At 37.7% G+C, this 144,179-nt stretch overlaps 2 protein-coding genes across 5 annotated transcripts; one reads left to right on the forward strand and one right to left on the reverse strand.

Annotated features, from left to right (window-relative positions):
• Positions 1-10,894: 10,894 nt before the first annotated feature.
• Positions 10,895-31,129, forward strand: GLDN (gliomedin; the record flags this gene model as incomplete). The annotated part of the gene is made up of 10 exons (XM_080626661.1): positions 10,895-11,194; positions 15,185-15,236; positions 17,427-17,444; positions 18,633-18,740; positions 21,278-21,424; positions 22,121-22,246; positions 26,160-26,240; positions 26,322-26,447; positions 27,159-27,309; positions 30,670-31,129. 10 exons carry the CDS (start codon positions 10,895-10,897, stop codon positions 31,127-31,129), a joined length of 1,569 nt encoding a protein of 522 aa, XP_080482787.1.
• A 1,202-nt stretch (positions 31,130-32,331) lies between these two features.
• On the reverse strand, positions 32,332-88,323 carry DMXL2 (Dmx like 2; the record flags this gene model as incomplete). Of its 4 annotated transcripts, XM_080626263.1 has the most annotated exons (44): positions 32,332-33,793; positions 34,890-35,107; positions 36,006-36,058; positions 36,640-36,731; positions 37,343-37,420; positions 38,996-39,123; positions 39,212-39,272; positions 39,879-40,017; positions 40,776-40,897; positions 40,979-41,065; positions 41,444-41,506; positions 42,342-42,459; positions 43,498-43,699; positions 43,924-44,009; positions 44,861-44,994; positions 45,328-45,509; positions 47,107-47,355; positions 48,055-48,185; positions 48,851-48,927; positions 50,299-50,490; positions 51,569-52,665; positions 53,292-53,556; positions 54,510-54,675; positions 54,839-54,936; positions 56,223-56,392; positions 57,151-57,261; positions 57,545-59,224; positions 59,699-59,926; positions 60,376-60,495; positions 61,234-61,351; positions 62,352-62,441; positions 63,490-63,611; positions 65,073-65,769; positions 65,949-66,226; positions 67,333-67,566; positions 68,350-68,524; positions 69,501-69,684; positions 70,406-70,584; positions 72,094-72,160; positions 73,118-73,271; positions 73,874-73,952; positions 74,785-74,856; positions 76,595-76,720; positions 88,237-88,323. In XM_080626263.1, 44 exons carry the CDS (start codon positions 88,321-88,323, stop codon positions 33,584-33,586), a joined length of 9,219 nt encoding a protein of 3,072 aa, XP_080482389.1. In that variant the 3' UTR covers positions 32,332-33,583. The 4 variants fall into 4 exon arrangements, with proteins under 4 accessions (XP_080482389.1, XP_080482392.1, XP_080482391.1 ...); XM_080626266.1 differs by lacking the exon at positions 53,292-53,556 and having other exon boundaries at positions 51,569-52,690; XM_080626265.1 differs by lacking the exon at positions 50,299-50,490.
• Between the last annotated feature and the right edge of the window lie 55,856 nt (positions 88,324-144,179).

A 144,179-nucleotide genomic window follows, 5' to 3' on the forward strand; every position in this document is an offset into this window, starting at 1 on the left:
AAGCTATGAAATGCAAACAAAGAAGAATTTATCATCACTTGCACAGGTAAGGCTTCTGAATCATCTGTAATTACATTTATCAGCTAGTCCTTCAATAAAATATTGATTTGTCCATTACAAAATTGCTCACAATTACAGTTTCTGTACACAAGTAAAATGCAATATGTTTTCTAAAAACCTAGTTGTGACAAACTAAACCCAAATTGAAGATTCAGTACTGAAATCTTTTGACCTGAAGAGATGTGTTTGCTGAAGAGAATGTCTAAGACAGCAGCATAATGGAAACAGTGCAAAATCCCCTCTGCAGACTCAGCATTTGGAATCCAGTCAATTTTAACACCTGAAACACTTGGGATTATTAGCAATTCTAAATGAAGCTTTTGTAAGTAGTGCACAGGGCACTGCTCCACAGTAATACCTAAGATAAACAAAGGAAATTCCTTGGGGGCTGCTAGTAGAATGACCATGTTAGTTTTTGTGCTCTGCCCATGATAATTCACTCTGCTTGTTAGTAAATGTTCTCAGATGGAAGTTTCTCTGCTGCAGTTGGGTGCTGTGGTTGGATGACTGAAACCTCTGGCTTTGCTGTTCGAGGTGAAATGGCTGGTATAAGTAATCAAGAGCAAATCTCCTGGTCCATATTTTTCTTAAAGACAGATTATATTTGAAAGCTCAGGAGATGCCAGGTCCAGTAGACCTTCCATACAGACTAAGAAAATAATTGATCAAAGGCTCGAGTGATCAGCAGTACAAATGAGGTTGATATGTTCTAGATTATGAATGTTCTCTTCTAATGGATAATCAAATCAGTCATTGTGGTTATTACTTCATGTACAAATTGACATAGAATCATAGAATAGTTAGGGTTGGAAAGGACCTTGAGATCATCTAGTTCTAACCCCCCTGCCATGGCCAGGGACACCCCACACTAAACCATGTCACCCAAGGCCTCATCCAACCTGGCCTTGAACACCGCCAAGGATGGAGCATTCACAACCTCCCTGGGCAACCCATTCCAGTGCCTCACCACCCTCTCAGTAAAGAATTTCTTCCTTATATCCAATCTAAACTTCCCCTGTTTAAGTTTGAACCCGTTACCCCTTGTCCTGTCACTACAGTCCCTGATGAATAGTCCATCCCCAGCATCCTTGGAGGCCCCCTTCAGATACTGGAAGGCTGCTCTGAGGTCTCCACGCAGCCTTCTCTTCTCCAGACTGAACAGCCCCAACTTTCTCAGCCTGTCTTCATCCTTAATGTCTGCATGCCAGCAGACTCCCTGCATACTTGTAATAGATGCTGATCTAATTCTGAAAGATATAATTGCTCAGGCATAAGAGTATTAATTTTAAAATTAGTATCTAAATAGACAAACCAGGCAGCTTTCTGTAGTCATTTGGCTATGTAAAAATACTCATCAGCCTCCACATTTTATAAAAAAACAAAAGTCACAATCAGGCCGCATCTGATGCCTGCAATGCATCATTAGAATCACAGAACAGTTTGGGTTGGAAAGGACCTTAAGATCATCAAGTTCCAACCTGCCCCATGGGCAGGCGCACCACACACTAAACCATGTCACCCAAGGCTCTGTCCAACCTGGCCTCGAACACTGCCAGGAATGGAGCATTCATAACTTCTTTGGGCAACAGTATTGTGGTGAATCCTCTGGAACTGTCAATTTATTGGGTTTTTTTTTGTCTTGTCTGAAGCCTGTCTTCATACAGGAGGTGCTCCAGTCCCCTGATCATCCTCGTGGCCCTCCTCTGGACTTGTTCCAACAGTTCCATGTCCTTTTTATGTTGAGGACACCAGAACTGCACACAATACTCCAAGTGAGGTCTCACGAGAGCAGAGTAGAGGGGCAGGATCACCTCCTTCGACCTGCTGGTCATGCTCCTTTTGATGCAGCCCAGGATACGGTTGGCTTTCTGGGCTGCGAGCGCACACTGAAGCCGGCTCATGTTAAGTTTGTCATCAACCAACACCCCCAAGTCCTTCTCTGCAGGGCTGCTCTGAATCTCTTCTCTGCCCAACCTGTAGCCATGCTTGGGATTGCTCCGACCCAGGTGTAGGACCTTAATTTTTGAACTTCATGAGGCTGGCATTGGCCCACCTCTCAAGTGTGATAAGGTCCCTCTGGATGGCATTCCTTTCCTCCAGTGTATAAACTGAACCACACAGCTTGGTGTTATTGGCAAACTTGCCAGTGAGATAAATAACTGCGGGATTTTTTCTGTCTGAATAGGCAGTTCAGATTGCCTTCTTTATAAATAGCAGGATACAAATACAAGGCTCCAGGTCAATGACAGTACTGTTTTTCTGTATTTTTGCTAATGCTGCTTTGATAAGACAAAAAGTCAGTATCACATCCTGTAAACAGATTTTGTTTAAACAAACAAAAAAACCAAACAAAAAACAATGCAGGGAGGCTTGCTCATACCAAAGGAGGTTTAATTGCAGTATGCACATAAACTAACTTATGCAAGAGCAATGTGCAATTTTCAAAGTGACAGAGCAAGAATAACCACGTAAAAGTAAAACTAGGGAAGCAGAGGAAACTGAAGGAATGAATGTCCTGGGCACTTCTTGTTTGTGGTCTTATTTCTCTCTCTTTCTTCAGGAAAATTCCTTGATAAAAGTCATGGAACTAAAAAGACATTGGGGAATAATAAAGTGTATTTCTGGAAGAAAGAGGAGGGGAAATCTTTAAGTTAATTTATCATTGTTGAGGCAAAGATGCAAATCTTGATTTTCAAGCAAGAACGAAAGGGGAAGGAGGATGCAATTTCATACCACAGTGACAAAAGCTGTAGAAGAAGAAAAGTCAAGTTATCAGTATGTTTCTGAGAATCATAACATGCTTCTCAGTGATCTCCACTAAGGTATTTCCTAAATGATCTACTAATTGGCTGTTACCTTAGAAAATATTATGGTACTACACAGGTAGAAATCAACATAAGTTGTGTTGCTGTGCCAGTTCCTTTATTCTGTAATTAAGTCCTTATTTTGTAGGTTTTTGTTAAACTTTAAATACATCCATTTTACATCTTGGTTGTTGAGATGTTGAACTAAGAGTGACAGCTATACTTAGCTCTCTGGTTCTTTTATAGAAATACTGAATAGCATAGTAGGTTACATAGCAAAAAAAATGTTAGCTTAAGGCTAAAAGACTGTATAGTAAAAAAGGTTGCATAGCAGAAAAGTTGGAGCTCAGTTGCCCAAATATTCTGTTGTCTGTAATAAAAAATGTACCTGCCAATACAATCTCTTGTTTCTATCAAGAATTGAAAATATTGTTACATCTGATTATTACTCCCAACCTCTTTCTTATAAGAGGATCTCTGCCCCTGCAGAAAGTGTAGAAAACACCTTTGAGACTGCAGTCCTGTAGCATCCAGACTGTCATGCATTTCACAAGTCGGATAAAATTAATCTTTTATTTGAAGATCCGCTTGTTTGTAATTTTTTTTCTTTGAGTCATGATTTGTGCCATTTCTGATCCTTTTGTGATATCTTCACATCCTTTAATATGGAGGCAAGAAACGTAAATTCAGACAGTGCAATCTGAGGGGGATCGTCCCGGACATGGAATGTGCCAAATTGTTTGCGTGTTGATGTGGGCCGTAGCTACAATGCTTGTGAAGGAACTGAGTATTCTGCCAGAGTGCCCCCTCCATCCTGTATTCCCAGAACAATTTGAATGTTGTGTCATAGCCATGTGCCATTTTGAGATCTGCACAGACTTGCACATTTTCTGCTCTGCTAATTAGGACACACACAGCTCTTAAATAAGGGTGTTTAGGGAAAGGGAAGGAATGTGCTTCTTCTTCCCTCCCCCCTTTGGAAAAGCCTCGGTGCCTTCCACAATTTTTCCCTAAATAAGGCAAAGTATTCAAAATACAGTTTTATGAGTATACATTCTATTATTGAGTTACATGTGCACCTTTCCTCCAAATTGTGCACCTTGAAAATTTATATTAAAAACCCTTACTTTAAAGTCAAACCTAATAATAAAAATCTTATATATAAAGACTCCATCTCTTGCTTCTTTGCTTGGTTCCTGTTTCTGCTGTGTATAAAATCTTTGAAATAGAGACAGTCTTTTATGAAATGGGTTTTAATAAGATCTGTTTTAGTATCCCCCTTTCCCTGAGTAGTAACACTGCTATGGAAACAATTCATTTTCCTTAATGTCAGACATGTCTGTCTAAACCTGTCTTCTGGACTTGCTTTGTTAGCAGTAGAGGAAAAGCAGTCATTTCTAGGATGTGATTCACCTTGTTCTCAGGTAGAAGTCTGGTCACTTGGTTTTCATGCCTGTCTGTAAGAGACACTGAGGTGTCATAGATAAATTTATTAAGGGTTGCTCTTCAGTTAATCCATTGTATGTGATTTTTATCCTGATTATGTGTAAATAGGTAGGTTACTTACAGAAGCTATAACTCTTCTGACTGAAGAAAATGCAATTCTAGATTATTAGTAGACTTTAAAGAGAAAATGGCATATTAAATTGCTTTAATATAGTTAATGTCATTCTACTGCCTGATTTTACTGCCATCTTTAATATAGCCTTTCAGTTACCTTTCAGTTATCTCTGTCTTTAAAATTACAATGTATTTTGCCATCGGGACCTCAGAGAACACGTTCTGAGGTTTTTACTTGAGTTGATATATAGCGCTTATAATAATCTGCCTAAAACAGCTAGCAGTTGTCTTTATCTTGTGAATATTCTGAGATCACATTACCATCTTCTCCAATTATCACACATCCCAGAGCATTTCTTTTGCAGCTGTCTTTGTGGCTATTATTGCCTTTAGCTTTCTGAAAGTTGTAGATACCTAATAGTTTACTAATAGTAAATTCAGTATATGAGATTTCTTCTGTATGATTTGTCAAACAGCTTATATACTGCTATTTATTTCTCTCTGCTTTATAATTAGTCTTACAATGTATGTTTACGGTGTGTACAGTGATATATCAAAATAATATGTTAAAAAAAATAATTCCCTGTGAATGAAAATGGTAAATAAATAGAATGACAAAGTTGAGGGGAAAGGAGCTAGAATACTGTTTCTATTCAGTACTTTTTGAGTGAAAATTGCCAAGTGATACAGATTGCTTTAATCAGCTCTTTATTAGATTGCGCTATGTGCAATACTAGCTGTAAGAGGATGGATGCAATCTACAGCTGATGTAATGCGAAGAGAGGAATTTCTGAAGTAGAGGCAGCCTCAATGCTACTCTACTTTATATTCAGCTATTTTTCTTTTTCCACTCTGTAATCCTTGTGCCACAGAGACAACCACACTTTCTCCTTGGACAGATCCTGGAAAGCAGGTGATGTAAGAGAGATCCCATAATATAAAAAACTCTGAATATTTCCTCTGTTGTTGGAAACCCTTTACCAAAAAATGTTTATTGTTTTGTGTGCCGCTTTCAATATATACACAATTTAGGTTAGATATTTTGTTTGATAATGAATACTCAGTATTTTTTTCCTGGCTTGGTTATGTAGTGGTTGAGGAGTGTTCTCTTCTTCCTTTGAGTCCTTACCGAACTGCAGGATCCTTTACAAAAAGCAAGGACCATTTTTTAATGTCTGTGGATTTCTGCACTTCTGGTCATTGTTTTCAGATTCCAGTGGTGTGACAAAGATGTGATGAATGTCGAGCCGCTTGGCATTTGTCATGTGTTTTGATCAGTTGCTTTTATTCCCATAGATTATGAATGGGTGGTTGTAGCCATGGTGTTTAAATTGTTCTGTTTGACTTCACTCCTTAAGTCATCTTTCTCTATGATTCAGCTTTGATTTTTGTCTAACACACATATATTGAAGGAATTCTGAGCAGTTTTCTGGGAAAGTAGTCTTTAGCTGCCAGTGCCCTAATGATGCATCTCTAAGGCATCTTCCTCCAAGACTACTGAACATTTATTCAAAGACAATGAAACATTCTGTTGATGCTGCTGAATAGTACTCTCTGTGCTGCACTACTTGCAGATATTTATGGTTTTATTTTGGTTTTTAAACACCCCTGTGGCTCACCTAATGCAAAATTGTTTTTCATTGGTTCTTCATTTATGATTTATCATTAAGACTGGATATTAAAAAGTAGCAGCTGGTACATCCTTTGCTCTGCATAAATGTATTTATTCTTGCATCTCTGTATTAAGTAGGAACTTCCTGAAATCAGATGTGGTACTTAGGGTATATGTTGCTGATTCCTTAAGGAGTTTTACATCCTTGTGTCAATGAAATACACAATGGAAACTTGAAGGGGTTAGGGTACAGCTCCAGCTTTTTCAGATAGTAATTTGATAATCATTACCTAGGAATTCCAACTCTTTCCATGCAGAATTTGTATTTGTAAAGTATTGCTTAAAAGGAAAGGATGTTACCCTATCTCTAACTAAATATTTTTTATCATTAATTTCACTTATTCCGGTACTGTTCAGCCTGTAGCTTTTCCTTTTTTTTATTGGCTGCTGTTTTGGTGGTAATATGCATTTGTTTAGGGCACATCCATTGCTGAAACTAAATTAATGATTAATTCTTCCTGCCAAAGTATAGCAGTGAAGAAATAATTCCACACATCTTTCTTTCTATTAATACCTTTCATCCTAGGTTGATATGCAAAACTTAATTAAATAACCTTTCTGGAGTATATTATAGCAGCATCTAAGGCTTCTTTTCATGACAAAACCCCCCACCTCCTGGGATATAAAATGGTCAGAATTGTACAATTTTCTGTACATTTTATCTTCCTCTAATTCTTAAAAATACTTACTTGGTTTTTATTCCTTTTTCCCCCCTTCTAACTTGAAAAGCAAGCCTGTGTCTCCAATGTGCTATATAATCTGTGTGGAATGTATGCACAGAAATGGAGTGGGCTGCATTGTGGTGTCTGTCACTGATACAAGCCTGAAGTGATTCTGTGGGGTGAGGTTAATCGTGGAGCTTCATGTAGTCTGAATCACTGTAAGTCTGCTATTGTGGCTGACCTACAGTTAATGCAAAGACATTTCAAACCTACATATTCCATTTTTTCTGAACATGAATAGTCTAGGACCTAATATGAATTTCAAAATCAAGCCTTTCTTTTTGTATATGGCAAAAAGAAAGCATTTTAACATTTCAAACTAAGACTTTGCTATAGAAACAATGCTGGTTTCGGTGCCAATATTGAATTGCAATTGTGATTTGGATGGAGGAGCTCTGCAGCTGGTTGGCTGCTAGTGTGCTACACGATTGGAGCAGCGGTAACAGAGATGAAGAAAAAGGGCTTTTATAGCTCATTGTCGTTTGCTTTCCTGAGTACATCCATGCTGAACATAGAGTGGCAACAGTTACCAGGATCAGCCATTGCAAGGAAAAGCATGCCAAACTTACTGAAAAGCATTTCATCAGTTTGAAGTCTAAAGAATGATCTTCCCCTTCTACTTTGTAGGCTTGGGGAGTAGAGTAGATTTGGAATCTCAAAACAAATATATTAATTCTGTATCATATTTCCTGAGAAGAAGGGGATTCAATAAAATCTGTCAGTTATCATGGAAGTTATGAAAGCTTTATACATTTATTTCACTTTAACTAGTTCAGGAAAAGAGATTACCTTCTTTGTAATAGCATTCATAAACATTATAAGCTGTATAATCTTTAAATGGCCTCACCAGCGGAAGTTTGCTTCTCTTTAAGAGCATCATCCTCAGCAAGTCAGTCCTTCTTTAACATTAGTTATCCAAGTGAAAATAACACTCCATATAATATATAATAACATGCCAATCTCCAATGTGCTTGATCCCTGCAACAGCTGCCTAAACAGATGAGATTTCAGTAATAACAATTTTTACAAAGTAAGACATCAGTGCAAATATTAGTTAAATGTAACCTATCTGAATACATTATCAGCCTCAGAATAATCAAGTGATAATCTTTATTATACACATAGATTGTGATGTAGATACAAAAATACCTCTTGTGGTAAACCTGTGTTTTGCCTCCTAACAATTTATTTTACCTGTGTGACTATGTGACTATGTGAAAAACATAAACATGATGATATATCTGTAGTTTGTATATGTATATTGATAGTTTCTATCTAGTTCCTGTATAATTTGGCAGTACTGCACAGACTGCCACGTAACTTGTGGTGTAGGTAGCAGCTCTGGAGCGATTAACAGCCTAGGTAAGAATCCTACTAACTCTGCCAGCTGAGCAGGTTCTGTAGCCTTGGATAGGATTTTTGTAGTGATCCAATGGCCCATTTTTTTAAGTTAACAATATTCAAATTATTTTTGATTGTAACGCAAAGAAAGACCTGCAAGATTAGACAGATGGGGAAATAAGAATGTTCTATTGCTTTTGTTATTCTCTAGATGGTAGCTCATGATTATTACACTCTTTTAACTCAATCGTTATGCTCTGAAATGGACAATAAACATGAAAAATTACTGTTTGTTATGCTGTCTGGTCTCTAGAGTGCAGTTCTATTCATGTTCTCAGGAAGAACGCCTCCGCTTGCTGTTATGATAATGCTTACTAGTTTATTGTATCTATGAAATTATAAACTAAGCTGTTCTTCTGGGAATTTCTATGCAAGATCATAGTTCTTTTTTAATTTTCTCCCCCCACTAAGACTAACAGTATAAGCAAAACTCAAATATGTACTTGTTTAGGAGTTCAATGTCTCTGGGATAAAGTTAATTTTCTTCTTAGTAGCTGGTACAGTGCTGTGTTTTGGATTTAGTATGAGAATACCGTTGATAAAACGTGGATGTTTTAGTTGTCACTAAGTAGTGCTCACCCTCATCATCAAGGACTTGTCAGTTTCCTATGCTTTGAACAAGAAGCCGGGAGGCAGCATGGCCAGGACAGCTGGTGCAAACTAAGTGGGGTATTTCATACCACAGAGCATCCTGCTCAGCATATAAACTGTGGTGAGTGAGTGGCTGCATGGTACTTAGTTGTTGACTGTTAAACCATGACACAGAGTAAACAATTAGTCCTGTTATCTTCATTGGTGTCACAAGGACTATTTACATATAAGTAGAACTTTGTGATAGCTTCAGAATAGTCTGCCCAAGGCCTCAGAAACAATTTCTCATGAGGTTTTTGCATTTTTTATTTTGTTGTTATTCCTTAGAACGTCAATATTTTACAGGTGGAACCCTTTTTATGACTGTATTTTTTCAGGAGGTTTTTACATTTTTGGTTTTGTTATTATTCTTTAGAATGTCAATATTTTACTGGTGGAACCCATTCTAAGACTCTTCATCCTGCAGAAAGATACGTACATCTATGTGGTGTTAGCAGTCTAACATAAAATGCATTATCTGCAATACATGGTGAAGGGCTCAAGCAGTAATTTAAGCTTCAGTGAGACTGTTTTTGGTGAACATTTCACTGGAGGCTAGTAGTGGGAATATATTTGGGTAATGAAGTTGTAGTTCTGTCAATATTTGTTTTGGTTTGGGTTGGTTTTTGAATTAAGTTTTAAATGGTGAAAAAAACCCTGAAAAGCTTGCTGTTACATGGCAGAATTTGAGCAGAAAAATCTGCTTTCTCTGATTCTGTGGTGGTGAGCCTTGTTCCTTTGAATGTGTGATGATTTGCATTTCTCACCTGTCACTGTGGGATGAGATGGAATGATGTTTGTCCCCTCTACTTTCACTCTGCTCTACCCAAACCCATCATGACAGTTTCAGAAGGAGTCTCCAATGCGATGCCCGAGGACACCACTGCTTTTTGCAGTAATTTTTTATTTCAGAGAGATGAGAACTTTAATATGATGGACTTGTTTTCCTGTCTTGGCTTCTCTTCTGTGTTTAACCTACGGCAGCAGAACTGCATGTATTCAATTCAAATGTGATTTGATCTAACGGTTCACCCTTCAGTGCACTGTGGGATGGGCATGAATTGCAGGTCCATGGCATAGGTAGAATGGAGACAAAATGAACTTGATCAGCTGCAGAGATCTGCGGAGGGCCGTCTCTTGGTAAAGTTAGGATCAGAACCCTCTGTTGTAGAAAGCCTGGCATTTGAAAGCTGTGAATGTCTTGAGATAGATTTGAAGTAGTAACAATGTAAGAAAGCACACTGCTTTGTCTTTGAAAGTAAAATGCCAGCATTTAAAGTAATGTTTCTGAGTTTAGTAACTTCCATATTCTTCATTAAATCTCTATATGCAGTCAAATTCTGCTGTTCACAAGAGCGACATTCTGGATAGCTCATTTTCTTGTCTTCATGATGAATTAATTGGGAGCAAAATAGTAAAGATAGTCCATGTCACAGAAGGTTTAGCAAGAGTAATCTGGGAAAAGTCAGTGCATGACCATCTAAAGCAACAGGTAAAGTGCTATTAGTGAATGGCATTTGATGTTTTTAAACTGTGATTGCATGAGCCGCAGAATGACAGTGTATGGATGAAGGAGGGATTTTTACTTTTGTAACATAGCTTTGGGGAATGAAGTTAACGAGAATCGTGATACCTGGACAAAGTCGTGTGCAATCTGAGCCGTTTAAAACTACACCGTGACTACCGGCAGTCAACTGAAGGCTGTTCCAGGCTTTCCCCTATGGAAACGGTCGATCCGGAGCAGCTTTCCCGTCAGGTCCAGCCCGACTTTGCTGGGCGGTGGGAACCTGCCCCGAGGTGCACGGTCCAGGTGCGGAAGCGGGGAGCAGGCGCCGGGCCGCGGTCCCTGTGCTAGGCGCTGCCTCCCCTCACCCCCGTCCCCTGCCTCGTCCTTCTCCCTGCCCGCTCTGCTCCGCACCCCGTCCCTCCGCTCCGGCGGCTCCCGGCCCCCCGCCACTCCCCTCCGCCCAGCCAGCGTCCCACGGCGCCGGGGGGACATAAATCCCTCCCCGCCGGCGGCAGCCGTTCCGCGGCACCCCGCGGCGATGGCGGCTGCGGCGGGCGGGCGGGCGCTGCGGTGCGCGCTGGCGGCCGTGGGGCTGCTGTCGGCGCTCAGCGCCGCAGGGACGCTGTTCCTGCTGGCGCAGTGGCGGGAGCTGGGCGCGGCGCTGCGGGAGCTGGAGGCGGCGCGGCCCCCGGAGGGCAACGGCTCCCTGCGGGGTCTGCTGGGCTCCGGTGCGGCGCCCGCCCGCAGCAAGCGGAGCCACAGCGGCGAGCGCGCCCGCGGACACGTGCGGGCCGAGAACGACGAGATGCTGATGATGATGACCTACTCCATGGTGCCGGTACGGCGGAGCGCACGTCCCGCCTGGGCTGGGGCGGGAAGGGGGCCGGCACCGGCGGCGTTGGCCCTTAGTACCAGCCTCTAGCCCCAAGGGGCTGCGGGACTGGGGGATAGTGGAGCTGAGGCTTGTTCCAGCTCCGGCCCAATGGTTCCCGAAGATGGGCGATGCTGACATTGCCAGGTCTGGGTCACTCTTGCTGCTGCTGAGTCGATGTGCGAAAATGCCCGCTTGATGCTTTCAGAGTGTGGTGCCTAAGGAACAGCATCTGTTATCTGTAAATGATGAAGCATTAGAGTTGATGTGCCATCTAGGTTACAGGTTATGATTAAGCTTCTAAAATGATAGTTACATAGATAAACAGAGTGAAGTTATGTGTTAGAAGCATGGGTTTAATGAAGCTTCAAAAATATAACTGTAATAGGGTCAGCCTTCTTATTCTAAGGTTTTGGATCTTTAAATCTCTTCACCACTAGTAGAACCCCATGTGTTACCTGCTGTTAAGTATCTCAAGGTGGGGTACTTGACATCACTTTACCAGCACATGTCTCTGAAGTTGATAGAACCCTTTCAGTAAGTATTAAATTTAAAAGTAGTACTTGATGGGTCAGTAGAGAACTTTATGTCCTTTCTCCAGCAAAATTGCATAGTTTTTTGCACTTCAGTGAAAAGATTATCCTTGCTTGGTATTAACTAGGTTATGTAGTTGAGAAGATACACAGGTCATACAGTTTAAAAACTCTGAATAGATTTAAAAGCTTTTAAGTTCTCAGTCAGAAGTACAAGAAAAGTATTACTATTGAGGGAAGCTTAGTGGAAACTCTGTTCCAGTGAGGACTGCAGGCCTTGGCCCACAAAAAACCAGGAAAGGCTAACTCCAGCTCCTACTGCTGTCACCAGTATTACTGATTTAAAACATCACTTATAGAAAATACCTTTTCAGTATTGTTCCACTGGCATTTTTGTTAATAAACCATTGCAATGATGGTTTTTCAGTGATGGCATCTCCATTAATATTCAAGCTAATGAGATTGTAGAGTACAGGTGTTCATAGCATAGCATTTCAATAATGCATTTGTTGGAAGTTTAGGATAAATAACTGTTTCAGGCCCAGTGAAATATTTTCGTGTGCTGTAGCTAAGCTTTGCATCAAAACATTTAGTCAAAACTTCTTCCTGTTTCTTTTATGAAACCATCTTTGTGTTTGGCAGCTGCAGCTCATTTTGTTCCAGCTGACGTGAACTGCTGCTTTGAGTCTACGGAATCCACAAATAAGATTATCAGAGAAAAGGTTCAGATCCTGACAGGGACTGAACGCTGCTGATGCTCTCTGTTAGGTGCTGGGGCTTAAATTGTTAGTGGCAGTTGGATGTCTAGATGATCTTGACAGGGGCAGTTAAATATGCTACTCTGCTGTCGTTAGGTAGCATGCGTGGATTGAATGACTTTCATTGTCCTCTTCAAACAGCACCCAATGACATGGTGTATATTTTATCAGCATATGGCAGGACTATTCACTTGCAGCTTCTCCATTTAAATCACCCCTGTGACTACTGCTGTGTGTGATGTGCTTCATATAAATATGTGTATTCTGTAGGGAGCTGCTTGGGCAGGTTTTGTGCCTCTTTTGTTCTTACAGTTTCCATCGAATGTTTTTCATTCTGGCTGTTGCTCAGTGTGTATCTGTGTGCAGACACGCTTGATCAAGGGGAAAAGTCCTCAGAAAAAATGTCAAGCACCCCCCTCCCACTCTTTCATTTTTCCATTTTGTGCCGAACTCCCACTGAGGTAATACGAAGACTTGAATGCTTCTTTGTCTCACTTGTAGTGTGAGATAAAGTTACTTGCAGTTGATGAGATGATCTTTACTACACTGGCAGGCCTTAGAACGATATTCAAGCCTTTGTTGAATGTGGGCCCTGAATGGAGGTTTCCCCTGAGCAGGATCTCTCCTGTAGCAGAGGCACAGGTTTCTGCAGGTTGGTGCTGTAGGTATCAATACCCTACAGTGATACACAGCTGCTGGTCAGGGGAGATCTGTTGTGGCCACTGCTCAAGAGTCTTTGAAATAGCTTTAGGTATCAAAAGTCATATTTTATCTTTAATAACATGAGTATAGTTTTTTGGTTCTGGGCCTTTTGTTTATGTATTTATAAATATATTTACTTTGTAAGAGAATAAAAATAGGAAGTTGGCAAATCTGCTGCTCTAGGAAGGCTGCTAAGAGGGTAACAGCCCAATAAATTTGAGAGTAATAAGTTTGAAAGTGAGATTTAAAACAGTGCAAGAGGTGATGGCTTATGGCTATCTAGTTATCTGAGTTGTTGCTTCATGACTTTGGTTGTGTCTTATTTTCTTTTTTTCACTCTTTCTTAGTGAGAAAACTAAGCTTTTATTATTTAAGTAATACACTTTTATCTGTAGCTCTTCTTCATGGTGGTGCTGGCTGATTGGATGACTGGTGTACTCATCTTTCATAGCTAATCAGGAGTTTCTGCTGTAGGCTATCTGCTAACAAACTTCGAGTGCCATGTTTTTTAGTCACCTGAATTGTGCTGATTGGTAAAATAATACAGCTGAGATAATTGGAGGGCCCCAAAGCAATCTGCAGTCACTTCAGCAACCTCAACAAAACCATTTAGATTAAAATGCAGTTTGAATTAGAGCACACATGGACAATGTGTATTTTGCAAGTTACATGGTGAAAGCCAGGTGTTTTGGAGGGGTGTGAGGGGAAAGAGAACAAGCAAATTCTGATATTCAAAACCAGTTAGCTCTTCTCAGCTAATTTAAATTGAGTCTAAAACTTGTAAATACAAGAGCTGTTCCAGTACGGTCTAGAATCCAGTGAATTCTCCAGATGTATCTGACTGAGTTAAAATCCTTCGTTTGATTTTGCAGCAAAAGAGTACTTGCATCAAAATAGTTGTCCTTCATTTGAGTCCGTTACGTTTGTCGCTTGAAGCTAAGGATGCGTTAGTTTTAAAAATAAAGATTAACAGCAGCAAATAACCTTGCTAGCATTAAACATCAATCTGCCTTTCAGATTGACTTGCACTTGTTTGTTCTCTTTTGGGACTGGTGCGTTCCATTATTTGTAAATAGAGTAGTTGTATAAAGATGAATAAATGAGCAACTCTGGGTAAATAGTTCCTAAATTATCATATATTGCACAGCTCTGAAATAATGATCTTTTTAATTTCTGACTATAAACATTAGAATTGCCAATGAAGAGCTGAGGCACTTCCAGTGCTTGGCTTCACAATATTCTCATTTCTGCTTGGTTTTTTGATGAGTTGCAAAACGTTTTATGGTGTTGACTCTCACTCTCAGCAAGCAGGACATGTAAAATGAATGCATTCCCAGCCAAAACCCAAGTGTTTTGTAAAGATGAGGTTTTTATGTATAAACTTTATTCTAGATTAAAAGCATCTGTATGAATGTGTTTTTCAGCTTGGTTTTTATAAAGTCAGTCATTACTGGAATGAAATATTTTGAATGGACAAAAGTCCATTCCAAATTAGTAGATCTTGGTTTTTCTAAGATAAGAAATCACTTTGTTCATATTTCTCACTGGATATGTTATGTTGGACAAGTATTCATTATTTGATATGAATTTTAAATTAAATTGAATGTAACTTTTGTTGGCTGATTTTGGCTTTTAATGCCTTCTAGTGCTAGAGTCAACGCATGGACAGCCACGCAGGTTTTACAGTAAAGTATGAACTTTAATGCCTAGATGACGTATGGAGTAGTCTGCCAAATAGTTTCTTCCTACTTTTAGTAAGATTTAAAATGCGATATATTAAACAGATTCCTATGAGAATCACTGCCTGAAGAGATGGATGGAGTCACAGTGTTAAGGTAGTTTATTCTTACTAGCACAGAGTGGACAGTTTTATCTTTGTTTTTGGAATTATTTCTGTAGGTAAAGTAAACCAGATGCTTTTATGGTATGCATTGTCTTCAACTTCACTTTCTTTGAAATTTTAGGTCAGAGTGATGGTGGATTTATGTAACAGCACAAAAGGGATATGCTTAACAGGTACGTTTATTGCCTTAACCACTACAACTATGTTACCTTCAAGAATAAAGAATTACAGTGTCTTCAAAGAACTTGAGGTCGGTGACTATGTCAAGGAGCTGTTCTATTTACTGAGAATGTATATATCAATTATGCTACTTATTTAAAAAAGATAATAGGTGCTACTTTGGGTTTTACCTATGCCAACTTAATATAAGTGTTGGAATCTAAGGAGCTCAGTTGATGTTAGTTGGAGCTATTTCTTTCCCAAGTAATTTTCATAAGCAAATCTTATAGACTTGGGTGTTAAAAATGCTAGCTGAGGTTTAGTCTTGGTATTTTTGTGTACACCCCCACACTTCAAGTCTACATGGGATGAACATATAGGATGTAGAAACTCACTTCCATTGTTTAACTGCTGTGGAGTAATGAGGCTTAGATGTGTAACGTGTTTGCCTACCCCTGCTTTGCATTGGACCATGGTAACAGGACATTGGGTTTCACATGTTATCAGTGAGGAATTGGAATGGCTGATAGCTAGGAGAAGAGATTATTTGAGAAGTTTCTATGTGATTTGGTGAAAAGAATGTCAGGATGTAGCCATTTTAAGGGCTATGGTCCAGCTTTGAATTCTGTAACAGACTGAGTTGTGTTGAAGATGAGAAGATTAGATATAAGCCACTTTTTATGTGTTTAAGAAAATACTTCACTTACTGTATGGTTTGTGTTTTCAAATGGCTAGCGGGTCCATGTGGCTGAACTGATTTCAACATAAATGAGTGTCGTGGCACTATTACTATAGTACACACAGATGCTAAATACTGCTTATGAAAATGCAGGTCATTTCTGACTGCAACTGAAGCTGAACCACAGACAACTTAGATGTCCGTTTCTTTGGGATACAGACTTCTGAATTCATGCTGCTGGGTGCCTTCTGCACATTTTTGCTCTCTTGACACCATTAAACTTCGTCTCTGTTACTGGCTTTCTCTGCTATAGGCCTTTGTGACAATTGCTGCTTTTTCAAGTACCTTTCTTGCTTATGTTATGCTTATACAAGGATAATAAAGATCCACAGTTTTTGAGATAAGGAAGTAATTGAATACACTGATGGATGTAACACTGTAGTGTGGAAAAAACGGTCATTTACTGGAAAATTGGCAGAAAGATGTTAACTGACGTTACTGCCTGTACTGATTAAAGAGATAATTGCTGTAATGGTATTATAAAATAGTTTTCACTTTACTCATAATGCTTTCTAATTAATGGTGAAAATTGTCATCATTAGGGAAATCTAGTAATTACTGTTATTTTCTGTTGTAGAGTTATGTTGAAACAAGACTACTTTGTTGGCTAGATGAAAATGCTCACAGAACTAATTTGGTTCTTTAATTGCAACTGCCACCTTTTGTTGTATTCTCCTAACCTGCTTTTCCTGCTTGTTTTCTGTGGCTCTTTTTTTTAATATGTGTTGGTGATAGATCTTATTACAGAAACATTTATTGGTTTATTCTTGCTTTACTCTTGCCTGCTGTGCTTTATTCTCATTGAGGCCCTATACCTGAACTAAGTCAGAGAGAATGAGACAGATTTTATTGTGTGGCATGTTGCTGAATAACTAAGCCAAAGCCAGTTTCTAACACACCAGCCAGGGCCTGTGGGAAGCTTGGGTTCCAGAGTGGAGAACAAATACGTGTGAAAAACCTGATTGTAATTTAGATGTAGTCAATAATAATGACAAGACTTTTTAATTTTTTTCCGTATTTAAATAGTTTGAATCCTGAACTGCAATGAAATACAACACATGAGAAATATAGCATGTGTTTTTAATGTGTATTTTCAACAGGAATTTAAACCATGACATTCATCAGTATTGTTAAAACTATTCTTCTTCTGCAGTAGGATTGTAGAGAGCACTTATAGAGGTGGTTGTTTGCCAAACCTTTATCAATACATATTGCTTTTTGCAAATTTCTATGTGCATGTGTAATTGCTTTTAAGGATACTCTTTCAGTAAGTGTGTTTCTGCTAATGTTTAAATTGTTATTTATAATACAAAGCAGTTAAACCCATAGGTGTTTATTTTGAAATCTGGGAGGGTTTCCTCCCCTTCTACTGTTCTGATTTAAACCTAATAAATTCAGTTTGGAATTGTTTTTTGTTTCTTACTAGCTTAAACTCATAACTTCTTCTTTCTTGTTCTTGTTGTAGGCCCCCCAGGTCCCCCAGGTAAGATGCTTGGTACAACTGCACTAACATTTTTGGGTAATTGAAACAGTTGCTAGTAGAAAACCTTAAAATGTAGAAGTGTATCTTTTATGGCACAGTCTCCCTTTGCTAATTAGAGTGAGAGGGTTGAATGGCTGTCTGCCTTTCCTGCCTTTATAATTACTGTATTTAGGTCAATTCGTGCCCCTTCTGAGCAAGGGGGAGGTTTTAGACATTATATTTTTCTAGTTTCACATTTGCCAAAACTTATTTGATCAAAACCGGGTGAAATTAAGAGTGTTTAAGCAGCATGTAGCTGAAGACATGAATGTATGTATATAAAAACCCCAACAACCTGGGTAAATTGATATTGTAATATAACACTAAAAGCATCACCTAAAAAAAATGTTGGTTAATGTTTCCACCCTCCCACCTCCCCCATAACTTTTCCTCCTTGCTTATTTAATTCTTTCTGTCCTCCCTCACGGGTTGCTAGGCTATGTGAATGGTTGCTTGCTTTCTGTGCTGCTTTAGCTGTGGGTCTGCTTAGAATAATTCTCTGCATCAGAAAAGTATCAGGTACATTTTGTTTGTCGGGGTTCAAATAGCAGTGAGAGGCAGTGATGTCTTCTCAATCAACCAGTCATGGTTTGGCACTGCAGTATTCTGGACAAGCAGGTAAATGTTGTTCTTGTGTTAGATTAGTCCAGCAAATATCATGAGCAATATTAAATCTTACATGGCTTGTGGAAGGTGCTATAGTCACTGCCAAATTCAGAAATAAATGGGTTCCACAGTGCTTGTCATTGAAGTGGAATCCAAAAGGCTGATCTGTGCTGGCCTTAAGGCAAATTGTGGGCAGTGTTAATTTCAGTCAGTGTTCTTACGCACATGCCAGGGCAGAAAAGCATCTTACCTTTGAGTCTGGTTTCATAGCTTTTTGTTGTTTGTTGTGGATGGGTGTCTTTCTTTGTATTGGTTTAGTTTGGTGGTGTGGTGGGGCTTTGTTGTTGTTGTTGGTGGTTTTTTGCTTGTTTGTTTTAGGAGGATACTCTATTGGCATGAAGAACATAATGGCCAAATAGAGGATTTTATATGTCATATGTATTTTATATATATAAACTTACTATACCTAACTATAGCAGAATTAAGGATAAATTGCATTTAACAGTGCAAATGTTTATCATTTACTCTGTTTGGTTTGTTCAGGGCCTCCTGGACTTGATGGACGACCTGGCTACAATGGATCAGATGGACTCCCAGGTATACCAGGACAAAAGGGAGAACCAGGAATAAGTGGAAAAAGAGGAAAAATAGGTATTTTTTCTTTTTTCTTTTTTTTTTTCTTTTTGGTGGTGGCTTAAAAAGGAAATCCTTTCTTACTATTATTTCAGATGTAGTTGCTTTTAGACCTTTGTACAGGGAGAAGGGTTTCAGTGTTTACAAAGAAGCTGCACATTCCAGAATTCTGTAGATTCATGGTCTTACACCAAGTTTTGGTAGATTACGTCTGATTCAATCCACAGTAAGGAAGATGATACAGTATTGCAAGTTAAAGCTGTTGGATCGCAGGGCAACTAAGATAATTAAGGGAGTGGAGCATCTCCCTTATGAGGAAAGGCTGAGGGAGCTGGGTCTCTATAGTTTGGAGAAGAGGAGACTGCGGGGGGACCTTATTAGTGTATATAAATATATAAAGGGGGAGTGTCACGAGGATGGAGCCAGGCTCTTCTCAGTGGCTAACAATGATAGGACAAGGGGTAATGGGTATAAACTGGAACACAAGAGGTTCCACTTAAACTTGAGAAGAAACTTCTTCTCAGTGAGGGTGACAGAACACTGGAACAGGCTGCCCAGGGAGGTTGTGGAGTCTCCTTCTCTGGAGACATTCAAAACCCGCCTGGACACATTCCTATGTAACCTTATCTAGGTATTCCTGCTCTGGCAGGGGGATTGGACTAGATGATCTTTTGAGGTCCCTTCCAATCTCTAACATACTGTGATACTGTGATCTCAGTATTCTGAACTTGCTAGTAAATACTGTTATTGGAAGAATATTCCTATTCACTCACCTGCCAACATAATGACCCTTAGACTTTAGATGTCTTAAAAAAGGAAAGCCAGAGTTTGTGGGTGGAATCTGTTTCATATTATCACAGTTTTGATTCCAGATTCATAATAACTATGGCAGGAGCTGCATATTTGCATATTTCGCTTCTTTTCTGTATTGTTTATTTAGGCTGGAAACTTATTTCTCAGTCTCGGGTACACTTTGTAATGCGTTTAGCCCACAAGGGATTTTTTCATGGTGGTTGAGAAAGCTATTTAGCCCAACTTAACTGATTTCACCACAACATGTTTCTGCTAAAAACAGAGAGAATCAGCAGCAGAAGTGCTGTCGTTTCTTAGCTGTCCAGCTCATCATGAGGAAATGGAACGGGGAAAGGCTGACTATAAACAGAAGTAGAGCTGGAAAGCTAGGTTCAACAGATCACTGCACAGTAGCCGAGGCAGTTACTTCAGGCAGAGCGTGTGAAGTACTGTGAAGTTGTAAAGTGGCAGCAATTGGTTTATCCATTGACTTACCTGGTGCACAATAGCAATGTACAAGCACTGATGAATAATTGGTGCCTTCAAGGCAGAATGAAAAAGCAATTGGGCTGTGCATGGTAGAAGGATAAGGAGAAAAAAGGGCATCAGAATGGTGAATTTGAGAGGGGCAGAGGAGAGAGAAGGGTATGTTCATGAGTGAACAGGCTGACATTAGCAGATTGGTATTTATAGTGGCCCATCTATTATTCTGGCTTTTGCACGTAGCTGTGTGGGTTTGCTGCTAGGTACAAGTGGAACAATTGCCTACTATATCTCGAGACACGGTATGATCTGTCACTGCAGTATCCCCAGTAAATGTTTAAAATTGGAATTGGAAGTGAGAACCAGTATTCAGAGAGTCAGTGGCAATTGTGCCAAAGGCACACCTCAGATTTCACCCCAGAACTGTAGTTGTTTCAGATTTCACAAGATCAGTTTAAATAGTAAAATCATGAGTTGAAAACTAAGCATTTTATTCTCAAGTATTAACAAATGTAATTCAGTTGAAACCTACGGCTGCAAGAACACGTACATTTCTACTTGTGCAACTGTTAAGATTCCCTCTTCTAAAGCAAGAAAATACAAATTGCCAAGAAGTAGAGAGTGCAAGCTTCTGATGTGTCAGTTGTGCAAACACACCATTGTTTTTCTTATTGCACAACTAAATCACACAGGACAGAAGAACAAATACCTTGCTAAATATGTTAGTTTACTAAATCATCAAGTGCAAAAAGTACCTGGGCTGATGCTTTCACCAAGTGTAGAGGGAGGGTTATGGTAGCCATGCGAAAATGTTACCAGGAAACCGTTCCTGTTCTCTGTTGGGACATTGGAAAATGTTAGAAGTGCAGTGTGTGTTGTAATGTTTAGTAATTGCTTTAAGAAAAAGCCTAGAACCCTGAAAATGCTGTTCTTCAGTGCATTACAAATGTGAGATATAGTACTTCACATCTTCCCTTAACTATTCTTTCTTACCCAGAAATTTTCTAGCCAGTGTTAATGAGGGCCAGGTCTGTATATTTCATGCTCAAACCTCAGAGATCACTAGCTAAAGAATGCATTATTAGCACCAAACAGATTGTACCAAATTTCTCTTCATGTTAGGTTACAGCGTTGTTTTGGAATCAGACATATTACAGCTACTCAGTTAAATACAGGCGAAAAAACCAACTAGAGTGATCATGTTTTGTTTTTAAAAGTGTATTGATTGATGCTTAATACTGGAACAGTGCTGTTGGTACTGAATCACTTTTTATTTCTAGGTATGCCAGGACCAAAAGGTGATCAAGGGCAGAAAGGAGAACCTGGAGAAACAGGTTTACCTGGCAAGGATGGTATGCCAGGAGGAAAAGGTGCAAGAGGAGCAAAGGGTGAAAAGGGGGATGCAAACAATGACGTGATATTAGAAGGTAGGAAGAAGTGCTCTTAGGAGCTCTCTTGCAACAGTGTGCTTGATAAAGATGTACTGTGGTTCTGAAGCATGAATGTGATCTGCAGGAGTAGGACCAACCAGTACAAACATGTTATCCACAGCGAAGTTTGAGTGTTTCTCTGTGCACAAGAAAATGTTCTCTCTCTAATACAAGTCTTCACAAAAACTCTTCTGCTTGGGCTTTGAGTTGAGGTGTACATGGATTCTGACCTTTCCAGTACACTTCCAGCCAGGTGACCTCCTCCTGCTCTTTCTTGCAGTGTTGTTTTATTTGTCTATTAGAAAATGAAGGGCAGGTTTCCTCTCAGGAATATGTGAAGCAGCCATAAATATAAGCTGTGTAAAATTACAGCATTGTATGATCTGATGCTGGAGTCTCAGAATACAGTAAGTAAAAGCCAACAGTGCTTTATAACTCTCTAATGTGCCTGTAATCCAGATAGATAAATTGCACTGATGTGGTACAACTTGTGAAGTTTTGTATGGTTCATCTTCTAACAAACAGCACCCCACTGAGTTTATTGCACCAGATTTCTATATGCAGATACCCCTTAAGAAGGGAGGGGCTGTTTTACAGATCTCTGAAATTCCATCATGTGAACACATACATTTCTCTGCAGGTTGCCTGTTCCCTAGAGCGCCTGTGACATTGTACTCTGTTTTGTATGTATAGGTGCAAAAGGTGAACCTGGACCCCCAGGGCCCCCTGGACCACGTGGACCCCCAGGGCCTCCAGGAAAACGTAAAGGCAAAGGTAAAGCACAGCTTCAGGAGAACGTATACAGCAGCAAATGCACAGGTTAGTTCTTTCCAGTGTTCTTTTTAGTATAGTAAAGTCTCATAAACCAGTAAACATGTTTAATTTTGCTGGCATCAATAAAACTGTACAAACTTAAAGCTGAGCCTGTGGTTAGGTGTTTTGCTGAAATATAATTTGGATAAGGCAGCAAGCTATCTCCAGTATAATAGTAGTCTTTCAATCATGCAATGCAAAGTACTTAATTGTGCTCGGGCAAAGTATTTGTACATGGGGTTTTCTGTTGAATGGGATACAGTTGGATAGTAAGAGAAATGCTGTTGAAATTTTTAGCATTTAAAAGGTGCATTTTAATTTTGTGTGTAACTGTAACACCTAATAACCAGGCTACATTTCACTGTATTCTACAAAATGAAATTGCCTGTTATTGGCAGAAGTGAAGCAAGCTTGAACTAGCTAAGGCTTTTAAAGGCTGGAGGAATACAAAAGGATTCTCTGAGACTTTGTGTCCATTTGAAAATCTAAATTTTGGAGCAGGGTGATCTTGAGTTCTTTTCTACTGTTGTTGTTCATTATTATTGTATCCCGAATGCAGGTGGATCATAAGCCTCTTTTATTTCATTTGCTGTAGCTGTGTTGGTGAAATATATGGCTAATTTTAATATTCATAAAGAAAAAAATAGAGTAGATTCCCTCCAAACTATGTCTGCAAATTGCACAGCAGCTACTGTTAGAACCAAAATACGAGCATCCAGACTGCTGGTTCACAGATTGTATGCTGGAAGTGTAGCAGCTGCTATGCTTTAAGTCCCTGATCAGGTGCTGATATAATAAAGAGTTTGCCATGAGAAATCTCTGGCATGATTTTCAGCTGTGCTGGGTACTAGTAAATCCTCATGGGTTTAACTTGATACTGTGGACTGTTGAAAAATCATGCCAGGATTGTATTTTTAGCTTACTCCAGCTTGAGAGTGGAAGCAAACTCTTGGGTTTGTATCTGCATAGTAGATCTGGCTGTCCTTGTCCCTTACCCCTGGATGGTATTGCATTCAACAGGGTGGCGGCTTTCAGTGACTGCTGCTACCCTTGGAGTTCTGGGATGGATTATCCTCCCAGCCGTGTTTTCAGGGGAGGTCAGAGTGATCCTATAAATTTAGGAATAGCAAAGGATATCTCAGTTACTAATATTAGACATTTCTGGAAGAGAGTTATTTGCAGCACTGCTTGGTAAAGTGGGATTTCTTTCATAATTGGGAACGTAGTTTCTTGATAGGCATACCAAAAGGGAATAGCTTCCCTTTTGTGAACTGAAGAACTACATACAGTTATTAAGTGTGAAACAAGCAGAGCAATTTGTATGTCGCACCATTAATAGGGTGATATCTTTTTATGTCACCATCATTCAGCACAGTTTGCTGAGATGACTTCTTTATTATTATAAATGCATTAATTAACACTAACGTAAAAAAGTGTCAAAATTAGCAAATGAATATTTAATACTGGCTGAAAAAACATACCAACTATTTCTGCCTCTTATTATAGCATTTAATTGTAGTAACATGAAAGAATCTCAATCAAGAGATTCTGGGTGTTGATGTATCAGAACAGAGCCCAAAGAGCTTCCTTACAATGGAAAGTAGATAGCTGGAGCAGAAATCTCATCCTATTTGAAATTCAGAAATGCATGAACTATTGTGCAAGATATAATTGGACCATTTACTCAGGTACCCTCTTTTCAAGTGTTGAAACAGACTGAAGTGCTTTGGAGGATAAGCTACCTGATGGATCTCTGATGGATTTTAAATCCCAGTGTGCAAGTAGGAGTTATACTCGAATAACTCTGCAAAGATGCGCTCTTCCTCAGTGAGCATTTACTTTTTATGAGTTACTAGCTGCGAGATCGTATTACCAAAATTCAAGGAATAAAACAGCTTTTGTAATTAAATATTCATACTTCTTTGAAGAAAAAAGAATATAGATGCTGATTTACAACTGTAGTTAACTTATTACATAGAATACAAGAATGGTTTCTTTAAATTAAATTTTGTGTCAGGTAAAACTTTAAGAGAAGAGAACAATTAGTTGAAAGCTCAGGTGTATTTGTTCTCACCAGTACTGTTAGCTAACTCTAACAGAAACATCCCTGCTCCACACTCCCTTGCTCCATCCTTCCCACCCTCCCAGACAGCCCAAATCAATAGTTTTAATGTCTTGTAAACACCATTAACTCTCAGCCAGAATGTTTCAGAACCTATTTTTTCTTTTTTTTTTTTTTTTTTTTTTGGAAAGAAAGCAGAGAAAATTCCACCCAAGAATCTCTGATGGAAAACCACCTTTTTAATCTTAGTTGCTTTCCATTTCACGCAGCTTAAAGTCCTCAGAGTATTGCAGATATTATCAAATGCAAATAGTACACTCAGCTTCACTGCAAACACCGACCTAGTCCTTGACTACTCTATAGTCTTAGATAAACTGCTGCATAGGGCACTGCTCGTTCAGTTAACTGCATTTGTTAGACTTAGTCCAACAAAATTAACTTGTGCATTGCAACTTACAAATTACACTGAGTGTGTTCCTTTTCTGAGATATTTTAAAACTATTTTGAGATCAAAATCTGGAAAGGGATCTGGAAGGACTGCTGGATTCTAGCTCTAGGCATTCATCTTCCCCTGGTTGCACTGACTGTGCCTTATTGTGGAGATACGCTGTGATCACTTACAAACTTTTAATGTCATCACTAAATGTCCTAGATAAATGGGTGGGAGAAATATGCATAGTTTTCTTGTTCTATCTTGGGAGTGATTTTGTTCTTCATGAACAAAGAGTGAATATAACCTAAAGGAGAAAAAAACAATGCAGTATAATCTGTCCTTTCTTTCCTAAATGTCACAGTAACCTTTCAGCATTATTTTACAGTTATTTCATATTTTTAGTGTCTTTCTCATTTAAACTTCAGCACAGCCATGTAAGTCCTAGAAATATACTGGAAGGCAACAGTGAAAAATACACGTTCGAAAGAATTTGCTGCCTGCATGTCAAGCAGTGTGAAATGTGTAAGGAGATGAAGGTTAAGAATGGAATTAGAAAACAAAGCTACAGTTAAATCAGGGTATCTTCTGCAAAGAACTGTGAACTGTTCTCTCTGGTTATTCATTCTAAGCAAACTGAAATGTGTTGCATTGTTTTAAAGGCAGAATAGGTATCTTGGTTTATAGAAAAAGGTTCATAAATAATATTACTCAGGCATTGTTTTAACAGTAAATGCTAAGAGTAAACCCAACCCAATTTAGAATTTAGTTACTCTAAATTGTTGAGGGATGGGGAAAACCATTCCCAGGTGTTTGTTTCTAATGTGAGACATTTCTATGTGTATAAGGAATAGAATGTAAAATTTTCCTTAGTCTTTCATACTGATTAATAGCATGGATGAGTGACCTGCATTCTTATGCATTACATGTCAGTGTATGTGTTTAAACTTTATTACTGTCTTGGGCATTAGTACACCCCCTCTGCTGATGTATGTATATTTGGGCATGAAGCTTTTGAATTTAGCTTTCACTCACTCCCAAGAACATATTTTTGGTATTGCTGCTAAATCAGCCAGCTGCCAGCTATCTTAGTTGTCTGGTTGTCTAAGGAAAGGGGCAACTCTGCCTTTCTAAGCAGCTACTCAAAAATTCACAGCTCAGGAATTAGATCTGTTGAGTAAAGTCAGTTACTTCTCAAAGTCAACAGTCTAATGACTTCAAGGAAAACAAGACTAGCCTGAACACTTAATTTCCTTTGTGGAAGTGAGAGCAAGTCTCTTTTTGACCAGACTAACCTAAGCTTTTTGTCCCAGATGAAACAAAATCCCAGTTGTCACGCTATGATTTTAGCGGAGTCACTGAAGTGCATATCTGCCATGTCAGATACAGAAAAGTGACATATTTGACTCACTCTCTCTCAACTCTAGGTGAGACATGTGCTGTACCAAATGATGACACCCTGGCTGGAAAAGCTGAAGACAGAGCCCCTGCTCCTTCAAAAAAAGCTGGTAACCTGCTACAGAGTGCAACTATCTGCTACTTACTGTTTTAATGTCACAGATAACGGACATGTGCTTTTTCTCTACTAGCATGTGTCATAACATCTGTAGGAAGTCCTGTTCACTTTGTCAGTGTACAGCAAACGTTTGGAACTTGGATGCGGGAACCTGCAAATATAAGCGATGAAAGGATTTGGCTTACCATGCATTTTTCAGGTACACTGGGAGTAGTCACTCATCAAAAACCAGTTGTTATACTAACATTGCTTTCTGAATGCCTTCAGAACCCTAAACTAATAATTCTAATGAGGAATGATGGGGTTTGTACCCACATCTTTTTCAGAATATTTTCTGTATTACCTATACAATACTTGTCTATATGCTTATAGACATTTGCAGTATCTTCAGATGTTTTCAAAGTCAACATCAGATTTTGAAAATAGTTTGAGGATTTTGGTTGGGTTTTTTTGTTTGCTTCCAAGTTTAAATATCTGTTGTTCATGCCTTTTTTTGTATTCTTTCAACAGTTTCCTATGGTTTTGCTTCCCTAAACTGTAGCTAGTTTTGCCTTTTCATTTAGAGATGCATGAAAATGAATCAGATGCTGCATGAGCTACATTTAGTGCAGGACCTAAGGAGAAGAAGAAACTGATTCTGGGTATTTACCAACTGTGTTCAGAATTAGGGTCCATCAGGTCTGTGGGAAGCAGTCTTAGAACACCATCTCTATAGATTTTTATTTTTTTGGTATCTGTCTCTGGACTGTTTTATCCCATTCCAGCAAGTTGAATCACTACTGAAAACACAATTGTCTGTCAGATATTTGATTGAGATTGACTTTCACTAGAGATTGAATTTTAGGATAGAGATTTCAAAATTAGAGGAAATACATGATAGTTCTCTTCTTATGTTTCCCCCTTCATTTAGGAAACACTATAAAAGAGTATGAGAATTCCAATGCCTTGCTGAATGACAGCTACAGGATGATTAACATCACAGGATTCTTTCATGGATGTGGTCATGCAGTACGAAACAATCATCTGTACTATCAAAAGGGAGGAAGCAATGTCATTCTGAAGTAAGTCACACATAGTTGGCTTAAGGCAAGTGACGATGTGGAAGGAGGAGCAATGGGCTACAGTGACAGAGGTGAACCTCAGAAAAGCAGACCACTTGTACCATTTTATATATTTACTTTGATCCTGTCCAGAATAGGAAGAATAGAGGAATGGTTCAGAATTCTTTCCAGAATAGAACTACTAATGCTTTCCAATCTGTAAGTAGAATGTGTGTTACCAGACTTCCCTCCGTGTATGTAGATGCTGTGGAAGGAAAGGAGCTGGGACGGTAGTCTAGGACTTTTACTCTGCTGTGACAGTCAGTTTGTTAAGCACTAAGTGCCTAAGTGGTTATCCTGAGTGATCCCTGCATGGTAGGATAATGGGGCCTCCAGATAAATGAGATGCCATGTGCACAAGTGAAGAGATTTTTTTCTTCTGGCTATAGTGAGATCCAACAGGTTTCTATTCTAAGTTACATTGCTGTGGGTGTTCTTGCACTTGGATTTGCTGTGCTCATAATTGTGATAAAGAAATAAGAATGAAGGAATTTGGTGGTTAGAAACAAGTATTTGAGTGAAAAAAAACCAACCCCAAAACTAAAGCAGCTGTACATCTACCTCCATTAGAGTAAGAATTGGTTCAGCTGCAGCTTGGGGGACATGGATGAGCAATTATATCACTGAAGCCCACCTGTGGAGCTTGGCTTTCCAGAGCTTCCTGCTGGGTTGATGCACATGCTTCCCTCTTGGATAGCACTGTTCTTAGCTTAGGGGTTTTTAGGCAGTTGATTTTATGCTGCTAGTGCAAAGGAATGCACCAAGACACCAGCTGGTGACCTGGTGGATTGCGCATCTTACTGTGGAGTGGCTCCACTGTTCAATTTCCTTGTAATAAGTTCTTACAACTCTCCCAGTGCATCTTCCTGAATTGGAACTGGGAATTACATCTCCCTCTTCAGTTTCTACTGCGGACAGAGACAGACAATAAAAATCAAAACTGGACTCTCATCTTGTGGGAAGAGCCAAAGAAAGACAGCCCAAGGGCAAGTGAAAGATTGCATCTGCTTTCAAATTCTCTTACATGACTCTGATGTTTGAGCCAAGAACATTAGTATACTTTGATGTCTATTCTCAAGCAGGTGTGAGTGCTGCCTTCCTATATTCATTTAGATGCCAAGGAATGTGAACAAGCTGCTTGGATTCTATAATGCTGTTGTGGTTTAAGCCAGGTTTATTCTGCCAAAGACAAGCACACTTTCTGGCAACCTCCTTCAGATATCTTTTGGGCTTTTTGTTTATACAAATACAACACACAGTGTTGATATTTGCTGATAGCACAGAGGTTCCTCACTTTTGCTTGGGTACTGTTAACTGGGAAATGCCTTCATGTACAGATGAGCACAAACTATTTGTGGAATTTTCAAAACCTCTCTCAGAAGTTGCTGAGATGTGGCCTTTCTGTTCAGTTATTCATTCTTATTTATCTTCAGCACAGATAGAATGAGGCACTATGAATTCTGTGACAGTAAAGTCCTTGATTTTGGGCTGCAGAAAAGCTTCTGGGAGTTTTGGTATTGATTTAAGGAAAGAATAGGTGAGGATCTGTTGGTTCATTTTGCAGATGTTGACAAATATAGTTAAAGAAAGTCTCCTGTCATATTTAAAAGCTGGTAGAACTAGGTTTCTCTGACTTTTGACAGGTATTCTTATGACCCCTGACATTAGATTGCTTCATCCTTTCATCTGTTGTTTCGTCACATGCTTTCCCACCTCTTTTTAATTTTGGTTGACTTCTCATATTAGCAATCAAAAATTATAGGTTTAATTCCCTGCAGTTGATGAAAATATTACAGTGCATCTTGTGATTTACCCCAGTGTGCCAGAAGATGAAGGGATTTTTGAACTGTTCGAAGTTCTAGGCTAGACTGTCTTTGACAGGGGGAATGGAAAAGAACCTCAGGAACGAAACCTCACTTTTCTGTTCCCTTCAGGATTTTCCTATAAAAGACAAAAAGATAGGGTGGTTTTTGTTGCAAGTTTTGCACATTTCTAATGAATCTTGAGATGCTTTTTATCTTGTTGGCTCTTTACAGAAAAAAGTCCTAAAGAAAATCTGCCTTTCTATGTGACTGCTCCCTTTAAGGGCTGTCCTTCTAGCCCTTGGAAGGTTATTTACAAACATGAAGCAACTAGCAAGATTAACTGCATTGATACGTTGCTCAGAAATCTCCAGCCTGGAAGCCTTTTTGTATTGCCCATACATGCTGCTGGAATATGGAGTTGCTGCAGACATGAGTTTTACAAAAGCTGAGGGGAATCATCTAGTTAGTCAGTCTTGACTTTTCTTACCATGATTCTTCGAAACTATGCTATCAACACTGCTTCCACAGAAAACTTATTTTTCCAGTATTCTTCCTTCCATTGTAAGTTCCTGGATCTGAAATCTTCCTGTCATTAAGCCTGTCTTTTCAGAAACATTTTGTATCAGTAGCGTATTCCTGTATTGAGTAATGTTTTTCCTCTATTTGAGGAATGGAGCTATACAGTTAGATAAACATCAGACAATAAAATGTGCTTTATACAGAAGACATTGCTTAAAGCATTACTCTGCCTTTGCTAAAATACTGCATTTTTCAGTGATTAAATGCTAACTGCAAATGTGTCTTGACAGTAGCTGATTACCCACTTAAACTAGTAAAGGAACTCAATCTAGATGCTCAATTCTGCTGTCCTCAGATGATCATCCTATTAAGGAATTTCAAGGAATAAAAACAATTTTATATATCAGAGATGAGACGTACAGTCTGTCCTCTTGGAGGCCAGCATAAGGTCAGGATTTTGGCTCTGCAAAAGTAGAATTTTTATTCCTTTGATGTTTACTTGAGCACTCCATTATCTGAGCTGTTTTCAAAAGGAATTCTAAGACTAGGTGATCCTGCCCAGAATTCATGCTGGTTTGGTCAATCACATTTTCTTGCTTTAGTTCTCGCCTAGTAGAAAGTAAACTTCTGTACAGATTTCATTTCATAAGTTTGGGCCTTCACTTGGTATCTTACTCTTTTTCATACACATTCTGTTTAGTTTCTGCTTTCATCCTAGTGATAATAAAGCTTATAGACTAAATAAAGTGAAACCTACCAAAGTGAGTTCATGCTCTTGTGCACTTTTTAGATTGGTTATTGCTTTGGAATTTTCTGCTGGTGTTTTGGAAGGTGATTTGAGTGGAGTACATAATCTTAAAAGACATCAGAATGGTCCTTGAGGACAAGTATTTTCAGCAATGCTTCTATCAGTAATAATGCACTCTGAATTGATTCAACCAGTGTGTACAAAAATGAATTTCTAACACAACAATCCAAATACTTTATCTCATTTCAGACTTGGGCTTGACAAAGCATCGCTGGGCATACTGCTAATTGAAAACGCATTACATCATGGTCGTAACTACCTCTTTTCTAACTCAAAGACATATTTCAAAGTAGCAGTGGATGAGAAGGGACTTTGGATTATATATGCCTCAAGCACTGATGAAAATATTATAGTTGCGCATATTGAGGAAGAAACCTTTTCAGTCATTCGGCGAATCAATACCACATACCCCAAGTCCAAGGCGGGTAACGCATTCATAGCATGTGGCATTATGTATGTTACTGATACTAAGGACATGACAGTAAGTTTTGCTTTTGATTTACTGAAAGAGAAGCAGATTGACGCAAGGTTTGAGTTACGGTCTTCACAGTCTGTTCTTGCCATGCTTTCATACAGTCTAAGAGATAAGAATTTGTATACATGGGAGAATGGGAGCTTAATGGTATACCCTGTACATTTTGGGAGATGAATATATTTTAAAACTTCATGTACGGGAGCTGTGTTTGACTAAATAGATTATTTAAAGCTGTATGGTACACACACAGGGGTCTCTTCACTTGGGATAATTCTCTGTTCACTGTTGGTGGTTTCTGAGTGCGTATAGAAGGGAGAGCAGGCGCCTTTGCATAAACACACTTCAATTATACAGTCCATTCTCATTTCTTTATAAGAATAGCTGTTCAATATTGCAGCTGGCACACAGCACAGACTTGCTTTTGTTTTCCCCTTGTTATTCAGCCAATAATTATATCTAAAGTACATTGATTCCATGGTCATGTACTCAGCAGAGACTATTTATAACTTTCAGTTACAATCATCTTATCTGCAATCATTTTCTCGTCAGTGATTATGGTTTAGCAGAAATAATGATCTGTTGTGTACAAATACCTTCGCCACTTTCACTTAATACTTTTCAGTATGAGCTTTTTATGGACAAAGGTATACAGCTATTAAAAATGAAGATGAAAATAGTTTAGATAGAAAAAAAAGAGACAGCTTTGAATTTGACAAACCCAGTGAACTGTTATGAAATCAAAAGAAAAATCTAGCCCAAGTACAAGGAAATGGGAATAAGTACGTTGTTAAATATTGAATATACATGAAATCGTGTTTAGTACATGGAACAAGGGGAAAAAGTAATGAGGTACAAAATTGAAAAGAAGATGTAAAACTTATGATTAAAATTTCTTTTTTAACAGTGTTTATATTGCTGCAGACTCTTCCTTACTCCTCACTGCCATGTAAACTATACCACTACAACTTGCTTATACCTATACTTAATTATAGCAGGGCATATATCTATAAAAAAAAATTCCCCACATTTATCCATACAAACAAAGTCATAAAATGAAAGGTATACGTTTTTGCTGCTACTAGAAAAATAAAAAATCCAGGCTGTGTTTCCTGCAGCTGCCTTTGTTTGGAGATGAGAATCTACTTTCTGTTAATCTTACGCTTTTCTAGGACAGCTGACAAGAAAATGCAAACAGCTCATCCTTTTTGCATCAGTACAATCTGAGGTCAAATTAAAGATAGCTCAGCAGTACCCAGAGTCAGTCCACTGGAGGTTTAGTCAAATCCATTTTAATGTAAGGAAGAGTTCTGCAATGGACTGTTCCATGAAATAAAAGTAATTTATTTAACTTACAAAGGAAAAATTAAACAGTGACATTTACTCTTCTTTCTTTTCATACTTCTCGTACTTCACAGCCTGCAATTTAAAATCACCTTGGGAGAAAGGTGCTTTTTATTCTAGTATATTTTACAATACAGCACAGACATTAAAATTTTCATTGGAGGAATAAGACAATTTGTTAACATTTAAATACGCAGACATCCGTTCCAGTCTCTTAAGAACATATTTTTTGTTTACAACAGAAAAATACATCTGACAACAGTAGCTAGTTATATTACAAGCAAACAATATTGAACTCTGCATAGTTTATACAATATACTGTGGTAATAATTTAATTACCAGTTTTATCCACTATTTACTAGCTGGCCACATAAAGCCTGACATTCATCTGAAATGTGGCATTGTATGCTCCGTTGGTATTCTCTTAACAGCTTCATTTAATGAAGTATTTTTCAGGACAAATGAATTTCAAAACTAAAAGCTGACTAGAATCATGGCTGTCTTCACTACAAACATTTAGTGCTTACAATACATTCCTAAAGTAAAGGCAGGTGTCCAATAGAAAACATAGCTGTTGGGAAGAAAGGAAAATAGTGTGCAAATTAAAAAACATTGTGTTTAAAAATGTGTTGATGTGCAAGTTGCAGTATCAACCGTGTATTAATACTCACTAGGAAAAAAAATCTCAGCATAAAATGATATATGTCTCACAGTACGTTCTTGATTGCACATGTTCCACGGCATTTGCATCCATTCCACTTTCTTGAGAAAATCAAAATACACCACGTACTCTTATTTAAAACTAAACTATTTTACAATGAGAAGTTGTACAACATGCTTCAATTAGTGCGAAAAACTGGAATAAAAATAACCAGAATCACATCAGAAATGCTTACTGACTTGTAGAGCCACAGTGCTTGTGAAGTGACTGACAACTGTCAGAATCTTTGCAATACACTTACTAAATGCAGCTTGTGGGTTACTAAGCAATAACCCTGCCTGTGACTGACTGTACTGGGTTTAATTCTTCACTTTTACAATACAGTACATGCATTTCCACCCCAGTGATCCTAATGGGCATATTCAAAATACACCTGTTGTAAGTGTTGTGGGTTGGGTTTTTTTTTTGTTGTTGTTTATTTTTTTAATCTTTTTTCCCCTATAATACTTAATGCTGCAGCAACTGCTTTGAAAGGAAACAGAATGTTTCCTTTCCACAGTGCTTATCACTGTGTTTTCAGCTACTTAAAGGGACATTATATAAAACCAGGATTAGCTTACGTGATGCTACAGAGTGTCAGAAATGCTTGAAGGTACGTTGAAAGCACGGGGAAGAACCCTCATTTTCAGTGTGCCATCTGCTCCACAGGAGAAAATACGATTGCCTTGCACAGTTTCAATCTGGGTGACACCAGCACCAATGTTTCTGAAAATGGACTGCTTAGCATGTTCATTTTTAAATGAATGAATTAAATTATAGCCAGTCAGTCTCCACACCTGTATCAAAAGAATGACAAATGACAAAAGGAGATTAAAATTAGGATTTGTATTTTTTCCCTTGATATTTCAGGTTCCTGGCTGTTCTAAATGCTATTCAGCAATGATAAAGGGTATTTTTTTTGTTGTCTGTTAGCATCAATTACAAATCCTAGAGTCTTGAGAGGCTCCTGATGAAGCATAATGTGAGACAGCAGAAAGCTGCCTTAATACGGATCAGCTGCTTATTGGGCAGGGTGAAGCTTGCCTGGTCAGTAGTGCCCCTCCCAGCTTCTCCTCATGAAAGCTGCAGAAATGGACAGGCTGCATTTTTATCCAAGATGACTACTGTCAGCTTTCCAGCAGCTGGGAATGCTTTTCTGCTAAGGAATGCTGCACAAAGGAAGCTGTATAACTAATAAGCAAGTAGAGTGGTAGCAGAGCTGAGCTGTTTGCTCTTGCGTCCTAAGTTTTAGAAGCCCTCATCAAGACTAGCCCAGTAAGTGCACAGAGGCACAGAAAGAGCCTACTAAACAGTATGCAGTCCAGCTAAAAGGAGAGAAACTGTATTCTCCTTCTCTTTACCATGTTCTTGTATTTTCTTCCTTTAGTACTCAGGAAATATTGTGTTTAAAACAGGGACTGGTTTTCTGTTTTATTGGTTTTTGTTTCTTACTGCAGTGACAGCCTAATAGCTGTGTCGGGCTCAAGCACCAAGATTGAACAGAACTTGGTGTTACAGAAACTCCACGCATTGTTGAAGTTACTGAATGCCCCCTGTATTGCAGGGAGAAGTAGCCAAAGGCAAAACCAGATCATTTTTAACTGAGAAAAATAAAGCTAAGGTTTCAGAGTCAGGCACTTTGATTTATCCACTTAAATATCAGTTACACAACTTCAAAAAGACTGTTTAAGTGGAGAGCAAAACCTACTTGCTTTAGAAAGGTATTAGTACATTTAAGTTTATGTTATCCTGGTGTGTCAAATGTGGGTTTGGGTTTTGGGGGTTTGTTTTGTTACTGCATTCATCTGACTATTTGCAGCATGCCCATCAACGTGTGTCAATATACTACTTCAGCTAAATACTATATGCAACTCGGCTCATCCAATACCTTACCTTCATGTTGCCTTCTGCTGAGCCTGTGACAAAATAGTCTTCAGAAGGGTCCAGGGCAAGGGCCTTCACAGCTGACTCGTGTGCATGGAAGGTGTAAAGTATTTGCCTCTGTCTGATGTCAAAGATGCAGATGTATCCCTTCCTACCTCCAGAAATTAGCAGTTGATGTTTAGGTGCATACTGAAGTACTGTGGCACCGTGATCGTGACAAGTGAAGGCTGAAGAAGGAGGATGTCAGAAATTAATAGATTTGAAACTGTAAGTAGCTTTTGATCTTAAAATGCATTTCTTCTATAAAGTGTTATCTGAGTATTTTCTAACTTGACAGATACATTGCTTCACACAGGTAATGTATCAGCTGACAGCTTGTTACTCTCCTAACAGCTATGCAGATCTAATGCACAAGAAAATACAATATGCAGTCTAATTCATTTCATAATACAGGCACATATCTGGATTTAGAACAAATGAGAAAATACAAAATTCTGTATATTAAGTTCAACTAAATCCCCAATTTGAAAAAAAAAAATATATATATATAGCTGAACTAAGATATCTCTTTAAAGTGAGGCTGAACTGTGCAATCTCCTGCTTTTACAATATGAATCTCAGAATGCACCTATTGCTTATTCAAGTAATGAAGTTATTTGCAGATGTTGATGGTTGTACTTGCTCTTTCAAAAGCACAGGATATTATATTTGGATTTATTTTTCTTTCATAGCGCAACATGATAGGATTTCGCTTTGGTTCATTACATAAAGATGTAATTACTGAACTTGGTCAAATAGGCACAAATGTTTTTTAAGACTCCAATCCAAGTGCTGAAAGACAAGGACAGGAGAAAGAAGAATTTGCTTCTACTGTTACCTACAGTTGTCTTTTCCTTAAAAAACCAGCTTTGTGAATAGCCTTCTTTCTTCATACTTTGTTATATAGAACTGATGGACATGATGCTAGAGACTAAGCAGTAGAAGTTCTGGTGCATGCATTAGTGTACAATATATGTTTAGACCAATTCCCCAGTGCAAATTTTTCCCCTCAGCCCAAATACATATGCATGCATTATTTCCTTAGTCAGTAAGTAGTGGAGGTTTAATTTTCACTGCATTACTTACCATGTATAAGATTGTTACCAGATGAAGCCAAACTGTCCCAGAGGCACACATTTCTGGGGGGGGGAAAAAGTCATTATGGCTTGTTGCTACGTGATTCCTAGGGTGACATGACTCAGAAAGCATTTACATTTTATGTCAAAGCCTAGAAGGCAGAACTGAATAAGGAGTCCTTTACTCTGCAGTCATCAGAGAGCATAAACAAAGAGTTAAGAGCTTTAATTCTTTCTATGCTCTTTCATGCTTCTTAGCGGACCTATACTTCCTGTCTTTTAAGATGTGTAATACTAAATTGTACTAAGAAATTATACAAGTTGTTCTTTTCAGAGAAAAAGAATTACCTTGTTGTTGCTGAACACTCTTCCCCCCTAGCAACAGCATCATGTCAGACTACCTACATTTGGAATACACCTTGAAAGAACTGGCTGTTAATCCCTCCTCACAAAAACTAAATTTGGGAAACCAGCAACTGAAGGAATATGTTCAAAGAAATGATCTATAAGTTGAAATATAACAAAGGGTAGAACACTGAGCCTTAAGATAAGATGTCAGCCACACATTAATGCACAAGAGCTAGCAAGTTAATGAGCTGAGTAGGTAAATTTGGTGAAAATCCTCAATGTTTCTTTAAACACACCTGTTATCACTGGACTGTCCCGATGTAGCAACTAGACTTGAGGAGGTTATAAATGCAAAGTCACTTGTGGTTTTACTGTGGCACTGCCAACTCTATTAAAAACAAAACAAACAAAAAAGATGCAATCTTACCAGTTCAGTTCTGCATCAAAAGTTACTATCAGTCTGATGTCATTGATAGCATAAGACAAGCAGTCTTTTAGACAAAATTTAGAAATTGATGTGCAACACGGTTTTAAGCCTTAGAGAACAGACCGATGGATTAAAAATCCAGTATAAAATCAAAAGATACTAAATAAGTAAACTGTAACAAACCCACAATATAGCGTATCACCATAGCCTGATTTTCCAGGTAAGCATGGTCTGGTCTTCACGTATTGTTAAGCAGCAGTGAAAAGAATTGAAGGGTTTATTTTTACTAAGGCTTGGGTTGTTACTGTCAGCTCTGATTTTTAATTTAATCAAGAGTAGCGCTGAAGTAGTATTTGTAATTACATTGCAGCTTATGGTTACTGTAGAATTAGTTTTCCAAAGACTTATCACTGAGACGCTACAGTTGTTTTGCTAAAATATGCTAATTAAAAAGCAGCAAAATCAAAACATCTCAGTGAAACCTTACACTCTTGGCCTGTCTGAAGTCTCAAAGATGTAACTTTTCTCTATAAAAAGAAAACTAAAAGAATTAAAAAATTCTGTGTACTTACCAGATAGGGTTTAGGATTTGAGGTGGTTTGGTTTACTTGCCAAATACTTAGAAATCCTTCACCATCAGCAACACCGCACTGAAAGGAATAAACTGGATTTGTTAGCACAATGTACTGGTTACTGGATTTTTACTTCCTGAGAGTAAACAGCTGATGAGGAAAAAACCCACCTGAACCACCAAACTATATTAAATAACGATTATCAAGTACAAAAAAGCAGTTTAGAAGCCAAGTGAGTTCAGTGTGAATTGTTTTATGATTATTTGATGATTGATGCTCTCCTACGTACCTAACTCTTTTCTGGAAACTGAGGCTTTTTAAGTGTGGAAGCTTATCTTTCAAATCCCAATGTTAAATGCTAAAGTTTACACAGGCATGATTCCTCTATAACTCTACTTGAAAATGCTTATTGAAGTAAGATTCATGACAGCGAGCCATTAAACCATGATAACAGTTATGGAAGGACTCTACCATATCATGAATGGTAAAATGACTGAGTTACATTTATTAACCAAAATGCATAGCAAGTAATACTGTATATGCTATACAGTATATTCTATACCTGCAAGTATTCTTAAAGTGTTTTTAGAAATATTTAGAAGTATTTTTCACATTCTCTTTTTAGTTAGGTTTCATGAGTCCTGCCTGAGCAACCCCAATGTGAAACACTGGGAACAACTAGTACATCTCAATTTCTTGCTTAAAATTGATTCCCATGTGATGTTAAGATTGCAATGACTCAAAATATAATCAAATCACTAATATTTTTGAAAAAAGTTTAAATGAGATTTTATGCTACCTGAAAATAAGTATGCTGGGAGATACTTTATGTTTCCAGCTATTTCTAAATGTTGACCTTCACTGCTTTATAGCTATCTTGCAGTCATGCCCAAAGTCCTTTAATACACTTTTTATGGCTTTTAACTATAACGAGGTTAAACAGTTAGACAGTAAAAATGGAGATAAGACCTGCTAAAATAACAGAATGGGCAACATGAAAAACTGAAGAGGTGGATATTCCTCCCAGTTTCTTTCTTTGGCCACTCTGCTTTCTGCATCTCATATACCCTGGAGTCATTTCTGGCCAAAGCATATGGTGCACTTTCCTTCTGCTATACCCTGTACTGGAGTATATTTATATTCTTCAAACTAACACACTGTATTATGTGTATCTCCTAGGTAATGTATTGTCAAAACTTGGTCTTGGCCAGAATGCAAAGTGTGAAGCACTCTTGAAGACCCATGCCTAGATTGATACAAGTTTGCTTCTATAAAATATGTAAGCTCAGTATTATTATTGTATTTTTTTTAATGTTTAATTGAAAAAGGTCACCACATAGGAATACAGATCTCAGAACAGGCAGAACAGAAAGTCTGAAAATGGAGCAAATGGGATATGGGGTAGCAATGTAAAGCTGGCACAAAAGAAAGGAGAATAAGGGCCAGCATTTATTACAAAGCTTCCATATGCAGACAAAATGAATAGTATGACACTGTTTGTGATATCGCTTTAGGACATCTTAACAGTTTGGTGCATCACCAGTTAAAACTGCTTTTGAGGCTACTGCACAACCAAATGTTTCTTAAGGATAAAAATAAACAATCAAAAAAAAAAAGTGGGAAAAAGAGAAAAATTCTAAACATTGTTCTTACTTTATTGCCCTGGGAATTGAAATACATTCTTGTAACCCTGGCATTCCCAGCCTGCTGGAAGCATACCAGTTGCTGTGGCCTTGTCCACTCAAACATTCGAACACTACCATCTTGTGCTCCTGTAAGATCTAAGATTAAGATAGATGTTCATTCACTAATACCACAGTATTTTATAGAAAATTATCTAATCTTTACTAGTAAATATGATTCACTTACAATACTGATGGACTGGATGTGAAGCCATTCTCTTGACGTTATTCAGATTTCTTTTAATAAGCTTCATATAAAACAAATAAAAATTAATATTATTTTGAGAAAAAGACACAATCATACTCTTCAATTTTGTTTATACTACTACATGGTGAGTTTCCCCAGTTAAAAAAAGCCTGTTAAGCTAAATTTATTTGCATCTAATTATGTTTAGTGGCGGTATAGTAATTAAAGCCTGTTCATGACAGAACATTTTTAGACATGAGAGTTCAAATAGTATTAATGTTATCTTCTATTATACAAAGAAAATTAGCACGTGCTGATGTGTATGCTTTTGATATTAGTCGCCATGCAAGAATTTAAAGTTTGGGCTTGTTCTCGTTTCAGTTGGCCTTTGCTGTTTGTTTGTCTCCAGAAACTAAAGGTCTTACCTCAAAGTTTCCATAAGAAAAAACTCGACTGCTCCATTATTTTCTATGTCACAATAATTCTATGCCACAATAAACAAGATAAATGCTTAGTTTGGCCTTTTTTTGGCCAGGTCTTAGTCATTGTAGGCCCTTTCTGTCAACACTGAATTAACAGTATGATGACTTGCGCACACTAGGGGTCTCTACCAAATAATACGCTAAAAAAAGTTAAGTCTTGAGCTGCATGCAACAGAAGTACTCACCACACCAGCTCCAGTGCTAGTTTGACCACTGCCTAACCATGGCATAGATGAAGAAGGCTGTATCTGAGTCGCTCCAAAAGATGATGCAGAAGATTGAGCTAGTGTTGTGGTAGAACCACGAAAGTCAATATCATCAGAACTGTAAAAGAACAGCAGTGCTATGCTTTAAACAAGTGTTTCTTTTCTACTAGTACTGTTTGGTTACCTCATTGTCAAGTGCTTAATGGAAGTGGGTAGACAAGTGATTATAATGAGACTATAAACTGATTAATTACTGCACTTACATAGTACAAATGCTTTCCACGTGTTCCAAAACTATCTGTGTTTTAACTTCAATAGATGGTCCTAACTGTGGTAGATAGATGTTACGAATATAAGCTCTTTTGAGAACAATATTGTTGGAATATTGCTGATGTGTATGTCTTTATGTAGACCTATTCTGTTAAATGGAGCATGGTAAAGATGAGTGCTTTGTGCAGCTGATATATTTATACTTCTCAGCACGGTAATGGAGGAGGCAGTAATTCAGGCCATTGCATGATACAACTAGCATTAGCCACTACAACTAGCCTCAACACTGCAATGATGCAACTGCAGTGTTTTTAAGGTAGCACTTCCTTTATTAGCTCATGCACCATAGGACTTTACTTCTGTGTAAGAAGTGCAGACATGCCAAAAATACTCAAACCCCTCAAAATCTTAGTTTCTCCATCTGTAAAACAAAGACAGTAATTATTCTTTTGCCTTTCCTCACTCCTTTATAAAGCAATCTGAATCCTAGTGAAGAAGATTAATCTACTTTTTTTTTTATGACTCACCTGTGCTTACACAGGTATTATATATGCATCCTTGCAGTGAACCACTACGCTTAATATAAGCACAAAGAAGGAATCCTACCTTTTAGACTCTCTGTCGTATTCTTCCCCAATCCATATAAATGACTGAGCAGCCAGTAGAGCTGAAATATCAAGTTCTTGAACATCATGTGTAGATGCCAAAACAATTTCACTGCTGTTTGCCTATGCAGCACAAAAAGAAAGTTTATACTAACTACAATTAAGATATTTTTATTACACTTATTGTAGCATTTGAGGGCTTACCTTATTAACTGCAAATGCCATTATCATATCTGACTCTTTGTGAATGATTTTTGCTTTTCCTCCAGGGTAGCCAAGATCTGCTTCAACCTACAAAACATGTGTAAGATATTGCAATTAGCATGAAAATCCATTTTGTAGTGGTACATTCAGACTGCAAAAATCTAAACAATATTCATGCAAGAAAAGTTCAGTGGCCTCAGCATTGTTTAGGAAGCTAGACTTCAGACTTATACTCTTTAGTGTTCTAGAAGTCAAAAGTTTTATTTGAGTGTAAGAAACACAAAGCTATTTACAGGGTGTTCACTCATCCCAATTATCAGGACATCCAAAGTTAATTCATGGATTAAAAGCCTGTCACACAGACTACAAAGAACATAGAGCTTCTGTTAGTCACATTAGAGAAAGAAAAGCCAGTTCCACAGAACTTTTAAGAATGTGCTAGAGGTTTGGGAGAAGGGATACTACCTTGTTTTTGTGATCTTCTGCTACGCAGTTTTGTTTGACCTGCTCCACACGATCTTCTACAGACTACATAACATCACACAGTCACAAACACAAAACACATGCACAAACAAATATAAAAAAAGAATGAAACATTCCAAACTAGATTTTAAAGGCCACTCTGTCAGTAAATGATGACAAATGTATTTTTAACTTTTTATAAAAGGCACAGAAACTAAGACAGGAATCTAAACAAGCTCAGTTAAAATGTAATGCCTCCTAGATGAACATAAAATGTATGATGTAGTAAATAAATGGAGGAGTAATACACACACAAACTCCATACTTACAGGAATTCTTAAAGATACTAAGTAGTATACTTATTCCCATGGTAGTTATGTGTTGGTTTAAATTTTCAGTTAGAACTCATTACAGTTGTAACTGGTACAATTTGTAAAGACCTGTATTATATATTACTATATAATATTAATTTTATATGTATATATTACTCATGCATATATACATATAGGCAAAGCAATAGCTCATTTAAATTTCTTTTTCAGTATGACACACACAAAAATATATGAATACTCAAATTTATTTACTTATTACTTATTGTTAATGTTCTGTTTCTTTATGAGGACAGTATTCAAAAACATGTAAGGTGAGATATGCCTTGTCTAAATTATCTGGTTTAGTTGATATTTCAATAAACAACATGACAGTCATGTTGATTTTAAAAAAAATTCCATAGAATACTAAGTGAAAGGAAATTGAAATACCAACAAAAATGGAAAGAAAAATTAAAAGAAATACTGAGGAGACTGAGGAACAGTTATAACTGAAGGAGATTTTGTTTGGTTGGTTTTTTGTTGTGTTTTTTTTTTTTTTTCCTAAGAAAAAAGTTACATCCTTTGTTTACCTCACTTTGTTTTCTTTTCTTGGTGAATATGTATCTTATGAAAGTCTCCTGAAGAATTTCTTGCTTCACAAGAAAATGCCAGAGCCTTTTTGCTGGAAGTGCTGAATAATCCTTTGATCTGGATAGAACAAAAGAAGGGGGGAAAAAAAAGGGAGGGCAGTGGGAAGATAAAGCTTCAATATAACTATAGCTGGACAGAAAGCAAAAAAAATCTAAAAAAAGACTCAATGCCTTTAGATGAAATTCTGAAGAAAAAAAAAAATCAACCAAAGTTTAAGATCTAATTTGCTTTAAGCAAATATTGAGATACTTTTTTCATGCATTTTTTTTAAATCCACACTGTTACTAACTTCCAAGCGCTACACTTTAATTAGCTGACTTGCATTTATGCCTGTATTTGCACTCTACTAAAACTGCTTTTATGTTGGAATTATGCTGGCCCTATAGAATTTCCTTATGTATTTCTTTCAGTATTCAAAAGAATTCACAAATATTTAGCTCATGAACCAATAAAATTCACTGCCTCATGTTTGAGGACGAACACTTCTAAAGAAGCTGTGTATGTTTGTAAGAATTTTTAAAGTAAAATCCTACAGCAGTATCAACCATAAGAATCCAAAGTCATTTATAGTGAGCAAACCTAAAATTGCATTTTAGTATACTGATAAAAGCAAGCTATGTTTGAGTTGAAAACACAGGTCAGTATCTGCCTTTAGGGATACCTGCAAGCATGACATTGACCTAAACACAGGAGGACTGGCATTACAAGCATTATACTATAACTTGCTTTCTCTCTTCCTCCTGACATCTCGCATGTACTATGTAACTATCTTCTGCTGCTGCTAAGGTGAGGTGGGAAACAGCTGCTACTGGAGGAATAGTGAAAGAGGCTGAATAGCATCTTCCCATAGCAGCCATTGCCCTTGTCCTCCAAGTTCTACTCTTCTTATTTTCTTTTCTTGCTGCAGTTGCGAAAGGTGCAGCAGAGTAACTACAGGCTGCTGCAGGAGACAGCTCTATAAGAAGGGTCAAGGAACCATGGGAAAGTGGTTTCTGTAAAGCATTGGCTAGAACCTTTATTTAGCTGTTTAGATGGAAATACTCCTTAGTATTTGTATGATCAAAGAATATGGTTTTGCTGGAAAAAAATGCTTACTTGAATGGTGTGTTTTCTGGTTCAATCATTGCTTTATTGCGGAGAATAGCTGGTCCTGCGCCTACGACAATGTCACTAGGATAAGTATTGATGTAGTTTGGTGGTGGGCCTTCAAACTGGTCCATTCTCTCTTGAAGAATCTGTTCCCAGTGTTCCAAATTTTTTATTACAGCAATGCCCAATGGTGATGTTACAGGCAGATCTAAACAGAAATATTAATAAAGGCTTAGAGAAAATAAAAAATATCAATGAAGTTACAGTATGTATAAAAATCCCCAGAATAATACAACCATAAAAAAAAGAAAATGTACTTGCAGTTGTAAAAAATAATGTGTTATATAAATTTTAAAATGAAAGTAAAAAGCAAAGTCTGACAGAATGCCACTTATAGAGAAAACTAAGATTGTAAAGCAGAATTTAGCATACCAGCGATTTCCAGACCAGCAATGGGAAAGAAGTTCTTAATATTGTGCAGAACTAATTTTACCATTGTCAGATGCAGAAGAGCCCAGCTGTATAAAAAGAATAGATTTGGTTGCATTAAAACATTAACAGTTTTACGTGCAGAACATTTTTCTCCTTCTACCAAATACCCACATTAGAAGAACAATATAGCTGTTCACTGAGGTTTACCAGGCGCAGAGAAATACAACCATGTAATTGTTAGATGTGTCTCTGAGGGCACCTCACTGTAACAAGCAGTGTCCCCTTCTCTCTTTCACAAATCCTAGGTTATTGTACTCTTTCCCCCAGATAAAAGAGTTTGCACGTGCAAGCATCTGTATGACTGAGAATTAAGAACAAGCTTCCTGAAATGCCTCCTGAATTTCTCCATGAAATCATGATGAATACAAGATGTTACCTGAGTTTAGAATTCATGGTAGAAGCTTTCACACAGAAAGAGTCTCACAGATATTAAAGATGCAAATCCTATTAGGTATAGCTGTAATGACTAATAAGAGACTTGAAGAACACATAAAAGAAACATAATTTTTCTCCATTTTTATAATGATGAAGTGATACATTTTATTTCATTTTATCTTGCAATATTTAATCTTTTAAGTGTTCTATTCAGTCTGCCTCTCATTCAAAAGCTAAAAAGCATGTTTGAATTGGGTCTTTGTGTCTTAAAAATGAAGATTTTTTTTGACTTCCTAATCCTGTTTTTTTAGGCAAGTAAATTCAGAACTGTTACTGTGATGAGAAATTGTCACTTGTGTAATACCACTGCCAGAGAGAGGTCTACCGACAGTACTAGAATTATCTGACTTAAACTGGGTGGTGCAGAGGACCTGTATTTTCTTTAATTTGGAAGCAAAGGTAAGCTTGTAACTGTTCTGAAATAGTGGTGATTTCTGCTAACCTGTAAGAATTGGCATCTTTGTGTTCCTGGATCTGTGTATCAGAGAGGAAAGCATCCTCCTCTTCCTCCTCATCACTGTGAAAGCTTTCATCGGAGTCATATATAACACCACTGTCTGACAGAGGAAGAAATGGCTGCAACACAAAATAAAAGTCTGCTATAAAAGCTATTTTCTGATCTCTCAATATTCAATTCTTACTTCAGTTATCACTGTCATAGATACTACTTAACTGATAAGTAAGTTTCCCTAAAACACAGGTGGCAAGGGGAAAAGTGTTAATATCTCTTATTGGCCAGAGATATGTTTTGAAAGTTGAGTGAATAGACTTGCAGGCTCTTTTATTACAAGGATAATATTCTGTGGCAGACTATGAAAAGCACTCAAAATTTTCATGTTATATTTATACTTTAAAACTTAATAAGAAGAAATAAGCTTTTATAAACTTAATTTTTCTATTTTTAATTACCTTTGCCATAAAGTAGTCCCACATGCTGAGTTCTGGAGGGATAAACTTTTCTTTGTAAAAGGGTCTTTCTGCAGGTACAGGTGGTGGTACAGTGCTATCTTTTACTGGTCTTCCAGGCACCAGCATTCTCATATTAAACCGACGGCGATGTTTATCCATTTCTTCTGATGGAAGAGGTGGTGCTAAATTCAGGTAATTTGAAAAGCTGATGTTACTACTGCATCTTTAGAAGTGGCTGTATTTTCTAATCAAAGCAACTAAAACCACTGTTATAGGTACTGATTTCTACCATTTCAGAAGTCAAAGCCAGCCTAAATAAAGTAAGTGTAATTATAGAAAAAGTTTGTTTACAATGAATTCAATAACTGTGGCATTTATACATTAGATATATCATGAGAAATAAATTTTATTATCTCGATTGAGTTCTCAGGAGATGCAGCTTCTAAATAAAAAACTTTTAGCTGAAAAAGTTTTAAAAAAATTAAAGAATTTAAGAAATTTTGTTGAGAAATAAATGTATAAAATTTCACTAAACTGTAAACTGCACAAGTAGCAGTAGTTATTCAAAAGGTAAGCTGAGGAATTCATGGCAAAGAAAATTTGAATAGAGAGACAGGCTTTTTGACAACTGAAGTCTATTTAAAGTGATGATTTAAAATGCCTGAAGAGTTATCAAAATATTAATGTGGAATTTGGTTTTCAAAGTGTTATTGACCAGGCAACACTGAAAATCACACTTACTTTATTAAAAAGGAGCTAAATATTTTAAAATTATTTTTCTTTTTAGAAAGCCACTACTAACATTCATCTACACTGCAAGTTTTTACAAACCTTCATTACTGTCCTCTGAAACATCAGAAGCTGTAGCAGCTTGTAGGTTAAAGGAAAACAGAATACATCTCACATGAACACATGGCTTTATATAAGTTATTCATATTAACATCTTTTGAGAATAACTACTCTAAATAAGTTTAAGTTATTGCATGGATGCCAAGTATCTATTGTGCATACTTACAATGGTGCATTGCCTTATTATTGTTTGGTTTTATATTTCAGATATGGAACATTATTTTTTGCCTAAGTTTCAAGCCTATCACTATTTTGAAGGTCTGTGTGACATGGTTTTCTGTATTGTTGCAGTGTGAAGTCTATGACAAATGGCTGCATTTGCTTTTGTCTCCATAGCCTGAATTCAATCTTCATTATTGCTTTTTGTTGTGCAGTATATTAAGACATGCTCATCCATCTTTGCAAGATTTCCTGGGTTTAGTGGAGCTTACATATGCATGAACTGTTTTTCAACAGATGAAGCTGGTATGTCTTCTCTGTGGTCCTGTGCAAGGTGAAACCGTATCTTGCAATGGAAACTGGTTCCAGAAATACTGCTTCCAAGTTACTGCAGTTGTTAAACAGTAAAACTCATCTCTCACATACAGAAAACCATAGATATTAACACTGACTTATACTGTTTTTTCACTAAAAAAATGGTGACTGAAAGGCCTGAAAAGTGTTATAAGTAAGCATCTCATAGTAATATTAGCAATATAATAACTGCACAGTTTTCATGACAAATTCAAAATGTGCTGGGTGCCATTACAAAGGACAACTGCAAGACTGATTTTTTTCTGCTTTTCAATTTATGTAACAGTTTTCTTGCCAGTAAATATTTAAATTCTGCTTGCTTGGTTTTTGTCTTTGAAAGGAAAGAAGTCTGTCCTACTAGGTTACTAAAAGGAATAAAATGCAAATCATTAGCGTGACCTTCAGAGATCAAGGTACCTGGAATATTTTCTGACTGCCTTCGAGGTTTTACAAGAAGCTTCACTCCTCCACCAAAAACAGCAGCCCACATTCGATTGTTCAAAGGATGAGCCGCTAGTCGAAATAATTCGTTACATGAATTAGTTGCAAGGGCATGTATAAGGAGACTCAGGTAGACAGCTACAACAGCTTCACAAAGTAGGACGTTTAACTTTGGTTGATCTTCATCCTGAGCTGAACTTAAGAGATTTATAAGTGAACTCACGCCTGGAAAGAGAAAAGAGGAAAAGTTCTCTGTTAAATGAGTAAAAGTACAAATGGAAAAAAATGTTTCACCTCTGCATTTTATGATAAATATATGTTAATAGCCACAAATATTTTTATTCAGGTGAATTGTACTAATGATACTTTCCTTAAATGTACTATTGATACTTTTCTTAAAATCATAAACATCAAAATTAGAAAAAGCCTTCTTGGGTCTGGGACTTCTGTGTTGTTGTACCTCTCTGTAAATACGGGCAATCCAGTTTGCCTATGAAATTCCTGCACTGTTTCCACAGTTGACCTCAAAAAACTGAATTTATGCTCATATATTGGGAGTAGTTGTTTTGATAGCTATACCATGTAAAGCATAGATGTAAGATAGTACTGTGGAAACAGCTAACAGAATTAGCTTTGTTGGAGGTGAGGCAGACTGGTAGAAAACATTTTAGGATGACAAATTATCAGCTTTCTGAGTTTATCTTAAAGATCGTGGTCTCTCCTTCAAGGCAGGTGTTTGCCATGTAGAAAGCTTATTTTTGTTTGTTTTGGTAGGTGAAAAAGTTAAAGGCCATTATTACTTTGAAAACTAAATCAGAAATACTTATACATCACTGACCATCCATCATATTATAGGGGAGTGAAATTATTTTGAAATGTGGACCTGATCCAGTGGTGCCAAAAGTAACCTAATTTTTGTCTCACCCGGCCACTGAGCAGGAGATGAGTTTGGAGTTGCATGCTCTTCAATGCTTTCTGTCCTCAGTCTGCGTCGATCACTCAGAAGCAGTCCTTGATAAACCATCCCTGTAAACTGATTTGTATCTGCTTGAAGGCTAAATACAAATTAATTTTTTTCTGATGAGAAAGAATTTTAGAATGTTTTTGTAATAAATTATAGTATATATACATTCTTCTCATTTTAATCAGAAGATGCAACATCTAAAATTCTATAGGACTAAGTCAAGAGTTTTAGAATTTCACAGTATACAAAATACATTGTTTATTAAAACTTGAAATGTTGCCATGTGGCATCATCAATTTTAATATGTTTTGTGCATGGCTCCAGGTATGAAAAAGGCTTTTTCAAAAACTTCAGTGATATATTTGTTCTGAATATTTATAGCATTCTGTTCCAGTTTGGAATATAAACTGCCCGAAACATGACTTCAGTTAGGTTTCAAGTGTTTTCTCTGCACCACAAAACAGCAATGAATGTGCCATGGAAAGCCAGCATTCAGTTATTTTTCAGAAGCTTCCCAAGTGAGAGTGACACCATATTTTCCTACTATTTATCAGAAAAAATCCAAATGATTGGTGTTATTTAATCTGTGTAAAACTGATCTGGCATATCAAAGCTAGAAATGTGTTAACTGTGTAAGTATCTATACCCATACACAGATATTTAATCCCTTTTTTCAACATGTCCATGAAGGATTTCTGTTTCAGATACACAAAGTATACTCCAAATATAGGAGTGTAAGAAAACTTCCACTTTTACCTGTAGCTGTGGCTGTCACATAATGCTTGATAAATGGATGCAGAAAGTGAAGCTGCTAAAGAATGAAGCGTGTACACCTGAAATAAAATGAGCCAATTAGTTATATATTAAAGGTGAGTAAACCTCAATTCTTTCTAAACAGCACTGGAAATCTGTGTATACAGGAACGTCCTAGTTTTAAACCAAGTGCAGGAAACAGAAGTTGAATGTTCCTTTAAGTTTACAATACAGTATTTTGAAAAATCACAACTGCTTGTTCAAGCTCATCTGATTGCAGTCAAACCCTTCTAATATGTCAAGTTAATTAATGTGATTCTAACACAGAACTGCTGCATTGAATGAGTATATGGAAGGAGTTATTAAGTATGTCCTATTATGATAATGAATTTGATGGGATGGTTCCTGGAAGCCATATTATTTAACAACACAGTTCAGTATAGTAGTAGTTGCTCAAAATGCATAAAATACAAAAGTTTGTGTAACCATTGTATGATTGTTTTATCTATTTTTTTTTTTACCTCAGTTCTCTGCTTACAAATTTCCAGAAGTCTCCAGGAATAACAAGAAAAATACTCTGTTATTGCCACACAATGCAACAGAATTTCTCCAGTTCTTAAACAGAAGAAATTCAAGGATTTTTTGGAAAGTCCGGTGAAATCCAGTGTGTAGAAAATGGTACCGTCAAATTGTTAAAAATGTAAACTTTTTTAAACTCACCATGTGTTAATTTCTATCTTTTCCTACCATCTTTCTGTTTAATCAAATGTTAAACCTTAGACTAAAGCTATGAATTATTTAAATGGTTGTTTTGCAGTTAGGAGGTGTCAGCTTTTCTTTCTGAATTCTCTATTAAAAGAAAATGCATGTGAAGTAGGAGTTTCTAGAGTAAGAAAGATGCTTGCTGTAGTACAATGCAGGATGGAAAAAGAGTCAACAAATACAAGAGAAAATGAGATTTAAATGAGCTTGGGTTACAGTTTTAGAAACTTTACTACCTTGAAGTGGGACAGCTCATTTAATTTCCTGATTTTTCCCTACTTTCATCTCATCAATAGAAATTCAAATTAATGAATAGGAATACTGATTTAAATGTACAAAATAATGATGCAGCTTCTTACTAATTTACTGTGTCACTCTCAGGCTCTTTGACACCCCTAACCCCCAAATATACTGACTCTGAATAGAATTCAGTGTTTTAGTGAACATTTGCATTTAGAATAGTTTCCTGAGAATGGCCAGAACTCAGATGAACTAACTGGATTCAAAAAAGGTGTGTCAGAAAGCAAGTGGTTAACTAACATTTTCAGTCCATCAGACTTAAGGGAGAAGGTCAGTATTGTGAAAGGGTAAGTTGAAAATTTAACTCAAACACCACATTTTCTTTTTCATGTGCTCACTCCCCATTTTATAAAAAAATCATTTAGCATTTCCTGAAAGCTTTTCATTACCTTGACATCTTCAATATGAGGATGTGGTGGTGATTTCATCTGCACAATAGTGTGAAGAATATCATGGATGTGGTTGTTTAAATATAGAACAGGATTAGCTATCACTGTTTTTGTGGATGCTATGCTCGCAGAAAGCAACGGTAGTGTTGTGGGTAGTGGAAGAGGAGACTGAAGCTGTTTTACAGTAGTTTCCTGTTTAAAACAAAAGATTGTATTTAATGATACTGCTGAGGAAAAAAAAAAACCTCAAAAAAAAAGGAAGATAATTTTACATCTTAAATGTTTTTCTGGGGTTATTTATCCTCTTCCACTGCTGTCTACCCAGTACAGACAAGATTTTACTGTGACTGATGTCAAAAATATCTTATTTACTATAACAACATGGATCAGATCTGATAGCCATATTTGCTGGAACACCTTTTAATTCAGTGCAGGAAGGGTATTTTTATGTTGTTCATTTGGAAGTATTGGGATTGTCTAATAAGAAACATTAACTAAAAATGCACTTGCAGTAGAATAAATTGACATAATACTCACCAGTCTGAGTTTAATAACAAAATCAAATTTGCACTAATCTGAGTTTCTCAAGTGGAAACAAACAGAATTTTTTATTTTATCCTTCAAAGTACACGCTAAGCTTAGTACCACCAAAACAGTCATCTACTGCTCCTATGAAATGTGAGAAATCCAGGACTTGAGCAGATAATCTGATACTGCCTGGTATCAGATTATCTACTGTAGCTTAGGTTAGCCATTAACATTTGCTGGAAAATATCTCTTTTTCTGTGAATGTAGAGAATGCCATAGTAACAGGGAGCACTACCCTGTCTTAATATGATCTGTTGAGTCTTGCAGCTAATATCCTTTTCCTTGTAGCTCCCCTGAATGACTTGCAGAGGTGCAGGGAATCAGGTTTTGTAATATTTTAGTAACTGTGAATTTAATTTAGTGTGATCCAAATTAGAATTTCATTGGAAAACCTATATAATGATGCAGCTATAATATAAACAACAGCATTAATATGCCATAATTATAGGTAACCTATTCTTCAGTGTCACATAACAGATTCTTAAGGACCAAATAATCAGGATGATGTGTAAAGCAACACACTTAAATATGAAGCTCTGTCTCCAAGAACATTAAAATGACCATGAACATTAGGCTTGCAGAACGTGAGAAACATCTATTTAGGCACAAACTTCAGCATTTGACAAAACTGACAGTCCAGAACTATTCATACTTGTGAACAGAAATTGGTTGAATGTTTTACCTGCTGTGACTCTTGCAGCAAGAACTTCAGCTCCATTCTTACAGATGCTAAACCACCACCTTGTGCCCCATGAAGACTACAATAACTTAGAAAAACTCTTAGAAGAGCTTGGTTCTTCTGCAGCCACCACTTTCGTCTTTCAGCATGTTCCCGTTTTGCTTGTAACCTACGTCTTTCTATCTGGTGCCGTTCATACGAACCAATGTCTGGCTTATCCATATCATCGTGATCAAGCAGATCCCCATTTACTTTGGTATACATTTTACAATAGTCTTTGCCCTCTGTATCATGGTTGCATATTTCATGCATAGCAGCAATCTCTTTTTCAAGCCAGTTGTACAGCTGAAATCTAAGCTTTCCTCCATCTACTTCATAACCTGTAGCCAAAGTCCTCAGTTCAGTCATTAGGATCTTCAAACAGGCTCTGAACTTCAGTTGTTCAGCAATAACATCAACCTCAGTATCTCCTGCATCACAAATCTTCCCATCTGGTGTTTGTGGGATGTTGGTATCTGAGGTTCTCTCATCATCTTCTCCACTCTTCAAATCAGATTTTGAGTTTTTCATCATTATACCAACATCCTTGTCCTCTTCATCTGACTCATTTTTGTCTTCACCCCAGTCAAGAGTAAGGGGCTCATCATCAAATTTTACTGCTGGCTGACTCCAGTCAAATTGTGCTGAAGACTCAACAGTATTTTCCAATGCAAAGGAAGTTGAAATTGGCTTTGACCAATCTGTATCACCACTTCCAGCACCATCCCTTAGGGCTTTGGAATCTGAAACACCAGCCTGTGTTGGAGTACTAGGTGACTCTTTTTCTGCATCTACGGTAGACTTTTTTCTTACTTTTGGAATTTTGGAAAGGACTTCAAGAGCTAGTACAGGGCAGCCCACTTTAAAATGTGCATTTGCAGTAGTGAAGAATAATTTTCTTTCTATAAGATTAATTTTATCAACAAAGCTTTTCTCAGTTTTTAGACCTAAGGTGGCCAAAGTCCCTTCTGGTGAACTGAAGTATCTTCGGATGAGCAAAGGATGTGTTCGAAGATAATTGTAAAAACTGAACACCACAGGATTGCATGACTTGACGATAACTAAGGAATTAAACAGATACGACAGCTATTGAAAATGGCTTTAAAATGGTGTTATTCTGTTTTGCACTATTTCCTGCATTACAGAGACTTGTCAAAACACAAAAACCAAGACACTTTTTGATCTAGTTGCCAAAACAAAATGAAGAATTACTTATTCCCCACAAAAAGATTAAAGGTATGATCTGGATGAGTAGGGAGATACAAAATTCCCTCATTTACCTCACTGTTATATTTTACTCAGTTAAGCCTAAAAATAAGCTGTGGTAATCAGTCAGGTAGTTTTCCCCAAGTGAGGGAATATGCCACACAAACCCATATAGCTACCTTTCCCTTCACATTAATCTCGAAAGAGACAGGACAGGAAATCCTGCTAGAACACTGCGAATTCCTAGAAGCAAGAATGAGAATTTAAGTCCATTGGACAAATCTTTGGAAGAAATGCAGAAAAGATGGTTGGTGTGTGTTGGTTTTATCTTTTATTTTTTTTTTCTTAAGTAAAAATTGAATGGGCCAGTACATAAGGCAATTAATGCATAATGGCATCTTAGGAAAGGAACTGCATAGGAAGTATTCCTCCTTCTCTGTCTTAATAAGTTTGTCCCATCAGACTAAGGTTTTTCCCTTACCTGGGTTTTCATCATCATCTCTAGGGGTTTGCTCCAATAATGTGTCCAGTGCTCTAGTGTAATCTTTCATTATCCAGTATGCAATGCTTCTCAGAAATGGATCAGAATGCAATTTAGTACAGCTGAACCCAGTTCCATCCTTTTGGCAGCCCAAAATTTTTTCATAAAGAATGGAAGTGTATGTGATGGAGGTTTCAAACTCTGATTCATACAAACGAGCAATAACCATAGCCAACTGGATGTCTTCCATTTTCTCAAGGCAAACCTAAGACGAGAAGTGGGGAAAAGGTTGCTTTATAAGGGAAAGGTAGTTCTTTAAAATAACAATTAAGTGGATAGCAATAAGTGTTTACAGATCAGATAGATTTTTTTTTTTTTTTTCTTCATCATACCAGTTCTTTAAGTACATACATATCTCTGGGTCTAACCCATGGTGATATCTAAGTAATGTATTTTCTTCCATGTTTGGAAAGAGGTGTGCTTTCTTCGGTTTCAGGAATTATCATATGAATACCGGTACATCAGCATGTCAAAGATTAATACAGCAGAAGTAAAGATGTTTATTCTACCTAGTAGAACAAAGATAACTTCCAACTTTAATGTTAATACATCACTGGTAAGACATTCTTCACACTGTCTCATCTGCAGAATTGCATTGCTCAGGAAAATTCTTTACATTCTCAGGTAAAGACAAACTACATGTAAGTAGGCAGGAGAACTAAAGGTTCTCTAATTCCCATTCTCTTCTGAAGTACTGCTTGGGTTATGATCCTGCTTACAGCTCTCACTTCCCTTGTGGCAGTCAACATCACAGCTCCACTAAAAAGGAATCCTAGGGCTGCTTCAGAAGAGAACTCTTGACTTCTTTTTTTTTGCTTAATGTTGCAACGATAGGTCATGCAGATTAGCTGGAGGCTGAGCTCCAACTTAACCGTTGTTACCAAATTTCGCCAGAAGGATCATTACTTCCTCCCAAGAGTGCTTCCACTGAGAACTGATGTATCTGAAAAATTATTCTGGCCTTCAAATAAGCTTTCAATCTGCTTTTTACAGTAGTGTGGAGGTAAATGGTATGTCTGCAGAGCACAAGGAGGTCACGTGTGGGCACACCATATCATTTGTGCTGCCACAATTTATGGAAAACACGAGCAGAGAACAGCTCACAAGGATGCAGTTACATGGATCAAATTAGAAACTGAATTTCTCAAAAATGGATACCTCTATAGCATCTTTCAGTGAACCTGCTAGCAGGAAAAATGCAGCTGATTGTTCAAAGCGTTGTTTTCCCAACAAAGCAAAAGCGTTTTTTAAAGCAGCTTTGCGCCATCTATCTTCACTGAAGTTGTGGCTGAAAAAGGCAGTCATCTTCTCATCATTCTGGGACCTGCATAAGTAAATGTGACATATACAGCTACTTATTATATCATCTTAGCATACAATCACTTGAATAATTAATCACTTATATTTAAACTCTCATCTGGATGAGTTCCACTTTGCATTCCTGGTTCAATTAAGATTTAATCAAACTTACAGTTAACAGAACTTACCTAAACAAACCCCACACTACTGCCTTTTTCTTCATAGCAAGGTAAAAAAGTGCAGCATCTAAGGCATCATTGTTCCTCTGAAATGAAGCTTTTGCAACCTGCAGTAAGCAAAACTTACTGTTATTACTGAAAATATAGAGGCTGCTTTTAGCTAAATAACGTATATTTTCTCTCAGGAAGGATGGTATAGGTGACTGTATTATTTCTGCAAAGCAAAAGTAATTTCTGTCAGAATGTTTTATCATATGTTACAACTAATTTCACTATAAACGTTCTTCAGACTCAGAAAAACTGCACTATTGCAGATATAACCCCTTTCAACCACAGTGGGATATTACAACTATGCAAATAAGTCTTTTCTTAGAAAGTGTTACAGTAACTCATACTATCACATGAAATTCCTCTTGCATTCCATTATTTACATATATCTAAGTTCATACAAGTATTCCCTTAATGAACGCTGGTTTTTGTACAGGACTCGGAGATGTAATTTGGAATACCAGGATAATCAAGTTTTACTCCTGGATTCCAGTATGCTGTAATTTTTCAAAATGTATTTTTACAGCATATGATGGAAATTTAGTAAACTAGTAAGTACTTCTGTTCCACAGACGTTTCAGAGATTGCATTATTTGTTTGCTGTAATTCACAGCAAAATCTATTAATTATTCAAATCCCTCAAACTTCAAGTTACAAAAAAGCTGAAATTCTTATTAAAGCAAGGATTTAAATCTCATTGGAACCTATGGGAAAATTTAGGTATCTCAAAAATATGTTGCATTTTATCCATTATTACACCTCCCATAGGAAAACTGCATGTAAATGAGACTTTGGTTTTACATAATATAGGTGCATGTTTCCATAGAATAGTAATTTTATGACTGTTCAGAAGAGTAAAAGCTGCCCTTAGTTGCAATTCAGATCCTTTATGTTCTATAGTACTCCATTATGAAAAATACAAAAATGGCAAAAAGACCCTTTGTATGTTTTTACTAATATTTATATATATATTTCTTAAATAAAACCCACTACTGAATTCAAAGCATAATTCCCTGTTTAATACTGACTCTATCTGAAAATAAGATTCTTATTAGAGTAGTTAGTATGACCTTTAACATACTGTAGAATATTGGGGGGCGGGGGGAAGGGAAATTAGGTGCTTCAGAAATGGTTTTACCCTAGATAAATTGTATTATATCTAACTACTGAATAATGAAACTTGTAAGCCAAGAGTGCCAACATCAGTTGGCATAGAAAAAACTAGCTATACTATCTGCTGGCTGAGCTGGAGTACAAAGGAATCTACTATATGCAAATCATGTGTGTATCTGTTAAGACATACCTAACAGCATGTTAACTGTAACATGTAAGCAGTGAAAAGTACCTTCTCAATGCACCTTCGGAGTGTGTTGATATTCCTGACCCACCAACCAATACCCATAGCTCTTAATTCAGACCACTGTGGGTCTCCCTTCTGGATAGCCGGAATCATACTGATCAACTCCTCCTCAGCCTCAGAATGAAAAGCCCATGCAAAATGGCAAGTAGAAAGGCCTAAACAGTAACATAATAAAATTGAGAAGATTAAGCCTTGTTAATAAGCAAATGAAGTATGTCAGAGATCAAAGTGGGATCTCCAACCCAAGAGTTAGGTAGACCTGAGTGAGACTGTTTGCCTCAACAAGAAGTAGAGCTGCTAAAGGAACAGCTCAAATATATTTTTATTTGCTAGGGATGTCTCCTCTTCAGTGCTTCTTACATCATTTCCCAGTGCACCATTCATATATGTATGTTATATGGTGAAAGACTGAACAAAAAATATTCTACTATTGCAGAGGCAGACCTATTCTGTGCCAGAAACCTTTCTGTCTTTTGCTTAGGTAGTAACTGCTTTTATTTCCTGTATTTCACAACAGCATGTACTCAGACTGAGCAGGGAAAAAACTTGCTGTGATGAAAACAATTGAATAGTTAAATAATTTAAGGTAAGATAAAGCCATCCTATCTAAAGCAGTATCTTCATTCTCCAGCAGAAACAATATAAACAATTTGTCTGTTATCTGGTTGGAAAACTTATTCATGTCTGAAACTGAATGGGACAGAATCTTTGTTCTGTTCTACTGGCTTTTTGCTATTCACAGTACATGCAAGGAAGCCTGTACTAAATCTTTGCAAAATAAGAGCCTTAATGAAATAGACAGCATCTAAAATGAATATGCAGATAATATAAATAATAGAAATAAAAAAAAAATAACTAGACCCTATCAACTCAAGTAGATCAAATGAAAGCAAAACTTCACTCTAAGAAATACCTTGGTGAAGCAGCTGAACTCGATACAGAGGTGGGAGTGATGTCAGGAGGCAGGTGTGCAAACGCATAGCCAACAGGTATCTTAAGCCACATTCATCTAAGGTATCTCTTCCTGCGAAATATAAATGCTAATTTTTGAACACGTGGATGACTATAAGAGCATATATATACAACTTATCACATGCAGTGAGGGATGTACATTTCAGAACTTGCTGAGAACTGAACTACAAGTTATTATGTATGAATTATAAGTAGAGATTTATACTTAAGTTCTTCTTTCTTGCTGTATCTAATCTGAGTAACTGATACTAGCTTCGTTATCCCAAATACCCAAGGATTAAGTCTACCTTTGCTGAGAAGAACAAGAATGTTAATTCAATATGTCAGTTACTAACCTGAGTAATTCTTATCTCTGTTCTCATCTAGTTCAGTGCTTGTTGTGGCCACAGTGTCTGCCAAAGCTACAAGGAACATCTGCTCCAGTCGAGTGAGGCCTGGCAGACTTGAGTGCATCAGGTGGCTTGAGAGAACGCTAGCATGTTCGCGGCCAAAGTAAGTCGGACCATACTGTGACAGATTAATAACTTTGGATTTACTCTCCCTCTTCTCAGGCTCAAAATCAATAAAGTCTTCAGTTGTAACAGACGGAATTTGGAATAGATCTGAGTACTGATCTTCTGTTTTTCTCTTATCATGATGTTCAGAGCCCTGAGGTATTTTAGAAGTTTCTTCAGAAACAAAAGTGGCATCTTGATCTGCAGCAAGCAACGCATACAGTGGCAATGGGGGAATTGAGTCTATCTCTGTGTAGTCTCGAGTACCGTCTTTTCCAGCTGTGATGGTATCCTTTGCAGTACTACCACTTACACTAATGGTGCGAGAAAGATGGCGTTTAGGACCAGCTCCTTCTCCAGCTTCTGTGTCTTTAACAATTGCAACTTCTCCTGCAATACATTTAACTAAATGCGATAGAATGGCTTTGGCTCGGCGAACTTTACCCAGATCCATAAGTTCTAATAACTGGGTTGGATGATACTGGGGTAGAGTAGGTGAAAGAACATGAGCAGCTTCAAAAAGGCCACCATCTTGTATTACAGTTGGAGCGCCAAAAACATCATCCACAATACCTACCCTATCAATTACACTGGACTTCTTTGCTATCAGGCTTGTTTTGAGTGGATCTTGTGTTGCTGAGTCTTCAGTAGTAAAAACATCACTTTCTCCATCACCAAACCTGATAGTGTGTTTCCACTGGGCATAAACATGCATTTCACAGTCCATTCCCACTACCAGTATACCATCTCTCACCCAGGAAAGAGAAACAGGCAGTGAAGGAGTGCCATCTACAGATGATACCAAATCAATTGATCTAAGCAACACCCACTTCGACTTTATACCTTGTTTTATGCTACCACCTAGTGGTAAAGTAATGACAGCTACTCCATCTTTGCTGCTAGTTTGATCTGTTACAATGCCTGAAAGTCTTCCATACATGTAGATGTTGGCACCAACTCCAACTGTCAATATATGTGAACCATCTTCTTTTGATACCCAGTCCAAATGCACCAAATGCTTGATACTAGGCACCAGGTATTTGTCTTTATTCAAAAAAGCATCTGATTTACTGTAAACAAACAAATTACTATCTACACTGACTCTTGAATCAAGTACACTTCCAACCTGAACTAAATCATCCAGATGAATAGTCTGCTCCAAAACCCATTCTGATCCTCCTGTAGACTCACATTCAAGTATACAAACATGCATGGAAAATTCTTTGGAAATAAAACCATTATGCTGTATGGGTTGTTTGTATGCTACTGCAAGACGTCCTGTGTAAGAACAGCTAACAGCAACTGGCCTTCCTACAATGCTCACTGTACTGCTGTTGTCTTCTCCTTCATCATTCATTAAAGGCCATTTCCTCCAATGATATGTTTCCCTTTCTTCGTTTTTGCTGTTTAGGTCTGTCTCTACAGTACATCTCCAGAACCGCACTCTGTTGTCTGAACAGGATGTTACTATCAGATAAGGTGCAAGGCAGACTGGGTATATTGATGAAGAACTCAGGTGACCTGAAGTTAGAACACATTACATGTTTACTTTTAGTAATATGAAGTTTAATGCCTCTATGAATAAAGTGAAACCTAAGGAGGGGAGGGGAGGAGGAAGGACAGGAGGGACACGAAGACAGATATACAGAAGAAGGCGTAAGGACATCAGGTGAAAAAAGCATTATATACCCAACATGCTAATATTGGCAGATGATATAAAGCAGGTATAAACTGTTCATTAAAAAATTAACACTAGAAGTTAAGTTTCCAACCATTAGAGCAGCAAGTTTCAGGAACAGCTTTCCTGTGGGGATTCGATATATTTATGGAAGGGTAATATGACATGGACACAATGACTTGAGAGAGCCTTTTAAGTCTGGTGTTCCCTGTATCAGTAAATGAGAATGCGATAGGCTGAGGAGATACAATCAATCCTATAAACTAGGAAGTAAATTAGTGGACAAACTAGATAGAAAAAAAAAATGTTACATTTACCTGCTGAAGGAGTTGCTCTTATTACTTCTACACCAGCAGGAAGATCCAGAGGTTGGCTATACACAAGTCTGGAGCTCAGAATGAGTTTACTAGCAGTCTGAAGATTAGCAATTGATGAAGATCGTGGAATGGGACTTATGCCAGGTGATACATTTGGAGAAGAAACCACACTCTTTTGCACAGGTACACTAAGCTTATTCTCTGGTGAAGTAGCTTCAGTTGGCTTTGCTATATTAAAAAAATTGACAACAGTGTTAAAAAAATTGCGTAAGTAAGGATAAGGCACGAATATCCTACAATATCAGACCTATTTTTAGCCATGCTTAAGTTACACAGAAAATAATTGTATGATGTGTGCAGGCTGTGTTTACTTTTACTGCATACTATGACTATTCATTTTGGGATACCCATAACATTCTGAAATACCAAGAATTAAAAATAAAGAATCCAGTGCCTATCAAGAAATTTTTGCATTGCTAATGGTGTAGAATACAACCAGTGTTTGTAAGGAATCTTACTGCTATTATTGCATTGATAAAATTCTAAACGTTCCTGACTTTGAGGCTTCTGCTCAGTAAAGGTGACGATGTGTTTTGAAATGAAACACCAATCTCTAAGTTTTATTTTAAAATAATGTTAAAGAAATGTCTGTCTCTAAGAAAATTACTGTCACTCACCTAAACAGGCTTGCACAGATTTGAGATGAAGGTGCCACATCTGAAGAACAGAGCAGCCATTACTATCTTTTTCAATTACTACTAGGTAGAACTTCTCTGAGAAAGGTGGTGGACGATACCCTGTAATTTGAACATCACTATCATGAACTTTATCTTCAACATAAATTATTTTCAATAAGAGAAGACTGCCTAAAAATTATTTATACTAAAAAACTTGTTTTCATCTTTGAATGAAATCGCTTGATTAGAAACAAAACATTCAAACAGTATGATTAATAACTTTTTTAACATTAGTAACATTTGTTTGCTTATGGCTACAGAACAATTACAAAAGTAGACTGACTTACAGACAACCTGAGTACTAGTAGCAAATCTAATTAATTAGATATATTTGCCTTCCAGATCAGCTTGAACTACCTTGCTATATTGTAAAGACTCTTCTACCTGCCTGCTTTCTTCCTTTTAAAATTTTAAGTCTACTACCAAATCCCCAAGTTACTTTTTATTGTATTAGCTTGGAAGTCAAATATGTTCATCTTATCACCTGGAACTACATATTGATGCAGAAAATATACTTCTGCTCTATTTTGTACACATTTATATATACAACGTACAGTGTTTTGAAAAACAGACTTTGTCATATAGGTTAAAATGTTTCACTCTAAGCAAATTATAATGCCTTTGTTTATTATCATTACCATGTAAACTACAACTCATAGGAGCAACATGAAGCAGCCATTTGTGTAAATTCTACAGATTCTCATAAAAAGGAAACTAACAGATGCTGGCTATTTCTGTATCTTAAAAAACATTTCTAGTACCTACACTTCATTCATATTAGCTATTTTTATTCTGTACCTTGTGATGGCTGGAAAAATATCTCAGTTTCCTTCCCTTCCACATCTTCCTTATGTGGTTTGTATCCCAAAATGAAGTCTTCTTGAAAGACATGAAGCAGTTGTGTGTTTGAGCCACACTGAAATATTAAGCAATAGTTATGCTTCCAGAAAAATAAGGCAACATTTAGTACTAATGCAATTATTTCTTTCCTGCAATCTAGCTACTGATGAGGATCACTTTCTTTTATAATGTTAAAAGTTATCTTAATGCATCCGAAAACCTGTATGTCTTCCTTTTATATTAAGAACAGCATATTCTAGAACCTATTGTTTGTATATGCAAATTATTTCACTGAGATCTACTCTGCTAGACACATTCTATAATAACATTTTTGCAGCAGTTATTGACAGATGCATTAGTACCTGATTGGTTTTTATTGCTTTAGGTGTTGAATAAATGACAGTGGGAAAAACTCTCAGACTTTTATCCCTTTTCAGTGGGGAAGACGTGTCTGCAGTGAACCGCTTAGGAAATCTAAAAAAAGGGAATGATTTTTAGATTTTCCTTCTCTTGTATATCTCAACAGCTGTCCTTCCTGACAGCAACAGATTTCCTTGCAGTACCTCCACCTCTCTACAAAGGAGGCTGCTGGCAGCGAAATCCTTTTCTGCAGGCAAGGAAAAATATGTCCTCAAAGACAGAGATGGCTAAATTTTCATGCTGCAAAACACCCTCTTTTTCCAGAGAAACATGGAGAGTATTTTTTGTACTCATCTATAAAAATTCCTGACAAGTATTTTGTAAATTTGAACTTAAGATTGAAGATCCAATGTGATTAATACTTAAAAGCATGGAAATTTATTGACAAATAGAGAACTACTTCTTTATATGTGTCAAAAACATCCAGATACCTAATTAAGAAATGGTAAAACACTGTTTTCACAGGCTGCTTCCTAACACAAAACAGCACTGGAACATGTCTGGTCAAAATAACTGTGAGTAAGGACAAGATATAATGCTGCTGCCTCCTCATTGTTCAAAATGAATAGCTATATTAGAGTTATTTATGTTAATTAACAGACAGAGCTACTAAACACCTTTATGTGAAACCCATAAAGAATTAACCATTTACTTACTTTATTAGTTATTGCATCAAGTTCAATAATGCATCCTGGTCGAGCAGTAGATTGTTGACTCACAATATTAAACACTTCCCCAATAAGTTTCTGAAACAGAAAAAAAATAAATTAGAGGAGTCAGTATATTTTTCCTTCGGACAGAAGGAAATTGCAGTCACAATAAACTGATGCTTTAATTTTCCTTGTCAGCATAAACTGTAACAGAGTTCTTACTGTTGTCACTTAAAAAGCATTTCTTAAGACATTTGCACTGTTGTGTCTGTAGCTATTCATGGGGATAGTGCACCATGAACATGGTTTTAATGGGAACTAAATAGTGTTTATTTAAAGACTTATAGTTTAATAACATAACTTGGTGTCTGTGACATGAGAAAGTCAAATATACTGCTTCACTTCTGTTTAAAGCTTCAGGTTTTGTCACAACACGTAAAAAAAAATCAGCATAGCTTCTACATAAACTGAAGGCTCTATTGATTTTTGCTGGAATGTTCACTATTACTGCTCTTGGAACGGATTCCTCAGGCTGATCTGAATACTGACAGGCTCTACTTTGCAGGATAGCTTAGAAAATAACAAAATAATGGAAAAAAGGAAAGATGTGCTTCTTTATACAATAACAGTGCAAGATCAGGCTTTATTTTGCTTAAAGTTATAGAAATTAAATATTAAAGAGAGATGAAAAAATTAAGAACTAATATTACCCTTGGCAATAACCTGCCAATTCTCCCTCATCCCACCATCTCTGCCCTTCCTCATATACAGATGTAACTTCGGCGGATACATCTAAGTCTGCTCTACTGTCTTGACCTTCCCACTTACTCTGACTTCCCATCTTTTAAGAAAACAAAGAAAGAAATTCCATTTTTCCTTTCCCCACCTGCTACAGGCTGGGGAAGCCTGTCAGGGGAATTTTGTTTCAGTGCAGCAGCTTTTAGTAGTAATAGCTGTATTTCTGACTGCTGATGTTTAGACAGAGATGCAAACCATAAAATTATGTAAGGTATACGGCACAAGATCCTATACACAGAATGGCAAAAAAATTATACAGAACCAAGTGAAGACAAACTCCCCACTAAAGAGGGGAGTTACCTTAAGTAGTTTTAATACTTTCAAACCATTGCTACAGAAAACTTACAGATGATTCAGGGTCAGATAATTCATCTAGAAGTTTTCGTGCATCTACAACAGCTTGGTAGAGTCTCAAGTTTTTGCCATCAGATGCAACAAAACAAGCACTAGCAGAATTGCAGTATGTACCTAATAGAAAACACAAAAACTTAATAGTTAAAAAAAGGGGCAGTGAAATGGCATCGGGTAATCTATTACGTTCCACATCACTGCATCTGAATCCATTTCTAACATAATTTCCATAAAGTATCGAAGCAAAAAACCTAAGCAAATGTGTGCATTAAACCACCATTATCTGAATTCTGAAATAACTCCCTTTCTGCTCATTTATGTAACTGAAATTCCTCATTAAAGTTGAATAATCTAAGTAGAACTCATATTTACAAATAATGGTTCACACATACAAAAAACATTATGTAGTACGCCTGAAGGAATGTTGCTATTCCTTAAGGGAAGCAGGTAGTTATTTGTGTTTAGAAGACTGTGGGATTTAGACAGCACAGAATGTTACTATGTAAGCAGAGAAAAGAATTTATTATAAATAAAACACGTTACACGCTTATTAAGCATATTTACAATTTTTGAAGTTGTACAACATCTTTTACACCTATTTTATCATCGCGAAGGTCAGACTGGCCTTAGCATAATAAAATAACTTGGCATTATTAATAAAAAAACGTTACATCCATCGCAAAAATGACGGTTTTAGTACTGTATGCAAAGATGACAGCTTAGTGCAACAGCATCCTTGTGATTATTCAAAAATAATTATCTGAGTGGCTGAGGAGAGTCATAGTTGTACAGACTATTTTGTCTTACCAGTACTGGAAACTATTTTCCTAACTGCAGTAGAAAGCCCTAAAATACAAAACCTGGAGAGCCATCCTAGGGCATTATACATCAGATGATGTACTGCCTGACCTCTGAAAAAGTAGTTGCAGTTCTCTAAAGTTCATGTAGCCTGTATCTTTAAAAGTACCCTGTTCTAATGGGGCTTTTGTAAAACACTGGCAGCCTGAAGAATTTGGGTATTGTTTCAGGATCTTCTAAGCAGAGTTTTAAGCCAGCATGTTAAAAGATTTTGATATTTTTTATCAAAATTATATCAAAATGTAAATTTGGGCTGAAAACCTTTCCCAACTAATCAGATGTTCAAGTGGGCCAAATACTAGTTCTGCTCAACTCACCGCCTCCTGCACCCGTATGTGGTCACCAAACCAGATGCCCAAGTTGTCAGAACATCTGCATTATTAATACGATGGCAATACAGAGAACACTCAGTGAAGCTGCCTAAAGCACTGAGGAAAGGGATCATCTTATTCTTTGTGAGTGCGATGATTACTTACTCGCACAAAGAAGTTACTGAATGTCAGCTGATTCACAGTAACTACGGGCACACTCAGACCAGATGAAATGTTTTGAAGTTGTTTAGCCTCAAATGGAATAAAAATACTTAATTTGCATAATACAAGGAAATTGATGAAAAGTTAATATAAGTATACTCCAAATAACAATAGTAATTTATTTTGACAAATTAATTCTACAACTCATAGTGTTAACTCTACATGGAAACATGCTAAGTATACTCACCAAGGCAATAGCTGGGAATAAGTGTTGGAAGCCAGGCTACATTAGAGAAAGCGGAGGTATGAAGAGAGTTAATTCGAGCCAATTCAGATACTCCTCCAGTGTACGATAAAGGTCCTATAGGGTCTACACGCCACAGAATCAGCTCACTATAGATTGCATTTGGGTCATGGAATGTACGGGTTGCTGCATTTTTAAGCTGCTGCCTGGAAGAACCTTTCACATGTTTAACTGGATCCATTTTTCTGTTTATCCTATCAGAGTCCCAGGAACTGTCTGATTCAGGAGTTAATAGAGCATTATGATGAGAAGATGTTAGCAGTAATGGTAAAACAGAATGGCAAGCTAGATCATTGAGATGAAAACGGTGACCGCAGTACCTAAATTTATGTGATACGGTTAGCACAGAAGTGAAAGCTGATTTATCAACAAAAGTAACTGCCCACTGATTTAGAGAGCCATCTATATGTTTGGAAACCATCATTACTTTTGGAGAAATTACATTCACATTTGCACTATCCTGGTCAAAGCTTGATCCTTTATTTGCTAGAGTCTTATCTGGAAAGTCCACTGTCTTCTGATAGACAGCATTACTATCATCTTTCACAAAGACGGGGCAAGCATACATCATAATATTTTTGCTAAGGGAGCTAGCATCTCCTGATGGAAATGCGACAGGAATCCTAGAAGAAAATGAAACCTAAAAGAAAAAATAAAAATAAGACAATTAGAATTTAACACCGCAGCTTAAGTCTAAATAAATATTAGCTGTTTCACAGGAAGTACTTAAGCTCATACAGATGTCCAGGTATAAAAGAAAGGACACAATGATTGTTGATTAAGATCATAAATAATAAAACATTTTCAAATATACAATACCTGAACTTGCCGAAAGATGCCCGGAGTGTATTCATCTAAGTATTTCACATGCCACACCAAAAAGGTACCATCAATGGGATGGATAGTAAAAAGCATATCTGGATTTCTGTTCCATTCAGTTACGAGCAACTCAATTTTCTGATCTAACAAAACTGTCGGAAGAGGCATGCATGGGCCTGTTAGTAGAGATGTTTTGGGGCTTCCCTCTCTTTCTCCATCGTCATGTTCTGAAGATCCTGTACCAGTCCCTGTCTCTGATTCTCTATCTATAGACAAGTCTGTAACAGAAAAGAAATGTGCCATTTAATGCCTTAAAAATATTTCCCCATTAGTTTCTATTCAAAACAACATAATATTTCTTATCTGCTAAGAGTAGCGTCTGATAAGAACATTCATGTGCATCGTGCGTAGAAACACCTTTCTTTGTCTGCTGAAAAATGTGAGGGTCTGGCCCTTGACTATTGCTTCTGACTATGTAATACAAATAATAATAAATATAACCATACAAATTCAGATACTTAACAGTAATGCCCTGCCTAAGATTATTCTGGTCAAGTATATAAACCCACATATTTTATACGAATGCTGGTTTCAAACTAATGTGGGTGGTTGTTTGTATTTAGAAGGTAATAATGAAATCCCATTGATCACAGTGATCATATTGAGAAAGTAGAATGTATTGCATGTTCAGTAAGAATTATCATACACTTAACTACTGCATTGGTAATCTATATTTTAAGAACCTAAGCATTATAAAGAACAAAAAATATCATCAATTTACTGTCACTAATGGGTCTTCCTGGTTTCTGTAAACAGATTTAGATTTTTACACATGCTTACTGACCAAGTGACCCTCCTACAGCAATGTAAGATATTTCTGGTAGGACACTTTTTCACCATTAATTTCAAAATAGTCTCTCTGTTGCTTTGTGAACAGCTACAATTGGCATCATCACATGGTCTAAAGCTTAAGATGTAAATCTTACCAGTACTGGAAACACTGAAGTTGCATTAAAATGGAGCCATGTCCAACCCTACTTCAGGCTTGCCATAAACTGGTTTGTCATTACTGACAATCAGATAGTAAGGTAAATAGAGAGCAGGTCTTAATCATGATTTCATAGCTCAGTGGAATATATTCAAAATGGAAATGAAAGACCAAAGCTACCTTTCTTTTTCACTCTGTATATCACTATTGCATTCCAACAGAGTACATCACTGCATTTTTCATGCCTACAATTACAGCAGTCAAAATTTCAACTGTAAATGTCTATTTCAGGTTAGTGATGTTAGCACTTTCATTCTTGTGGTAAATAAATGCATTAATTATTGCATTAATGCACTTCAAAATAATTCTTGTGCTACATATCTCAACATTACTAACCATGATCTAATTTCATATGTAAACCTTTCTCTTTTTCTTCCATTTCTTCTTCCTCTTCAGCCTCAACATCAAAATCTTGTTCTACTTGTTGTTCAGAAATTTTTCTTAGATGCTGCATAAACACTTCAATAGAGGATGTAAAATTAAATTCTTTATTATTCAACCAGTGAACAACGAAGCCTCCATTTCCTTCATCTATATTAAAAGCTGTTCCAGCCAAGACTGATGGAATATCTGTGGATATTTTTAAACAAATAAAAAAAGCTATATATTAAACTGCTCACCTTTAACATATATATATAACACATACACACAGATTTCTTAAGACATTTAGATTATTTTAGGTAGAACCTAAAAATTATAATTTGTGCCTGTAAGATCAGAAAAGGTAGGATACAGATCAAGTTTTTACATGCAATTGAAATTAAAAAGAATTATAAGTTAAAGTCAATAAATTTACATGAAAATTAATACTTATGAGGATGATAAATGATACTCAATAGTTCTAACTGGGCAATTTCATATGTTGCAGTATTGTCATTTCACATACAGATTTAAGGTAATGAACATGATTGCTCTTTAGCCTTTCACTTGTTTAGAATATTCTGCATTATTCTATAAAAAGCAGCTGGTTTCCTGACAAAAAATCTTAATTCATTTTCTATTCTGTAGGACACAAATACTCTATCCATCCTATACCACTGCCTCCCAAAACCCAACAATGTAACACCAAGCAAACATGCAATTTAGGTTTCTTTTGCTTTCTAACATGCAAAGAAAGATGAACTCAATTGGCTTTTAGAAGTTCTGAAGGTATTCAGAATAAATTTAACCTCATTTGTCTTACAAAACTATGAGAATTAACAGGCTTGTGAAATAAGTCTTCCTACAAATTCCCTGTATTCAATTAGGTAAAGCAAACAATGTACATCTCTGTCCCCTCTTCCCCTCCCCTTTTTTTTGTCCATTTTGTGTAAATATATTATTACAGTTTAATAAATAGTTGTAATATTTCACCTGTATTAGGGTTGATGCTTGCTGCTATGTGGAAGTGACCAAGTGCATTTGCGTGATGTGAAATGTGACGCTGAACTTCATGAGTACCCTGTTGATCTGGCAATACATCTGTATGGGTAACAAGAACTGACGACCTCCTTTGTCCTTTTCTCACATTTTTCAACTCATGAATTGTCTGGTATATTTATAAAAAAAAAAAGAAAAACTGTAAGGTAAAAATTCACACTTAGTAAAGCCTAAAGCTTTTTAACTTCTTTCTATGTAAGATGTGAAGATTAATTTGAAAAGGATTACTTAAAATATATTTCAGCAGATATTAATAACACTTATATACATCAGTTCTAGCTAAAGGCAAAGCTCTTCTAACGGTCTTCTGAAAGTTACGTTAATATCTGCTAAAACAACAACACAAAAATACACACTATTTTGTGTAACTTTCATAAACAAGATTATTGCAATCTAAAAGCAACCTTTCCTAAAGTAACCTTTCCAATGTAATTTTATAATGAATTATTTTTGTGAATAGAAAACTGCTGAGAGCACAACTGATTGAACAGCCCAAAGCATATTTGGTTCCACTTTCCCTATTTGTTGACAGTCATGATATATAAGAAGTAAGAATTTCATCAGACTGTAATAGTCTACAAATGAATAGTGGGGTGTTTGGTTTTTTATTTTCTTGGTTTTATATTGATAGGTTTTCTCTTACTGTAAACTCAATAGACTTGATATGACTGCCACTGAAATTTTGCGCCCTATAGTATAGTACCACTTTTTGGAAATGCAGTTATCAAAAATCAGATAACTAAAAATTAAAAGATTTTATTTACTGCTTTCTCTGTTTCTATAATTACAGACTTTCAGAGCCAATCAGAATGAAACTATCACTATTCCATATTAAACATCGTCTCATCACTATTAGGTATAGAAAAAGTAGGTTGAGTTTTAAGAACACAGAGCTTGAGTGCAGAGTTGCAAAGTCTGCTTTCTTCATTGTTTACTAACAAACTTCAAAAACTGGTATGTAATAATTCAGACTATTTTTATCCTTGTAAGAACTAGATAATACACATTCATAGAGTTCTACATCCTTTAAAGCATTTAAATTTTAAAAATCTTGAAATAAAAAAGTGACAAGTATTTACTTGTACCTCAAGTGCCTGCTGTATACTGTCCTTTTGCTTTCCAGATTGAGAGACGGTGCTGCTAATGCTGGAAGTGCTGGTTTCACAGATCTGCTCACCAAGAAGAGTATCTTCTGGTAACAATGTCTCTGACCAAAGCCGACAGATGCCATCAAGACAAGACGTGAGTAACACATTACAGACCAAACCCCTAACAATAGACATATCAAGGTTACTACTCAGTGCAGTTAAATTAGCTATATGGACACAGCGGAAATTAGGGAAGAGTAGTTGTTGTTTCATCCAAATTTCTGCCTCTCCGCTAACTAAAGTTTTTATATCATTAGTGATTTCTGGCATGCTGGTAAACCCATACTGGATTTGGCAAAACCTATACTGATTGTTGGCAAAAGTGCAAGTGAACATGGAATGATTATTATTTGATAAATGCAACAGTTATCATAAAACTGCAGTTATCAAACTGCCTGAACTACCTGACTTGTTGGACTGAATGTGAAGAATGCATAATTTTTACTAAATAACTAAAAGTGAAATTGAACAACTAATTAATAACCAGTATATATAATACAAATTAGCTTACTAAATGCTGATCATTTAAAAAAGTATTTTATTTCCAATGTCATAGCACCAACTGGTGAAGACAGACCTTTATATTCATGCTTCCTGGCATACCTTGAGAAGGCACTAAAGTTTAGACTATATTTTAGAATAAATCTCACCTGTTAACATGACTATCACTATTGTACTAGGTAATACAAAAGCTTATGGGAAGATGTTCATATGTTTTATTTCCTCCAAGTACAAGCAGAGAAATCTAATCATGCTCTTGATGGCCAAACGTCAACCGAAGTGTTAAAAAAATACTTGTTCAAAGCCTTGCCTGGGTTTTTTTAAAAAGAAAACTTTCGAACCTGGGCATGTACTTGCTAATGTTACGCCACGAAAATCCTGTCACTGCTCGAGGATGCGCCAAATAAACAAATGCGAAGTTGACAACCCCTGAGCTTTTTTTCTTTTCTTCGTTCTCTTGAGGCAGAAGAGATGACTTCCAACCAGTCATAGGATACCAAACTTTTAAGAGGCAGTCATTCTAGGTAACGCAATAAAAAACCATGGGGTTAGCTAGCTATAATTAAAGATATCACAAAAATAAAGTCCCAAATAATAATGAAACTGCTGTTCTGGTACTATTTGCACTTTTTCAGACAACCCATTTCTGAGACCACTTATTTAATTGATGGTCCTACTGGAATAAGCTACAGACTGAAGAAATATTCTACTGGCAATATTCCATTTCTATAAGGACTTTTTCTTGCAGTCCAGTTGGCCCCCTACTTTTCTCTTGGTTCACTGTGCATTTTCTGCTTAGCACATATGCATGCTTTAAATGCCATGTCCACTTCCCTGCAAAGATAGAAGCCAGAAACAGGCTGCTACTAACACTACAATATTAAGCTCATTAACAGTCAGTTTCTCCACTGAGACAACTCATGTTGGTTCCCATGCACAGGAAGCCTGACTTTCATGGAAAGCACTGTACCTACCGAGTACAGGCACAGAGTGGAGGAGCAGATGCATATTACAACCTTACCCTCCACCATCGCAGCCTATGCTACCTTCCTGGTTTAAATGGTTGGGCACCACTGACATAATTAATTGAAACAGAAGTGAAATGCTGAAACAGCAATACTATTAATGCTGATAAGTGAGACTGGAGTATGACTATACTGATGTGAGCTAAGGTCCACATTACTAATATGGCTACAGTAATTGTACACAGCTGGATGCCACATCCCTGGATATCAGGACTTGTTGCTGGAATGGTGATACAGAATAAAATAAATATATGAATTACAAACCTCGGAGTGTAGATATGAGATAGTATTTCCTGACAAGTATCAAAAAGTACACTATCTGACTACACACTTTGCAAGGAGGAAGTCTGACAGGCAGCCCTGTTAAGCATTATGATCAGGGCTGTATATCTGTCTCACGAAACAACTAACATGTTCTACAGACAGAATAGAACTGTCCTACAGACAGAAAATTCTGGAACCATCTGCCTCATCTAATTCACCAAATACTTAGCTATATAAAAGTATATTTATGGGAAATACAGAACGAAGCAAATTTTTTATCATTTTCTAACCATAGTGATTCTATACGTAGTAATTATTAAGGAGTTGAAAGTAAGAGTTTAGTTATAAAACAACATAGCTCATGATTCAGTTGTCCTCTTTAGTAAGTGCAGGAAAACAAAGCTTCTCAAAATTCATCTAATTGTTCAACCAACATTAAGTGCAAGCAATAAATGCTTACCTAACCAGACTTGAAAACCAAAGGGAATCACTCAAATGAGAGGGTGGCAAGAAAGAGAATTATTAATTGAAAACTTAGCTTGAATAGCAATTTGACAAAAAATACTGCAACCTGAAATGGAAGTTAAGAACTGATAACTGAACCCAGAATTCACTAAAGAGAAAATCTTTTCTAATTTGTGCACTGAGCTGTACATATTATCAGTTCAAAAGGTATCTTTTTGTTAAACAAATAAAAAACATTGCAATCACTTCTTCAATTATTCTTTTTTTGTCCTTACTTTCCCAGCTGTTGCAAAGTATTCACCATCAGGAGACCATGCCATCAAATGTACTGATACTGCAGTCCTAAAGAATACAAGAGTAAAGTTTTAAGTTGTAAGTAAAGTCTATTTATTCCACAGTATTATTCCATATATATTCAGTTGATTAAATACTACTGTTCATTACTGAAATGAAATGTATTAGTGTTTCATAGTTGTTACTTTAAGCATACTTTAGAAATGGCAGAATCAGAAGAAGTATTTTCTACAATGAAACAGAATAATTAGTATTTTAAAAATTTTACAGAAAAACAGCCCATAAAATACACTGTTTTAAGTATGGCAAGCCTAGGCTACATCCAATGAGATCACAGAAGTTTGTCCCACCTACTCCTCTACTCCCAGTGAAGATAAATCATAGGAAGAAATAAAAGTGAGGATCATCTAGATAATTTGTGATACTATTTGTCTGTGACTACAGCTTAAGGGTCTGCTGCCTGAAAGAGGAAAGTAGCCTATACAGTGCTTTGTGGGCACAAAATCTAAAATGGCTTATAAAAAGTCAAGAGAAAACAGGTTCATAGGCAGCTGCTTCCCAAGTCTGCATGTATGTTTATAGAAATGGCTGATCATGAAGCACTTCTGTAACATGGATCTCAAATAGAACTGGGCAAAAAGTTTTGGGAGCCTCTGGCTAACATTCAAAAAGCAGCTCTCATCTTTATCAGTGTAGCATATCTGCCAGCTACTGCTCCTCTGTTCAGCCTTATCCAATATCTCAATGCTACTTTTGAAGAAAACAGAGATAATTTTGATACACTGCCAGTGCTACCGTCTGGGTAAGCCTTTGACTAGCTCGTCTGGTGATAGGTCATTGCAAAAGTGAGGAATTTTTATTTGGAACAACTTACATAATTTGGGTTTTTATGGCATTTTAAGCTGATTTAAAAGCACATTTTAAAATATGGTTTTGGAAAGAAGATACAGTTTATAAATGAGGTGGCACTGCAATTTGTCTTAAAATAAAAATTATCTCACTCACTTGCACTGCCAGACACATTTCCAGTCATTTAGAACTGGAAGAACTTTATCATCTTTGACCTGATTGTCAGGATCATCATCATCTTCTTCTAGAATGTCACTAGATGGAGGGGCCCACAATTGCAAAAAGTCAGTTGCTGTCAGCAGTCTGTTACCTGAAAGTGAGTAATAGCAAAGCTGTGAAGGCAAGATGATGCATGTATATTGAAAGATTAAGCCTGTCATCATGTTTTGCTGAGAATTATTCAAAACAGGTTGAAACCTCAACTTTATAAAGTCAGTTTTAAATATGATAGGGTATTCAATCATATTATACAGCTATTTTTTATTAAAACATTTTGAATTTATAGTATGTTTTAAGAAAGAACATCAGTGCTTTTTTGTGACTTCAAATGATAAATCATATTAAATAATCAACATTACATCTCAAATACACATCTTATAAAAATCTGTGTCCGTGTACACTGCTGATTTTAATTGTGATAAAATTACGTCTACATGATTATCTATGGTAATTTAAGTCAGTTAACAACTTAACACTGTGATTCCCAAACTAAGATCTTGCATAAGAGATTCAAACACTTGGCACAGCATCTTCAGAGATGTTAAATGTAGCCTCGCATTTTATGCAACCTTGCCTGAGAACAGATAATCTAAAATTTGCGTATTCATGTTCTCACTTTACTACAACAACAGTTTGTGTACAAGGTCTCCTAACTATAAATGTTGAACAAATACTTCATAAACTTCACATTACCTTGAGGATCCCATGCCAGGTTATAAGTCATAGAACTGAGGAAGAATTGCCCAGTTTTAAGCCACTGACACTTTAGTTGCTGTGGTTCAAAAACAGTAAAGGATTAATTCTCACATCAACAGCAAAATACGAAGGTATTGGTATTTTATTCTTTCCCTATGAAACTGATATTAAGCCTGTTGCAAAATCATTCAGGACCCCGTGGCAGATGGCTGAATCTAGCTTTAACAATTTCTTTAATTGTTTTATAAAAATTAAAATGCTCTCTGAATCACACCAGGACCTGTCACAGATATAAATATGTACATCGATTACTTTAGCTAGGTCATATATTTGTAACAGTATACAGGATGTCAGTATAGATGGAACAAAGATTGTGAAACCTGCTTGAGAATCACATAATAGTTAGGGTTGGAAAGGACCTTAAGATCATCTAGTTCCAACCCCTCTGCTATAGGCAGGGACACCTCACACTAGACCATGTCGCCCAAGACTCTGTCCAGCCTGGCTTTGAACACTGCCAGGGATGGAGCATTTACCATACCAAGAACATACTTAATGCTTGAGTGCTCAGCTATGGCTGTGCAGTTAATACAAGCCTGGGTACATGTATACAAGTCTAAGTCATATTTCTGTATCACAAATCTGATGATCTCTTCAAGCTATAGAATCACAAACGTGTCACTGTGTCATTCTAGTATGAGATTCAAGATGTTATTGTGAACTTAGCAGATGTGCAGACCCCAGTCTGATTCATGCAGTGGAAGACTACACATCCAATTTTATTATGGATGGTGGAAAACGTTTATCCATTAGTCCTTCGTGTGCCAATGTAATTTAATAACTGGCAGACAGACTTTTGCCTCTTCTAAGAGCCTAAACCAAATTGCAGTCATGAAACACATACTTACACTATTTCTTTTATGAGAATTTATACCAAGCGGTTCAAAAATGCAAACAGCATTCCCATATGATGCTGCAATCTGGAAAGAAAAAAGTAAAATTGAAGACTCAAACTGTAAGGTTAGGAGATAAGTATAACCACTCCTCAGTATTCCAAAATAGCTAAAGAACTTCCAGTACCTCTTCTATGTGTCATTGTTCAAGAAAAATGAAATTAATCCAAATGTCATTAATTATGTTATACGTCTACTTTCTTAAGGAAGTTGAGAAATACATTCTTCTGAACAAGCCCATCTTTAAGATTTTAACTTTGAGTAGGGAAGACACTTTGTTCAGTGGGATAAACACTGTCAGATCTAATACATTCTTCTAGGGTAACTACTGTTAATGCGTAAGGGAAAGCTGATGCCTTCACTACTTCTGCTTATGTTCTGTCTACTTCACAGCTAACTAATAAATGAATTATTAGTGACTGGATCTCTGTGTTCCCAGATTCCATTCTGTATCACTGAACAATAATTATGAGAAATGGGAAGAAATGTAATTCTATTTTGAATACTTAAGTATGTTTTGAGGAAGACAAATGGTAAATGGAAAAACTGAAGTACTTGCACCACTGAACCCCTCAATTTCTTTTACCCACTTATTTCACAGAAACCTCCCTACACAAAATGGTCTTTATTAGGAATCTATCTGGTCAGGTTGCTAATACTCATGTGTTTATCAGTACTTCTGACTATCTTTAAAAATCCTTGTCCTTCCTTAAAAGATTCTTAAAAGACTGTCTCAGTTCTTCCCACTCAGGATCTGGTTTCCCCAATACAGAAATGATGTAAAAGTTTCAAAATATTTATTATGAAATCTTATTTCCTCTTCAGGGCAGGGGAAGGAGGCTGCAACAACACACTCCTACAGAAAACAACAGTCCTTGAGTTCAGAGTCCTGAATGCAGAACCATCCAGGGGGTCATGATGATCTTGCAGAGGCCACCTGTGCAGCTGGAATCTCTCTTCCAGTCCTAGTGGGACTGCCTGGCTGCTGTGGAGGTGCCTTGCCGGCTAAACCTGCCCAAACCCTAACTAGGGCTTTCTCAATACTGCAACTAACTTTTAACTAGCTAATATTAGTAGGCAGTGACAACTGACAAACAAAATTTGCTCAGTGCATTACCATAACTTATAAGTTTTTCCCAGTAACATGAACTGTTTCTTTAGCATTGTTTAGGGATTAAAAATAAAACCACATAGCCAGGTAAGGGCCCTCGCAGTTGTGACTGCTCATACTGTAGCACTTCTAAACACATTGAACATGCTTAAGCTTTTCTGAAAAATAAAGTATTTTTAATTCATTGCTTTGCAGGACACAAACACCCACTTACACATATGTGTGTATATATATGTATACATGAATATTTATCTGTATGTTCTCTAGCTAGATGAAAGTATACAATAGTGGAAACAATAACAAACATTTCAGTACCATTCCAGTTCTGATACTATACTATAACTAATACACATTTTCACATTTTGTTAGACCTGTTATTGCAGGTCCTGGAAAGGAATAAAACCCATTGTTACAAAATGTCTACCCTCTCCCCCCCCCCCAAAAAAAACCAACAAACCAAACAACTATTAAATTGAAACAATTCTCTGAGTAACACAAACCTCAAAGTGTTACTCAAAGTTACAGATCAGTAAAATAAGATCTTTGCCATTAAATTAACTCATTAGCAACATTAATGTATTATATTGCTGTTTATTTCATTTAGAGTATTCTGTTAAAAAAACCAAAACTATAGAAATTTATTAAAATCCTTACCCTGCCTTGTTGCTGGGAGCACTCCACACAACTGACCTGGATATTTCCATGTTTAGCACCAGGAATAATTTGCACACATTCAAAGTCATCTGCCAGAATAACAATGTCACAGCCAGAGCCATATGCCTGAAATATTTGAAAAAGAAATACAATTAAAAAATTAATTTGAAAAACTGAATGTGTATTAGACAAGTTTGAGAGCTCTGTGAAAATCTCCATTGAAACAAGATGTTATTATGTAGCAGGTTTATCCTAACCAATTCAGTAGCACTGGGAGAATAAGCAACAAGTAGCAAAGGAGGCCTTAAATCTTCCAGGGCTTAAATCACAGCAAACAAAACCAGTACAAAACCCAAACAAAGCAAGCCTCAAACTTACTCTAGAACTCAAGCTCTGTTTATACTTTCATATATTCATTTGTTTTGAGAACTTTCATTTTTTTTTTTTTCAGGTTTTAGATGTTTGGGTTTTTTAATCTCCTCCTTGTTGTCTCTTACAGCAAGGCAGCCAAGAGTCTGCTGTTTGGGTGGACTAACTGAATTTGCATATAAATTTCTTAAATATGTGTGCCTCCACTTTATTTTTTTTTTAAGAATAAGTTATAGAACAATGACAGCTTGCAGCTATTGAGAGAATAAATTACATATATCTGCCTGCCAACCTTCACCTGTCCTAGTGTGTCAGAGTATTCTAAAAAGCTAATCACTCCAGATGATCTGTTCTACTGACTCCCACATTCAGGCAGAGAAATCCTCTCTAGCATCTGTCTACCAATAAGCCTTTCTAAAGTAAACATTTATAGCTACAATTCTCTTTCCTTAAAGTAAGTTTTCCGCCAATTCCAATACAGTAGGCAGAAATTTTACAAGAGGTGAATTAAGCAGACGGTACAAGTCCTCGACAGTCAATTTCAGATCGTACAAAATTACTTTGGCATTTTAACTTGTCCCCTGCTTCTTTCACAGGCGAATTTCCAAATTCCTGAGTCCTAGCCCTCTCCTTTAAGATCAATCAGTTTAAAGGCTACCTGTATTATTTTTTAGAAGTGTATGAGACGTATTTCTGTAGATTTACAGGATCAATGCTCATTGATGTGTACATGAAGAGAATAGTGCAAGATGAAACTAGAATGCACAATTTAGGTCTCATGACCGTCTACATCTACTTCTAATCCTCCTGGGAAGGAGCAACAAGTGAGAAAGTCTGAAGAAAAAGGTTTAATTTAGTTAAAGTACAGTCACTGCTAAAACCAATAAAGGAACAGCAATAAAGGCAATGAAGCAGAAACTCAGGCCTCAGAAATTAACACACTATACAATTGCACAAAAAAATGAAAACTGTTCAAAACATAGATTGTCTGAAAGATTTCCAAGGTCATCTCATAAAAACAAAGTGAAACAGTGTTGTCTGAGTCCTCAAGCTCACAGCCGTTGTTCTGGGAAGGTCTGAGGAACTGATACTAGAGTTAGTCGCAGTGTAAGCAGAAGAGGGAAAAAAACCAACTGCTGTTAGAGGGAGATTATCTATGTAACAGAATATCCCAGCTCTCTGATGATTGGGCTATGCAATTATTAGATACAATTGGAAGGGAATCAGTTGTTATTAGAATGGAATAGGATTATTTCCAGAAAGTAAGAGAAAGAAAAATGGGATTGTGGCGTTGAACAGAAAGTCTCCTTGTTTTCTTGTTTTCCTATCTTTTTAATATTGAAATTTGTTGCAAAACAAACTCCATCAGTGGCATGGAGTGCTGGACAGGCCAGCAAATGTACACAAGTACAGAGGAAAATGATGGAGACCAGGATGTGAATGTCCATAGGCAGACAGAAAAACAAAAGCAGGTCTTCTTGTTCCAATAACTTATTCAGAATTTTTATGTTCAAAAGCAATTGATTCTCCCATTTATTTCAAAGGGTGAACAGTTAAAACAGCAAAGGATTGAAAGACCTTTTTTTCAACAGTCTGTCTCATAAGTACTAAAACAAATCTACTAAAAGAGATGATTTAAATTGTTATCTAATACAGTAAAAAAAGGTACAGATCCACTTCAAGCAAGGTCTTAAACCTTTCTGATTCCCTATCTTTTCACTGTCAGTTTTGATAACTTGACTGGCAAATTTCAAACTAAACTAAACATAGTTTACCTCCAGTTTCAATCCTGTTGGCAGGAGATAGGGATGTGTGTCTCAAAAATGACATAGGCAAAGGAAAAGACTTCTCAACTTTAATTGGCTTATGCTTACTATTCTCAAACATGCATGTTTTTATGTGTGTGTATAGTTAATAACACATGAAACAGAAAATACCCAATTATGTCCATTGACTTTGTGCAAAACAATTCAATGTCTTCCTTTTAAAACATTTTAGTTTCCCTCCTGTCCCTTATATGCACTTTGTATTACAGTGACAAAGCAGTACATTTTTTTTTGGCTAATTATACTATTCAGCACATTTTTACAAAGTTAAGTTAAAAACATGGTTGTGAACTAAAAACGTGGTTTACAGTGGTTTGGGTTTTTTTCTTCTTAAAGAATCATCGAGATGCAGAGTTCTCTTTCCTGAGGGTACTTTTATTACTGTCATCCATATCCCTCCTACTCATTGCCTGTGTTTGGCACTGCACCAACAAGTGACTCAGCACACCTAAGTGTCATGCCAGCAGAGAGGATCCAGTCTGTTAGGAAGCTTAGTCGGAACACATTTCCAACAGCAGGGTATCAGCCTTCAGCAAGTGCTGTCTCTTGGTTCTGAAAGTAATTTTCTCAGTGTAGATATTCATTCTGCGAATGTGTCTCATTTCTTGACAGTATATTAAAGTATATTTACCTTAAACCTTAAATTTACTTTAAGAAGTACATTTATCATAACCTTTGAGAAAAGGTGCCCCCTCCTTTTAATGTGCCCACTTTTTCACATTTAAAGTCTCCAAATTTCTCAAAACAAAAAATATCAATATACTTTAATGTACTGGAAGATATTTCTGTATTTTTTACATCTAAAACCAAGTTTTCCATTTGATTACTTTTATGAGGCTTTTCTTATATACTCAATATATTGAACATGTTTATACTTGAACAGAACACATTTCTATTAAATCCTCTTTTCATTTTGTCCTTTCACTCCTTAAGCTGGTAATGCAGTAGAAGAACCCTAGAGGGGCAAAGAACAGGGAAGTGTCATAATATTTAACATCATTACTTCCTTTAAGGATGTATGCGCTTGCAGCCCAGAAAGCCAACTGTATCCTGGGCTCCATCAAAAGGAGCATGACCAGCAGGTCGAAGGAGGTGATCCTGCCCCTCTACTCTGCTCTCATGAGACCTCACTTGGAGTATTGTGTGCAGTTCTGGTGTCCTCAACATAAAAAGGACATGGAACTGTTGGAACAAGTCCAGAGGAGGCCACGAGGATGATCAGGGGAGTGGAGCACCTCCCATATGAAGACAGGCTGAGAAAGTTGGGGCTGTTCAGTCTGGAGAAGAGAAGGCTGCGTGGAGACCTCAGAGCAGCCTTCCAGTATCTGAAGGGGGCCTACAAGGATGGACTCTTCATCAGGGACTGTAGTGACAGGACAAGGGGTAACGGGTTAAAACTTAAACAGGGGAAGTTTAGATTTGCTATAAGGAAGAAATTCTTTACTGTAAGGGTGGTGAGGCACTGGAATGGGTTGCCCAGGGAGGTTGTGAATGCTCCATCCTTCGTGGCATTCAAGGCCAGGTTGGATGAGGCCTTGGGTGGCATGGTTTAGTGTGAGGTGTCCCCGCCCATGGCAGGGGGTTTGGAACTAGATGATCTTAAGGTCCTTTCCAACCCTAACTATTCTATGATTCTATGATTCAGCTGACAACATCTTCCGGAAGATCATTCATGCCTCTACAGACATCTCCTGCCAGAAATAACAGTGGCCACAATATTTGTGGCAGCAGTCTGCATAGCCTGATGAAAGGAATGGAAAATCAGTAAGCTATACAAAAACAGAAGATTGAAAATAAGATGCTGAGATACTGTTGTGGATGAGAGCAGCATAGAGTTCTTAAATAAACAGAATTATACGCAGTCACTGAATGAAAGAATTGCAGTAAAAACCACCCACATGGAGTATCTGCCAAACTCCATTTCTAATGTCACTGATAACTTCTAAGAGAAAATTAAATGGAGTTGCAAAACAGCCAGAATGCAAGGATGACTTGCAGGATCCATAAGCAACTAATAAGCTGTAGTGTGCCAATGTCTGCTCTAACTCAAAATCTGGGACCACTGAAATGAACAACAACAAAGCTCTAATTGAATGCAGGAGCACCAGATGGAAGTAAGACATTGTGTCCTAAGAGTTTATGCTATATCCTCAATTTTCAAATAATACAGAAGCAGCATTTGCATCTCTCTTTTTCAGCTGCCCATATTTTCTGGTTGGATCATAGAATCATAGAATAGTTAGGGTTGGAAAGGACCTTAAGATCATCTAGTTCCAAACCCCCTGCCATGGGCAGGGACACCTCACACTAAACCATGCCACCCAAGGCTTCATCCGACCTGGCCTTGAACACTGCCAGGGATGGAGCATTCACAGCTTCCCTGGGCAACCCATTCCAGTGCCTCACCACCCTCTCAGTAAAGAATTTCTTCCTCATATCCAATCTAAACTTCCCCTGTTTAAGTTTTAACCCGTTACCCCTTGTCCTGTCACTACAGTCCCTGATGAAGAGTCCATTCCCAGCATCCTTGTAGGCCCCCTTCAGATACTGGAAGGCTGCTCTGAGGTCTCCACGCAGCCTTCTCTTCTCCAGGCTGAACAGCCCCAACTTTCTCAGCCTATCTTCATATGGGAGGTGCTCCACTTCCCTGATCATCCTCGTGGCCTCCTCTGGACTTGTTCCAACAGTTCCATGTCCTTTTTATGTTGAGGACACCAGAACTGCACACAATACTCCAAGTGAGGTCTCACAAAAGCAGAGTAGAGGGGCAGGATCACCTCCTTCGACCTGCTGGTCACACTCCTTTTGATGCAGCCCAGGATACGGTTGGCTTTCTGGGCTGCAAGTGCACACTGCCGCTCACGTTCAGTTTCTCATTGACCAGCACCCCCAAGTCCTTGTCTGCAGGGCTGCTCTGAATCTCTTCTCTGCCCAACCTGTAGCTGTGCCTGGGATTGCTCTGACCCAGATGTAGGACCTTGCACTTGGCATGGTTAAACTTCATAAGGTTGGCATCAGCCCACCTCACAAGCGTGTCGAGGTCCCTCTGGATGGCATCCCTTCCCTCCGGCGTATCAACCGAACCACACAGCTTGGTGTCATCAGCAAACTTGCTGAGGGCGCACTCAATCCCACTGTCCACATCATCGACAAAGATGCTGAACAAGACCAGTCCCAACACTGATCCCTGAGGGACACCACTCATTACCGGTCTCCAGCCTGACATTGAGCCATTGACCACAACTCTTTGCGTGCGGCCATCCAGCCAGTTCTTTTCCCACCAAGTGGTCCACCTATCAAACTGATGTCTCTCCAATTAAGAGACAAGGATGTTGTGTGGGACACTGTCACACGCTTTGCACAAGTCCAGGTAGATGACATCAACTGCTCTGCCCCGTCCATCAGTTCCGTAGCCCCATCATAGAAGGCCACCAAATTGGTCAGGCAGGATTTCCCCTTAGTGAAGCCATGCTGGCTGTCACCAAGCACCTCCTTGTTTTTCATGTGCCTTAGCATGTCTTTCAGGAGAATCTGCTCCAAGATTTTGCCAGGCACAGAGGTGAGACTGACTGGTCTGTAATTCCCTGGTTCATCCATTTTCCCCTTCTTGAAAATGGGGGTTATATTTCCCTTTTTCCAGTCATCGGGAACTTCACCTGACTGCCATTATTTTTCAAATATGATGGCCAGTGGCTTAGCAACTTCATTTGCCAGCTCCTTCAGGACTCATGGATGGATTTCATCAGGTCCCATGGACTTGTGTACGTTTAGGGTTCTTAAGATGGTCTTGAACCAGATCCTTTCCCTAGGGTCTTCATTCTTACAGTCCCTGCGTCTGCCTTCCAAGACTTGGGTGGTGCGGTCAGAGCCTTTGCCAGTGAAGACCAAGGCAAAGAAGTCATTAAGAACCTCAGCCTTCTCCAAATCCCGATAGCTTCCGGAGGGGGCCTATGTTGTCCCTAGTTTGTCTGCATTACCTATAGAATCCCTTCCTGTTATCCTTAATATACCTAGCCAAGTTTAATTCTAACTGAGCCTTAGCCTTCCTCACCTGGTCCCTAGCTTCCCGGACAGCATCCCTGTATTCTTCCCAGGCCGCCTGTCCTTGCTTCCACCTTTTACAAGCCTCTTTTTTCCTTCGAATTTTCCTCAGCATTTTTATCTAATTTTAATGTTGAACACTGGAACTAACAGACAGGGCAACGATTATTCCTTCACATTCTCATCTTGTTTTTCTCTTTATATATTTTTCACTGTGTGTATATACACACACACATATACATATATATACACACACACTTATAGAAAGATGCTTCTCTTTCTATACCCTGCAACTCTTCACAAATTTGGTGTAAACGAAGTGGACCAGACGTCTTCAAGCTCCACTGTGTGCCATCTGGGGTACTGAGGCACTTTAAGAAGGTAAATGATATGGAGGAAACAAAATCAGCCCACAGTGGTATTTAAAAAAAACCGTCAGAAATTCATAAACATCTAAAATTACATAAATTAATTAAAATATGTATTAAAACCTGCATTAAAGCATGTGTTGTCCTTATAGTACTCCTCCAGTATAACACCACTTGTCTTTAAGTTTCTGGCTATGGATAGTGAATATAATATGCAGACATTCCTCTACCTTCCTACCTGTGATGAAGACACCTGAATTCTGAAACGTTTCCATACTCTCATAACGATACAACACTTACACTTGCTCCCTCCCATGGCTAAGTATTAGTACAATTACACACATTAATGCAAACTGGCAAAAAAACCCAACAAAACAACCAACAAAACCAACCCAACCCACTACTAGCTTGTGGCCTGTAGAACATTTTCCTAAATTGACATTTGAGACAAATTCATGATGAAACACTTTACAATATGCTTACAAACAGACTACAGAGAAAAGGGAACATAGTAAGGATTCAGATGTTAAGTGTCTGTAATCCAGTTCACATAAACATGACACAGTGGAGAACATACAGATGGAGGTGACCCTGCCCCGCCATCATTCTGCTCTCGTGAGACCCCACTGGGAGCACCGTGTGCAGTTCTGGTGTCCTCAGCATAAAAAGGACATGGAGCTGTTGGAAGAAGTCTAGAGGCCACAGGGATGATAAGGGGCTGGAGCACTTCCTGTAGGAAGACAGGCTGAGAAAGTTGGGGCTCTTCAGCCTGGAGAAGAGAAGCTGTGTGGTGAACTCATAGCAGCCTTCCAGTATCTGAAGGGGGCCTACAAGGATGCTTCAGAGGGCCTCTTCATCAGGGACTGTAGTGATAGGATAAGAGGTAATGGGTTTAAACTTAAATGGAGGAAGTTCAGGTTAGATATATGGAAGAAGTTCTTTACTGTGAGGGTGGTGAGGCACTGGAACTGGCTGTCCAAAGAAGTGGTGAATGCTCCATCCCAGGCAGTGTCCAAGGCCAGGCTGGACAGAGCCATAGGCGACATGGTCTAGCGTGAGGCATCCCTGCCCATGGCAGGGGGTATGGAACTAGATGATCTTAAAGTCCTTCCCAGCCACAACCATTCTGTGATTCTATGTACAAGTATATATATGTAAGTATAATAAATAAATGACAAGGATTTACAAATAAGGGTTTTAATAAGTATCAAGAAGGATGAAGTAGAGGAGAACCCTACACAGCAGAGGAAACCTATTCTCACTCACTGTATTTTGTGGACATAATGCTTTGGATGAAGAATTTGCTGTTTTCAATTACAGTAACAGCGTCTGAAATGCATTATATGCAGGTCCGGGCCAAGTGCTAGTACTGGCATGGAAGATGCCACGAAGCTTGTCCTTTTTAAAACTGAAAAAAAAAAATTCCCTTCTGTCAGCAAAGCTCTTCTGTAAAGGTAAGTCTGATATCCAACTTTCTGATTTTTCATCAGTGTTAAGCGTTCCATATTTACCTTCTACAAGAGGTAAGTATTCATTCATCTTCTGTTTGTGGGAGCTTGGAATTTTTGTATTTATAGGATCTAGCCTGCAGGTAACTGCCATACTTATGGATTTTTTTTTCCTCAGTTTTTTTAAACCTAGATTGATCTTAGAAACAGTTACATATTCTGTTCAGAGTTTCAGGGGAAGGAAAAAACAACCCTGAGCGTGGACAAAGGGCAGAAGTCATTCAAACAGAATCAGAACAGCTCATCATCTTTATCTGAAAACACCTTACTCCACATCACAGAAAGTCAGGCTGGTAACATACATTCCACTTGGAGTTAAGGTCAGTGACTGAAAGCAGCTCAACATAAAACAGCTGCTTAACAACAAGAGCTAAGCAAAATCGACTGTGATTTGAGAAAAGCAGTTTACTACCTGTAAAAAGTTGTTAGCTGCCAGTTAAGACTAGGAGGTTCAAACAACATACCCTTCTGTCTAGGCAGGGTCTGCTGTAAGGCCCTTCTGTATAAAGCTCAACTCTGACCTTTTGTAAACTCACTTGTGAAACACAGTTAACAATATTTGCTGAAAAGAGAACATGAAGCAACAGCAAGTTGAATAGTGCACAGGATTATTACCAGAACTTCTTTCATTTAGTACTTAAACCCTTTATTATGCAGTGTCTTTTTTGGAACTCAAATGAAGGGAGGCTGAAGAGACTGCTTGGTAGAGCATAGCATTGTGAAGCTATTTTTCTTCTAATTGCCCTTCAAACCTTTTTTCCTGTGTACTACCTACCCTACTAGACTGGGCACAACACAGCTATAACATCCACAAGCCAGTTTATTAACCAAACACCTCTGTACTTCATCCCTTATTTGGGAAATGCTAGATACATGTCAGGATTGCTGCAGGCACTGTGGGAGCACAGGGAGGAACACTATGCACATTTCAGATAAAGGACTGACAAAAACTTTTTAGCCAATTTACAGCAGTTGTCTCTGTCTCTCTGAATTTGTTTTGCTTACGGAGTCACCCCACTACTTGGGGTTTAGCAAGTAAAGAAAAAATAATGGCAAAGTTACTTCTTTCCTTTTCTTATTCTCAGAATAACTAGATGACTTTCACCAAAGCTTTAAAAATGTTGAGGCAGAACGTGTCCTCATCTTAGTTCTAGCTACATTGACTTGGAAATTAAAAGCTTACCATAGAAAAAAGAAAGGATGAAGAACCTTCAGAACTGCAGGGTCCCTAATCAGACCAGAAAAAAATGCGTTCCTTCTCTCAGAATCCTAAGATTGCTGGAGATTGCTTGCACCTAAAGCAATAAAGCAAGTTCATTTTACGGCCTTCCTTCTCTTCCCCCCCCAAAAAAAAAAGCGGGGAAAAAATAAAAGGAAATATGTCCCAAACTATCAAATAGCAAATGCATATTTACATGTACCCAAGCCATTATTCTGTTAAGTGGAGTAACTTCAACATGAGTGATTCATTTCTGCACACAAAAAGCTGTATCTTCTAGTCCCTATGATGAATCAGTTGCAGCAATTCTGAACTATTTCTCACACATTTTAAATGAATGCCTAACATCAACCAAAATACAAGCAAGCATACATGCACACAAAGGCTCCTCTGCCACAGCCTAACTTCACATGGATTCATAAAGTACAGCACACATTGCATAGATCTCCCTTCACCGCTTGCCCTTTTGCTGCTCTGCTTCTGCTCTGCTTTAGAGGCTGACTTGGGTCTTAAGAGCACATCTAGACAGTCAGACTCTGTCATGAATACAGATGATCTTTAAACTGCAAATCCTGCTTTATGACCTGAAGTTATGACTCCAAACAGCTTAATGGTTTTTTTGGGGGGCAAAGTTTTGTCAATACAGCATTACTGATGTTGACCAACAGAATTTAAGGTTAGGCACTAACAAAGGTGACACCTGCAGTTGAGGGTAGACTGAAGCTACTGAGAGTCACATAGCTGACTAATTTCCCAAGATTTTGGATATAAGACCCCAAACTGTTTGCAAGCAGATGTTTTCAGCCATACTGTTTACTATAGGATCAAAGTCTAGCTCAGCAGTAAATAATATCACAGAGAAAGAAGGGAAGAACAACATTACAGCTGTGGAAATCCAGAATATACATTTATTAAGATATACTTATCCTTTTAGTTTCTTCTTTATTGTATAATAAAAAATTGGATGCAGCAGCCAGAGAAGACAGTGAGGTCTGTTATATGCAGTTCCAAAATTAACATGCTACCAAATGATTCTGCATTTTTTTTTTTTTTAAAAAACATGACTTCTGTTCTTGGGTAATTCTTGTGTAAACAATAATATATATATTATTCATTATAGATGTTATAAAATATATACAATATTATACGAATAAGCATAAGGTTGTCTTTCGTAATACAAATTGACTGACTTTTCAAATTGTCACAGTAAAAAGAAACATGTTAGGATCTGAATGAGTAAATTATTTCTTATATAAATATAAAAAGTAACAGAGGTCCCTTTAATAGCAGTATGGCTGCATAGCACCAGAACAAGGAAAATAAAGACAGACACAGCACCTATTTTTTTTCCTAAAGACTTTGAAGCATCCATTACTGAAATTAGACATCTGTGATGATCTAAATAAGCTTTAAATGTTTGACAAGTCTGCTGACAGTTATCTTAGACTAAAAATGATGCTCTGTATCATTTAGCTGGGAACTGGTTTGTGCTTGGGATATAGTCTTGTAAATGTTAATAAAAAACCCTAATGAGACAGTTTATTCCCAAATAATAAAGAACTGATTAGACCACAGTATGCAAAATACTGCAGGGGCTCATCACTCCTAAGAGTTAGAGAAGCACATCATAAACTGAGAAAGTGGAAATTAACATTGAAATAGACCACTGGATGGTAAACAGATTTTATTATGTAAACTACCGGAATCCTGAAATTTACTTAGTGTATTTCCTTCAATTTCTTTCCGCTTCCAGTTTAAAAGGACCATTTGACAAATTTGTGTTTTATTAACCATGGTAATTGAATCCAGACGCTCATTAATAGTGGATAGGCTTCTTAAAAAGCCTAGTGCAACACTCTGTATTCTCTTCGCAGGGGGATCGTGTACGTACACACACACAGAAAAACTCAAGCACACATCAAGATCCGGGGACGCCCGACTCCGGGTTTCCCAGGTCCCTCCTCGAACCCGGAGCATCCCGAGAGCCCTCGCCAGAGATGACGGGCGCACTCGCGGACCCCTGCCCGCCCCAGCGGCTGCAGTCCGGCGGCAGTGGGGTTGCGGCCTGCACCCCACCCATAAACATGCCGGCTGTCACCGCTTCGCCCCGCCGCTCATAATCCCCGCTTTAGCCACACCGGTATTCCCCACCTCCGTATTCCCAACCTCTGTAACAGGGCCGCAGAGATCCTGCCCGTCCCCCGCCCCGCAGGTTGATCCCCTCCAGCCCCTCCCACCGCTCTCCTCGGGCCTACACGACACCCCCCTTCCCTGCCCCCGCCCGGCTCTCCCCTCGCACCGCCACCATTACCGTGAAGGGGATGTCCTCCACGCTGCCCACCGAGTAGCAGTTGTCCCCGGGGTTGACGGCGCCGGTGAGCACCTGGTGCAGATGCATCGCGGCGCTGCCGGCGGCGAGCGGACGAGACCCGGATGGCTCCGCGCGGAGCCGAGGCCCTGCCCACTGCCGCCGCGGGCGGGCGGACGGGCGCGCGCCGGGGAGGCGGTGCACGCGCTGGGCTGAGAGTGAGTCAGGTGAGGCGCGCGCCCAGGCACCGCCCCCGCGCGAGCCGCGGCCGTTGAGCGCGAGCAGCGGCAGCCGTGCGCGCGCCCGCGAGGCATTTAAAGGCGCGGGGGGTGCCTGGGGAGGGTCATTGCTCATCCTGTCAGTGTGAGGGCCAGCCGCGGGGCGGGGCGGAGGAGAGCGCCGGGGTTGAAAGAGGAGAGGGAGGGACGGCCGAGGATGTGGAGCGCTCGGCTGGTGCCGTCAGGTGAGGGAGTGGCAGGGCACCTCATGGGGCGGGCTGCAGGAAAAGCAGCAGCAGCAGCAGCAGGAGGAGGAGGTTATCCGCCTCTGCAGCGGCTGGGGTGGTGTGTCTCCCGTTCCGAGCAGTGTCCCATCAGAGAAGGGACTGGCAGTTCTTCCCTGGCTGGTGGCCCGCAGGTGCAGTCGCCGCTGCACTTTTATTACTTATGCGCAGCCGTTCTGAGGATGGTTGGGATTGTTCTCTTTAAGGATCCTCGCGAAGCTCTTTACGAAGCTCTTGGGAGTCTGCCAGTGGAGGCCACCAGCAGCTGCTGGCTGGTGTGCTGTAGCTGATCCTTGAGGGGTTGTGCTTAGCTATTGATTCAAGAATGGGGCCGACATTAAGTCAAACTGCTTTGTGTCGGTGAGAAATAGACCATGTTTCAGGGTCGTTGTAAATACCCATTTACTAGGAGTTGGTGAGAAAATTACCAGTACTGGACACTAAAAGCAGGTGGGGGACACTAAAGGAGGTGGGGGACTGCCGTTGTTTAAGGTGTGTGGTTGCATTTTAGGCACATTGTGTGACCTCACGCAAATTATCGTGAGGTTTATGCTGCTTTATTTGTGTTAACTGCCAGACATTGTTGAAAGCAAAGGCTTTTAAATGTGTTTAGCTCTTTCTGCCTCAGAAGTGTGAAGAAGGCTGGTTCCTGAAAAGTGTTTGGAAAGGATTCTAAACTCTGAAGGGGAAAAAAAAAAAAATCCTTTCTAGGCTGTTTGTCATGATATGAGGAAAGTTCTTTGGTTTTGTGTACTAGGTGAATACGGTAGTTTTGCTATTGTACCGCTGGTGCTAATGATTGAACCCGCAAAGGTCAATCTCTTTTAAAGTCTATAGCAATTTTCCTGCAAGATTCGTCTTGCCTTACACCTCTTCTTGAAAGTGTACATCTCTTACTGAATAAATGAGTTTTCTCAGAATGTCGAGGCAAATGAAGACATAACCAAGTTATCTTTCACCAGAAAAAAACGTTTTGATAATGTTACGGTTTTATCTACTGCTGTGCTTGTTAAAGGTGTTAAAGGCTATCTTTTTTTTTTTTTTTTTTTTTAATGGGAATGGTATCTCTACCTGGGATGAAAGGGGAAAAACTACTTTGATCTTCAGTTGACCTGGTTGCATGTGAAACCACTATGTAATGTTCATATGTTTCCACTGATTAGTGTTCCATAACTTCTTTGATTGAAGACTTTTCCATATAAAATGTATGCTAATTTACAGTTGTTTTTCATTTTGGGTAGGTTTTTTTTTCCTGAATTCATGCAACAGGACTTAGAGGCAAAAGCAGTGTCATGAAGCTTTTTGTTTGGTTTGGGTTTCTTTGTTTGGGGTTTTGTTTGTTTTTTAAGTAAGTGAAAAGAAGTCCAACTAATGCCTGAAAAGACAGCTAGCTTTTGAATTAGCAGAGTCAGTCATGATATTAAGTAGGATGTTAGGGGAACAGTATGATCCAAAGGAAAGCATTTTCCTATCTTAGGTGTAGTAAAATATCTTGGTTTTAATGATGAAAAGTCTAAAGCGAAAGTGGAGTACCTGCAAGGATCAGTTATTTCCTGAGTAACAGACATGATGAGCGGGAGTTTTGGTCTTCAGCCCAGTCTTGTCACCTAAGCAGCCTAAGACTGCCAGTAACTGTTGGGCATGCCAACTGTGAGAAAGGCTTCCATCTTATTGCTTGGATTGGTGAGAAGCTTTTGGCTTGTGTGGTACTCGGATTTCATTGAGACTTTGCTGTGGGACAGAAAACTGCATGTTATCCTGAAGCAGATGAAGTTCCTCTTTTAAAAAGGTCAAATTATGGGTTCAGTAGTAAGATACTCCTATTTGTGGCTGTGGAAACCTGCAGACATTGCTAGCTCTGTGCACAAAGCTTTGAGCAAGAATCATTCTGTAAGCATCTGCAGATAAGGCCTTTGTGTTCTTCCTGAAAACAAGTATTTTCACCTGAGGTTTGCTGGCAGGTTGTTTTATTTACCTTAATTGATTCTTCCTTATTAGAGACCTAAAGATCTCTCATTAAAGGAATTTGTGGCATATGTAACAGTGATTTCTGTGCCCAAGAGCATGAAGCAATTTTGTATATATAAAATAATAATACTTAAAAGAAAAAGACAAAAGGCCTTTATTCTTTTAGTTTTTCTTTTCATTCCTACCTATCTTGCTGCTTTGTTCAGTCACTTTCTTTCTACTCCTGAGAAAAGGCATATTTAATTTATGCTGTTAAGCTGAAGCTGCCTTAGGTGGAGTTTTAAGAATGTGTTAGGAAGGCTGAAGGTGCTTTGCTCTTGGCTTGCTCTAGCAGGATGGATTAGATGACCTCTCAAGACCTTGCCTGCATCATGTATAAGGATGACTACGGTTTTGCTTTCTGCTTCTCCGGCTACAGGGGATGATAAAAAAAAAATCTATAGGTATTCAAAGGTTGAAACTTTACTTAAAAATCTTTGCTGCTGCCTCAAATAAGAGATGGAGTCAAAGGAAGGAGGTCCACATCTAGAAAACAGACACTGGACTACACAGATGCCATGGGTAATTAACTTAGTTCCGCTGGCTGTAAGAAAAAGTGTTTTTACTTGGCAAAACAAGGTGGTATTATACAAAATAATCAGAAGGAAATACCATGTTTTGATATAAAAAGCATAATTATATGTAGGAAAATCTTTGGTTTTGTTTGTTCTGGTTTTGCTTAGGGTAAAATATGAGAGTTTCTGATTTTGGCAAAAGAGAGAGGCTTTTATGGGAAGGGAGAAAATTCGAAATAGACTTTACTCTGAAATCTGCATAGGGAAGGAATCTTAAAGCATGTGCAAAAGCAATATGCTGCACACAGCCTAGAGAAAGAAAGCAAGACTCGCAAGAGTCATCATGCAAGATAAATACCTATGCAGGACTGCCTTTCATTTCAAAAGTGAAATACTGCACTCCAGGCTTGGTATCTTGAAACCTAAAGAACAAACCCCATTTCTAACACTGTCAGCTTTCCATGCTCCTCCTGAAGGCCTTTACCTGTCCACAAAAAAGAGAACTTTTCAGCATAATGCTTTTATGTTTCTGTGAATGATTGTCTCAAATCTTCACTGGGTTCTTGAAGTATTTTTCTGTGTTTTTCAAACTGTGTTTTTGCCTGAAGAAAAATTACTTGCCTGTTTTCTCTAGAACTCCAATTCAGCCATTAGCTTTACTTAGAGAAAATCCTGTTCTTTGATCCATAAGATGCAACACCTGTTCTTTCATATTGATTTCTGAGCTACAGTGTGGATTTTCTCCCAACCTTTGTTATTACTGACAGAACAAGGTAGTTGCCATAAAGATATTAATTTGTAAACATTGTCCGCATAATGGTCTTAATTTGTGAAGTGTTGCTCACTGTGTTTCTGTAGAAAGCCTTGAAGGCTTTGTGAAGGATGGTCACCTCTTACATACTCCTGAAAAGTTCTTGCTACAGCACAATTTTTGCTTGGACATTTTTAAAAGATTGTGTTTATGGAAACTGACAGTCTTGCTTCCCAAGGGATATCTAAGTGCTGAATGCTTTTGGTAGTGCGTGAGGGTCTTAACATCTTCTTCTGTTTGGACTCTTACTGTCCTGTAGAATAGTCACCTGTACTTCCTGTTTTACAGAAGACAAAAAAGGGCATTAAGATGAAACTTTTCGGTAATTCTTTTAAACCACAATTGAGTACTTGTGGAGGAGGTAACTAATGATTAAAAATGCCAATGCATTAAGTGGTGAAGTAGGAAAAAGGACAGGCAATTTAAACAGTGCAGGGGAGTTGAGGCACTTACTTGAAGGTGCTGACTTTCTGTGGCTAAGGAGAAGGTTATATCTAGGAGTGCTGTCTCAATTCTCTTCAGAAGCTTCAAGGCTTTTGTTTTCTTGCCTTGTATAATTGTGATGGCAGTTGCAGACTGGTAGAGTTTTTTGTGGGGAGTGAGTTAAGACCTTTTTATTTTATGATTTTTTTTATTTTTATTTTTAGGAAATAACTAAGTAGATGCTAGACAAGCAGAGGCAGAACAAGCATAAATTACTCCTAGTAGTGATATGTGGCATGAAGTTATACTTTAATGACATAGGATTAAGTATTAGCTGGTTCAGTAGGCTGAATTTGTGTGCTATATGCCAAATGCTTGTGTTATACAGAAGCTTAGTGAAACTTCTACTGAACAAACATGTTTAGCATGATTTTCTGAGTGTCTGGGTCCTAATATATGGTAGGATGTTTCAATATAAACAATTTTCTTCAGATGGAAGAATACTTTGTACTCTTACAGTTCTGATCATCTGTATATTTTGCTTTTCTATATATATATCTTTCAAGTATCTGAAAACTAGAATTCCTCCAGTGAAGTCACAAATGGCCATATACATAGAGTTCTTTAACTTCTACTCTAAATGATGAGTTAGTAGAATGACAAATGATTTTATTGTCAGTTGCAGACAAATAACTTCATAACATAACAAAAAGCATTCTGTACCAGACCAAGTGTTCTGATGGCACTAAATGTAAATAAGAGGTGTCCTGGGAATTTCCTTATATCATCTTTATTGGGGTAAAAGCAAACAAACAAATTTCAGATGCATACTGAGTCAAAGGCAGATGTTTCTGTCCTTAAGGAGGACATGAATGGTGTTGCATATGGTTATTTATAGCACAGACTTGTATCCAGGAACTCGAGGACATCAAAAGGGGATTCCACTTATGAACTTCTGATGACTGTTTTCAGGCTCAGACCACGTCTTCAGCACCAACCATTATATAAGCACCACAGCGAAGACTGAGGAAGACTTCAATTAAAAGCCCTTCTGGGGAACTTAAGCCAAAGTATTTTGGACTGACATTTGGAAAGCCTGTCATCAGTTAAGGTTTGTGTTGATTTCTTAGTAATTTTTGTACTGTGTATTTATTTCTTCAATTTCAAGGTGCCTTGCCACTAATAAATTCTAACTTTATAAGGTGGCTATTATTCTTCTAATAAGAAAAAAAAAACTGTAAGGGAAGAGTTTCTCTCCTGTGTTATTTTCATTTTTGATTTCTGCATGGTACCCTTCTTGGATTTTACTGGTACATATGTAGACTGTTAAAAACATGTGCATCTTGATATTATTTTGCCTAGCTTAATTTCTACAGGTACCTGAATGCATCCTAAACCATCATATTCTTAAGACTCACTGGCTTTTGGTAAGACCTTAACTAGCTTAAGCTTAAGCCTGTTACAATAGAAGAATAGATAATTATACTTCAAAAGATTGTAGTATGGGTTTTTAAGTTGTAAGTAAAATCATCCAAGCTTGTAACATTATAGCTGTCACTTTTGCTTCCTTTGAATTGAAGATGTAAATAAAGTACATTTATGGATTTAGCTGTTAAAGGTCACTATGAACTTCTTATTTTCTTCTGTTTGCAATATTAATAACCAATGAACACTCTTTCTCTCTATCAAAGTATGCTGAGTGAGGAAGAAGAGTGGAAACAGTTTCCACACCGTTTAATTTTTGTTCTTTATATGCTCAGCGAAATCTCTGCAGATCATATGTGTAGTACCTAGCTAGGTATTTCAAACTGCCTCCAGAACGTCTTACTAATTTGTTGACTATAAAGGGAATTCATGAGATGTGTTTTCCGCTTATGCAAGTATACCACTGATCAGTGTAATTGATGTAATGTGTGCTAATTGCTGGGGTTTAGTTTGGTTTGCTGATTATTTTTTTTTTTTTTTAGGCTCTAATCATCAACTCTTAACTATTCATATCTATAGCATAAATGTTGTGACCTTGTTGACACTTGGCCTGAGCTATTGCTAATTAACCCAATGGCATTTTCTTATGCTGAGAACAACATTGCAATGTATCTATATGGGCTGTGGCTTAAGCATTACCTATGTGTCTACTGCAAGTAAATTTGGGTCCCCAGTATTTAGCCTGTTGGCAGTTATGGATCATTTGAAGTCAAGTAAAATAGTTACCAATATTCCTTCTTAGTAACATAACTCTGAGGCATCTCTCACCAACTTGACTTAGTGGTGAAATTTATTTTTAAAACTTGAGGGAGGTTCTTGTGTCTAATTGACTTTTAAAAAGCTGGGGATATATTTAGTAGTGTCTGAGACTGCCTGAGTCTATTCTTCCCCCTCATCAGTCAGTAAACATCAGTAAAAATCTAATGTGAAATGGAAAAAAAAAAAAATAACCCAAATACCTCTACTTTAAATGCTTTGCGCTGAAAACTAAGTTAATTAGAATCAGGTCCAGTGAATAGTCTTTAGTTATTTTTTATCCATTGTAAACCAGTCTTAGTGAAGGAAACTTTAACTGGTAGTAAGCAACAGTAATACCAATGAGCAGTATTTCAGTGAGTTAAATCTGAGTTACTGACATTTTCTTAATGAAAGGTCAAATTATAATTTTTACTGTATTTTTAGATGAAAAAGCTCACCCAAACAATGTTTTAGAGGTACAGAGTCCTGTGTTCAGTGAGAATTCAGTTGCCTGATTAGGAAATGGACTGACAAATATTTGCTTGATATGTGACTTAATGACTTCTGATGAATGGGAGAGACTTACTCAGAAAAATGAACTGGGATTTTACTTGTCTTTGCTCTTCTGACAGGGAACATATATGTTCTGTGAAACTTGAAGTTGGTATCTTGATTTATATTGTTTCTGTGGTTTGGTTTTTTGGGTTTTTTTGGTAGTGGGCTTTGTGTGTGTTGGTGATGTTTGGTTTTTTTGTGTTTTTTTTTTTTTTTTTTTTTTCTTTGTGTGTATGTATTGGGATTTTTTTTTTTTTTTTTTTTTTTAGTTTTTTTTGGTGTTTTTTTTTGTTGTTTGTTTGTTTTGGGTTTTTTTATCCTCCAAAGTCCAGAAAAGCCGTACTACCAAGACTTCTAGATACCCTTTCGCACTGGGCCTATTTAGTCAGAGGGTATTTTATCTAGAACTTTTGCTATCGTGATTTCTTTCTCAGGAAGACAGAGGTTCATAGTCTTTGCGTGGTGGAGTTAGTGAGCCATAACTGCTGTGAAATTTGCTGAACTTCAGGTATTCAGATGTTTCTTGGTTTAACACCTCATAATCGGTGTCCACAGAAAAGCCTTTGAGAATTTCTTGCAGTAATACATAAAGAACATTAATATTGAAGGTATATGCACTATATATTTGTAAATTGCATTCTAGAAGTGGCATCTAAGGAGCATATCTCAAGAACAAGATGCTGTCAATGTATTCAGTTGCTAAAATCGTGCATCATCAGGTTTTTTTGGAGGTAGTAGAAAAATCGTGATGTGCAAAGCTCTATGGACTTCATAGTTTTGAACTGGTGACTGACTCTTGTGGACTCTTTATTACTCATCATAAATAATAAAAACCAAGTTCCTGTTGACAATAAACTGAATCTATTTCCCGGAATATTACATATGGAATAACTCAGTTGTTTGTAGCTTTTCTGCAGAGAATGTGAGAAGTCCGTAGAGGTTTTGAACTGTGGAGATTCGCGATGTGGGAACAGTTAAGGATTGTTGATACCTATGTCAACATATTTATAAGGAATACGTCGATTTTACTCTAGTTTTCAAACTGATCTGCAGAATGCTATAGGACGTGTTAAAGTAAAATTCGCCTGACTGCTCATATTATTGTGAGTCTCTAGGATTATTTTGGGATATGAACTGTGAGTTCTTATCTTGCAGACAATTCTGTGATTATAATAAAGATGTGTGCTTGCGGAAAAACATTCCCTCAGTTCCTACAACCACTAACAGGATATGAGAAATGAACCAAATGCTAGCCATTGTTAATTATGCTATGAAACAAATTCACTGAAAGAGCACTCTAGCTATCCAGTCATAGACCTCAAATTAAGTCAAGATAAAAGGTGAAATTTGTGCCTAAGTAAACAAACAGTTTTTGCCAATGACTTGGTGGGAAGAGTGTTTCTGGTGTTCTTTAATTTGTGTATATTTCTTTGAGGTTTTGTTGTACTGTCTTAGCTTGTGTCTCGCCTCTGCATTACCGCTGAGTTAAGTGGTATGTGCCGAACACCTCTGACAGGTCAGTGATGTGTACGTGTGTTCTGAGGGTGTGCACAGGAGTAAGTCGTTTAAATGGTGGTGATGTTTGCCAGCAGCGTGATATGGAATGCTGCCTACTGCATCACACAGAACTGCTACCATCTGTTCACAAAGGTTTGCTACATTGAGGGGAGCACAAAATTGTGTAATCTTCCTTAAGTTAAAGCCTGTGGAAAAAAACTTGCTTTCATTTTTTTTTTCCTCTCTGAATATTTATTTTCCCTGAGTTCAAGTAAAGTCTCTTCTTTCTGTCGTGGTTTAAGCCCCGGCTGTAAATTAGAACCACGCAGTCTACTTCCCCCCACCCCACACTCCCCAGAGGGATGGGGAGGAGAATCGAAAGAATGTAACTCCCACGGGTTGAGATAAAAACAGTCCAGTAACTAAGGTATAACACAAATCACTGCTGCTGCCACCAACAACAACAATGATAAGAGAAATAACAAGGGAAGAGAACACAATACCGCTCGCCGGAAAAGAGAGCCCGACCAAACAGAGCACGTGCCCTTCCGGGTAGCTCCCAGTTACATCCCCGGGCATGACGTGCTGTGGTATGGAATACCTCTTTGGCTAGTTTGGGTCAGGTGTCCTGTCCCTGCTTCCTCCCAGCCCCTCCTCCTCCCTGGCAGAGCATGAGAATCACAAAGTCCTTGGTCAGTCTAAACATCGGTGTTATCAGCTCTGTTCCCAGGCCAAAAGTCAAAAACACAGTGCTGCAACAGCTACTAAGAAGGAGAAAAACTGACTGCTACTGCTGAACCCAGGACATTTCTTTTTTTAATATTTTGAAATTTCCTTGGATCTTATGAATTTAAGAGGCTTTAGCTATGTAAATAATATTTTCTTCCATATCTGATCAACAATGACTTTTGTGTGTATTTTGCTTTGCTCTTCCAGCAAATATGTAAACCCAGTAACTGAGGTGGCAGGACTAGCAGTCTGTTATGTGGATCATATAGTATTTATTACGTCTTAATAATAATGTACCCCAAAAGGGATCACTTAACAATGACCTCGTAGTCAGTTATCAGACAGTCTGTATTTTGAATTTTGGAGTTAAGCAGGTCAAATAGACTAATCACAATTGCTGCCATATTTGTTACTCATGGGTGTTTGCCATTATTTTTGGCCAAATAACTTATTTAAAACAGTTTTATTTTTAGTACTGACTGTGCAGCCCAACATACATCAGGCAGTGGGGTGGTCTGTAAAGGATCTCAGACTACCAGTGTTTAGTGCCAGATACTATATTGTCTAAGGACAGTGTTTATTAGGGAGGCCACAAGCATGAGTAGGACCATTCAGCATCTTTGACTATTTTCTCATCTGCAGATAGCCATTTGGACACCAGCTGTGCTCTATTACTGAACTATACTGAAGGATCTGACATAAGGCATAGGGGATCTGTAAGCAGTGTATTCTGATGTTCAGATGGTCTCCAGTTTTCTCTATCCCAACACCTCTTTGTGTGTCGTTGACCTGTTCTGGAGTCATAAGCTCTCACTTAGCTAAAGAATCTGTTAGTATTTTGCTGTTGATGACTCCAGTAGTTGCTACCTCTTACCTTCTGTCTCTCCTCTTTGGGAATCTCTGGAGCAGGAGGCATCCAGGCTGAACTTCAGTGTTTTTCATCTGGTTTTTACCAGTAGCACCGTAGTACACCTTGCCAGTTGCTCCAAGTAGTGGATTATGTCAACCTTGAATGTTGCCTGTTTTGTATCAAAGAGCCAAAATAACGCTGACAGACTTGAGAGCAGCCAAGTGCTCTCCATTTTGTTCTTGAACTGATCCCAGTGCCAGCACAAAGATTAATTATTCCCATTATGTCTCGGTCCTAAATCAGTAAATAAAACTGAAAAGGAGAGATGCCTAGGATAGATGGTTCAGCATTGCAAATGCCTGGATTATTTGGTTCTGCTATGATCAAGAAATGTACTAGCTATAAATCAGCTGTTTTGTAATCTAGCTATGTAATATTTTATTATGGTTTATACAGCTTAATTTGATGTTTGGTTGCTTAGACCTCTAGTACCAGTGCAAGTTCTCCATCTGTGCAGTTGTGCTAATGAAGTAAAGAACTCAGAATAATTTTTAGTGCTGGTTGTTGACTGGAATCCCTGTTCTGAAGAAAACTCTGAAACATTTTACTGAAAAATAGAAACCAGACTAACTATGAAGGAGGAATAAGAAAAAAAAAAAAAAAAAAAGAAATGTGGGGTGGTTTTTTTGTTGTTTTGTTCCTTTATTTTTTTTTTTATCCCCTCCCCCCCACTCCCCCCTCCCCCCAAGGTGGGTAACTTGGGAAACCTGGAAGCTTTTGCATTCCAGTTCCAACTGCAGAGAATAAAAGTGCCTCTAATATTTTTTTTTTTTTTTTTTTTTCTGTCAGGGAAGAGATGAGTGGGTTTATGGGTTTTGCTACATAGAGCCCAAAGGCCTAAGGGAATTATCCTACTATCTGCACTTCTGTTTGGTCATTTTACAGTCATGTTGACAAAACCATACATTTTTTTTTTTTTTGGTGGTAAGACATGCAATATATATAAATTGCCAATGTGTCAAAAAAACATATCTACGATATGGGTCCATCTCTAGACTTTGGTCTCTTGGCTTCTTCAACTTCCAAGGCACAGAGTGGTTGAATGTTGTTGGCTTTTTCTCTTGCTTCCAGCTGAAAAAAAATGAACAGATGGTAGTGGGAGAAAAAAATGACAAGCCAGTGCAGACAGTGTGATTAATTTATTGGGGGTTTATGTGTTGTTTCTACTTTTGTGGGTTTTTGTTTGTTTGGCTTTGTTTTTGATTTGGGAGGATAGTGCATATACTACAGAAAAGGTAGCAAAAATATACAGGTATGTTTTGAACATTGTTATCCATGCCTCAAAAATTTCTTCAGTTGCTGGAGGAAGATATAGTGGGAAAGGAGCTAGTCTGTGCTGCTATGTTTAGAAAGGGTTGCACCCATCAGGTAATGTTTCAGTGTTCCAGAACTCTGCCAGATGGAGTTAGCTGTGAGAGTTCTGTGATTCATTTTGTAAAATGTTTGTTGTGGCAGATGAGGAGCTTCAGACTTGTAGGTCCAGCCAATGGTAGAAACCACCACTGGTCTCACCAGATGTGGTGTGGATGTAAAGGAAACTTCTCATGATGCTGCTTTTAAACCTGGTTGCTTTCCTCAATGAGATGCAATTGTAAGTTGTTTTTGCTTGCAGCTCCATCTGAGGGTTCAGCAGACCTTAAATTTGCTATTTCAAAACCCTAGGGGAGGTAGTCAGAAATATAAAAAATTTTCACTGAGTTTTTGTTTGCCTGGTGTTTACAGTAACTGATCAAAGGAGATGAGTTTTCACTTAGATTAAATTCTCTCCTCCCCACTTTAGAAAAAGAAGTAGGAAGATTAGCCGGGGAATGGGGTTTCTAGTAGAACAACAAAAAAGGGGTTGGGGTAGGCTGGAACAACATTCTTCAAATAACTCTCTGGGGACAAGAACTGCAAGGTAGTATTCTGATGATCTACAGTAGCAAAAAAAAACAAACCTCAAAAACCTTTGTATAGCATCTTGTCAGTTTGCTGTTCAGAAATATTTACTATTCACTTCCTAGTTTAGTGTCTCAAAGTTCAAATCTGGCCCTCCTTGCTGGTAATTAGTAAGCAGCAACATTGTGAAGTAGGTCATACTAATTTCCTGAGGAATAATCTGATAGCTGCATTGAGGAAAATGACTAAGCATCCTCAAAGGCAACATCACATAGCATGTTATGTTACAAGAAGGGCACATACTGGCAGAATGGATATGTAGGAAACACAACAGAAGCCTTTTAGTTTTCTTATAAGCTTTTGTAAGTTAAAGAAAATATCTCTAGGTTACAGGTAGTTTCAAACGAATGCCCCTCCTACTTGTAAAACTGAGAAAGTGTGAAACCCATGGGACATCCAAACCTATTTCAATTTACGTAGTCAGAATTGCGTATTCAGGAATAGGGCTTCATGTGTCAAGAAGTGATTATGAAAGAATTCTGCCTTCCTCAGTCTTAAGAGACAAGATATTCAACTTCAATAGTGCAAGTCAGGCTTTTAGCTGTGATGTGGTGGGTTTTGTGTTTGTGGGTTTTTTTTGTTGTGTTTTGGGTTTTTTTATGTGTGTGTGTTTGCTTTTTGTTTTGTTTGTTGTGTTTTGTTTTGTTTTCCCAGAAGTGTGGGTGTTTTTCTGTTGTGCAATTGACAGATGCCAGAGAACTTATGAAGTAAGTTTTCTGATCCCAGAATATTTTTATTGATACTGTAATAAAGACAAGTGTATTTGAAAAGAGCCTGTGCCAAAGAGATACTTTGGACCTTAACTGATATAAATCAGCACTGCTTTGCTGTCATTAACAGATCTGTATCTGCTGACGTCATTTCAGGATCCTTCTCAATCTCATTGCGATATCTGTTTTCTTTCTGCATGCATATATGTATCTTCCTTGTAATAAAACCATCAAATACGTATTTTATTATCTAAAGAAAAAGTATGGGGACAAACAGCAAGATAACTTTTCTAGCTTGTCTGTGCTTTATTTTGACCAGATTGTTTCTGTTCATGTCATTTTGTCAGGCTTCTCCTAATGATGCATGCTGAATACTCAAGCTGCATAACACTGGAGAAGGGAAAGCAGTAACATATGTATATTGTGTACAATACGCATTACGTATGATTTGCATGTTAAATATCTAATGTTAAAAGGGAAATAAGCATACTACCTTCTATCAGTCAGCATACAGTTTTCACAAAGGAAAGCCTTCACTAAGTGGGACATGATGAGTTTGGGATGGTGTGTGAAAGAAATTGAACCATTGGTGATGGTATAAAACTTTAATGAGATGTACTGTTATTAGCATAACATTTTTTTATATTCCTTAAACTTAGTGTTTCCTAGCAAGATTGTATAATAATAGTAGAAAACTTACTGCTTTTGAATAATAAACAATTTTTGAGGAAATGGGTAATACTCTACTTTTATAAAGGATAAATGTGTTCTCAGTAGTTTGAGATTTAAAATTATGCTTTTTATAGCTGATCCTTCCTATTGAAAAGAATCAGAAGAACTACTTGGGTATTTCACTTAGAAAACTGTATGTTAAATATTGTTGTACTGAATACCTAAACAATATAGTGAAAACAAAAAGGTTAATTTTGTCCTGAATGATTTATTGTATGTACATCTTTTGTGAAGTGATTAAAAGCTGACAACAACTGCTTTTGCTAAACCTGATGAAAGAAAATATTTTTAATTAATTTGCTTTATTGAGGCTAAAATAGAGCATTGCTTGTGGAAAGTTAATTTTCTGCAGTGAAAAAAAAAAAGTATATAGTATTCTCACCTCTAAACCTTACTTACAGATCAACCATGCAGACACAAAAAGCACACTGAAAAGTTCTTGTCAATGCTGTATTTTATTATCAGTCGGTAAAAAATTATAACAAAGGAGCTGTTGATTTTTACCATAGGAGCATATTGAGTTTTTTGTTCTCTTTGACATCAGCTGATTGTTGATGTCTTGGTTTGCTCTCAGAACGATTGCATAGAAACAGTTGCTTTCATGTATTGTTGCTCTATACCAGGATTTCCTTGCTTGCTAAATTGGATGCTATGCAGTTAGAGTCGAGGCAGGAATAGTATTGATTCTTGGGAAAACACGGGGATCTCCTGAGATTCTGCTTAAAATTAATGTGGTCCTAAATATGTAGGTATTTTATGAAGATTGGAGAATTACCAAAGCATGTGGAAGTATTTCCATCAGAAAACACGTGAAATGCAGTAGCTTGCTACCTTTTTGTAGAGCGTTAGTGACACCCAGTGGTTATATTCTGCTATGGACTAACGTACAGTATAAAACTTTTAAGCTTTTTTCCTTTATAAAAACTGAAGTTCAGAGAACCTATGGGAAAACTGTTTGAGATCCATGTGCCTTTGTTAGGTATGTATTTTGCTCTTACTTTAGTTTCACAAATTTGAATAAACTTAAGTAAAGAGATTAAAGGGGGGAAAAAAGGCACTTAAAACTAGCTTTGAAATAGTTCTCACTTTATCACTGACTTAATGACGATGGGAAAAGTGTTTTGTGCTTCCCTACATCCCCTCTTTTTTTTTTTTTTCCCCACATTTTTAAAATGGTACACTGTAACATTTTATTTACTCTTGTCTTCCACTGGTTTAAGTAACTCTACAGAAAACTGGGTTTACTATTTTACACTACTATCATCCCCCTTTTGTACCCTGCTTGTTTTGCTAGGACTTGATTTGTTGTTTTGCATATACATTTAATAAGTGGTGAATGTTGGCAAGGTATTTTGAGATTATGGGTCAACTGTTGCCTATTCAAAAGCAAAATTTACTGTTGAAGTTATTGAGAGTTTTGTCCTAGTAAGTTCCTTAAGATTAATTTTTTTTCTATTGTTGTTCAACCTGTAGCAAGATGTCTGAGTGTTTGTCTAAATATTCAGGCTTGGAAATACATCTTCTAAATACGAATGGTCTCCAAGGTAATGATTCTAGCAGAGGATGTGAAAAGGCTGTGCAGCAAGGTTTCATACCTCAGTGACATACAAAGGTGATATACTCTTGCTAGTACCTTTCTGGGCTTTAGAAAGTTGCAGTAAGAAAGGAAAAGAAGACTTGAGAGAGATAGAGGGCGGGGGGAGAAGGTAATCTAATGCATATAGAACCTTAGGTTGTGAACCTATCTGTGTTCAACTGGGGGATGATGTAAACTTTGAACTTCACAAGGAAGATCTGGGTACAATTCCTTACATGTACTTGAGCAAGTCTTATAGTTCTAAATACATCTTCATCTGTACAGTGGTGATATTGGTGTTTTCTTTTTCTTGAGAAGAGATACACTCAAGATTAGTGATAGTATTTTTTTATTTTTATGGGAGCCAGCCCAGTGCAGCATGCAGGTGCAGAAAGCCTGTTGGCATTGCTGTACTCAGGACAAAATCCTACTTTCTTCAAAGGCAGGTATCATTTACCAAGCATGTTAAACCCAGGAGCTTCTTTTGTCTCCATTTTAGAAGGTAAGCTGAGCTAGGATGATTTATGACCTTACTTCAGTGTCATTACCTTTGTATGAATTTGTTCAAAACTTCTGTTCCATTTATTTCATAAAATGAAATGTATATGTTTCTTGCCTGGCAGTGTGCTGGTCCTTTTTCTGAAGATGCTAAGGGTAATTAGAGAGCATGGGTGCACTTCTTCAGCATCTGCTTCACAAGAAATGCTGCTGTTGTGAAGGGGCTGGTTTGGGTCTTGCAATGAGCAGCAAAAGGAACTGACTATAAACCTGAAAACAGTCACTCAGCCCTCAAAGTTTCTTTTAAGCATGTAGTATCTATAGCCTTTACTGGCCAGTAATTCCAATACACACAATATTTCTGTGTAATGTTGATCAATTTAGAGCAGCTGATATTTCCATTCAGGGTGGCTAGTACTCTGCTTTATGATTGCAGAGGAGAATCCATGAAATTGAAATGAGACCAGTGGTGGAATTGATTTTCTTGTATCTGTCTTTCTTTATCAAGACTTGAGCTGAAATATTAAAATATAATGTTGGGTTTTTTCAGATGCATGCATTTAACTACAGAATATATTCATCATATCTCTCAGAGAAATGAATAATACCATGAGGAGCTATTTAATCATGAGCATGGAGATTGCTCTGCAGATTGCTGTGCTCTGACAGTGCCAGTCAAGATGGAATAAGAAAAATTATGCTCAGAAACAAGGTGTCAGATTCATAGTTACTTAAAAAACAGTAAACATAGCCTGTACTTTCTTAACAACAGAGAAATATGTACAGAGGGAAGCAACAACATCTGTTCTTATTAACTAAATTTAACAATACAAAATTAAAAGTATAATTTACAATTCTTTGTCTGATACCTCTCATGTTATCAATACTGGGAGACACTCCTGCTGAGGAGACTGGAATTAAGAATATTCTGGTGGAGACTGAGTTATTTAACTCTCTTTCATACTTAAAGTACTGAGCATATATTCAGTTAGGCTATGAAGCTTGGTAGGCAGTCACAGTTGGCCAGCTCCAAACCTCTAAAAACTCATTATCTTAAGACTAATCTGTGTTTTAGTGGCTCTACTTTGTATAGTTGCATAATGTATTTTGTTTTGCTGCTGGATAAAGTTCAACTGGTATCAGCTGAACTTGTGAAGGTGTGACATATATTGTGTATATATGTTCCAGTGTGACAGCATTAACATAGTTGTGATGAAGCATGTTTCTTTCACGTAGATGTGCCCTTAAGATACTAGCCTTTAGCTTATAGATGTGAGGACTCCTATGCACAACAGGAATTTTAGTGGAAGAGATGGTGCCATGTGGAGCCTGCTTAAAGACAAGTGAATGGAAGAAGATCAAGTGAGAGATCAAATGTAACTACATGCCTGCACATCTCAGCAAGATGAAGCAGCAATGCTTCACAGTGACAGCTATAGGACTTTTGTTGTTCAGTGTGACATTTGAGTGTCACAAAGACAGTCTGTGTTCTGATTGTCTACAAATCCCATCTGCTTTAGTGGCAGGTCTTCCAAGGAAGTACTTTATAATTGACATATCTGCCTGCTGTTGTTCACTTGACATCACCAGCAGAGCGTGGTGATGTCTAGAGTAACGAACTGGAGGCCCACCAGTTTTATGGGCTTAACTGTTTTTGCCTTATTCAGCAGTTGAGTCCAGGTATGTACTGAGAGAGTATAGATACAGGGCAAAGTTTGGATGGGAGCACAGGTAGCACACAGTTACTGCCATTAATGAAATTATATGGTTTGCTCTGGCTGATTTGTGTATGCACTTTGTAAGTTTAAGTCAGATTTTAATCTCTCTAAATAAGCACCTTTTCAAATCATGGCTGATAAAAAAAACTTCTATAAGCTCCCATGGGAATTTCTTCTGCTTTTGCATGGAAAAACCTACATCTGAGGGGATGGATCTAAAATTCTTGGTTAGGCTCAGCTTTTTAGAAGAATGGAGTGGGGATAGGAGAGACTGTAGGAGACAATCTGCACCCTCAAAAGCCAATGGTACGAAATACAGGAACATCCATGTGAGGAGGAGCAACTGCTAGGAGCTGTAGGCATGTTCAACAGAACCTCTACAATAGCCACTTTCTCTTTGATATAGTACCACATGTGAGTGGCATGATCTGAATATAAGGAGGTTGTGAGTTATTTTGAGAATTTACTAGACTCTAGCAAAATTTGAAGTCTTAACAAATTGACACTCAGAACATAGTTTTTTATGTCTTGTAATTTAATTTGTGTTACAAATCAGATATAGACACGAGCCAATAGACATGAGGTTGATGCCAAGGATGCAGTTTTCAAGCAGTGGTATCTTTCCATTGAGAAGTATTTACAGTTTCTTGGCATTAGTAGGCAGATAAAGGAAATGGTTGAGGCAGCGTGGTGTTTGTGGGGTTTTTTTTTGTTAGGTTGTTTTTCCAAACTGTTCACTTTTGCATAGAGAGAATGTTTCAAAAATTGCCATCCCAGGGTATGTGTTTCAAAAAATGTGTGTAAGAAATGTGGTATGTAAATAGAATAGGTGGATTCATTCTGCTGGGTTCGGGTGAACGCAACACAGTCTTTTCAAGCTGTTTTAATTTTAAACAGCTGTTTGGTTTGGTCTTGAATAGGACATTTTGTTATTTCTATCTTTGGAATAGGAGCTTCGAGTCCTTATTGTAGGAAGAAGAAACACATGTGCATGGAACTTGGATTGGTTACCTTGTATTTGAAACTATTTTTCCTACTTTTTTTTCTGAATTCAAAAGAATAAATCATACTATTGAGAGGCAAATTAAGTAAGTTACACCACAGTAAAAGGGGAAGAATGACAAATATAGTTCTTGATCAACCTGTTAGCTCACTTGTATTTGTGCAAATAGTCATTATTCCCAGTTCATGTTTGCTCAAATTAATAATTTTCAACATGAACAATTCTGGAAAAGAAAAATGGGCTCAACTTAGCAAAGTATTTATTTATTACAAATAATAGTAGGTTTAATTTCAGATGAATAGAAAAATAGAAAACATAATAGTTCACTGCCGGAGACTGCTGCAGTGTTTTGTTACATTTAATATGTATTTCTCAATGTTAGGTTATAAAATTACAGGTTTATGTATATTTAAGCAATACTAACACTTATAAAACACAGCATTAAATTGAAGCTAAATGTGCCTGTGATAAAACTAAAAATCACCCTCAGGAGTTAGAGGTGAAGTAGTCCTTAAAAAAATTAAAAAATTCCAAAACTGTTGATGCATACACAATCTCCCACTGGAGTTAATAATTATGCAGTGAGCCCTGCTGCTGGTTCTGAGTTCCTTCTGTGCATGATATGAAAAAAAGGACAAAACCACAACAAAATGAGATTTAGACGTGCATAGTCAGAGATTTACCCAGCATGAGAGTAGGAGCTGAGTGCACAAGTACTTTTATGGAGGAGAAAAAAACCTCTGCATTAAAAAATGTAGCCTAGGAAGCAAAATGATGACACTTGCGATTGAGGTAACATTTATACATATTCTGCAATTAAATAATATAGTCAGCAAATAGTTTGTTTGTATTTAAAATATTTACTGAAACTGTTGAAAAACACCTATCAACAGGACAAAATCCATTAACGTGACTATCTCATCACACATTCGAACGCATTTTACAATGGTGTCAGGAAAAAGCTCAGCAACTTCTTTATATTGGAGCTTGATCCAAAGCCTGTTTAAATTAGAAAGATTGATTAGTCATTTGATAAGACTGCCTTTTATACTTTAATTTCTGGCATCACCCCAGAAATTAAAAGCTCTAAAAATACCGTTTTATGAAAGCTGTAACTGAAATACAGTATTTGAATAGCATATTACTTATTTGAATGGAAGGGCTGCCAATATAATATTCTCTTGAAAATAATCATACTTGTAATAAATAGAGTGCTTATACAGTTTTGCTAAATGGACTGAACTGCTGAATGGCTATTTTAAGTCGTTTGAAAAAGACTCCTTGGGAAAAAGAGCCCGAGTCAAAGGAGACCATCTCTTCTCATTTGTTTGCCCCTTGTCCTTGCTTTAAGATGACCTTTAAGAAAAGGTCATCTACAGAAAATGTTCAGTTACTACTTGAGAGTAGATCTGTGCTATTTATGCAATTTGAAAAAGATTGCTTTGAACGAAAAGATACAGAAAATTATATGGTTTGTTTTTGTTTGGTTTTGTTTTTTTTTTTTTTTTTTTTTTTTTTTAAATATATATCGTGAAACTTTGGAGCAATGTATGGGAACAAGTTATTGTAAAAAAACAAATCTGGAGTAAGGAAACATTGACTTGTTTTTTTTTGTTTTGTTTTTCTTTTTTTAAATGCTGTACATCATTGCTGGGCTCAGAAGACATTCCATGAAGAAAAAGGTTGATGAAAGTCCTTGTGTGTTCAGTTCTTGCTGTAGAAAAACAGTGCAGAAGTGAAAAGAATCTTAATGCTTTTGACAGTCTCAAGAGAAGCTTGAGGCATAGGATAGGATGGATTTGAAAGCTTCTGGATTGTTACTTCCAATCCAGTTTAACCCAGAAGATCTAGATGGTACAGAATCCCCGTCATCCTTGATGCTCCTTTTCCATTCCCCTCCTTGCCAATGCTTATGCTGTGTCTTCACTCATTTAGGTGATCATTTCCTTGCTGATGAATGTTGCAGAAATGAGTCATCATCTTCATTTGAAGAGGTCGCTTTTTTTTTTTTCCTTGTGAGATTTGTTAGGTCACTGTAGCTGACAGCCACAGTACTGTTTTAAGTATCTTTTTTGTTCTTGGGTTTATATGCATTTTGGTCAAAGATCTATGGCAGCCTAATGCATGCTGTCAAAGCACTTAAAACATTTAATGAGTTTTGATTCCCAGTCCAATACCTTACTTTAACGAAGCTGTGGTGATGTCATTTGAAAAAGGAGACTGCCCTGAAGAGCAGCTATAACAATATATCACATTTTAAAGTGGCAGAAAAATACTGGTTACGCTTATATTCTTTATTTTAAAACTGTAAAATTCTCACCCCCAAATGCTGCAGAGAAATCTGCCACCTGGGATTCGCTCTGAGACAGCTCTGTGGAGATATCCCCTACTCTGAGGTTTCCTTTTTTTATTATTGATTGTGCAGCTGTGTGTGAAACTTGCAGTGTAATTTGTTTCCTGTTCCTCTCTGTTTTGGTTTCCTTTGCATATTTCTGTGGATATTATCTCAATTTTCAGATCGTCTCCATTATTTTTTATGTTCCCCTAACTATTTCTCTTGAGTTGAATGAATCTCTGAAAACCTTTTCATTTGTTGTTGTTTCTTATTTTCCAGTCACTCATCATGTATGTCCAAAATTGATCAGTTGAAACTCATTCTTAAGAGCCCTTGCCTGGATTGAAAAAGTAATAATTCCAAAGGTGCTAACATTCTTTGTTGTTCAGAGGCACGACTTCTGGTATTGCTTACATTTTCTGAGTGGAGCTTGTTTGCCAGAAGGCAGTCTTCAGTGCCACTTCCCATGTGTGCCTTGTGTGGGTTAGTTGCTTGCAAAGGAAAGCCATCAATTCAGGCAGGTTTAAAAATGTGATTTTGCAGTGTTTAATGGTTATTGCTAGAAAAGATTTTTACTTTAAGGCTTCTGGTGCAGACATCAGCTGGCTTAAGTTGAACAGGACCACTATGCTAAATACTAGTTAGCATTCCTTTGAAGGGTCATGGTAGTCTGTGATAGAAAACTGTGAATGTGTCAGCAGGAGCCAAGACATTGACATGTGGTAGTCCATACTGTTTAACTGTTTAGCTGTTTGCATGGTTCATGCCAGCTGGCACTTGCACTATGTTCATGGGGATTGCACAGGTAGGTGCTATTCGCAGTAGGCAGCACTGATAAAGCTCAGCAGTGTGAACACAGGCTGTGCTGTGCTGAAGAGTGCAGGCCTTTTTTATATGCTAGAATCTTACAGGCTGAGTAATGGTTGGGGGACACAAGATTTGGGCTCCCAAAGTATAATAGTTTTGTTGTGTTTATAGGTGGCTGCATTACAATAAAATTGCCTGTAGATAGAACCTTATCCTAAATGGACAACTGTGCAAAATCCTTTTCCTTTCTAATTTTGCTAATGCATGAGCTGGTTTTGATGTAAATAGACATGGGACAAGTTTGACTCTGACCACCCAAATGCACTTGATTTGGGTACATTTTTCAAGTTCATCTCCTGCCCAGAAACTTGGGGTTGTCACAAGAGTTGTGCTGATTCAGCTTGAATTATCTTTTTTTTTTTTTTTTTTGAGAAGTTGACAATATTGAGACTAGAGAAAGATGAAAACCTTTTCATAATACTTGAATTATTTGTCTGTTAGGGCCACAGGAACAAGAGTTGTAGCAAGGCCCTTATACCCTTTTAACCTCTCAGCAGCAAACCTGACAGTACCCTTTATCTCAGCTGGCTGCATACCAGCTATACATAAGTGCAAACAAAAAAATTTAAAATACTGTAGAGCTGGAAGGAGAATACATTATTTTTCGGTCAAGGAGCAGATTCAGCACAGGAGGGGTGGATGAATCGGGCCTTGCTGACAGGAAGCAGTGCTCGGGATTTCATGGGTACTACTCCTCCATTCAATAAGTCTGCGTATTTTTTTGACTTGCAACTCATTACAGCTTGTTCTTTTCAGAAAATGTATTCAATCATGATGCAGTTTAGATAACTAAGTTGAATACTGTCATCCTGAAGTGTATGATGTAGCTATTAAACAAATAAATGCCTCATTTAAGAAATTGCTTTTTGATGTGTTACTCGTTCATTTTCCTGATAGTTCTTCTGATGACTTGAGTGGAATTTTGGTAATTGGTTCTTGGAAACACTGCAGTGGTTTGAGTCTGGGTATGTATCCAACCCAAATTCATTACTGTGGCAATTGTATTTTTGGCAGCAACGATTTCCAGTAGCATGGGCCGGTATCAAAAAAAGTAATGTCTGCATATGTACTTCCTCAGTATACAGGTTTGCTTGCACATGCTTACTCCAGAACCTCCCTACTCCAATATGTTAGGGAAACCTCTTTGCAGTGTTATGGTGGCATGAGTTATGCTAGTTGTGAAATAGTTATATGGAACAACTAATTCCATTGGTTCTTAATCTTCACAGGCAGTTTTCTTCAAATTATGTTGGTTACTTGTTATACTGTTACTGGTTTCAACTAGTGGTTGGTACCTAAGCATTAATTTCAGCATCACTGGAACCTAAAATTAGTTTATGTATCTGTGTATGGAAGTTCTCACAAAGTACTTGCTTCCTGACTAATTGTTTTCTCCTTGAGAAAAAATGGGCTTCTAGAATTTTGTTCAAACGCAGCATTCCTTCCCTCCTTTCTGGAAAAAAAAGAAAGTGCCTGGAAGGAAACAATGTGTGCATTAATCATGAAAATTCATTCTTTAAGTTGTCATCAACTAAGATTTTAAATAGTAACTGTTATAATCCTTTGACTTAAGATTCCAAGTAATTCACAAAAATGAAGCACTCTACCCAAATTAATAAATTAAGGCAACGTAGCATTCATTCTAAAAGCACTGAGCTGTGTTTACGTTACAGTCTCGACCTCCCCCAGCAGGAGGAGTCAGAAGTATGTTATAATAATACTCATCTTTATGCATTTTTATATTGTGTAGTAGAATGGATTTTCCAGCAGAGGGAGCAGTATACTGGGTTATTGGGAACTGAGCTGCAACTTTGCAACTCCTAGTTCAGCAAAGCTGAAGGACGTAAAGCTGAGAATTTCTATTACTTTGCTTAGAAGTGATACTTACTTGTTCTGACTGATATTCTTTCGAAATGTCAATGTATCTTTCTGCCAACTTTGTTACCAGTAATTTTTATATCATCATTGTTTTGTTTTGTTTTGTTTTGTTTTTTTTTAATGTAAGTAGCTAACTGTCTGTTTTATAGAGTTCTTTTCCCACATCTGTAATAGTCTGGGCTAATGAGTTGCACTTTTCACTGACTGCAGTGATAGCTGTTCCTTAATTCTTACTTAAACTATGTTAAAATATGCTTTAAGAGACTTGTATGATAATGATGTTCATCTAGTTATTATCACAATAAACTATGGATAATAGCTGTTAAAAAAAGGGAGGGGACCCCCCACAAACCCCTCCTCAACCTAAACCAGAAAACCTCAAACCATAATCCAACAAACCCTAGAGCACTTCTTGTTTAGAACAGCATGTTATTTGAAGAGAAATGTAAATGAAAAGTACAGCATGCTCCAAATAAGACCAAATCCTGTGATGTGCCAAACTTGGCATATATGTTTTGTCATCACTGGTCTTTGCTTACTGGCCTCAAATCTGTTCTCTTCCTTGCATAAAGAACTTCAGCCATGTGGCAGTGCTACTGATGGTTAGTGATTTGCTGGTGCATGGTTTGAAGTACGTATTTTAGTCTGTGGAGCTACTGTACAATGTCTTTTAGGTGCTATTTTATGACAAAGTAGTGTCATCCACAAAGACTTTTAAGCCCTTTTAAGCCATAGAACATTTTGTTGCAGAATATGATAAATTTTGATCATTGCCATCTTGGCAGTTTCAGCTTTGTTTTAGGAGACTTAAAAAGAGAGAGGGTGGTGGAGGTTGTTTAAGCTTTAGTGAGGCCACTTTTATTCTTTGTAAGAAAATTAACCAATATGGAAATAATTATTCTGCAATAACTACATCCTCTGTCCTTCTTGTGAAAGTGGCCATGTTCAGCAGTGAAACTAATGGCACTGGGAATATTATTGGATAACTTGTCTTCAGAGACCAATTCATGTAACACTGTCAAATTACACAATGTCAGTGCAAGGTATTGAAGAACACATTACAATGACAAATTAGAAGTGCAAGGTCCTTTGAATAATATAGTTCCTGTGAAGGTGGAAACTCATTATAGAGTAGCTCTTGGGACTCCACAAGCTATCTGGGATTTATGGATATGGCAGGTATTTTGGTTTTAGGGTCTGGGGGAAGAGGGACTGTAGCTCTATAGTAAGGCTTTTGTATGAGATGAACTTGCTTGTTAATGTGAGATGGAATATAACCTGCTGCCTCCCTTCTACAGGGAACTTGCATGTAACAATTGTTTAGGTAATTCTTTAACTTGCAGAGCAAGAATTGAAAACTTAATTTATTGCAATAAGGAATTGCAGCCCTGTTAGTAGAATCAATGATGTATGGAAGAGGACAGTTATAATTCTAAGCCTTTGCAGGGACTTAGCTTGCTTTAGCTGACACTGAGTATACTGTCAGCTTTTTGGGGAAGTACTCCTTGTCTGTTCCTTTCTAAAAAAAGAACATGCATCAATCCTTTGGCCTTCTCCTTTCCCCATGGCAAAAGGCACACTAAACAGCATGACACTGTTAAGCTCTTTTAGTAAGTGGGCCAAGTGAGGGATAAACTATGTTAGAGAAGCTTCAAACAGGAACATGTATGCAGGGACTTAACTAAGACCTGCCCCAGTTATCACTCCAGCAAGTAGGTGCCGTCAAGCCTTGAGGGACTGGACACTTGCTCTGACTTGTCTCAGTGTAAGGTGGTGAAGGGGCTGTCAGCTCAGCACCAATCTGTAACTGGTTTGCCTTCCACACTTTGCTTCTATGTGGTGACAGGTATATGCATACATGCTTTGTACCTTTCTTCCTATTTTCTTTTTTTTAATCCATGTGTCAACACAGGCTGCTGATCAAATTAGTCCATGCTGGTATCAATTCTAGCAATTTCAGGTATTCTTCTGTCACTTGTTAACCCAGAAAGTCTACCAAAGCTTGTGTTGCCCTGTTTTCCATGGCTTCTTATTCTCAAGTCCTCTTAGCGTTGTTCTGTCAATTGTGGATCACTCAGTAACTCAACTCTTCATGCAGGCAAAGCTGCGGTGGCAAACAAAAGCAATGTTAAGACTGTGTAGGTGTAAGTAGAGGCATGTAGTTTTTGGGCTGTATTTTTTTTTTTTTTCACTAGAAATAGATACTACCTTGTAGATTGTTTTCTAGATCCAGATCTTCAGTCATTAGAGTGACGTCTATATAGATGTTATTGAGGCGATTGTAGAAAATATTGGTTATTAGTCTCAACAATAGAAGCTATATTGAGGTAGAAATGATGTGTAAATCAAACTTGTTGTAAGATGAGGAAAATATGGGAGAACATAAGAATTTATTTTAGTGTAGCACCAGACCAGCAACATCTAAAGGTCAACTGAGGGATGTGTACAATAGGAAAATCCTTTTCTCTTTGAATTTTTAGTAATTTTTACCACCTTATTTCAGAAGAACAGTATTTTATGAAGTGAAACAGCTGACTGAATACTAATGACAATATCATCCTTGATGTGTGGGCAGTTCATATTAATAACAAAGTTTTACATCTTTTTGGGATTCTGTGCGGCAATGCAGTCTTGTGAGAAGTGGAATTTTTGTTAGTAGACAAGTATGAAAACAAGAGAAATAAAACTGCTTTAGTCAACAACAATGTCTTGTTTAATTTAACCTTTGGAACTCTGCTTAAATTTTTAGATTAATTAAAGTATTTGACATGACATTTTCATTTTTAGGCCATGCAGAATATTTTCTCCCCCTCCTTTGGGCAAAAATATTTGGTTCCTTCATGAATAGTTCTGACTGTTTTGAAATTTGGTTTACCAGTAACTCTCTTCCCTTGTGCAGTGAGTTTTAATGCTGATTTCACTCAGCCTGCTCAGCAAGAGCGTGGGCTCATAACACAGTCAAACTTGGCCTAAATGCACCTTTGGCAAGCTAGTTCCCTTTAGGACCAGCCTGCACAACTGTAAATTTAGAGGAAAAACCAAAACCCCCCTTAAAAACCCAACAAAATAGGAAGAAAGGAAGCAAGTAAAGGAGAGATTCTATCTGCATTCAGTGCTTTTTAGCATGCTTACTGCTGCCTTCACCACTTGGTAGGCATTGCCAGGAAGTGGAAGTGCCTGAATGCCTTGGTAATACTCAAAGAAGATAGATGTGCATGTCTCTGAACTCCTCTTTTTTTTTTTTTTTTTCTTTTTTTTTTTTTTTTTTTTTTTCTCTTCTCCCCCCTCTGACCTTTAAGCTTTTATTTAAGCCCAGTTACTTCTGCCAGGGCTTGCTGAGCTCATCATTTGATCTCACATTCTCTCTCTTCCTCCTCTATTACAGCACAGTTTCACTAACAGTAAAATCCTGTTTCATCAGGCTGTACTGAATATGGTGGCATGCATGACATGCACACAGGTAGTGTGTAAAGGTGTGATTGCATAGTCACTTGCTTACCCTAGCAAGCTATGGGAGTGAAAACCACTGAGATCATGGTAAGGTTTTGATATTTTTGTCAGGCATTACCTGGTTTCTTCTGAACTTCCAGTCCATTCTCATAACTGCTGTTATTACAATTACTATAATATAGTTAATTTCTTTAGTGTTACTAATAAATTACTGTACCTGGATTTACAGTTGTGGCTGGGAACGTTGCAGTGCTTTCATTTTGCAAGTCTGCTTTTACATTTTCGGTTTTGCTGCTTTTATTTCTTGCACAGTATGATACAACTTGCAGGTATTTCTACCTAGAGTCATACTGACTGTCGACCAGTTAAACTTTGGCAGTTTTATACTAGTTACCTAGTTATGTGATGTCATATTTTGTACATCTGTACATCTAAATCTGTATTGTAGTTTAACCCAGAATATTCTTAGATTATTTGGCTTTTTAATACATGAAGGGATGTACTTGCCACCTTGATCTGCAGCGAGTTACAGTACCTGGCATTTGCATTTTGAAGTCTTGACTAAAAAGGCATAGTGAACGCTTAACCAAATTGTCCGCTAGTCACATCAGACATGGCTTCTGAGAGGAGCCCTTGCTTTCTGTCTTATCAGGAGACACAGAGATCTCTGATGTTGCCAGACAGTCTGACTGCCAACTGGTAGTGTAATCCTATCACCTCAGTTCAAGTGAACTTTAATGTGCTTTATTAATGCTTTGTGCCTTCCCTCCTATTTGAGTAGCTGTCATGTAACTGATTTTTTGCATACTGTAGCTATGAAAAGCACTCTCAGGTACCTCTTCTTAAAAATCCATCTTATATAGGAATTCTGAAAATAATCCCTGCGACAGTTTTCCTCTGTACTAATCCTCCATTCCTGCTTCCCCAGTGCGAAAGTGAAGGAGAGGGCTGCAGAATGGGGAAACATCAATGGTTCCTGTGGCCAGTGATTCTGGACAGAAGAGGTGACCACATGAGCTGGGCTGGCAGTTGGGTGTAAGAGAAGGTGGACTGTCCTTGACTGGAACAAATTCTCTCCTGCTCCTTCTGGGGAAGACCTCAGGGAAGCAGTAAAGTTGTTCTGGGCTAGAGGACCTTGTGAAATCCATGCTATTTTATTCAGGGCTCATCCTCTACTCTTGCGTGCTGAGTGATTCTAGGAGAACTGAATAGGGACTGGAAAGGGCTTATGCCATGTGCTAATCTGGACCTAATATAAACAGCTTAAGGTCTGATTTTATGCGTTTGTGTCTACTTGGAATCAGAATAATCTATTTTTTTATACATACAGCTGTGGTGACTGCAATTTGTATTAATTTACCTGAATTGTCTAGGATTACAGCTACGTGGCAGCACAGAGCTCAAGGCAGGCTACATGCTATTTAATCATTTTGTTAGTTCATTTTTTTGCGCTAATTCTGCACTTGCACTCAGGCACTTAGCTGTTGCAGAAACTGAGCTCTGGGTATCTACCAGGTTACTACATGTGCTGGCTGTAGAATTAGCTTTATGCTAGATAGGGATTTCTTTTATGCTGTAGAAATGCTCAGGCTTGAGAGCTTTGAATATAAGGCTGTTGCTAGAGGATGTAGGAAGGCAGCTAGGATGGCTAAGGCCTCCTTAGAATTAAATCTGGCAAGTGGGGTCAAGGACAGCAGAAAGAGCTTTTTCAAATACATGGCTGATAAAACTAACACCAGAGGCAAGGTAGGCCCACTGGTGAACGGGATGGGTGCCCTGGTGATAGAAGATACAGAGATGGCAGAGTTATTGAATGCCTTCTTTGTCTCTGTCTACTTTGCCGGAGGCAGTCCTGAAGAGCCCTGTACTCCTGAGACCTCAGATGAAGTCAGGTCAGTGGAGCAGTTTGCCTTAGTCGATGAGGAATGGGTTAGGGACCAGTTGAGCAATCTGGACATCCATAAATCCATGGGTCCAGATGGGATGCACCCGCGGGTGCTGAGGGAACTGGTGGAAGTCATTGCTAGACCACTCTCCATCATCTTTACCGAGTCTTGGGAAACGGGAGAGGTGCCTGAGGACTGGAGGAAAGCAAATGTCACTCCAGTCTTCAAAAAGGGCAAGAAGGAGGACCCCGGTAACTATAGACCGGTCAGCCTCACTTCCATCCCTGGGAAAGTGATGGAACACCTTATCCTTGATGCCATCTTAAGGGATGTCAAGGATAAGAGGGTTATGAGGGGCAGTCAACATGGCTTTACCAAGGGGAAGTCATGCTTGACCAACCTCATAGCCTTTTATGAGGAAATAACATTGTGGATGGATGATGGCAGAGCGGTGGATGTGGTCTACCTTGACTTCAGCAAAGCATTTGACACAGTCTCCCACAGCATCCTCATAGCTAAATTGAGGAAGTGTGGTCTGGATGATCAGGTAGTGAGATGGACTGCAAACTGGCTGAAGGAGAGAAGCCAGAGTGTTGTAGTCTATGGGGCAGAGTCTAGTTGGAGGCCTGTATCTAGTGGAGTGCCTCAAGGGTCAGTATTGGGACCAGTATTATTTAATATATTCATCAATGATTTAGATGAGGGAATTGAGTGTACTGTCAGCGAGTTTGCTGATGACACTAAGCTGGGAGGAGTGGCTGACACGCCAGAAGGCTGTACTGCCATCCAGCGGGACCTGGACAGGCTGGAGAGTTGGACAGGGAGAAACTTGATGAAATATAACAAGGGAAAGTGTAGAGTCCTGCATCTGGGCAGGAACAACCCCAGGTTCCAGTATAGGTTGGGGAACAACCTGTTAGAGAGTAGTGTAGGGGAGAGGGACCTGGGGGTCCTAGTGGACGGCAGGATGACCATGAGCCAACACTGTGCCCTTGTGGCCAAGAAGGCCAATGGCATCCTGGGGTGTATTAGAAGGGGGGTGGTCAGTAGGTCGAGAGAGGTCCTCCTTCCCCTCTACTCTGCCCTGGTGAGACCGCATCTGGAATATTGTGTCCAGTTCTGGGCCCCTCAGTTCAAGAAGGACAGGGACCTGCTGGAGAGAGTCCAGCGCAGGGCGACAAAGATGATTAAGGGAGTGGAGCATCTCCCTTATGAGGAAAGGCTGAGGGAGCTGGGTCTCTATAGAGGCTGAGGAGTGACCATATTAGTGTATATAAATATATAAAGGGGGAGTGTCACGAGGATGGAGCCAGGCTCTTCTCAGTGGCAAACAAAGATAGGACAAGGGGTAATGGGTACAAACTGGAACACAAGAGGTTCCACTTAAACTTGAGAAGAAGCTTCTTCTCAGTGAGGGTGACGGAACACTGGAACAGGCTGCCCAGGGAGGTTGTGGAGTCTCCTTCTCTGGAGACGTTCAAAACCCGCCTGGACACGTTCCTGTGTGACCTTATCTAGGTATTCCTGCTCCGGCAGGGGGGTTAGACTAGATGATCTTTTGAGGTCCCTTCCAATCTCTAACATACTGTGATACTGTGAATGCATTTCTAGCTGCTTTTTGCCATTTTGTGCAAGGTAAAACCCTTGGAAACAATTGTGTTTTGTGCTTGTGGGAGTTTGTTGCTCCTGTGAGCAGAGCAAGTCTCCTTAGCTTAAATTCAAACTAGACCAAGTTTTTACAGTAAGGGAAAAGCAAGCTTTTCAGTGGAATTGCTTAGTCTAAATTTTAATGGGATATTTCACTCTTGCATGCAGCTGAATAGGTATTAAAAGCTGGGTGGTATGAAAGTATGAGAAGTAATTTTGACTGTAAGAGCTATGTTAGGGGCAGGCTATCAAGTTGTATTCCTCAAGAAAATGATTGCGTTGAGGAGAAAAGTGAGGCATGATCTCAACTGATAAAGTGATAGCTGGTGCAAAATTTCTTTTTCAATTACTTTTACAATTTTTTGTGTGTGCTGGATTACTTCTGCACATAGTCCTTCTCTGTAATTTCTTCATACGAGGCTCAGAAGCTGTGAGTATATTCTGCATGGGATAGAAGGAGGTAGATTTTAGACAAGTATAGCATAAGAAAAACTGGAGAGGGGTGTGGTGTTGGTGTTTCTATAACTGACATAATACTTCTGGTTAGTGAGCAAATTATATCTAATTACTTTTCTAATGCACCAGTTTACCATGTGAAATTGTCCACACCTTGCATATGACAGGATAATGTGCCTTTGAAGTAGCCAGCTATTGTGATTTAGGCAGAATTGTCTCTGGAATCATAACATACTCCATTGTACTTGTTGCAAAATAAACTTCTATAGTGCCTTATATTTGAGGGTGCCCACTCCTTTGTTCAGCTGAGGGGGAATACCTCTGAATCAAATTAGATTGCTCTTTCTCATGTTTTTCCAGATAGCATTTGAAGAATAGAGAAGAAAAGTGACAACTGGAAGGAAAAATGTGAGAGAGATTAATAAAGGAAATGAAAAATGAGAAGCTTGCTCATGACAAATGCATGGACTAGTTGTGTCAGTGTTTCAGTTCATTTCTCACTGACACCACAGAAAGAACAGGGGACATGGCTAAGGAACTGCTCTAGGAGCAGTTATTCTGGTGCAGATGTAGTATAAGCAAGATGGTAATGTTTGCCTTTAGTTTAGCTCAGGTCCTTGAGCAAAGGGATGGCCAACAGATGAATAATATCGTTAGTAATGCCTTCAGCACTCCTTGGTCTGAAAGACAAAGTGATCGAAAAGGCAGAAATGTGGAAGTAAGCAGGCAATGAATGGGATGGAACCATGAAGCAAGAAACACTTTGCTGAAGGCAATCAATTCCTAAATGTAAATTTCAGTTAATATAAAGGATCTGGACCTTGGGAAAGCAGAAAATACCTGGCAGTTTACTATTAGTCTGATGGTATTGTCTCTCTGAAGCAGCTGGCCTTTTGCCTGTGCCAGAGTTTGTGATGTGACCTGCCTCTGTTGAAAAATGTTCCCTGTACAGTTATGTATCACAAGCCAATTTTCATATAACAAGATCTGCATTTCAAGTGCATCTGAAGGACTGTGTTGTTTGAATGTATTTAAATGACCCTTCATCTATAATTTATGTACATTGCTTTTGTCAGGTATGTATTGATTACCATTCTATTGGATGTTTGTTCCCTCTCTCCAGAGGTGCATGGAGCAAAGCAGAGAGCTAGTCCTCCTGTTAGAGGTCTATTAAGCTGTAATGATTTGCAGCCTTGCATACCACAGAAGCTGTGTAAGGTCACAGATCCTGGGACTAGAGCAAGCTGACCTATGCAGCATGGGGTTTGGCCTCTTTGTGGAAACACTTTGCTGTTTCTTTTCACATATCAGCCATATAGATGTGTAGGGGAATTTTGCTCTGGAAACTCAGTTGTGACACATATCTGTGTTACTTGAAAACTTTGAAAGTCGGCAGCTACTCCTTGGAGTTCTAGGATTGCATATCTGCCAAGGCAGGTTTATGACCTGGATCAAATCTATGGCTTTGTTTTTGAAAATAATCAGCACACGCATCCTTTCCACTCCTCTTCCCTTGGTACTTACAAGACGTGAGATCAACAGTCTTTGGTTATGTTTTGGCTTTTGTTTTTTGTTTTTCCTCTTCAAAGGCAGAAAATGTCAAACATCCTCTAGACAGTATTTATTTAAAATCTTTTTTTTTTTTTTAAGGTGGTATATCTTTAATTGCTATTACTAGTCCTTATTACAAGGCTTAAATGAATATCGGGGATCCAATGTATGAACTTTTGCATAAACACAAAGTAAAACTCAGCTGATTACCTTTAAAGCATTTACTATCTGGGTAGAGTTGCAAGTTGACATTGGAGGCGCTCTTCCCATACACATTACAGACGGGTCTGTTGCCAGCTGCATATATTCAATGTGCCCACTATGTAGCTATGGCAGGCTACTGCAGTTATGGTTTTCTTTGCATTGTTCTGAGGGTACATCAAAGGGACCAAACTAAGCCTGTGTGTCAGGTGTGCCCAAAGTGGAAGGAGGTATTATGATAGAAATTCTGGATGGGGCATTAGTTTATCATATCCCATTATGCCAGAACAATTTTCTATGTCTTTTTATACTCTTTAACTAAGCTGGATAGGTATTTCTGAACAGGCTTATTTTGCAGTGGGAAGCTGTGCAGGTGACAGAGGCCTGCAGAGCTCAGTAGGACCTGTTACCTTGAGTGCAATACAGCACTAATGTTCTCTTGCGAAGCAGTACTGTGGTATGTAGTGTAGAAGTACTGCTTGGATCAGCTTGATTGGCTGTCTATCCCATGTAAACACATTCTTAGCTTCGTGATCCTTATTGCTACAAGTCCATTAAGAATTTTCTCAGACTCAGCTTGTCAAGTAAGAAAAAAGTAGGCCTTGTCAGGTGTTTGTGAACACTTTGTGCCTTTCCACAGGTGAATTTTAGAATCTGTAGTGCTTTGTCATGCAGCTTGGTAGCTTGGTGCAATCAGAGTTAATTTTGTTTTGCCTCCAGTCTTGACTGCCCTCCTGAAAAGGGACTGAATTAAAAGAACTTTTCAAAAACGTATCCAGAGGGAACAAATGCCACTGATTAACTTAATAGGTGAATGAGCGTCATTGCACTACAGAAATATATCTCTAAATTGGATTCTCGGTGCAAGAAATCTAAAGGAAGAAGCTTGACAATGACAGATATTTCTTTGTATGGTGTATTTGTAGACAACGAAGCAGTTGGTTGCAATTTCTTTTTTTTTTTTTTGGTCGCCTTTTGTTGTTGATTTTTATTTGTTTTCTTATTATTACTATTTTTCCCTTAAATATCTAGGGAAAGCCTGGATATCTTTATTCATTTTTATTCACTTATTTATGCTTTAGATAGTCAAGGTCTGGGAGACTTACTTAAAATGAAATAGATTCAGTGGTGGGTGTAAGGAAAGTGGGGAAAATGCGTGTTTTCCTTTGGTGCCATTTTTGATGCTTGAGACCCACATATTTCCCTGCAGCATGCTGGCTAGGACTGGTATTGTGTTAAAGTAGCTGATCTTCTTTTGTTGGCTCTTTCTTTTGTACTGGGCAGCAGAGCTCATGATCCAGCTTTCTTGGGTCCATTTGATAAGCCACTCAATGCAATATAAGTTTGCAAGTATTAGCCTGTGCTATATGTACAGCTACATCATAGACACACTGGGATCGTGCTTCTGTCAGCAACAACAACAACAAAAAAAGTCATAGCAGCAGAGCCCTAACTTTGAAAATCTGCTCATTTGTTGGCTTCCTAAAGACAAAGGGATGCTTCATTTCTGTGTTTCAAAAGAATTGGAGGCAGGAGGCTAGTATGTAGGTGTCACATGTGTTCTGACGTCGGCATAAGGACATCAAGTAAAATAGGAAGGCTGTTAGGTTATGGGGTTATGTACTAAGTCAAGATCTGACTTCCGAGCTTCTGAGACTTCCTTTACTGCATCTAGCCTTTCATCTCCTATAAAAAGTAAACTATATGCACTGGGACATGTTACTATTTCTTAATTTTCAATACTTTTTACCTTAGCTTGGATGCTACTGAATTATTTCAGAGATAGGTTGTCTTTATATCTAATGTCTATTTTTTTCCCAGATATGACTGTAAATACCTGTATAATGATCAGTGATACTGAAATTTTTGTTTCTGGTAGACTTTCCTGAAGTGTCGCTGCTTGTTACTGTGATCAGCAAAACCTTTATTTCATGCCTGGATGACTGGAACAACTCACATGAGAAATGCTAACATAGTTCTTATTTGTTCAAGATTTGCCCTTGACTTTTTGTTATACATCTACAGGCGGTTTTCTCTGCTTTGGAGAACTCAAGTAAGTGGGTTGTAGAAATTAAAGTTTTTTGTCTTTCACGCTAAGCTGTTGGGATAATATACATTATATTTGTGTAAATCCAGTGAAGAATTTCTCTTTTTGCCATGTAAATTATCCTGCAGCTTACCTGAGCAAAGATGTATGTTGATAATTTCTGGTATTTCTGCACTGGTAAGCATTCTAGTTAATGTTGCAAACAGACTTTCATTATAGCCCTTTTTTTATCCTCACCATCTACATTTTTGAAAAATTCTGCTGTCTCAAAACTGTCATCATTAGTCTCAGCTCAAAAATTTTCAGGAAGGTTTCAATTAAATGCAGTCAGCTATTATGCAAGTGGGAGGAGATTACAAAATTACCATTACTTTAGTTTTGCACATAATAGTTTGAAAATAGTTATGTATGTACTTAAAATGTGGTGAAACATGAATTGTGCATACAGAACTGTTCATCATTTTAAAACTTGGAGTTGGACTTTCTTTTTTCCCATCATTGTAATTACAACCTAAGCTAACCTAAAATCCTGTCAACTTGGTTTTCCCACATTTTAGAAGCATTGTTAGAGAATGGCAAATTGTCTGTACTTTCTATTACACGGGTGTATTAGGCATTTATCTGTTCATTCAACAGACTATAGTTACACTATGATTTAACTCTTTAGGATACTTTATCAGTGGACACATAAAAGCCCTGATGTTAGGATTTCATTTGAAGCAGTATGTCATTGCTGTTAAGTGTATTTTTTTTTTTTGTCATAAAATCAGGTCAGTTGCAAAGCAACATCTAAATTCCCTCTCACTTCAATTCTTTCAATTGAAAAATTTAGTTCCAATATTTTTTATATGTCAATTTACTTTTAGTAGTACGTTATTAAGTTATAAGTAGTAGGACAGGAGATCATATACTTTGTCTTCAATGGTTTCCTAACATGTCAGCAGTATTGGCGCACAGAAGAAGATGCACCTTATTATATTGGAGTATGCTATGTCCTGTTACTGACACTTCCTGACTGAAAAACAGGCAAGCTGGTGTTCTGTTTTGTTTTATTTTATTAAAAAAAACCCCAAAACCCAAAATCTTATTGATGGCCACACTGTAGCATTCACTGAAACATCCTCTAATGGAAATCAGGGTCTCATGTTTGTAATCGCAAAATCTGGTATTTTGACACTTGTTGGAAAACTAGAAACTGAGCACTCCGTAAACTAGGCAAAGTGGTCTTTAAAACCTTTGTACTAGTCCATAATAGTCTAAAATTTGAGACGACTCTTTTTCAGAAAAGCATTTCAAATTAAAATTTGAGTTTATTTCAGAAGTGGTATTTATTTTTCAGATTTACCCTAGTTTGGGAAATTTTTCACTTATGACTTCTCTTGGTGGGGAAGCAAAATGGCACGTTTTGAGCAACTCTTTGTAGCACTAATGTGGATAAAATGTATTCCATAGTTTGCAGTTATTTAACCCATAATATGGCTACAAAATTCATAAGCCTTGCACTTTGCAAAGGTCACACTAGTATTAAGCTCTTCCAATGGTACGTTGTGAGGAATATAGGTGAAGGATTGATGTAATTTCATTTTTAATGAGATCATTGTTGATGATGATAGTGGAGTATTCCACTTCTCTGCTTTAAAAATAATGCTATTTAATTCTTATAATTTGGGTTTTGTTTTTGTGTTTGTTTGGTTTTGTTTGCTTGGGTTTTTTTTTTTCTTTTTTTCTTTTTTTTTTTTTTTTGTGCAAAAGTGGGTTTCAAGTAAAAATGAAAACCTTTCATTAGTCTTGAACATTTTTTGACGTTTTTCATATATAGTGTATTCCTATATAAACAATACACATTTTTAAATCTGCCCTGTTTTTCTATAATGACACAAACCTGCTGCAAGAGCAGCATGGTAGTCAAGTGAGGGAAGGAACCTATGTGAATCTCTGCAATGTATGACATACACCTTGTTCAGTACAATCATGAGCTGAGAGCACCTTGAGATATAGAATGCTAAAGCTGTTTGCGGTTTCTCTTTCCCGGTTTCAGCACGTGCCTGCACTTTTTTTTGCTTTACATTATGGTCAGTCCCTATCTTCAGTGACAACAACATTCTTCTGCTCATCTGACCATGGTCTTATGTTCAATTTTCAGTGTCCTAGATTCAGTATCAAAACTTTCTATCAGTTGCTGTCCTTGGGCTGTTAAGTGGCAGCAAGTATTACCTATCTGCCAGCAGTGCTTTTCCCCAGGACTTGCTGAAGAAATCTGGCAAAAGCAATTCATATTAACCATGTGCAGATTTACAGTGAGTCATGAGGGAGCAAGGCTTTCACCCTCAGTGCTGCTGCAGCCCTGAGTGAACCAAAGGCCACTGGGTTGTTGTCTGGCAAGGCTAACTTTCTCTATGTGTCCATCAACCTGTCAAATATTTCTCGGCCTGTTACAGACAAGCACTGAGCCATGTCCAGAAAACTAATGCATAGAGTTGGTCTCCTTTTTGTTTAAAGGAGAGCCAATACTTTCTCCCTGCAGGCTTTGAGCTTCACTGTGTATGAATAATAACTACTTCTGTTGGGTACAGTGTTTGCATCCCTTTATTCTTTCAATTCAGGGCTAGGAGAAGCAATGCTGTTGGAAGTTTCATATGTAACTTCTGCTCTATACATCTTCTAGAATTGCCTAATGAAATTTGACTCACAAAAATAAAACTGTACTTCATTAACGAATTTAAAAATATGTCTTGGTGATCTGGCACCTTCAAATGAATCTGCATTTCCAGTAGACCTAAACAAAGTTTTTTCCAGATGCAGTAGATTTCTGGAGATGAGGCAGTCCACAGTTCCACTGCCAAAGTAGCTCCCACATGCTGGGACTGGAGCAGGTGTTTCTCTTGTCACTCAAGGCCACACAGTTGACATCTGATTTCCAGATGTTCTAAAATACTATTTTATAATAGTCTATTTCATGCAGTCCTGCTCTCATGTTCTTATCTTTTATTAGGTGCTTTCAGGACACATTAGTTTCCTCTGACCCAAAAAAAGTGGTGGATTTGAAATGAGCTCATGTACCTTTTAAAAGTTATAGGATATATATGACCAAGTTTACATCAGGCTGTAACTTGGAAACTTATTTCTGTGGCTACAAATGATTATACTCATGAGGTGGGCATCTCAGCTATGCTTACCTACAAGCTTGTAATTTAATCTGTGTGGTTAGTACTGTTTAATTTTTCTCCAGACCCCCTATTACTTTTCTAGCTTTCACCTGTCTTTGTCCTTTTGTATGTCCCTAATTTCTTTCAATATTCTTGACATCTCCAGCAGGTTTCTTTGGACTGAATGCTCCTCAACACCTGCTGCCTTCTTCCATGTTTTCTTTTAATAAGCATTTCAACTGCTACGTATCAGGGAGAAAGGTAATTGCTTACGTATTATGTTAGAAGTCATGATTTTTTTTTTTTTTTATTATAGACAGGCAGATCTTCCAGTGAAAAGAATAAATCCTGTTCTTCTATTCTTTTTCCCTTATTTTTGCAGTTGTGGTTTGGTATTTTTTTTCTTTTTTTATTTTTTTAACCACCCACACCCCCGCTGTGTGTGTATATGGAAAACCGCAATAGCTTCCATTGGTGTGGTTTAAACCCAGGCAGTAGATCAGCACCATGGAGCCATTCACTCACCCTTCCTCTTTCCCCATCCTCCCAGGTTGGGATGGGGAGGAGAGTTAAAAGAATGTAAACCCCACAGACTAGAGATAAGAACAGCCCAATAACTAAAGTATAATATAAGACTACTACTACCAATAATAATAATAATAATGGAAATAACAAGGGGAGAGAATATAAAACTAAAAATGGAAATGGGAAAAAAAAAACCAAAACCAAAGTCCACAGGTGCTTCACAATACAATTGATCACCACCCACTGATCAATAGCAGCCTGACCCCAGCAGTGATCTGGGCCTTTCAGGTGACTCCCCCCGGTTTCTATACTGGACATGAGGTGCTATGGTATGGAATACCTCTTTGGCTAGTTTGAGTCAGGTGTCCTGTCTCTGCTTCTTCCTGGCTTCCCATGCCCCTCCTCCCTGGCAGAGCATGAGACTAAAAAGTCCTTGATCAGCGTAAGTGCTACTTAGTAACAACTAAAGCATCAGTGTGTTATCAGCGTTGTTCCCAGACTAAAGCCAAAGCAGAGCACTGCCAGCTACTAAGGGTGAGAAAAATAACTGCTACATCTGAACTTGGGACAATCCTACTAAATATATGGGTATTGACCAATGAGAATGAGATACGATGTGGAGAAAGACTTTCTTACCTTCTGAAGGAATGAAATGTCAGCATTACTTTGTGTTGCCTTTTCTTAAGAGGGAAAAAAACGTAAAGCATGCAAATTCTTGAAATGCCTTTTGCGAGTATTGCAGTAGGTGAAGAATCAAAAAGCTGAGGCATTCATATATTTCCATGCTAATAATAAACACTACACTTGTGTAACAGTGGGAGGGTTATACTACCCTGAAATTCTGAATATATAGTTGGGTCTCTGTGAAAGTAGAAGATACCAAAAGAAAGTTATTGAAGATTCCAGGCATGGTAGTAAAGTTGTGTCACTGATGGCCTAAGATTTAAGAAATGAGGTGTTCACAGACACAGGTAGTCTCTTATGAGGAAAACAGAATGTTTTCCATTTGTCTGCCTCCCATAACTGATCTAATAAAAGATAGTTTGTTATTACAAAATTTATGTCTCTGGACTTAGGCCTTTTTCCTTTTTTTTTTTTTTTTTTTTTTTTATTTTTCCACCATCCTCCTTTATCATTGGGTTCAACACGTGTTATGAACCTGTTTTTCAGAGAGAGCGAGTTATGATGACTACCATTGATTTCTGTGAAAACTGTGTGTGTCCACCATCTTTGAGAAGCAGTTCTGTCTCAGGCTGGCCACTTGGGAGTCCAGACCTGATTCTCCTCAGTTTGAGAGTTATGACGTTCATTTCTGTTGGGAAACTTCCCTCTTGGAGGAATCCCAACCCTCCAGTATCCTCAAGCTATTAATCTACCTGGGGACAGTCAACTCCAAAGTAAACTTGATCTGGAATTAATTGTAATGATACATATATACAAATAATTGCATGTCTTAAGTTTAGGAGTTCTCAGTTCCTGGTCCTTGAGCTTTGAGGGCAATATGCTTTTTGAAGACAGAGTATATACAAATAACTGGGATCACAAAGAAAGTGTTGTGTGGTTTTTTGTTCTGCTTTGAATACTAAATCTGTAATCTGGGCTCAATCCCTGTTCTCCTCCACAAACCAAAGCATGAGTTTCAGCAGGCAAGTTGGCAACATGGAGATGGGCACCTTTTATTTTTATTTGACCCATCCAGCTTTATGGCAACCTTGTTACAGAGTTTTTGGAGTCTCTCACGGGGCATATTTCCATTCACAACAGTATGACTTGCATCAGGACTGGTATATGAATCATTGCATATGTTGCCTTTTATCTGTTAATAAACCAGTTCTTGTTTGCCCTGGGAGAAAGTAAGTCTATGAATTTCACGTGTTCACTGAAAAAGGTCAGTGTGATATTTTAGCTAGAGAAGTGCAGGAGTACGGTTATAGAGAGAAAAGGAATGGGGAAAGTATGGGAAATAATCTGCTTCATAATAGTGCTGTGGTTTGAGCAACATGTTTGACTGGTATCCTTGTACTAAATAAACAATTTGTCTCCTCAGAATGTCTGCAGAGAAGTAACATAGCTAATTTATTTTGTGAAGCCACTGTGGTTGCTCTACCTTGTCATCAGAATCCACATGGACATGCAGTACTAGGTCATGAATCAAGAGTGTTTTCTGATGGGCCTTGAAGGAAAACAAAACAAACGAAAACCCAACAGTGTTTGGTTTGCGCCCTTGGAAGGTCTGATCTCTGTGGGATGTCTTTTAAAGTATTTCCTGTGTTTTCTTTTATTTAGTCTCAATACGTCAGGCTAAGCTAAACGAAAAACTAAATTAAAACTGTCATTTCAGCTCATAAATAACAGATGTCTCACCCATTTAATTATTTATAGTCTTGAATCTTTCAAAAATGAAAATGGCTATATACACATTTTTAATGTAGTTCTTGGTAATTTGCTGCATGAATGATAAGACTTGAGATAATCCTGGCACACAAACATGAAAAATAAAACTTTGACTGACTCGCTTATCTTATGTGACTGCTTTTTCCATCCCCTGTGACTTTTTTTAAATTAAAATTTAAGTGAAATCTAATCACAACAAAATGATGTTCATACACTTGCATTAATAATGTATCTGCTAGAGATCACAGCGCAGGTACTGTGGACATCAGAGGTTTGTTTTCTCCCTGAAAATCAATGCTTTCTCTTTTTGGTAAGATTCAGCTTTTCAGCTGTGTGAACTGTTTGGATGGATCCGGAGTTTGAAATAACAATGTTGCAAGAAATTGAGACTGTGCCAAAATAAAAAAAAATCACCACCCCCAAAACACCAAACTAAACAACACTTTCCTGTATTCCTTAGCTAATGCTAAAATTATGTCACTTGGCTTAATGACTTTAGCTATTTTCATTCAAAATAGAGTATCTAGTGATAGATGACCTTACTGGGCTAACAAAGATTCACCAGAACTGCCCACAAACCAAGCACAATGTGTGTGAGCTGAAAGAGGAAACACATGGCAGTGAATGCTATAGTTCCTTTTGGAGAAAAGCAGTCCCCCCAAACAAAACACACCTGTTCCTCTTGCCTCCTAAGCATCACACTTTAAGTTTCTTTATGAGAAACAAAAGGAAATCAATGTTAGTCATTGCATAAGGAGAAAGTGTTTGGATTGTCTGGAATCTATGTTATGTGGCCTAAGACTTATTTTAGAGCTGAAGAGGTGCAAGTATTGGTTCTTGGTTGGAAGAAGGGCTCTTTTGAGAGTGGGTAAACTGAGGGAAGCCCAAACTCCAAAATGTGACGATGAAGGAATCATATGTGTGGTTAGAAAAGCATTCGCGAAACAACTATGGAGAAAAAAAAGAAAAGAGTGGGAGTTAGCATCTTGGCAAGTTGCAGGCTGTCAAAAGGCTTAGAACAAAGAAATGCTGTTTAGTTAATACTGTGTTCAGGAACACAAAATCTGTTTACACCCTTTAGTAAACAGGACCAATATCCAACAGCTGCTTGGATATTTGCTTCTAATTGAAGCAATCTTTGAGACCCAAGTCTTTAAAAATGCTTGAAGATGAAAAATATTGCATACAGGTGGCTTTGGTAGGTAAGGCAAAATGTTAATGCAAATAAAAAGAAGGAGATGTGCTTCACTCTACCAATTTTCTGCCAAAAAGGAATTGTTTTGCTACTGCTACTTGGGTACAGCAGCATTTATTAGCAAGGCATTTGTTAACAACCTTTGCAGACAGAAATCAGCATAGATCCTTTGAATTAATGGAATTGCTGTGAACTGCCTGCTAAAGTCCAGTGTTTTCTAGCAGGAACTGCTCCTTTGAGTTGGAACAGTTAAACTGGACCACTTAAAATGCAGAGTGTGCAGGTATTTGGCCTTGAAGGCTGACTAAAAGGAATAACTTGTACCTGCAGTGTATTAAAGGCAGGTATAACTACTTACTGTCTGTTGGTTTACTACAAAGAATAAGAAAAGCAATCTAGCACTATCTACCATTTTGGTGGTTGCTCAGGCTAAACACTTTCGTATTTGCAAGGAAGAATTGTATGTTTGCAGTCTCTCATCATGATGCATGTAGGGGAGTGTACTGAGAAGTTCTGTGTCGGAGGAGGAGGTAGACTGACTGTAACCTGGGTTTGTGGGAAGTGATGGGTAAGAAACCCAGGGTGAAGCTGAGTGTATTTAAGCACTGATGTTCCTGTTAGCAGGGAGAAGGGGCTGGATGGTTTGGGGAGAGAAGCAGAGGATGGGAGAACAGAACTCCTGTGGCTGAGAGAAAAATGGATGAGAAATGCTTCTGGTATATTCAGTAAGGATTTAGGCATATAAGATGATAGCCAAACTGTGGCCTTCTTGAGCATCAGAAGCCACTAACTGCGTGACAGGGAAGAAAAGTGAAAGAAGCAGGCTGTTGAGTGACTACAAAAAATATTGCCTGAGTGCTATGAAGAAGGGAGGATTGCCAAGGACAGGAGGAAGATGTTAGGTCAAGGAGCTGGGGAGAGCTGCTAGGCCTGGGTTGTTGATAAAAGGCACCTTATATTTTGAGTAGGAGTGACTGGAATATACACATAAACTTAAGTCTTCCTTGGTGCTTAATAGGCTGAACCCATATTGCTAAATAAATGTACAAAAGCACTTTTATACATGCTAGGTGACAGAGCCAGGAAAATAATTTGTTTTGTAAACACCACGCATCCAAACCTGGCTTCCAGCTCAATGTGTTTTGTAAATATTTTCTCAACATGAGACTGTATAACAAAGAAAAAGAATATCCTGGCATCCATTTTCTCAGGTGCATGGAAATCTAAATGGCTATTGTAATTGGAGAATGATCAGGATTACAAACAGATTTCTGTTCTCAGTTTACACTTCGTAAAGATTGCCAAAGGTAAGCAAAATAATGATTTTAAAAACCTGATTTAAGCTGTGGCAGTGTCCCTTTAACGATGTTTCGCACTACTGCGGAATTACATACAGCAGCTTTTTACTAGACACTGCCCTTTGCAAACTTTCTGGAAAATATTTTCCATCATTTTGACATTTCATTTAAAATGAAATATAGAAGGTATTAGAAATTCATGTTCATGACAGGTATTATTTGTTTGACTTTGAAATATACAGAGAGCACACATTAATGCACAGTGACTGAAGTGTTACAGGGGTGTGTGTCTGCATATTCATGGGACACTTCTTTACTCCACAAGAAAGCATTGCAGAATCAGAAGAGGAGTGACCTTTTCTAGTACTAAAAATCTGTGTGTGCAACAATGAATAATTTAAAAAGGGGCCAGCTGGAATGACCTTCTTCCCAATATATAAACATGTGTGTATAACCAAGAAATACAAAATGTTATTTTTCCATGCAAAGGTGCACAAGTCCAGAATTGTTTCTGAGTTACTTCTGTTTACACATTCAGCACAGAAAGTCTTATCCAAACTGCTGTGTTCATATAGGTATATCTGTGTTTTAGTTATATATCCTAGAGACATATTTAGGGACTTGTACAAATGTGCCTGCTGTGAATGCTACTTCAAAGAGGGAAAGCCAGGACCAGAACACTGTCATTGTATGTGATCTGCAAATCAGCTGAGGAGATGTCTCCTTTACAGTCATCTTTTTGGAGTTGTGCTTGGGGAATATCAAAGTATTTTGTCTCAGGACTGGAAAAGGAGCTACCGTAAGTTTATATTGAAGTTCAAACTGAGAGCTAGTAAGGTGGAAGTTCATGTCAATTCTGTTTTTCTTTTTAATTCTTTGAGAAAGTTTATTTGCTTAGAAGTCCTTTTAACATGAAGCATGTTATATTTCTATTAGAGGGAAAACAGAGACACTGAATGGGTTTTTAATTAAAATGCACCTATGCACATATATGATCAGAGCAGTGAATAAGTAATAATAAAAAGTGAATAACCACTGCACAAGTGGTTGAAATTGTTATAAGTGCAACAGATTATTGATTGACAACTCCTGTTTGTTGTCCGGATGAGGATAAAATCCATTTGAATTGACTGTTGCCTTCCTTTATTTTAATGTTATGTAAGGAACTACTTTTCACATTTTTTTGGTGACCCAGTTAGCTGTTTTAGAAACCCAACACACACTGCAGGTGTGCTGAGGAAGGCATTTTAGTATTTTTCTTTTTTCCATATCAAACATTTCTGAAATTATAAATTGTTACTGAGGATTTATACAACTTTTTCTGAGGTGGGGTTTGTCAACAGTTTGTATTGGAACTTTGGCTTAGCTGACTTCTGTATTTAATGTAGTCACAAACTTTACTATCTAATATATAAGTATAATATAGGTATATATAAGTCTTATATATTTCTGATCTTGAGCTTGTATCTTGTGGGTGTTAAAGTGTGTGGTATAGCATCTGTAGTTTTGGTAAAATTGAGAGGTAGTAAGTTTGAAGTTTTAGACAGCTGGAAGAATGAAGGGTTTTCTTCCTCTGATGAGGTGGTTTTACTTTTCTCTCCCTCTGACCTATTGACAGGGAAATTCTAATTGTAACTGATCAGTGCTAAAAAATTCATTTAAATTCTGTTTCCTCTTAACTACTGCATTAGAACATTATTATCTCCCAGAAGAGGTGCAAGATGTTGTTTGGAATGGGAATTAACTCAACGTGGAGGCACATCTTATTCTTTGGTCCTCAAACTTCTATTTAATTGTAATGAATGTCATATTTTTAATGAGGCCCAGTTTTAATTCTGCTTTGTGTACTTGTGGTTGCTTGTGCACTCATTGCAAGTGCACATGAATATAAGAAAATTACCTGTTCTCTAAGTCAATTATTAACTGTTTATTGCAGCTAAGTGCAATCACTGAATTTACATGTGCAATTGTACAGTTAGGCAATACCTAAGTTTTGGTAATGTAGATAACTTTTGCTGGTGATGTGCATCACAGGAGATAGAATATGCATCTACTGCAGAATAACTTGAGTATATTGTTAGAAGGATGTAAAATCCTTCTCAAACAGTATTAGTAAGTAGATATTAGTAAGTAGATGCTTTGGTCTGTGAATGTTAGTTGCAAATTATCTGATTAAGTGAATAATCCCTTCTCAGTCTGAAGTATATAAAACTTTAGTGATTGTAGTATTTTATTAAAAACCAAATAATTTTCCAACTTCCCTTTGATATTTTCCATATAACTTTAGTTTTCAGTTACAATTGTTGTGATAACAACAATTGAATGCATGTGCTGGATTGTTTTCTCATGCAAAGTGGTCTCTGATCAAGAGCAGCTGATTATGTACTCTTCCCACATGCATCAGCATGTTGATTATGTGGAATCTCATGAAGAATTACAGTCAATGCCAATCACTGTCTAACTGAAGGTCAAATTTTACATTCCTCTACTGATGTCATATTTTTTTCTATACTAATCTATAAACCATGTAAGGAATCCTTGGATACATGTTCTTAAAATATATTTAAGCTTTCAACTAGTGTTTTAGCATGCAAAACCAGGGCTCTGTTATTGTTCAGCATGCTATTCCTATAATGTTTATTGACACTTGAAAAAAAGGAAACACAAAGAAGAGAGCCCCAGGGTAAAGAGCATTTAAAGCTGAAGAAGGATGCTTAGCTGTTATGCTTGCTTTGTGTAAGGTCTTGCTACTGCAAAGGGGTGTATCTACGCTCAGTGCAATTCCAGTATTAATAGTCACGTTCATTGTTGAGTCTGCTTCTGCTGTTCTAGCATCTGGATGGGGTCAGCATAGCAGATGATGCTTTGGCGGGGTTAGTACCGTGTTTGTGCCCTAGAAGTCTCAGAAGCACAGCTTACTGGCTCGAAATAGATTGGTTAAGAAAAATATTGTGTTCATTTATCAGTGCTCTGTCTTTTCTGATTTACTTCATTTGCATTTAACATATCTGATTAATTGCTTCCCAGTGATTGCTTTGTATTAGGCTTCCATATGAAGTAGTCATTTATCTGGCAGATGCAGGCAATCAACAAACACTTCAATAAGCCTGATCAATGGAAGGGCATCTTTGTCTGAGATCAGGTACCAGCTATGGAAGTAACCAAGCAGTTTAGTAAGCCAGTGTTAACTCAAGAAATGTTTGCCCAGTTAAGCTTGTAGTAAATATAAATTGGAAAGCCCCCCCTCCTCACAATACTAATAATAAATGGAAAAATATTAACAGTATTCATTTCATGTCAGTGCCCTGCATTTGAAATGTCAAGGCCAGAGATTTTGAGAAGTCAGCTAAGCTATATTATATGTGTGATGTCTGCATGTTATTTGCAAACAGCTTATTTTATGTTAATATTGTTCAAATATGGAGACCTTCATTTCCATATTCGAATATTTTGCTACCACTTTTCAGAATATGAAATAAGTAGGAAATTACGTTTGGACTTTTTTCATACTGCTATACTAATTCCACTCTGTCTGCATGGTAGAAATGCAATATTTTCTGTAGCAAACAAATGTGTTTCTATTTGCTTTCTGTCAAGTACAGATGCGTACAACAGGAAGCTACCTTTTAGGGCGAGCTGAAAACTTTTTCCTAACAAGAGTATGTAAGACTAAAACCTTTGTGCTCAAAATCATGTCTTTGAATGTATAGGAATATTCACATTCTTCAAATATGAATGGAAAAGGTAGCAATCAGTTTTTGCAGTGGGATATGATGAATTCGGCAGCTGAGAAAGCAGAGGTGAATAAAGATTATTATGCGTGGTACTGCTGTGATATCCACACATCTCAGTCAGAAATGGAATTTTATTTCAGCCTCTGTCTTCCCCTAGGTGAGACAAGTATGAAAAAGATTGGAATGGCTTGACCAGTATTTCGTTAGCAGATCATTGCCATAAATTTTTGGTTTAGATGCTTTAACATTGCTTAACAAGGGTGAAGTTTGGAGTATTTGAAAGGTTTCCTTTGAGATGGAGGAATGGAGGGTTTTTTTAATTTGCAGTTTTAGATAGTTTGCAGTATGTGCTGGAAGTAAACTGAAAAAAAAAAAGAAAAGAAAGAAGATGAGTATAGAGACTTTTTATACTTTGCTTATAATGAAACCTGATACCCATTTGAATTCTGCCTGACTGTTGCTCTAAGATATTGAAATTTTAAGTTGAATTTTATTTTTGTCCATGCTGGGTTTTGTTTCTTAGGATTCAGTATTATTAGAGCCCCAGTCACTGATTTCCCTTAGTAGAAGGGAAAGTGGTGTATTGTGTATTTGGTTATATATGCTAACAGTGCCTGTAGCACAGTGGTGGTGTTGCTCCAATGAATGTTTTTCCAGCACTCAGTAACGGAGATGAATAGATATTTTGGTGAACAGTAGAAATTTTATCAGGAAAAGATATTTCCTTACAAATTCTAGATCTAGCAGATCTTGTGGTGTTACTACTTAAAGGAGAACACTGTGAGAGAAATAGTTGGGTATTTTTTTTTATGGGACCAAAGTTCCCAGAAATACAGGCTCTGCTCTACTTCGGCAGCCTTGGCCAGATTAATGCCCAAACCGGTTTCCTGCAGTTTTATATGTAAACTAGGATTTTACCAATGCATGTATACATTTACAGAGCTTTTTCCTGATGTGATTTATGTCAGTGTGAGTCTTAGCATTGAACTGATTTTCAGTGGAGAATCTCTGTTGCTATTTAATGCTAGTATGAAAGAAAGGCAGAAAGAGTATTTCTCATTCATTAACTTGTGTAGTCAAATTGGTGCCATTCTAAGAAAGATGATATTTCTCATTTAATTTTTTTATTTGCATAATTTAGGTACAACTAGCAATATGATAAAGAGTGTGGTACCCTGTTGTGGTCTCATTTGAGACTGCTCTGTTCAGTGTCTTTACCAGGATATATGAAAATGTTAGTTGTATATTTCCATTTTAGCTTGAATTACATATATTTGAGTTATATTCACTACAAAATCTAGTGCTCTACCTTGGCAAGAACATACAGATACGTTTTGTGAGATGAGATTTTGCTCAATGTCCAATATTTTTCATTTTCAAGGGTATGTAATCAAAGTCGTAGGCAGCTCTTGTACCCTCAACTCTCAATATTTTCTTTGAGTTGAGTATATTCTTTAATTTGGCTGATGAAGTTGACTCATGATACCTCTGCATCTGAGTTTACGAAAACTGTGGCAAGACTTTGCTGTCTCGCCCTGAATGAATCTTTTCTGAGTCCCTATCCTAAGAAAACTTAGCTTTTTAAGCAGCTCTGATATCTACTTACATCAGTATCTAGCAAGTTCATTGTGTAGAACAGCATTTTCTTTTGTGTTCTCATACAGTTTTGTTGTTAAGCAATAACATGTGCAAACATGTTTCAGAATAATGTGCCAGACTTCGTCCACAGTTAATTTCTGAATGTCAGTCAGTGACATCTTTAAAGTCTAGACATATTTAGGAGCAGATTAACTTTTATGCCATCCAATTTGGTTATGTAAGTTTTCTCTGGATCCCTGAGATGTTTGTTTAGATTCAGGTCACCTAAACCTGTACTTTTTTTTTTTATTAAAGGAAATTATCTCATCAGGGTATATCAAAGATTGTCATGTCCAACAAGAAAACATTGCATATGAGCTTCTGAAAAATCAATCTGTAAATATGCAATTAATGTATTTTTCTCCAGGATTAAGCAAGTCACAAATATATCATTTGACTGTTAGAAAAACAAGATCTAGAAGTAGGAACAGTCTATGCATACTATGCCTGTAAACAATCCAGTAAACCAGTCACATCCTTCAGTAAGTTACTTAATCAAAAATTTTTTATTTACTGGAATTTAAAACTGCTGCTTCTGCACTGTAAACAAGCATGCACATACCTTGTGACTTTGTGAGTACAATTAAAAGAAAGTTAGTGAAGGTGCTTCATCCCTGGCAGTGTTCAAGGCCAGGTTGGACAGAGGCTTGGGTGACATGGTCTAGTGTGAGGCATCCCGCCCATGGCAGGGAGTGTGGAACTATATGATCTTAAGGTCCTTTCCAACCCAAGCCATTCTGTGATTCTATTCTATCATGACTCTCAAGGATGAAGGTCTGAAAATTTAGAGAGAATATGAAAACAATGACTGTGATTTGCATATTGATAAATATGCATAACTTTATCGTATTAAAAGCTGTAAGCTGCATATTTGTGCAGTAAATGTTCTGTGATGATTGTCCCTTGGGTCACTTCATCCCCACAGCCAATCAGATAATTTTGACTGGACAGGCATTTCCCTTAAACATTCTTTCTTGCAGATGCACAAGTTTTGTTTCCCGAGGCATTATTTTTCCCTTGAGGTTGCTTTCCCTCACAGAAGAACTTATTCATGGTTACTATAGTTTAGATGAGTGTTAATGGTATATACTGCTTTAATATGATGCTTTTCTTTTTTATCCGCGAGACATTTCAGGATAAATTGTTCATAGCTCCAAAGATCCCTACCGTACAGGCTTGTTGCTGGCTTTAGCATGAATGACTGCTTCTGTACTTTTCAGATGGAATCAGAGGATTCTTATTTCATTCTAGAGCATTAATAGTGACTTGTAAGTGAGAGTTAATCAAAATAACACCATATCTGGAATATGTAGCTAATACCTTAGTAGACAAAACATTGTTCATTGCAATAATTTTAAACTTTCAATATATTTTTTCTCATTTTTTGTCATATGATATGCCCATGCTTCTAACTAAAAAATGTTTCATTTCTAGCATTGTGTGTGTACGCATAACATCTGATCTGAGATGTATAGAGCCACTGACTTTTGGTACATATTGTCTAAATAAAATTTCAGTTTCAATGTAATCAAATTTATCTGTGGTTTTTTCTTTTTCTCTCTTTTCTCTTTTTTTTTGTTTTGTTTTGTTTTGTTTGTGGTGCATGGGTTTTTTGTTTCTTTTGTTTGGCTGTTTTCTTCATTCCATATATTACTTCAGAATCCAGACAATTTGAGAAATAGTTAAATCATAGAATCATAGAATGGTTAGAGTTGGAAGTGAACTTAAAGCTCATCTAGCTCTAACCCTCTGCCATGCGCAAGGGCACCTTCCACTAGACCAAGTTGCTCCAAGCCCTTTCCAACCTGGCTTTGAGCTGCCAGAGATGGAGCAGCCACAGCTTCTCTGGGCACCCTGTGCCAGTGTCCAGTTCCTGTTTCAGTCAAGTTAACATAATCTTTACATTTTGAGAAACAGCAGGTTGGAGCTGCATAGTAATATTGTGGCAGCATGGAACAAAGAGTGAATTAAAAAGTCTGAATTTAAAATAAGTTAATCACTCAGTATCTGTGCTTTGCTAGTGGGTCATTTGAAACATTATTTATTTATTGCCATAATAATTTATTAATACAAATTTTATTTATTTATGATGCATCCACGCGTGTGCTAGGCAACTCATAAAATAAAGCTGATATTTACCAAGAAGGGCTTACATGCTTAGAGGGGACAAAAATCTCACCATGATTAATGGCAATATGTCACTTGTTAAGTCTCAGATTCTGATGATGTAAGACACTGGAAAATTTAGGAAAATTGTGGGATTTTTTCCTAAACAGCATAAGAGAATTCTTTTAGTTTACTTTTGGATTTCTACTTCATCACTTTCTTTTTCTTCTCATTTGAGCTCTTCTCACATTTTTCCTAATACCTTAGTTGACTGTCATCTTTACAGTATACATTTTGGGGGGATGTATTAAAGAAGAGCAGTCATTTTTATATTAAGGCTTAAATTTCTACATACTATGATGAAAAGTGAGTTCAAGTGATATTTTATCCCATACTTTTAAATATTACCACTTTGGGCAAAATTGTATGAGCAAATGTGTTCATATTCTCTTCTGTTCAAAACAACAGTTGTTTATTTTGGACAAATGACTAGAAAAGTGGAATTAAATGCATATGATATTGTTTTGTTATTCCAGTAAATACCGTTGTTGGTTTTGTGGTTGGGTTGGTTGTTTGGGTTTTTTTTTTTTTTTTTTTTTTTTTTCATTAAGCCACCTTTGATTCAGTGAAATGAATGCTGTGAGCGTATACTTGAACTTTACATGTCTGTTGTTTTCAACTGATAAGAACACTGGGACTGCTAAAATAAAACTTCCATTCCTGTGGCTTAGAATAGATCCAGCAACAACAGTTTTCTACCTTGATCTTTAGATAATGAAATTTGTATGTCTCAAAAATCCCATTAGAAAATGCTCTTTGATTCAAACTAAGGTTCTTAGTAAGAATGCAAGTTTTGTGTTGTTTTTCAGAAGGGTTTCTTAAATCCACAGTGCAACTTCTGGTGAAAAGTAGAGGGAAATAGTAGACCACAGGATGGAGCAGTCAGTAGCGATCTGGTTAAAGTGCTAATATATAGGCTCTGGGATCAAACCATATTATTTCTGCCTTGTTTAAAAATCTCTAACCCAGATCTCCACATGCCAGGTAAATTCCACAAGACTGGGGCTATAAAGTCAGTTTCTGTTTTTTATAGACATGCTGAAGGAATAGTATGTCTGATCTACTCTAAATGTTTATTTTAGGATGAAATGAATACTAGACTCCGTTGACTTTCAACTAGATTTCTATTGATTATTAAGGGAGCCTAGGGTGAATAAGTCTATAGCCTGTAACAGAATATTAAAGATATTCTTTAAAGTGTGACCAGTAAGTCTCAAACTGTGAATTTTATTGTGTAAGAAACATAACGTATTTTAAATCTTATAAATCTCCCATTTCTTTTGGATACACAACAATGTAAGTATCCAGAAATGTACTGTATATATGGAAAGATTGTTAATTCAGCAGTGGCAACCTGATGACATGACTGAATTAAACACTTATTGTTTCATCAATCCCATGACCTGCTTCCCAGTATCTTCTAGTCCAGGAATCCTCTTCTGTAAAATAACCAAAATCAAGGTTTTCATGGCATGGACACACCTGTATGTTGGTGATATAGTTGGAAAGCTGTAACCTTCAGCTATGGAGTGACACAGTGCTTGCTCATATTCTGACAATGTGAGCTACCACATCTGGCCACATAATAGCATGGCACCTTGATGCGGTACCTTCAAGTCAGGACAGCTCATAGGAGACTTTGTGCCAAGGTCTGGTAAGGAAATGATAGACATTACTTTGGTTTTGAAAGAGACTTGAGGATGGAGGTTATTGAATCAGCATCGAACTGTCCTTTAGTAGATATCTAGTGATATGGCAGTTGTTTGTCCTGTTTTTCATCTGTCATTGTGGAAAATAGTTTTATTTTTTATTTTCTTTAAATTACGTGATAAAACTAATTTAAGTCAACAGAATCTTCCCTTGCTTTTTTTCTTTTTTTTTCCTAAAGTGATCAAGAACTGGAAAGATTGACAGTTAAATGCAATCTTATTCTAAATTCAAAATGCTTTTGCAAATAGGTATTTTTTTCCATGACCATAGTGGTTGCCTGAAGCCCAAGCTAATCATAATCTGAAATGAAAGAGTAGTTAGATCCTTTCTTGTTGATATGGGGATTCATTAACACTATTAATAGACTTTGCTGCCTACTAACCTTACTCTAAAACTGTGAATTCTTCTAAATGCTAACCCATGAATGCATGACACAATCTGACTTTAAAGGTGTTATAGTGAAAGAAAATTCTTGTTCACTAGATAATATCATGTGAACAAGTGACTATAATAAATTGATGTATATTGTATGGCTTTAAACAACTGTACCATTATGAAATTAGTTAGAGCCCAAATGAAGGAGAAAACAATGTTAAGGGATAGGAAAACTAAAAAATCATCAATATCAGAGAAAGAAGGAATGCGTGTTCTGGGTAGCTTTCTTAAATTTGACACAGATTTTGATTGTTTTCTGACACTTATGCAGCTTCCAGCCACCTCACATTATTTAAAATGTAACACTTGATAGGGTATTTATATAATAAATGCACTTCATTTAATCATTGACTATGCTAATACCAAAACAAATCCACCTTACAACTCTGAATCACAAACCCACTGGGATGTATCAATCTATCTCTGCTGCAAATGCTCACAGAAAAGATGGCCTTTGCAAAGTGCCTTGAATATTAATGACTCAAGCCCTGAATTTTACAAAGCTAGAGAAATTGGAAATGAACATCATCCTTGACTGACATAAATCTGGTCAGCCTTAGAAGTCCATCCTCACCAACAGAGAATTTGACTCTCTGAACATGGCTTGTCAGCTAACATATCATCTGCTGAATAAAAAAAAAATCAGTATTTTGCCCTCCTGGTACTAGGATCTGCCTGTTTATCTGTTCCTGATATAGTTCCCATCTTCAAATACTTATAGGCAGACCCAAATCATCTCATTTGGTCTAAAGACATTATGGAATCCTTCCCTGGCAATTGCTAAAACCAATATTTATTCTCATCTTAAGTAGCAGTGGAGAAATTAAATAGAAAGAATGGGATTCACTGGTCTGGTGTAGTGCTAAAATGTAGTTCAGGGGAGAGTTTGACGTAAAAGGAAAAGAGAGGAATAACTGCAGCTATAAAGGTCTTAAGCTACAAAAGAATAGCAAATAGAAAAGTACTCAAGAGATTTCTACCCTGTCCTCATAAGATATAAAATTAATTAAATGGCAGCATGATTCAGAACTCTGCTATCAAAGCATTCTTCACTTTTATGTTGGTTCTGTGGACTGGGGTGTTCATTACTGCCAAAAAAGGCAGTGGTACTTGGGCTTTGTGATGAGCTTGACCAAAGTACGTATAGGGTGAAGGAAACTATCCCTCATTAGACACCTAATTTCACCCTGCAGAGTTGCTTCCTGATGGTTTCTATCTTCCTTCCTGTAATCAGCATAGGATCATAAGGTTACTTTTAAAGGTGTTAGTTTGTGAGGGGGCTTCATCCTAATCTGAGAAGAATTAATCTGTATTTAAAAACAGCTGTCTTAATAATAATATATAGTTTGTTAGTGGTGGTTTTGCAGCCATTCTTTTTTCCTTGGCTGTAAATTTCTGTGCTAGAATGACGGCCCTGTCTGTGGTGTGAATTAGATGGAAAGGAAGTAAAGCATGATTTCTGAATTGCTGACTGGTAAGAAGAGTAATAATGTGGGCGGTCTTAGCCTTTGGTCCGAAATCTGGACAGAACTGGGAGGTACAGGAGAATCCAACCAGTCAGCTTCTCCATTGGTGAACCATGGTACCACAGTAGGATTAAATAATCTTTGATCTTCTTGCTCCATGTAAAGTTTTGTACTGCATTCATCCTTGTTCAGTCTGAGTGCATAGAGGACATGTACTCATGTAGAATGTAGACTCTGATCATGGACCACAGAGGTGCCTGATGAGAACGTGTGTACCTTAATTGAAACAAGCCTGCCCTCAAAAGTCAAACAAGTGCAAAATTAAAAGCTGGTGATGTAAACATTTGCTTTTTTTTTTTTTTTTTTTTTTCCAGATCGCTCAGTTGCGACCATAGGCAAACTGGTAGAGCCAGGGATAAGGGCCAGGATAGAGGAAGACAGGATGTTAACAAAGACATTGCAAAAGCCTTTCCCCCCCACCCTTCATCTTTGCACAGTGAGACTGCAAGGCTGGGCCTTGTGGTGTTTTTAGGCACGTAGGAAGATGGTTTGTCAGTAGAGCATAGACGTGTTCAATTTTCCAGTTACCATAAAATTGCCAACTTGTTCTTTCTGGAAATTCTCTGCTTGTTTTTTTCTGCAAGACGTGTTTTGGACATTTCTGTCAGTGGTCACAAAATCCTGTGAAATATATTGTGGTAACAAGATCCTTCTGCCTCAAGGCATTCAGTGTTCACAGTAACAAATACCAGCGTGACTCCCCTGAAGACACTTTAGAGCTTACTCCTTTTTAAGGCCCATACAAGGACAGAGAAGCAAACTAAGCACTGCTGATCTTTGCTTTCTCACACGACTGAGTGACATCTCTAATGTGAGCAGCAAAGGCAGTGCTAAAATTATTACAATTAAACAGTCATTCAATCAGTGCTGAAGGAGAGAAGGCAATTCGGAGGAAAAGGGAGAAAACAGAATGTGAGGGTGCCCAGAACTGAGGACACAGTTTCATTGAGTGATCTTATCTAAGAATCCTATGTACAGTGGAAATGCACCCTGCTGCATGAGGGGCAGTATCTGAAATTTTCTGATCAGCAATTCACCAGATAAGGAAGCTGCAACAGTTACTAGTTTTTGTGTAATCCTTTCAGCTTTACAGCTTTGATGTTTGTCATACTTGTATTATTAAGAAGCCTGAATCAGGATACAATTACAGTAGATACCTATGTATAGACATAATCCGCCCCTTTTTTTTTATTTTCTTTATTTTTTTTTTTTTTTTCAGTGACGTATGAAAGGCCTGGAAGGGATGTCCTATGAGGAGCAGCTAAGGACTTTGGGCTTGTCTAGTTTGGACAAAAGGAGGCTGAGGAGCAACCTCATTGCTTTCTACAGATTCTTGAGATGGGGGGAAGTGAAGAGGGAGATGGTGGTATCCAGTGATAGGACACTTGGGCATAGTTCAAAGCTGCATCAGGGGAGGTTGAGACTGGACCTTAGGAAGCATTTCTTTACCAAGAGGGTGGTTCAGCACTGGAACAGGCTTCCTAGAGACCACCTTCCTAGAAAGGTGGTTGATG

The sequence above is a fragment of the Psittacula echo genome (genome assembly GCF_963264785.1).
Source record: "Psittacula echo genome assembly, chromosome: 10".
Lineage (NCBI taxonomy): Eukaryota > Metazoa > Chordata > Aves > Psittaciformes > Psittacidae > Psittacula > Psittacula echo.